Source organism: Cervus canadensis, chromosome 28 (genome assembly GCF_019320065.1).
Source record: "Cervus canadensis isolate Bull #8, Minnesota chromosome 28, ASM1932006v1, whole genome shotgun sequence".
Taxonomy (NCBI): Eukaryota; Metazoa; Chordata; class Mammalia; order Artiodactyla; family Cervidae; genus Cervus; species Cervus canadensis.
In genome coordinates this window covers 42,708,645-42,852,317 of record NC_057413.1, presented here as the reverse complement: position 1 = coordinate 42,852,317, position 143,673 = coordinate 42,708,645, and the positions used below count along the sequence as shown (strand labels likewise).

The window sequence follows — 143,673 nt, the reverse complement described above, 5'->3', positions numbered from 1 at the left end:
GACAGTCCACCTCACCAGGCCTCGGGGCTGCGACCCTCCACCAAATTTGGCCCCAGGTGGGAAGATGATTCGGATTCAGCAGGGCCTTTGCTCTTCATCCTGGTCCTTTTGGGGACATGTCTACCCCTCATCACAATCGCAGAGACCAGAATGAGCTTCCTGACCTTTGCTGTCATCCATCCTCACTTATCTAGGCAGAACTGTTCTACCTTCCTCTGTCCTTCCTTATGCAAGAGTTGACTGCCTGGGTTCAAATCCCAGTTCTCCCTCTTGCTGGTTGTGTGAGCTTGGACAAGTTACTTCACCTCTCTGGGCTTCAGTGTCTTCATCTGTGAAATGGGTATAATGACAGAAACCACCTCATGGGATTGGTGTGAGGATTAAATGAGGCTTGTAAAATGTTTACTTAGCCCAGCCTGTGACACTGAGTAAGACCTCATTAAATGCTGCTATTATTATTATTATTAAGGCCAGTATGGCTCTTAAAAAAAAAATGTGTGTTAGTCGCTCTGTCCTGTCCAACTCTTTGCGACCCCACGGACCTGTAACCCGTCAGGCTCCTATGTCCATGGAATTTTCCAGACTGGAAAGAAGAACACTGGAGTGGATAGCCATTCCCTTCTCCAGGGGATCTTCCCAACCCAGGGATCAAACTCAGGTCTCCCACATTGTAGGCAGATTCTTTACCATCTGAGCCTCCAGTTTGGCTCTTACCATATTATAATCTGATCATGAATCTGTCTCTCCAACTAGACCTTGGGTTGTTGACCTTTTACATGCTCCTAACAACCTCATAACATAGTTATTATTGTCCCCATTGTAAAGGTGATGACCCTGAAGCTCAGAGCTATTAGCCAGCCACACAGTCAGTGGACAGATCTCAAAGTGGACTTTATGGCCCTTACACTTCTCTCCCAAGGACTCAGCCTGGGTGACCTCCAGAGTCTCTCAGTTCTGCTGCCTCAGCCTGTGGCTCTGTGCTGGCCTGTTAGGCAGTTAATAATGGAAGATGCTACCCTAGACTTCAGGCAAGAAATAGTTAAAGAACAGCAGTATCAGCTCCAGAGGGCACAGAGGCCAGAAGCCGAGTCTTCGGGCCCCTGGGGAGTGAGGTGCCGGGAAACTGAGCTGATCTGAGCTCTGAAGGGCAGCTGCCACCACTCAGACAGAAAACACCAGCCCAAGGCCTTTCACAACCAGAAAGATGCTGCTTCTGAGAGCGTGTGTATACATGTATCCAGAGACATATGTAGACACACAGACACACACACACACACACTGAGTGATACACACACAGACACGTAGGAGCACACACACACTCTCACACATGCCCACTGACTCCCCTAAAGCCCTGTCAGAGGGAACCGTTTAATTTGCTTTCTAAGGAGAGAGACTCAGCGTTGCGATGGAGATCCCTGAGGCTCCTTGTCATGCAGGAGGACTTGGGTGATTATGGGAAGTATAACTCAAAGACTGGCACTGCCGTGAGGAGAGGCAGGGTCACTAGAGCTGTCCTCAGCAGGATTTCAGGGTGAAAGGGTGAGAGGTCAGAGAACCACAGGGTTAACAGATCTGATCTGCTGTGACTGAGATCCACCCAAACAATTTATGCGCCCAGCCTTCCCCTCTCCCTGCAGAGGCATCAGGTTTTACTGGATATCAGATCCACCTGGAGAGTTAAACATTCAGATTCCTAGGCCACCCAACCAGAGATTTTCACCCCTACTTGGCAAGTGTGGCAACTGAGACCCAGCAAAGCTAGATAACGTGTCCAGGACCATGCAGCAGCGCTGAAATGGTCCAGGATCCATGCTCTGAACCACCATGCTGAGATCTGTCTCAGGCATCTGGAGGTTTAGGCGCAAGCATCATTTAATCCCTGCAGTGGATCCTTTGAGGGACCAAGAAGGGGAGCAAGGAGCCCAGCTGGATGAAAAGGGTCAGGATCCCAGGCTCAGAGGCTGGAGTTCCAGGTAGGGCTCTGTTTCCCCTGGGGGCTGGAGAGCAGAGAAGAAACTGAGTCTCAGGCGCAGCTGTGTGGGCTGGCTCAACTAGGCCGCAAGATACATACCTGGTGGTCAAGGACACTGGTTCTGCAGTTTGCAGAGGCTGTGTGACATTGGGCATGTGACTCAGCCTCTCTGAACCTATAGAGAAACTGGGATAACAGCGATCCCCACTACACAGGGCTGATGTGAGGACTAAATGAGCTAAGGCACACATCCCAGCCCCAGGGAGGGCCTGAGTCGGTGGCAATTTAAACTCCTACAGACTTAACCATGGGTGACTCCTCTGGCAAGGGCAGCGTACACAGCCTAGAGGCTGCCTGATCCTCTCCCCCCGGCCCAGTCTGGGCCACCTGGAAGCCCAGCCTTGACTCACCTTCCTCTCCAGCAGGAGAGCAGAAAGGAAGCCGACCCTGGCCCCAGATACCGCCAATCCGGGGCTCCTTGTAGAGTTTCTTGCATCTGCCCTGGGCTGCCATCTGTGCAGGGCTGGGTGGACCTGCCAGTCTCGGAGGGCAGTTAATTTATGACCCTCCCCTCTCCTCATCTATATCAGGCCAGCGGGGCCTCAAGCCCCAAACCTCAGCCTCTCAGAGGGAGGAGGGAAAACAGAATCTGAATGAGTTCCAGCTTAAAATCAATCCTTCCCAGCAACAGCCAGCCAAAGGGGCACAGAGGAGAGGCCTGCTTCCTTTTATTTTTTTTATCTTTATTCTTACATTTTTATTTTTTTCAACACCAAAAACATTTTGTATTGGGGTAGAGCCAAATAACAATGGTGTGGTGGTTTCAGGCGAACAGCGAAGGGACTCAGCCATACATACACATGCATTCATTCTCCCCCAAACCCTGCTCCCATCCAGGTCGATGCATAACACTGGGCAGAGTTCCATGTGCTACACAATAGGTCCTTGTTGGTTATCCATTTTAAATACAGCGATGTGTACATGACCTTCCCAAAGTCCCTAACTATCCCTTCCCCCCACCCCACCCCCAGCAACCCCAGCACGTTTTCTAAGTGTGTGAGTCTCTTTCTGTTTTGTAGGTTCATTTGTATCATGTTTGTTTGTTTTTTAGATTTCACATATAAAGGATGCTGTATTTCTCCTTCTCTGTCTGACTTGCTTCATTCAATATGCCACTCTCTAGGTCCATCCATGTTGCTACAAATGGAGGCCTGCTTCCTTTAACTCCATCTACCAAAGCTTTTGTCTCACATCTACCCCTCGTTAACCCACACACTTTACCAGGAGGCAGAAGGGTGAGCCAGCAAGAGCAGAGGCTGCCAGGGTCCCACCTCGAGTGCTTACAGGCTACGCAGCCTTGGACAAAGGGCTTACCCTCTCTGTGCGTCTGCTTCCTCATCTATAAACCAGAGATAATAACAGAAACCAGCTTCTAATGCTGTTGTGAGCTTTAAATAATAATAGAGACAGTGATTTCAAACAGTCCCAGGCAAATGGTAAATGTCAGTTGTCATTATGAGCTGCTGGTCCTTGTGGTGTCATTGTGGGCTCTTGGTGGGGTGGGGGGCGGGCGGTGTAGATATCAAAAATGAGGCAGAAGGACTACATGGTGGTGAAGGGGAGGGGCAGAGGGTGTCTGGAAGGAGCAGCAGCAGAAGTCTTGGGGGACAGGGAGCTTTCTGGAAGAGGAAGTCTGGGCTGAGGCTGCCCAGCTAGACCCCACCTTCGTTTGTGCTCGGTCGCTCAGTCACGTCCAACTCTCTGCGACCCCATGGACTGTCGCCTGCCAGGCTCCTCTGTCCATGGGAATTCTCCAGGCAAGAATCCTGGAGTGGGTTGCCATTTCCTCCCTCAGGGGATCTCCCCCACCCAGGGATCAAACTCATGTCTCCTAAGGCTCCTGTATTGGCAGGCAGATTCTTTACCTCTGAGTCACCTGGGAATCCCGGCTCCCACATTATCCTCCTTCACTCTTCACCTTCTTCCCATTCTGCTGCCCTCCTGAGAGAGAAACAGGCACAGAGAGACGTCACCTGCTGTTGGGCGTCTTTCCCTCCTGAGGCTGGCCTCAGGCCACCACTGTTCCTTTAGGGTCTCTGCCTCCTGGACGGGTTGGCCTAGCCTTCATCAGGATGGGGTGGTCACTGCTGCTGGGGACAGTGGAGTGTTGAGTGGAAACCAGAAGTCTCTGTTCACTTCAGGAGGATCCCAGCAGGGCTCCTGATCAGAGAGCATCTGGTCCTAACCATACATGGGGGTGAGTCTCACTCCTTATAGGTATTTCCCCACTCAGACTTCCGGCTCTGAAGAAATGGTGACTCTTCTCTCCCCTCAGACTAGGGCTCCTGGGGGACAGGGCTGTGTCTCCCCTCAGACTGGGGCTCCCGGGGGACAGGGCTGTGTCTCCCCTCAGACTGGGGCTCCCTGACGGCAGGGTTGCATCTCCCCTCAGACTGGGGCTCCCTGAGGCAGGGCTGTGTCTCCCCTCAGACTGGGGCTCCCTGAGGCAGGGCTGTGTCTCCCCTCTCAGTCTCCTTCCTGGGTGTCACCTCACTTCTCTCCTGGAACAAGACTTAGGCCTCGTGGCTGCTCTAGGGAGGGAATGCTAGCTGTTTCATTTCAAAACTTCCCTTCATCCTGTCTGGGTGGGTGTACAGCAAGATAGAGAATTAAAGTCCTGGCAAGCAGTGGAAAGACCCGTTGAGATCCAGAGTCGGTGTTTGGGTGGTGGAGGCTGAAAGAGGTTCTGTCCAGGCCACAGCCTCTTTCCAGGTCTGGCCCCAGCTCAGGCAGCAGCTTTCACAGGCCTATCTCTGGCTTCAAGAGCACGGAGGAGCGTGGATGGCTCCCCACTGCCCAGCCTTATCCCAAACCCCAGAGGGAAGCCCCCAAGCTGTGGGAGCTGTAAGGTCCATCTCTGCATATGAACTACACTGATCACTTGAAATTGAGTTTCAACTAGTGCTTATTGAATGAATAATCGCCAATACGCCAGCCAGTTATTCCCCAGCCTAGAAGGTTCACATCTACCAGCTTCCATCTTTCCAAATTCTCCACATTCCCAACCAGCTCAGCTGCAAATTCTCTCAACCTGCTCTGACCCCCTGTGGCACTCAAGTGTGCCCTTGGGTCTGGTCCACTAGTAGACTCACTAGTGAGTTTTCTAAAACACTAATGCCTGGGCTCCACCACCAAGGAATTCTGACTTAATTGGCTGTGGGTAGGGCGGCAGGGTATTGATTCCATTTAATTCCCCAGGTGGTGCTGACATGCTGCCGTGGTTGAGAACCAAGGGAGCAGGCTGTGGTCTCCTCCATAGAAAAGATGAGCTGGGCACTAAATCCCAGTGCCCAGCGCTGGGCCTGGCACATAGCAGGTGCTTCATGTTGTTGTTCAGTCGCTAAGTCATGTCTGACTCTTTGCGACCCCATGGACTGCAACACACCAGGCTTTCCTGTCCTTCATCATCTCCCAGAGTTTGCTTAAACTCGTGTCCATTGAGTCAATGATGCCATCCAACCATCTCATCCTCTGTCATCCCCTTCTTCTGCCCTCAATCTTTCCCAGCATCAGGGTCTTTTCCACTGAGTCGGCTCTTCACATCAGGTGGCCAAAGTATTGGAGCTTCAACTTCAGCATCAGTCCTTCCAGTGGATATTCGGGGTTGATTTCCTTTAGGATGGACTGGTTTGATCTCCTTACAGTCCAAGAGAGTCTCAAGAGTCTTCTCCAACACCACAGTTTGAAAGCGTCAATTCTTCAGTGCTCAGGGCTCAGGTGCTCCAGAAATGTTTATAAATAAAAGATTTCATGACAGGTGGGCCAGTCCCCTTCCTGGAGGTGCCCAAAGGTACACAGGACTGGAGTCAGTCTTCCTCTGCAGCAGGTGAGGTGATGATTAAGAGTTTATCTCTGTTAATGGGTAGTTTGAATTCAAATTCTGCCAGCTTTTTTTGGCCTTGGGCAAGTTGAACCACAGTTTCCTCATCTGTGAATGGGACTAATCACAGCCTCTACCTCACAGAGCTGTTCTGAGGAGGATGGAGTGTGTATCTGTAAAGGCTTAATTTAGGCAGTTTGTGTTCATCTGGGTCTTGGCAGGAAACAGATGGTTTATTCAAACCACTGAGGGGAGTTTACCAAAGTGGGTGTTTGCAGAGAGGTGGGTAGAGTTGAGGAAGGCAGTAAAAAGGGAGTGTAGAGAACCCCAGAGCTAGCAACACTGGGACACTGTTAGCACCCATAGGCCTCGAGGGGCACAGAGAGGAAGCCAGAGCCCAGAGGGAGAACTATGCTATAGGAGAGGGGCTGAGACAGTGGCCACGGGTACTGAGGAGGCAGCCCCTGCACCCCGAAATACCTACCTCAACCCCACTCCCTTCCCCATCTCCTGGTGGTGCCTCGCATTGGGCAATGCCAACCAGAGTTCACTTCTCAAGGAGCCCTGTGATGCAGTCCGCAGAGGGAGGCTCCAGGGCACAGGGCAGAGGGTGGATTAGAAGGTGAAGACAGAAGATCTCCAGCCCCCTGACATTTGGCAAACGCTGATGAAATATGATTACTATTGTTACTGTTTGTGTGGCTTGTGTGGACTGTCTTGTGACCTCGGACCTTGCTATTGAACAGTATTGTTGGCACCTGGCCGGTCTCCTGAGCATAGCAGACAGCCCAGGACCCCAGCTCAGCTTCTCTGCCGCCCCATCCCAGGCGCCGCAGACACACTGGAGGGAGGAAGGACGGAAAGAAGGAGAGCACAACCCCATGTTCAGCCGAGGGCTTCAGCTTGTTTGACAAGCCATCAAAATGGCTTTGCGAGAGCAAGCTTCATTAAAATGGAAGCACGGCGCTCTAGTATGCAGATGGGGCCACTTTATTACTTTTTAATTTGTTTACAGAAAGCCCATATTTGGTGTACACCATCTTTGCAAATAGTAACAAATGGGCATGTTTGCTGCCTCCAAAGCTGTGTTTCCCTGGATAAATAGACTGAAACTGTGTTTGAACACTGCACTCGGTTACTCTTAATAGAATCTGACATGCTCCTCAGATTGTGTGGGAGGCTGGAGGGAGGACCCGAAGTGTGCGGGGGTGTGTGTGTTGTGTATGTGCGGTGTGTGATGTGTATGTGTCATAATCTCCCCAGACTCGCTTTCTTGGTCTACATGATAAGTGACCTGGGCCAGATGGTCTCCGCAGCCTTTGAAGCTTTCCTACACCACAGCTTCATGATTTCTCTGCCACTCTAGAAACTACAAACCTCTCTGAACCACCAGCCTTCCAATTAATTCCCAAGAGAAGCCCTCTTCACTAAAATGAAATAAAACCTACAAATTACCAAATGCATTTCGAAAATGGGTCAAATTGAATGAAGAATACTTAATGGAGTGTAACTATTCCAGTGACAGTTCAAATGCTTATACTGTAGCCCCCCCAAGAGCAACAATATTCATAAATCCATTAGGACTCTCAAATGCTGGTTTCACTCATTCTTAGCTGTGTGACATTGGGAAAGTTACTTAACCTCTCTGTGCCTCAATTGCCTCATCCATAAAGAGAGAATAACAATACCCTCCTCAAGGGGTTGTTGGAAGGATTCGATGATTCTTGCAGCTCATTCAGAAGAGGTGTGGTACCAGCAAGAGCTTAGCCATTGTTAAGCACCCTCGTTCTTATGCATGGTCATGTGTTTCTATTAAAGAGAAAGAATTTAGGACAATCTCTGTTACATAACTTGCCCATTCAGAATCTGTCCTGACCTGAGGAAGTGACCTAGCCCCCAAGTCACTCCCCATCACATCCGCATGACTTACCTACCTCACAGCACTCTTCACAACCTAAACTCCCCCTTCTAATATCTCTCTGTGTATTATCAGTCTCTCCTCATCTGGGTGTTTGGTCCACAAGGGCACAGACCTTGTCAGTCTTATTCATGGCTATCTCCCCAGCACCTAGAACATCATCGACTGGTTCTCCATAAATTCTTGCCCAATGAATGAACAACTACATCAGTAAAGCATGTAATGTTGGCCAGACGTAAGGATGAACCCTGGAAACCTTGGTCAAGGTTGGGCCCGGAGGGAATGCCACATACATGCATTTCATGTTTTAACACATATATCCAACCTGTAAAGTCTCTGTTCACGAGATTGTTCATTAACTGAATTTTTATTTTAACTTAGGATAAAGCAAGATTGGGCTTCCCCAGTGGCTCGGTGATAAAGAACCCTCCTTCAAGGTAGGAGGCACAGGAGACACAGGTTTGATCCCTGGGTTGGGAAGATCCCTTGGAGGAGGGAATGGCAACCCACTCCAGTACTCTTGTCTGGAGAATCCCATGGACAGAGGAGCCTGGTGGGCTACAGTTCATAGGGTCACAAAGAGACACGACTGAAGGGACCGAGCACAAAGCAAGATCGGAAAAGAACACCAAAAAGGAGCAAGACAAAAAATAAAGGAGCAAAACAACATCCTGTTTCTTGGGGTGAAGTCCCCGGCCCAGCACCCTTAGGCCATCTTCTGGGCCTCCACTGCAGAGGCCTTCCAAGGGGTGACTTCTTGTCTTAGAAATGGGTTCCCAGGGAGCAGAGTCTGCCTGGAGAAAATGAGGCATACTTTTGGGTACCCAGAGCTTTAGAGTTTACAAAGTTCTCTGGGTACCCCATCCCGCTTGATACCTCCTTGTGAGAAGGGAAAGCCTCCAGGCCTCATCCCCTGCCCCCCAGTTTTACAGATGCAGAAACCAGGGGTGAAGGCAGAACAGACTTGCCAGCCTTCCCCCAGCCTAGCCAGGACTCTTTTCAATAACACCTCGAGGCCTCCACAGAACGGATTATTAATTACCCTGCTGACTAAAAAAGGAAAGAGGTTTGTGCATTTCACGTAAATTTTTCAACTACAAAGGGAATGAAACTAAAAGGAATAGCTCCTCTCAGTTAACCAGAATATTCTATTAACCGGGAACACCCCCCCCCCGCCCCCCAACACTCTAGCTGGAAGCATACCTTAAAGATCCATTCTTCTAGGGATTTTAGAAGTTGTGTTTCTAAGGGATCACTGTAGCAAAGATTCAGAACCCAGCATGGTGAGAACAAAGAGCACACCATTCCTGAGACGTGTTTAAAGGCATTCTGCATTGCAATTATAATCCCCAATACTTATTGAATATGCCTTTATTAGGCTCCAGACACTGTTCTAGGCCCTTCAGGTCACACACTTACAATATATTGTGTTCTCCTCTTTACAGATGAGGAAACTGAAGCACAGAGTGGTTAGGAATATGCTGAAAGTCACATAGCTGGTAAGTGACAGAGCCAAGATTCATAGTCAAGTAAGTAGTCAGTGTCCTGAGCTATACTCTTCACCATTACATCTGGCTGTATCTCCAAGAGGGGGGGAAAAAAATCTTAGTAAATGTTGAAGTAAAAAGATACAACAATATTGATAGGAATCAAATTTTATTGACAAGGTTTCAAATCACAAAGATAGCAGTTAGTAGTGAAAAATCATGACTGTCCCATTGGATGTAAAATTCTCCTTTTACAGGATCAGTGTGAAGCTTCAGCAGACAGCACTCTGGCTGGTAGGCCCAGCACAAAGTATGTTTGAGTCTCAGTGTGATCCACCGTGATTACTTCTGTATCCCAGGAATGCCACGCTCATCTTACCAATGTTCTTCTTTTGTATATGAAAAAAGAGAAGCCCAGAGAGATCAGGTGACTCGTCAGAGGTCACACAGCAAATTAGCAGGCGAACCTAACCTGCTCAGTGCCATGAACATTTCCATAACATCTGCCACATGACTGAGTCCTGTTCTTTGCACCACAAGCCAGAGAGGAAGGCAGAGCCCAGATCACGGTGGGCCAGCTGGTTAGCCAGCCAAGGGCTAGAACCAGCTCCCTCCATCATTCCAGCCACAGTTGGGGTCTATTTTCTGCCTAAGTGAAGCTGCCACTGCGGGGTAGTCACTTATGGGTTTTAGCCTTTGGTTCTACTCGGGAGAGGAAAAAGGAAAGGCCAGACGCCTACTGATCCTTTTATTTGGGGGCCAATGAATCCCTTTCACTTCTCAGAAACTTCCAAATAACCCTCTACCTTCCAGTAATTCTAGGAGAATGAAAATTGACTTCCACCTGCTTCTCCTACCACCATTCAAGCTAATCGCTCAGGGTGAGGCAAGGGACCGTTTTCTTTGTGTGCCCGTGGCCTCGCCTCCTTCTCCCCACAGGCCCCGGGGATATTGATAATCCTCATCAGTGATGTCACGGGACTGGGTTGGAGAGAGCCTGCTGTCCTGCAGGGGGAACCTGAAGACGGAGGTCTCCAGATAGGCGGCTGGGAAGTGAAGGGAACAGAGGAAGGGGGCCAGGAGCCCCTCTGAGGGTCTGCGGTGGCGGCTTTCGAGTGAGGCGGCAGCGGCTTATTACAGCTAATTTCCTTCCCCTTGCTAGAACCACAAATCCACAGGGTTTTCACAGCATATTTGTGTATCTGGTGCTCTCAGCTCGCCTCCCCTCGGGGACTATAAGAGATGCCAAGGAAAGAAACATGGTCCCCCATAATTTCAAAGTCAGTTCCAGAGTTAATAATAAATTAAGAGCTGCAAGTGGGTGGAGGAGGAGCCGACATGGAGGGCCCACTCCATGCTGGGGCCGACCGGCCCCTCCAGGAACATCTTCTAGGAATCAGGAGAAAGAGTGGAACACTGGCATCTCAGATGCTGAGGAGGTTTCTCCAAGGTCCCAGGCCCACTGACCCCAGATCTTTGTGGCACCAAAGCCAGTGGGGTCCCCATTCCCCCATGATGGCTGTATGAGGGAGGGAAGAATTGAAGAGCATTCTCTCCCCCAGTTCCTTTATCCCTCCCAGGGGACAGTGGGAGCACTTGGAGAAAGGCAGAACAGTTTTTTAGAGAGAATTAGAAAATTCTTCTCCCTGGCCAATGACTAAACCCATTCACCTCTGAGGAAGTTTCTAGATGAACAGCCACACCTGTTGGAAATCCAATAGTCCCAAATATCTGTGCAAATTTGTTATTCACTGTTGGGGTTGTAGGAAGACTATCTCCCAGACTGGAAGCTCCCTGAAGACCAGGGGCCCTGCCACCAGGCTGGAAGTGTCATCAACTCTAGTCAGAGCTAAGATTGTGAAGGGACTTGGAAGTGGCAGTGTGAGGAGGCCAGGCGGGTTTAACCCTGAGAATACAGGGTGTGGTGTGGACAAGATAGCCGCCCTGAACTATCAGAGGGGCTGTCCTGTGAATCCTGTAGAATCCACTCCTGTGTGCTATTCCCAAGAAGAAGAGCTAGAATTACGGGGACGTGACCCAGGGGACTGGACTTTGGTTCCAAAAAAGGATGACCTTTCTAAGAGTGAATCAGCGAGAAAAAGTGAGCCTCCTACTACAAGAGGCGAAGCTTCTGAGGAGGGGCCAGGAGCACCAGGTGGCTGCTGGGCCAGGGGGCCTTTACGATTCTTTCCAAGCCCAAGAGGCAGTCAGTGACGGTGGAGGTTCTAGTCCCACCACCCCCAACCCCACAGCAGGGCTCCTCCTGATAAGTTCAGGGAGGGGCCAGAGGCAAATGAGTAGGAGGACACAGGGAAGTGAAGTGAAGTCAAGTTGCTCAGTCGTGTCTGATTCTTTGCGACCCCATGGACTGTAGCCCACCAGGTTCCTCCATCCATGGGATTTTCCAAGCAAGAATACTGGAGTGGGTTTCCATTGCCTTCTCCAGGGGATCTTCCCAACCCAGGGATCAAACCCAGGTCTCCTGCATTGCAGGTGGACACTTCACAGTCTGAGCCACCAGCGAAGCTGGAGGACCAGCTCCAACCAAAAAAGCCACTCAATAAATTAATCAGGCAATCAAATGCAACAGAGAAGGATGAACACGGTGGTGGCTGTCGTAGGCTTCCAAGACTGCCCGGCACAGACCGGCTGAACAGATAAATAAGTAGAAAAATAAGTCTTCCTTGCTAACCAGGGTAGTGTTCTGTCCTCACCTGCAGGGGGCACCGAGGCCTCGACTCACCCAGCGCTGCCCGGGACCCAATCACTCTTCACCAGGGAACCAGCGTCAGGGCAGGGAGTGACTTGCCCACAGTCACAAAGCTAGTGAGGGGCAGGGCCCCGGCAAAGCCCTAGAGCTTGAAAGCCAGTGCCCTTTCTCCTGCTCTTGGCTGCGCCCACAGCACCACCTGCTCCTGCAGTAGCTGGGATTCCTTTTAAAAATACGTTCATCTCAGACAGGTCCCAAAGTGGACAGAGACAGTATGTATTATACGTTCTCTGCTGGCCCGGGAAGAACAGGCAGAATGAGCTCCTGACATTTCTGGGATCTACTCCGGCAGAGTAGTACTATACTCTACTGCTACTCTTCACATTTCCTCCCATAGCCACGGTCTCTCCCAAGCAACTGTGGAGTACGGGCACCTGTCGCCCTTCACCTGCCCGAGCCTGCCGGCTTCCTCCCAGGAGCCCCGCCACACCCAGTTCCTCCAGCTGCTCCTGAAGGGCTGGTGAGCTCCTCCACTGGAAGGCAGTGGAGATTCAAAGTATATTCCCCCACCCAGGAGAATCTGCATTTTAAGTCAGGCTCTGTAAGAGGAAGAGGTTTAACCTAGAGTCTAAAGCATGGACATTAAGGACTTTCTGGATGCTGGGGAGAGATGTGGGGGGTCAGAGACGCCGTCCCAGGGCTCCCTGATGGGAAAGGAAGGCCAGGGTGGAGGTGGGGGTCACCATCCAGGAGGGGAAGCAGATAACAAGGACCCCGGGCACGCTTTACAGGGCAAGGGGCAGCTCCCCATCCTCCACCAGGTACCTGCTAAACCGGGCATGTCCTACAGGTAACAATTAACTCTCCTATATCCTAGACAGCAGGAACTAGGATGTTAACACTGATCCACAGCTGGACAGATCAACCACCAGGACACACTGCAGACTATCCTCCTTCACCCCACAGAACAGACACCTCCAGCTCACCGACTCTGGTCCCCTCCACGGGTTCATTAACCAAACACTGGGTGCCAGAGACCAGATGCACTGACCTCTGGGGGTTCCCACGGAAGACTTCCGGCTCCATCAATCCCAAGGAGCTGGAAAGGCAGCGCAGATTCTCTGTAGGGGACTTGCCCAGATACCAACCAACCGGAGCTTGTTCACAGGCTCCAGAGCAGGGCTGTGAGCAGGGCTGTGAGCAGGGCTCCCGGCTCCTGTCTCCTCCCCGCCAACAAGCACACCCCCGACCCAGGGCAATTTCCCCAGAAGAGCGCCCACGCTGCCCCCGGCCAGCCTCGGCGCCAATTGACTGGATTTCAATCAGAAATCCATCTCCCTTAAGGACTGCTTTGGATACAAGCAGAAGAAACCTGCAATCTAGATTCTGATGCCTAGCCATAATGGGGGGAGCCGGAAGGAGGCCGCCTGCCCAACCCGGTCCCTCCCCACCCCAACCGCGGCGCTCAGCGAAGATGAAAACGGCCTGGGCTGCAGCCGACTCAGCTTCCAGGGACCTAGGAAGGGGCGAAGCCTGCTGTCCTTGAGTCCCCGACACTGGCGGGCACAGCCGGATCGCTGAGTCTGGCCGAGGACGGTTAATGGGGCGGCTGCAGTCAGCCAGCCTCGGGGAGCCAGCTGCGCGCTCTAGACGAGTCCTCCGCGGGGGTTCCCTGGACGCTCGGGCGAAGGGCTCTCCTAGGACGGCTAAGAGGGACCAAAGGTTTCTTTCGGAGCTCGAGAAGCCGCAGGCTCGGCACTTCTTCCCACCCACCCGCCCCCAACCTCATCGCCAGCTGCCGCTGGTCCCTCTCCCGGCCTGTATGCGGTCAGGAAAGGGTCACGCGGAGCCAGGGTGGCTGCTCCGCTCCGCTCCCCACCCCGGACCCCGCACCGGGCGGGCGGGGGCGGGGCTGCGGGGACGGGAAAGACCCCGCGGAGCGCTGGCGGCTCTGGTGCGCGGCGCGGGCAGCCTCCCTGGTAAATAATGCACGCCTCCCAGCGCCGGCTGCAGCAGTAGTGTATCAAAGTAATATCGCGCCGCGAATTGCAGTGTAATCGCCGTAATTTAGGGCCCCGTGGGTGAGCCCGTTTCGGGAAGGCTGCGCGCCCGGACGGCCAAGGTGACTGGAGCGTCTGCTCCGGCTTTGACCTCTGGATTTCCTCCAAGCTAAGTGAGGCCATAAAAAATTCAGAAGCCCAGGCTGTCTCCTAGCAAATGGGGTGTGGGCAGAGAGATTGTATTATCTATCTAGACCCAGCGAGACGGATGCACCCGCCAGGAATAAAGCGATGTCGCCGATGGCGCTTAGGAGGGCCGGCTGGGTGTTCGTGCCCTGAGCCCATCCTCTCCTGGGTGGTCAAGCAAGGCCCGGGCAGTGTGTTGAGCGTGTCCAGCCCAAAACAAGGAGATGGTTTTTCATTAGACTCGGGGTGCCCCTGCCGCGAGCCATCGGATCTGTCCCTCCCGTGGGCTGCGCAGCAACCAGACCCTCCCAGGACTGGGCCGCCGTCGGCCTCCCGGCTGGGTTAGGGAGTCGTTCCGGCATTAATATTCCTGCCCAGGTCCTACCGAGGGGCCTGCCTCCCGCCTGCCCTCCCCCAGCCCCTTCAGGGAAAGTCTTTCTGGGCTAGAGAGATGATAACAGGAAACGCATTTGCAGGCTCCCTTCTAACTTCTTGATGGGAGCCAGTTGGAAGGCGCGGAGCTGTGCTGTCCCTCTGAGCTCAGCTCCCAGTGACCTCGAAGGTGATAATCATGAGCTTCTCTCAGGAAAGACAAAGAAATGGAAAAACTTATTGGGCCCTGCAGCTCTGTCACATTGCATTAGCCGAGAGCCTTGTGTCTGTGGCCCCAACTCCGTGTCGGAGGGGCTGTTTTCTGTTTTCAGGAGCTCTCCACCCCCACGCTTTACTCTCGCACCCAGGAGTTCTGTCTCCTCCTCACCCCTCTCCGAATCATTTTCATCTCCCAGTGAAGAGATGTGACAGATGGCAAGCTTTCTGGAACTGACACTCTACTGATCGTCCCCAACCCCATCCCGCCCCCCTGGTTGTTTCTCTTGCCTGGGCTGTGAACTTGGGAGCCAGGAAGGCCCTAGAAACCAGCGGTTCTGATTAAACAAGCCATGGGGCATTCTGACAGCAGAACGTTCTACAGCCCAGCAAGAAAGGAGATTTGTGTGTGAGGAAAGATGCCCAGGATATATTGTTCAATAGAAAAAGCAAGTTGCAGAATAGCATATAGCGAAATATCTCATTTGTGTTACATTTTAAATAAAGGCTATATATACTCACAGGCTTGCCTATGCAGGGAAAATGTCTGAGAAGAAAAAGAGACTGTTAATGGCTGTCCCATGGGATAAGGAGGAGAAAAGGACTTTAACCTCTCACTTTGAAATTTTTGTTCTGTTCGATTTTTTTCAAAAATGATTGCATTACTTTCACAATTTCAATATAAATCTTTTTCAAAAAAAAAAAAAAGAAAAGAAAAATAAAAAGAGACCTCCAGTCTAGCTTCTTCATTTGAAACAGAACCCAGGGAGGGAAAGGCACTTGCCCAGGTTGCACTGTGCTCACAGCTTGGCCTCAGGGCCTATCCTACATTTCGCTTTACCAGGCTTGTTCCCAGGCACGCAGCCTGGCCAGCCAGGCTCAACAGCCCACAAGAGAATCAGGGATCCCCTTCCCAGAGCAGGAAGGGCCCCTGAGAGGAGTGTGACCTGATTTGAGGGAGCAGTCTTTGATTCCAAAGATAGGAGTTGGAAGCAGATTTGGACAGAAGTGGATCTGGCTGGGTGGCCTGCACTTGTCCATGACCCTGCCCTCCTCCAGGCCCCACAGGCCCAGTCTTCTGATGGAGATAGCTTCTCTTGATCAGGCCTTACCAGGGGTGGGAATAGAAGGGCCATGCCTGGGGTGACCAACCATTGTGATCTGTCCGGAACTGAGACGGTTCCCAGGATTTGGCCCATGGAATTCTCCAGGCAAGAATACTGGAGTGGGTAGCCATTCCCTTCTCCAGGGGATCTTCCCAGCCCAGGGATCGAACACAGGTCTCCTGCGTTGCAGGCAGATTGTTTACTGTCTGAGCCCCCAGGGAAGCCCCAAATTAGGACAGTCCTCAGCAAACTGGGAAATAGTAACCCTTCATGTGCCAGTCGTGTCTATGGCAGCCCACTGACAGTTTGGCAACTCAAGGTTGAAGATTCTAGAAGGCTGTCTCCAGGCAAAGATGGCTCGTCCTTGTTCTTACTTCTCTGAAAAGTGTGAAGCTGTAAGGGTTAATTTACTTGTCGGTTATGATTTCCTCTCAGTCCAAGCACGCACAAGCGTGTGCGTGCGCGCGCGTGTGCACACACACACACACACACACCCCACCACGCTCCCTTACCTCTCTTAGTCTGTCTAAAGGCACATCAGCCAGGGCCCAGCAATACCCTGCTCTGTCTCTTTGAGCAACATAATCCTCAAGAAATTCTGGAGCCTTTAATTACACACGGGGCTCATCGCAATTTCTCGTCTCTCCCTCCCCACCTCAGGAGACAAAAAAGAAATTTCACACCCTAGTGAGCCCAGCTCATCTTTTCCTCTTTGATGCCAGCCTGGGGTTAAAAAGCAGGGACAAGCGACACACGCCTCCTCTGGGTTCTGATTCCTTTGCTGATTTTGAGATTCCAAGCATGCATCCTAAAGATCTAATCTGATTTTGCCATGCCCGCCTTACCAGCCGATTAATGGCCCCCTGGCTTCCGCACTGCAGCACCCAGTATTCTGCAGAAGGCCAGCTTCCACCACCCCTCTCACCTGCCGCTGGCCCCACCCGAGACTCATAGCCCAGAGGAGAAAGAGCTAAGGTTAAGAAGGTGGTGGTTGGCAGAGGCCGGGGTGGGCATGGGGTGAGGTGGGTTCAAGTTTCTGTTCTGGTGACTGTGTGACTGTGGACAAACTGCTTCTCCCCTCTGGCTTTCTCATTCATAAAATGGAAAGGGTTGACCTAAGTGTTCTCTAAGGTCCCTTTAAATGCTGTATGTGCTTAATTGTCAGTCATGTCCGATTCTTTGTGACCCCATGGACTGCAGCCCACCAGGCTCCTCTGTCCATGGGGATTCTCCAGGCAAGAGTACCAGAGTGGGTTGCCATGCCCTCTTCCTGGGGATCTTCCCAACCCAGGGATCGAATCCAGGTCTCCCGCATTGCAGGCGGATTCTTTACCATCTGAGCCACCAAGGCAGCCCAAGGTCCCTTTAGACCTAATAAGTCAGATTTCTCCAGTTTAAATCTTGGCTCCCCTTCTGGCTGGGGGAACTTGAGCAAGTTACGCAACCTTTCTGAGCCGTGGTGTTTTCATCGACTTCACTGAATTGTTGTTGTTCAGTCGCTAAGTTGTGTCTGAGTCTTTGCGACCCCCATGGACTGCAGCACACCAGGCTCCACTGGGTTGTAGTAAGCATTAAATGAGTTCATATTTGCAGAATGCTTAAAACAGTGCCAAGCGCATGCTAAACCCCTTGTGACAGAGAGATTGGTGCCCCTGCCACATGCCGTCAACACTCACTGGTCCCGTGTGTAGCGCTTGGACTTGCTCCAGCTCCAAGCACCTGTGTCTCTCTGCCTGACAGCTTTCTCCACCCACTCACCCCCTCCCAGTCTGCTTGTCCTGAGCCCCAGGCAGGCTAGAAGTACAAGCAGTTTAAGTGCCCAGAGAAACCTTTAACCGGTGATCTTAAGGCGTTTGCGTATACATACCCCAGCGAGTTTGTCCCTCGTTGAGATAACCGAGGCTTATTCTACACAGTCTCCCAGAGAGTCCAGCAGGACTGCACCCAAGACCCTGGGCGGTAACTGCTCTTCAACACACCCTTTATTGGATTTCCGCCTTCCCTGTCTCCCTTGTCCAGGGCGTCTCAAGGTCACCCACCAAATAAACAACTCTGCACTCAAATCCTGGCCTCAGTTGTTACTCTGGGCTAGTGCACCTCAAAGACAGGACCTTCGCTCATTGCAATAACCTTGTGAAGTGGGTGTGGTCACTCCATGTCACAGATATGGAAACTGAGGCCCACGGAGGCTCAGTGCCCTGCCCAAGATCACACAGTAGGCACAGGCCCCAACTGGGATTTGAACCCAGGTGTTCAACCCAAGTTGACTCCACTGGCTGTACGTCTCCACCCGCCACCCTCCTCTCTCTCTGAGAGGCTGAATCCTGTTTCACGGGGGACACCTCATTCCTTCAGAGCCAGAGCGGCAGCTCCTTCACTCCAGGAAGGGAAAAGGGGTGCAGAACCAGGCCATCTGTGAAACTGCCTCCCTGGCAGGCCTGAGAGGCCACCCAAGGACTCTTTTCCAATCACACGGACGCCCACAGAGCCCTGGGGTGGTGCAGTCCTGGGCAGAGCAATCAGGCTCTTGGTACCACAGCCTCAGTTTAAGTGCAATCATGCGGGGACCCTTGGGGGAAAGTGGCCTCCCAAGGTGCCAGGGGTGTACTCAAACATTGCCAGTCCTGAGGGGGCACCGTCCTTCTAGGCCTCCAACCAAGCCCCCTGTCTTGGCCTCTGGAAGTGTGCACTGCCAGCAAGAGCAATGGGCCATATGCCTGAGACAGAGGGGGCCAAGCCTCACAGTCACCCCCAGCAGAGGACCTCACTTCACACTTGGGCTCATTATGGTCCCTGCTGTCCTGAGTCAGGGTTTATACTTACCAATAGCTTTTATAGGCATCTGGTTCCACATTCACGAAAGCCTTCCTTCCTTCTCTGCACTCTTCTTTCCCTCCCTGGAGACAACAGCCACTGTTGCTGATTTACTGTGGATCCTTCCAGAGATGTTCTATGGATAGACAAACACACATATGTAGGCGTTAACAGCACACTGTTCTTTTTTCTCCAAAACAATTTATCTTGGAGATTCTTCTATAAGGGTATGTAAAGAACTTTCTCATTCCTTTTTACAGTTGTCTAGTATTCCATAAGCATGTATGTCCCATGACTGATTTAACCAGTCCCCACTGGATGGTTATTTTGAGTTATCCCTGATCATTTGCTAATACAAACCTTGTACCTGTGTTTAATTGCACACTTGAAAGTATATCTATAGGAAAAATAGCTAGATATGGGATTGCTGGGATGAGAGGTACATATATAAACTTGTAATTTTGAAAGATGCTGCCTAACTGACCTCCAATCACTTAACCTCCCACCACTGTGTGCCCTGCAGAGGGCTAACCATGCCAAGTGTGTACAGACATTGCTGGCTTGGCCCTCATGACAGCTTGGGGAGGGTGGCATCATTATCCTTGTCTGATGAGAAAATTGAGAGATTCAGTTTTGCCCAAGATGACGCCCCACCCCCCCCAAAAACCCCCAAAACTTTGAACAATATTACCTGCCAGGCTCTGGGCTAATTTGTTATCTTATTTACATTTGTTATCTTATTTAATCCTCCCAGTAACAGTATGAGGTGGTTACTCTTATAGCCACCATTCATTCAGATGAGCCAAGTGTTGGAGCTCAGAGAGACGGAGAAGCTTTCCCAGTATCACACAGCCAGTAAGTGGCAGAGTCAGATTAGAAATTTCTCAGTGCGCCTCCAAAGTCTGGGCTGTAGCTGCTCCCAGGAGGCTCTTAGAGACTTCCTGTTTAGTGCCTATCACATGACACCAACTTTTCTAGGCACTGCGGTGCTCAGTCGTGTCCAACTCTTTGTGACCCCATGGACTGTAGCCCACCAGGCTCCTCTGTCCATGAGATTTCCCAGGAAAGAATACAGAAGTGGGTTACCATTTCCTTCTCCAGGGGAATCTTCCTGACCCAGGGATCAAATCCACATCTCTTGCATCTCCTGCTTTCGCAGACAGATTCTTTGCCACTAATGCCGCCACATAGGAGGCGGAGGCACTGTGAGGGCGGGGCATGAGCCAAGTCCCCTTGAGGTGTGAGACATATTCTTCAGTAGCCAGAGAAAAGGTCAGAGCCAGAAAGGATTGCAAAACTGTTTTTCAGGGACTTCCCTGGCAGTCCAATGGTTAAGATTCTATGCTTCCACTGCAGAGAGGCACAGGATCCCTGCTAAGATCCCACATGCTGCGAGGTGTGAAAAATAAATTTAAAAAAAGGCCAGGACTAGAAATTGCTCTGCTGACCCTCAGACTGGGGCTCGGCACTCTGAACGCTGCATGGTGCTGCCTCCTGCGCACAGTTAAAGAGAAGCTGACCAAGCAACTTAGTGTGGCGGGGGGAGGAGAAGTGGGCTCATTTATTAAGCACCTGCTGCATACACATAACCATAGGTTCCACAATAACCCTTTCATCTTACAGTCCCCAGCTGAAGCGGGGTGCTAGGAGTCAAGAAGCTTGAGGGTAAGTGGAAGCAGATTTGCAAGAAGCATGAAACCCAAGCAGAGGGCTTTACACGCGCTAGGGCATGAACTGCAGTGAGTGAATAGGGCTGACTATAGGTTATGAACAAGGACATGACTTCTATCAAATTTGTGTTTTAGGACACAGCCTGGTGGCAATGCTTGGCACGTGCTGTTCCTCTGGCTGGAATGCCTTTCCTAGGCTTGAAAGGTCTCTGTGAAGCATTCCCTGATCCCCGGGCAATTTGGCCAGATGCATCAATACCCACTTTGCTAGATGAGAAACACCCCAAGGCAATGGCTGGCTCTGGTCCAGTGCCAGGCACATAGTGGGAGCTCCACAAATGCTTATGGAATGAATGAATGAATGGAGTGATGAAGGCCTGGCTGAGACAATGGCAGCAGGAAGATAGAGGAAATATGAAGCCAAGTTGAAGGAAGGTGGACAGGGCCTCTTGAGTGGTTAGATCTAAGAATTGCTTGCACTTACGTAGTATTTATTGTATAATGGGCCCCATAAGGGAGGCACTATTTTTTATCCCCATTTGGCAGATGGGGAAACTAAGGCTCAGTGAGATAATGCAGCCAGTGAGTGCTTGAGGTCACAGCTAGCAGGTGGGAGAGTTGAGCTTTAAACTCAGTCTGGATGAGCGTGAAAGCTCTAAACCTCTCATCGATTTTATACAACTTACAAGAGTTAAAGCACCAGTACTTTGGGTACCTGATGCGAAGAGCCGACTCATTGGAAAAGACCCTGATGCTGGGAAAGATTGAAAGCAGGAGGAGAAGGGGACAACAGAGGATGAGATGCTTGGATGGCGTCACTGACTCAATGGACCTGAGTTTGAGCAAACTCCAAGAAATAGTGGAAGACAGGGAAGCCTGGAATGCTGCAGTCCATGGGGTCACAAAGAGTCGGTCATGACTGAGCGACCGAACAGCAAGGGCTGAAAGAGGTGAGTAAAATCGAAACCATCCATCCTGGTAAACTGGGATAATAATGCTCAGAGACCCCAGGTGTTCTGACCTGTGATCAGTGGCTTTATCCCTGTCTGCTCACCTCCTTCTCATTTGTCACCTCGAACATTCCGACAGGATCCAAGCTTCCGTCCCTACAGACTGAACAGCCCGGACAGAAGGGGCAGAGTCTTCTCCTTTTCGAGACCCAGAGTGCAAAAGTGGGGGCTGGGGGGCCCGGTGGACTGCCAGCAGGAGTCAGCACCCCGCCCGGCGGCTCCTTGCCCGCCCCGGTGGGCTCTGGGCGGACAGCCAGTCCAGCCCCTGGCGCCATCTCTCCACTGCGCCTCCTCTCTCACCCAAGTCACACTTCACACGCTCAGGTTCCTTTGTGGTGGGTGTTTTGATTAATTTCATTCTAATTAATTCAGTAATCTCAAGCTGTTTGCAAAATCTGCACCAAACGCTGCTCCGTGATGGATCTGCAGAAGGGGCTGCAAACACACGATTCATTTCTCCGTTGGCGCTATATATATCTTATGGCTGGAAGAGGGTGGGCTGGGGAAAGAAGCAAGACCGTTCCCTGCCGGCTGGCTCTCAATGTCATTTCCCAAATGCCCTCTCTTTCCCGGGCTGGGCTTGCTGGCTATGGTTCCGATCCTGCCTCTTCTTTTTGGTGGGGCCTGGGGTGGTTTGCTTAACCTCACCGACTTCAGCACCCTCACCTCAAAACTGGAGATGAAACGCCTGCCCTGGCTACCTCATAGGTGCTCAGAATCAGCTGAAGTATGAGGAAAGGCTTGAGAAGCTGTACAGAAACCTGAAGGGCTGCTGACGTCTTTAATGGAGAGGCAGGAGAGTGTGATGGCTGAGACGCAAATTGGATTTTCTTGATCGACCTCTTAATTAGCTGGGTACCTTGGAGAGATGACATCACCTTTCTGTACCTAGTTTCCACATCTGTAAAATGGGAGGGAGTAAAAATAGCACCCTCCTCATAGGGTTCTTGTAAAGAGTAAGTGAATATGGGTGTTTAGAACAGTGCTTGGCATGGAGTCAAGCATTAAATAGAATATTATCATGGTTATCTTAGTCGTCTTTATCCCTTTAAAATCTTCCGCATGCAACCCAGATGCTCAGTTACGCAAGAAGCCTTCTCTGACTAACCATAGCAAAACTTGTACCCCAGTCCCAAAGAATGCATCCTTCCCTCATTTCTCTGAATGTGCTGAAGTTTTCACCCACAGTCTCCGTGTCTTCTTTGGGTGACCCACTTTTCTTCTAGCTCAATGGAACACCTCAAGTTACAGGGCTCATTTTACCCTAAGTCCATAACTCTTACCATGGTGGGATTAAAAGGGCTTGGTCCATGGCTGTTTCAGAAACCCCATCTAAGGGATTTAGAGGCAGCAAGATAATTAGAAGGAAATTGGCCTTGAAGCTGGGTTTGCTAAGTACACACAGTGATTTTAATGTAAATCTAAATAAATATAGAAAGTTTTTGAAATTGAGGCACTGTCAATTGTCTATATAAAGAATGATCCTCTTTTATATGGAGGGATATTTGGAAACGATAGAGACGAATCCTTCCCCATACACCTTTGAAATCTGTGCTAGTGTTATAAGGAGGAAAACTAACCACTAAAACAACCAACCAACAAGATAAAGGAATGAAGAGGGAGGTGATGCTTTAGAAGACTGATCAGGGAAGGCCTCTCTGAGAAGGCATCATCTGAGCCAAGCTTGAGAAATGAGAGAAAGCCCATTGCGTGGCCATCTGGGCACCAGCACTCCAGGTCAAGGTCACAGCCTTGAAAAGTCCTTGAGACAGGAATGAGCTTGGGGTACTTGGAAGAATGCGATAGTGGCTGAGAGGGATGGCAGGATAAATCCGAGAGGCAAGGCTACAGGTCCAGACCAATAGGCCTTGTGGGCCAGGGAAAGAAGTTAGATTTCATTCTAAATGCACTGGCAGCCCCTGGAAGATTTTAAGCAAGAAAGTGACACAAACTTATTTATATATATTTTTTTGTCTGGCTGCAGCATGCAGCATGTGAAATCTCAGTTCCCCAACCAGGGACCGACCCATGGCCCCTGCAGTGGGAGTGCAGAATCTTAACCACTGGACCACGAGGGAAGTCCCCACAACCTTATTTAGATTTTAAAAGGTCATGTTAGCTGCCTTTCTAGAATTCATCCATCCATCCTTCTATCAATTCATTGACAACATTCACTGCACACCTACTGCGTGCCAGTCTGTGCCAGGCGCTGGTGGTTCGGAGTTGAGCAGGCCGTTACCCTCCCCTCGTGGAGTTCAGCTGGAGACAAAACGAACACAGATGTGCTTTAAAGGCAGGGTGGCAAGTGGCACGGTAGAGCTGCGTACAGGATTTGTCCCTAGAGGTATGGACTGGGGGTCTGGGGTTGGGAGCAGGAAAAGCTGTTTGTTAGAGCAGTGGTTCTCCAAGTTGAGTGGCATCAGAAACCACTGAGCCCTTGTTTAAAACAGATCGCTACTGACGCACCCTCCCACCACTGATGCTGATGCGTTAACTCTGGGGTGGGGCCTGGGAATGTGCACTGCTAGCTACTTGCCAGGGGTACTGGTGCTCCTGGTCTAGGGACTGCACTTTGAGAACCCACTGGATAGGAGGCTGTCAGCTCCTGTGACCAAAAAAATGCTAGTTCCCGGAATCCATTTCAGAACTGGAGGCCTGGACAGCTCCCAGCATCTCCCGTTCAGTGTTTATCTTCTGGCCATGCCCGAGACAGGGGAACCCACTGAGGACAGCCATTTCCCCACCATCTCCCTCCATTCATTGCCCCGCTGGATTCCACTCACAGCCCCTCTTTCCCCTCTCCCTCCTTGGGAGGCACGTCTTCAAACTTTGTCCTGAAACTGAAGGAGCAATTTCACTCTCAGTTGCCTCCATTGATTCCTTTCAGGATGCAGAAGACCTGTTACCACTCATCCCAGCCCCCAGCCAGCCAACCAACAGCCCTCATCTCCCTCCTTCTCAACTCAGTGCCCTGGGTTGGGGAATTCCAAGTCCCTCAGCCTTCATCTGCTTGTTGCAGCCTTATTCACCTCACACCCCAGTAATTCTGCCCCCTGCCTTTCTCTGTGCCCTGAACGTCCCCTTCTCTCCCTCACCAGCCCCCACCTCCCTCACCCCTTTGCCTATCCCATCTGTGCTAAATTTGGCAAGCTCTCCCATGGAAACTTAAATTGCCAGGTTCCTGGTAACCTCAGCCCTTAGTCCCTCAAATGGATAGGGCTAAGGCTTCTAACGTCAATCAGAACCCCAAATTTCAAAATTTACAAAAAATTCCTCAGTTGGGGGTTTTCCCAACTATCCTTCAAGACCAGGGTTCTCCCTGGATTTTCAGCAGTCAGCTGACCCCACTCCCCACTCCCCCTACCCCTAGGAGATTGTAAACTCCCCAAGAACAAGGAGCTTGGGTTGGCCACTCAACCCTGAGATAATATGCTCAGCACAGTACTCAGTAAACACTCAGGAAATAGCCCTGTTACCATTACCATTGCCGTGAGTGCATTGTTTGTTGTTTCTGTCACCTCCTCGCCTCGTGCCTTGCCCAATGCCTGGCACGCAGGGTCTCAAAGTCTTCCAGGTAAACATGTAACAGAATGCAGAGTTGTCATTCTCACCTCCCTGGTCTCACCTCCTACTGCTTCATTCATCTGTAATGGCTTCTCCCTCATTTGCCATTTTTTTTTTTTTTTCTTTTCTTTTCTCACTGCCTCTGTGTTCTAAACTGGAGCCTTTGAATGATTTTTGTGCAATAACTCCCCACCCTCAACAGCCAGATTTTGGAGGCCTGAGAGATGAGTGTCAGGAGATTTTGGTGGGAAATGTGTTCCGGGCAGTAGAAAACGGCCCCCCTTACAGAGATGCAATTATACAGGTTACACTTCCTTAGCTTCAGACACAGCCACAGAACCCAGGAAACCTGACGTCAGCTCAGAGGGTGCATGGGGCCACATTATATGGAATATTCTCCACTTGTTGTAAAGCTGTTGACAAATACATAAGAAACAAGATGGTTCTCGTTTTCTTCTTTTTTTTCATCCCTTTTAGCCAAACACTGCAGGCCCTCGTGAGTCACAAAAGTTTTGAGATATTACTCAGGAATGTAGGAGGAAAACTCCATATTTTCCCCTGTCAAAGATTTGGTTTTCTTATTTATTTACTAGTGTGCCACTGGGTAAATTGAACTCTGAACAACATTAAAAGGAAATAAACATATCTCTCAGCTGCTCACGGACTTGGTGCTCGCCAGGGAGTTGGGTTATCAACAAGCCTCCCCAGCCAGGGATAAACTTGCAGCCTGGAGGTGGGGTGGGGGCCTGGGAGCATGCAAAGCGGGAGACCTTCCACTGCCCACTGCAGGCATGATGGAGCTCTTTTCCATCCATCGGCTGGCAAGACCCACAACAAACACCTGCATTCAGCGCCCACAGTAGCTCTGGGCAGACAGAGCTGATTCCCTCTTATGGCCACCTTTCTAGATCTTGTGCTTCTCACCAACCTACTACACCACACACACACACACACACACAGACACCAGCAATGACAAACAAGAACCACAGGAGGAATGTCATCTCAGAGTCACATCTGCATGGTTGAAATCAGAGGGTGGGATGCCTGAGAGCATTCTTATGACCTGTTTACAATCACCGAGAATTGATACTTACTTTTGGGAAAGAAAAAAAAAATATATATATATACACACATACACACATATATATATTTGTAGTGGATGGATGGATCCCTCTCACTCTGAAAGCCATGACAGATGAGTTTTGTTCACCTCTCTATGCATTTTAAAGGTGCCTTTAAACTCACGAAATTAGAATCTGGGTTGCTGTGGCACCCATCCAGCCCTGACCTGGCCTCCGCTCTTTCTTAGCGGGGTGGGGGCAGCCAACCAGGGCCGCATTCAGAATTCTATCTCGCCTGAGTGGTGTGACGGCTTCTCTCTCTGCTCAGTTTCCGTGATGAGAAAAGCTGGGTCCTCTCCCCAGGGGTGCAAGCTAGGCTAGGTGGGTCTACAGGGGTGAAGGCAGCAGCCCCACTGTCCCATGGTCTTCCCAGGCCCTGATCCCACCATAGCTGTGACTCAGGGCTGCTTGGGATCAGGGCAAGCGGCCCCCACAGGCTCCAGGACTAAAAAAATATAACACTCATTCTCCTGCTCAAGAACATGCAGTGGTTCCCATTTACCCACAGCAACTAAGTAGTCAGGGACTGCCTGAAGCTTTGGATTGAAAAGGACTCTAAGGCTGCTGTCAGATTCAGCAGGGAGAATGCAGTGATTGACTCGTGATGTCTGCTGTGAATGGAGGCAGGAGGTTGGAGGCACTCGTGCTGAAGAGCTGTCTTCCCTGGCTTACAAAATAAAGTTCAAATACCTCTGCTGCTTGTCCACGTCTCTCCATCGTCAGGCTTCTCCAGCACCATTGCTTACCCCCATCCAATAAGCCTAGTTATGCCAGGCTTCATGGCACACCTGGCATGTGCCACCTCAGTCCAGCCTCTGTGCCTCAAGCTGGTACCCCTCCCCTCCTGCCCCTTCTCCATCTCTTGTGTATGAGTTTAATTTTTACTACTTCTTGAGGTTCAGCTCAAATCCTCCTCTCCCATTAAGCCCTCCCTCACAGGGACCACAGCCCCCTTCCCCTCCACACATATAGACCACAGCTGTTCTGCCCCGCCCTCCCCCGTGTGGCCACCATGAATGGTGATTACAAAAATTACGGGAAGATACCTGTGGCAAAGTTCAGCGCAGAAAGCAGGCCACAGCTCAGCATGAGCAGGGAGAGCAGCATCGTGTAGGAAACGCTGGGAGACCACATCCAGTAGAGGCTGAGGGGACAGGCTCTGAAGCCAGACTGCCTGGGTTTAGACCTCAGCTCTGTCTCTTCTACCGTATGACCTCTACGAGTCATGTAACCTTCCAATGCCTCAGTTTCCCCTTCTGTAAAATAGAGATGACTAACATGAGTGCCCTTTCCAGTGAGTCAATCTTCAGAAAGCATTAAACACCATGCTTTGTATCACTACGGATGCCACTGGGATGTAAGCTCCGAAAGGTACAGACTTCTGTGTCTTTTATTCACTGCTTTAGCCTGGCACCTAGGATAACATCCAGCACGTAGGAGGCATCAACAAGTGTGTGTGAATGAGTGAAGGGGGGGTGGGGGAACAACACATGGGCCAATCAGAGGCTGCCACACATCCACCCTGACAGGAGAGGCAAACACAATGTGACCGTCTACCCAAGTCTGTCCACATACACTGAGCGCTCAATGAGCACCGGCAGGAGCACAACACAGGGATGAAGGAGGCCAGGGCCCTGTGGCAGAGGTCGCTACTTACTGTCCTTCCATTCTTCCCTTCCTCCCTAGTCCTGGAACTTTTGACTGGCCACAGAGTCAAACAGAATAAAGACTACATTTCCCAGACTCCCTTGCAGCTAGACAGCCATGTGACTAAATTCTGACATATACAGTGTAAAGGGAAATGTCAAATGATGGCTTCCGGAATTCTCCTCAAGAGATAGCTGATATTCACTCTTCCTCCAGTTGACTGCAAAGTGATGTAATGGCTGGAATAGGGGTAGCCATGTTAGACTGTGAGGTGACCTTGGTCATGAGAGCCCCCCATCATAGAGCCACAGGACAGTGGAAGCCTGAGTCCCAGAGGACCATACGGAGCAGAGCTATCCTATCAGCCCTGAACTCCGAAAGCTTCTAATGCTTAGGCCAGTATTTGGGAGTTTGCTGTCACCTGCAGACCATCTCAGTCCTAACTGATACTGACTCCATCACTGGAAACTCAGTCAGCTGGGTGTAGCGCAGAAGGAAATAGACCTACTCTGCCAAGTGTGGCGGTAATAGCTCTACACAAGATACTGTAGGAAAAGGCTCAGAGGAGGGAGGACTAGGACCCAGCTGTGAGAGGTGTGTGCGGGAAGGGGATCCAAGAAGGCTTCCTGGAGGGAGTGACACCTACACTGAGATCCAGGGAATGGGGAGGGATTTTCAAGATGGTGGGATGTTGGGGGCGGTTGGTGAATGTGGCGAGAAAGACTTGGACAAACCAAGGCTGGGGGGAAGGGCGCTCCTGGCTGAGGCAGGGCAAGTGCAAAGGCAGAGGCTGTGGCTGAACGACAGGGGTGATCTGGTGCAGTCTAGGCACAGCGTGCGCAGGGCTGGGGCAGGAACGGCGAAGGAAGGAAGGTGAGTTACGAACGTCTTCATCCTTATGTGGACCAAGACTTGGAAGCCGGGCACAGATGCCGAGTGTGTACCGTGCACGCATGCGTATACGGTCGCTCAGTCATGTCTGACTCTTTGCGACCACATGGACTGTAGCCCACCAGGCTCCTCTGTCTATGGAACTCTCCAGGCAAGAATACTGGTGGAGTGGGCTGCCACGCCTTCCTCCAGGGCATCTTCCCGACCCAGGGTTCGAAGCTGCATCTCATGACTTCTTCGTTGTCAGGCTTTACCACTAGCGCCACCCGGGTGGCTTAACCTCACAACAACATGTGAGACAAGTACTCTCATAATCTCTTTTTGCAGATGCAGAAGCCAGGCACAGAGAGATTAAGCCTCTTGCCCCAGGCTTCACAGCAGGGAACGGCGGGGCTTGGACTGGAGGCTGGGCAGTGACCCCTCAGCCTGGGGCTCCCCTGGGCCCCTCTGCACTCTCAGCAGCATGGCTTTGCCGAAGCTACTCTCAGCCCTTTCCATCTACCTACCCTGACCCCCTCTCCCCTATTTGGTATCGTCTGCGGGCAATATTAGTGCCTGGCTGGCTTACAGCAATACTGTTGCAGTGGGCTCTTGTCTAACACTCGGAAATGAATTGTCCAAGGAGACATAAGTGCTGACAAAGCAAGAAACTTTATTGGGAAGGAGCGCCCGGGAGGAGAGCAGGAGGGTCAGGGAGCCCAGGAGAACTGCTCTGCCACAGTTCACAGTCCCAGGTTTTCTGGTGATGGGGTTAGTTTCCACGTTGTCTCTGGCCAATCATTCCGATCCAGGGTCTTCCCTAGTGGTATGCCCATCACTCAGCCAAGATGGATCCCGGTAATGAAGGACTCTGGGAGGTTGGTAGGACATATGGACGGATGTCTCCTATCTCCTTTCAACCTTCCTTGAATTCTTCCAGTTGGTGGTAGTTTTGCATTCCTTAACTGATGCAGGTGGTTACTGTGGTGCCTGGACAGGGTGGGCTGTTTTGGATAATGGTTCCCCTAACAATACCAGGAGATTTTGATCTTGGTCCTGAGGTAAAGAGAATTGAAGGGGCTCCAGGGAGCAGAGAGAAAGTCCAGAGCAGCCAAAGAGAAAGGCACATCTGAAAAGGGGACCCCAGATTCATTCAGGCAGGGTCCTCCTTTCATTTTAGGGGAAAGATTTCCGTCAGGAAGCTTGTGTCTCTAATCCTGTGTCTATAATAAGGAGATAACCATCATCCACATATTACTGTTTTTCTCATGTTATCTTGGGGTTTTCCCGGTGGCTCACACAGTAAAGAATCTGTCAGCAGAGCAGGAGACCCAGGTTCAGTCCCTGGGTTGGAAAGATCCCCTGGAGAAGGGAATGGCAACCCACTCCAGTATTCTTGCCTGGAGAAGTCCAGGGACTGAGAAGTCTGGAGGGCTGCAGTCCATGGGGTCGCAAAGAGTCGGACACAACTGAGCAACTAAGGACCCATGCACGTATGTTATCTTATTTTTACCCTCCCATCAATCCCATGAGTGACACACTTCCCATCATTTTACAGATAAGACAAGGCACAGAAATGCTAAGTAACTTGCCTGGCTTTGCTCAGCTCATAAATGACAGGGCCGAGAACTGCCCCTGGTCTGCATGACGCCCAAGCCCACACCCACAGTCGCCTGGCTCTTCCAAGTCCTCAGTCAGAGATCTTTCTCTCCGTGACAGAATTCTGTTCAGACGCAGCTGCCTCTTCCCTCAGAAGCTCCCCTCCTCCTCCCATCCTGCTCCCACAATCTGTAGTCAACATATGCCTTGAAAAGGCGACAAAGCCACAGACGTCCTCAGAGGTTTTTTAAAATGTAGTATTATTATGCAAAGGCTGAGCGAATTGTTGCTAGAAACACCTCTTGCCTTACTAAGTCTGGGCACGTTCAGAAAACCCTTCCTAAGACATGAATCTGAGCGCCTTCGGGCACCAAAGACCTTGGACTGGTTCTCCTGCATCCCCTGCCTCCGGGAAGGAGGCCTCTTAAATGCTGCTCAGCTGGAGAAGGGCCTTTTCCGAGATGGAGATGTGGGCTTCCTTCCCTTTGGCCATGAGTCTGTAATAACCTCTCCACGGGCAGAGGCCACGCAGCACAACCCCAGGGGGCGCCGTCCCCATCGAGCACAGCGTGCTTCCATCCCTGCGGTCGGCCCACCTCTTCAGCAACTGGCCTCGGCCTTCCAGCACCCCACTGCCCACGCCCTCAACCCTTCCGGGACATTGCGCTGGCCTGACGCCCGCCGGCTCCAGGCCCTGCGGCATCTTAAACCCCAAACTTGAGCCTGACTGATGGCTGGATGCTGGGCAGCCCGTGTGTCTGGAGTTCTTCCCGGGAGAAGCCCCAAATACAGCCCAGTAAATCAATAAACAAATTAATAAGCAAATACTGCTGTCTGCTGAGCCGGACTGGGACTCCTGGGCGAACAGATTTCAAATCAACAACAGACGGCCACAAGGCATGCCGGGAACCGGGGCACCATTTCTTGGTGGGATTTTCAAAGCCCCCCATGGCTCCCAGGACTAGAAGCAAGGTTGGGGGGCAGGGGCCAGCAGGGAGCAGTAGGCTGTTGTCAACGAAAACGCCTTTCCGTCCTCAGCGTCATCTTTCATCCTCACTTGCTCCAGCTCGCTCTTTCCTGCCGAGAGCAGGGCTTGGTGCACAGCTAGCAGGAGCTTTGATCTGGGTACCAGGAATGATGATGTGGGTGACAAAGGAGCCCCGAATCACAGAAGGCACCAAATAGGGGAGTTGGCCCTTTATCGCTGACTCGCAGCTACACGGCAGTAGCAACCCCGTAGCTGCTTCTGCTCCCTCGGTGGGTCGAGGGAGGCCAGTAGGGAACTGATCTCTGTGGATGCCACCCCCATCATCCCCTCAGCTCTGGGCAGCCGGCATCCGGTCCTCCAGGCCGGGAGACCCTGGCAGAAACCTCCCTGCCAGCCCCCTCCGCCCCCCACCCACTCAGGCATGCAGAGGCCCAGGGGCCAGGGTCAGATGCAAACAGAAGTGCCTGGCCGGCTGAAAATAGACCCAACCGGACCTCAGGAGAATCTCCAGCCAGGAGGCCTGCAGCGCCCTTTTCTGAAAGGGCCTCCTGAATGCCTGCGTTCTCTCTTTTGTGCTCACAAATGCCACCCAATCGCAGCAAGGCCGCTGAAGCTGAATAAAAAGAGAGAGAGTGTCTGCCTGGGGCGCTGGGCTCTGGGCTGTCTGCCAGGGCTGTCAGGCTGCCCAGACTTCAATACCAACAGAGTGAAGGGACAAGGAAACAGCTCCGGTAAAGGCTTGGAAGTCGGGGAGGGAAATGACCTCTCTTGTGAGGCAGCAGAGTTCAGTTGCTCAGGGCTTTCTGGCACGAGGCTGTCGCGAGGCCCCACGCAGCCAGGCTCCTCTGGCGGGTGGGCACAGACGGTGCCCGTAGCCAGTGGGGCCCGCCCCGAAGCCCTGCCTGTCTGGCTGCCCGAGGCTCGCACGGCTAAGGAGCCTGGGCCCACCGTTTCCTTTCTGACCATCGGGAAGGGGGTCCTGTCAACTGTCACAGGTCTTGGCAAACACACTTCAGAAAGAGGGGATGATGCCTCCCCTCCCCAAATACCCCGGGACACCTGGAGAATTCTGGTCTTGAAATGCACGTGCTGAAAAACCTCTGATGGCCCACAGAACAACATCAGGACTCACGAGCATCCCTCTGTTCCTTTACTGGTTCAAACAATCCCCGGGTGCCTCTCCGTGCCAAGCACCTCTGAGGAAGGTGTCCAGCTGGTGACAGTCAGCAGGACAGACGTGGTTCCTACCCTCCCTGAGCTGGCAGGGGAAAGGGGAGCTGCTGCTGCTGCTGCTGCCAAGTCGCTTCAGCCGTGTCCGACTCTGTGCGACCCCATAGACGGCAGCCCACCATGCTCCGCCATCCCTGGGATTCTCCAGGCAAGAACACTGGAGTAGGTTGCCATTTGCGTCTCCAATGCGTGAAAGTGAAAAGGGAAAGTGAAGTCACTCAGTTGTGTCCAACTCTCAGCGATCCCATGGACTGCAGCCTACCAGGCTCCTCTGGCCATGGGATTTTCCAGGCAAGAGTACTGGAGTGGGGTGCCATTGCCTTCTCCGGGAAAAGGGGAGCCTGGCTCTCAAACTCAAAAGGTGGGCTGGGGAGGCAGTGGGGAGATACTCCCTAGAGCAGTGGTCTCCTGACTCTGGGATCTAGTGCCTGATGACCTGAGGTGAAGCTGATATAACAATCATAGAAACAAAGTACACAATAAATCATCCCCAAACCATCACACATACACACACATACCCAATTTTCTGTGGGAAAACTGTCTTCCACAAAAATTGGTCCCTGGTACTAAAAATGTTGGGGACTGCTGTTCTGGAGGGAGGGTGAGATTTCAACTGGGCCTGGAAGGCCAGCTAGGCTGGGGGCCGGAGTGCATTGCAGAGGGTGGAGAGGGGATATTGGCTGGGGGCAGAGGTTGGGAGGAGCCAGTCAGCCAGGGACAGAGAAGAGGAGGCCCGCTGACTGGAGGCTGGAGGGCGAGGCTGGGGCAGACACGCACGCTGGGTGGCCGTGCAGAGGGCCCCGCCCCAGGCCTGACTCCGGCTTCTCAGGCCACTTGCTCTCAGGTGGCACCCCACTGCCAAGCCTCCCACAGACCACCGTCAACCACCACCAGCACATGAGAGGAAGAGAGAAGGCAGGTGGAGACAGTGAGAGAGAGAAAGAGACCGCTTCAGGGGCACAGGCCAGGCCCACTTCCTTCCTGGCCCCAGGGAGTATCTGAGAGAAGCCCCCACAGCCTCGGGCCAGAGCTCAGACCCTGGGGCCACATCCTGACTCTGCCTCTTCCTGGCCGTGTGGCCTCGGGTGGATCGCTTCCCCTCTTCATGCTCCTTGTGGCACTTCTTCTTTGGAAAAAGAAGGTAAAAATAGTATCAGTGTTCTGAGGGTTGTTGTGGGGATTAAAGGAGTTAATGCATATTAAGTGGCTGGAGCAGCTCCCAGTTCCCAGCAAGAGCCCTGTAAGCGTGACTCTATTATTACCCAAGAGAACAAGGTGTTGGCCTTCGCCAGAGGGAGGTGCCCTGGCCAGGCCACTTCAGCAGCGTGGGGACCCCGGGGACATGAGTGAGAGGAGCAGAAAGGGAGAGAAATGGCCCTGGAACAACAGGCCACTCTAGACTCCGGAGCAAACTGGAGAAAACTGGGAGCCCGCTGGGCCCAGAGGTGTGTGTGTGTGTGTGTGTGTGCGTGTGTGTGTGTGTGTGTGACTGACATGCAGGCAAATGCACTCATCTCTAAGTGTCCAGCTTGATCAGTTTTTACACATTTCCATCACCCCAGAATGTTCCTTCAGAGTCACTGGTCCCCCACACAGGCTGCATCACAGCAGGGAGCCTACACTCCAAGGGGGTGTGAAATAATCTTTTGGGGCTCTACTTCTATCTCTTGCATCTTATTCTTTTCAATTTCCCCTCTTGTATGTACTTTATAATGTACATAAGGTATTAGCTCAGTTGTGTGTGTTTAGAATTTATTAATAAATAAACTTACATTTGCTGGAGTTATGAACTTACTATTTCCTGCTTGTCCCCTCAGCCCACCTTCACCCGGTCCTGAGAATCCCTGCCCTAGGGTGTCAGGGAGGATTTGCCTAATGGGAGACTTAATGGGAAGAGGAAAGTGCAGTCAGGGGCTTTATTCCCACGGCTCCCTCCCTGCAGGGTCACCCCAGGTATCTGTGTCTCTCCAAACCCGGGTGCTTCACTCTCTCCCCTCCACTGTGGACCGAGGCATGGTCACAGCCCAGTACCATCCCTTGTAGCTTCTCTACACCCACAACTTTATAAAGAAGTTCTGGGGCTTCGCAGGTGGCACTAACGGTAAAGAACCTGCCTGCCAATGCAGGAGACATAAGAGACGTACCTTCGACCCCTGGGTTGGGAAGATTGCCTGGCGAAGGGCATGGCAACCCAGTCCAGTATTCTTGCCTGGAGAATCCCATGGACAGAGGAGCCTGGCGGGCTATACAGTCCATGGGGTCACAAAGAGTCAGACATGACTAAAGTGAATTAGCACACACGGATGTAAATAAACTTGCTTGAATTACCCTAAGTTAAATAGGACATCTGTCTCCTGCTGGGACCCTGACTGATATACAGACACATCCTCAAAAATGTTTTACCCGCAGGGGTGTGTGATCAAGATATTTGGAGATCACTGTTTGCTGCCCAGCGTGATGCCTGTTTGTGGATCAGGTCCCATCGAAGTGGTCTTCTCCAGGCTTAGAAGCAGCAGGCATTCAGGTAGTCTGCTGTGTAGGTGGAGTTGACTGGACTCCCACTCCCAGCTCACCGGGGGTCCCACCCTCTCAGAGATGACGGCCAGGGGGTGACGGCAGCACCCTTTTGCTCAACCAGCCTGTCTCTCTCGGTTCCCGCCACTTCCTGCTGGGGATTCAGCTGTTTCTCAAGTGGCTGCTACTTGATTAGTTCAGGGTCTTGGGAGCAATGAGATGGCAGCCTCACCCCAAATGACATGAGGAGAGTTTAATAAAGAGCTTGTTTGCAAAGGTGGATAGGCAAGGCTTAGGGAAGCTGATAAGGGGTGCTGCAGTACCCAGGGCTGGCGAGTGTGGGGAGCCCCGGAGAGAGCTGCAGTGGAGGGAAGGGCTGCCTGGTAGTGGGTAACCATGGGCAGAGGGACATGGCCAGCCCATGGTGACCTTGCGGGGAGGAAGCTGGGGTAATAGATTCCCCGGCCTCACTGCCTCCATTCCTGAAGCCCAGCCAGAAGCCAGAGGGCAAAGGAGCCCTTGCAGGTGTCCAGAGAGGCAGCAGTCATCCAGGCCAGGCAGCCGGGTGCTGTAAACTCACATCCCCGCAGGCAGAGCCAGGCAGGCAGCTAGCTAAGCCATGGTGTGGCTCACCCCAGGCTCCAGCCTCACCACCGCCAAAGGGAATCCAGGTAGGTGTTGGAAGGAGGGGTGCTCCAGCTCTCTGATTCCTTACAACCTCAAAGAGAGGAGGCGAGGGAGACGGGAGGCCGTAGATAAAAACACTGGTGCCTCCAGCAAAGCCGTTTAGGAAGAGCTTCCGTGAGCCTTTGTTCACCGCAATACACACAGATCAAGTTCTCGCTTCCTCAGGAGCGGCGGGGGCGGGGGTGGGGGGGAGTCTGAGAGAGAGGGGAGGGGTTCTCTCCCTCATCCCTGGGAAAACTCAGCATCCTCAGACCCAGCTCTGCCCGTGTCTAACTGTAGCTCCAGGCAGGATCCCGTGTTTCTCTGGATCGCAGTGTCCTCCTCTGGAAAGTGGCAATAACAGCACCCGCTTCCTGGGGCTCCTGGAGAAGTGAGTGTGACAACACTTGGGGAAGCGTATGTTCCTCACCAGAAGAGACGTGGGATGGCGGGCACGTGCCATTTTATGGAATACCCAAAAGGAGTACTCATCTCTAAATGCATCTAGATGAAATGACAGAACCTTTCCCTCACCCCCAAGGGTCTACTGAACATCTTAACGGGCACACTGCCTTGCGGGCTCCTGGAGGGAAGGAGGGGGTGGGAAATCAAACACCGACATGAAACAACGGGAGAACTCTGGGCTAGCGACAGGCGGGGTTTCAAGGTAGTATAAGGAATTCTGAAAGAAATATTGTCCCTCAGTCGTGTCCGACTCTTTGTGACCCCATGGACTGTAGCCTCTCAGGTGGCTCTAATGTTAAAGAACTCGTGGAAGAGACTCGGGTTTGATCCCCGCATCAGGAAGGTCCCCTGGAGGAGGAAATGGCAACCCACTCCAGTATTCTTGCCTGGAGAATCCCTTGGACAGAGGGGTCTGGTGGCTCCAGTCCATACTGTCACTTCAGTTGTGTCCAACTCTTTGCGACCCTTGCACTGTAGCCCGCTAGGGTCCTCTGTGGTCGAAGCAGGAGCCTGGAGCACCAACAACACCCGAGAGGGAGGCAGGGCATGGGTGCTCCGTGTACGCTTCCTATTCTTCCATCCTGCCATCCTCAATTATGTCTCCTCATGATACGAGGGGGCTGCGGCAGTTCCAAGCCTCGCATACATTCTCAACAGCTTCCCAAGTAGAACTGAAGGGGTCAGACAGAGAAAAATGTGGGTGGATTTCCCTGGTGGTTCAGATGGTGAAGTGTCTGCTTACAATGTGGGAGGCCCGCGTTCAATCCCTGGGTTGGGAAGATCTCCTGGAGAAGGAAATGGCAACACACTCCAATATTCTTGCCTGGAAAATCCCATGGATGGAGGAACCTGGTGGGCTACAGTCCATGGGGTCGCAGAGAGTCAGACACGACTGAGCGACTTCACTTTCACTTTTCAGCGTAAGACAAGAGGATGACTTTCTTCTCACATAGGTCTCTTATGGAGGAAAAGAATTTGCTAGAAGTCCCTGCATATTATTTCTTATGTCTCATTGCATTAATGAGGCCACATGTCTACCCCTAAGCCAATTACTAAAAGAGGGAGATGGATGGTCATCATGGATTTGCACCAATCATGATTCAGCTGGGGGCTGGGCACATTGACTCCTGGAGAAAACAGAGCTCTCCTAGCAAAGGAGAAGGAATGCTGTGGGATAGGCGATGGACAGGGTCTGCCACGTCCATCCCAGCTCCCGCTGCGCCCCTCTTGGAGCACAAAGAAAACACACCACTTCAGGCTCCTTCAACCACCTGCCTGTCCTCCCACTTTATCTCTCATCCTTCCAGCTGCACCCTGGAGCCCAGCTCTCAGGACCACTGCTCCACAGAACTCACCAGTGTTCTTCCAAAACCTGCCACTCTGCTGATGGCTTTCCTGTTCCAGCAAATGGCAACACCATCCATCGGTCCGAGGCAGAAAGGTGGGGGGCTTCCTAGACTCTTCCCCCTTCCTGACTCTCCACGTTCCCTCTTTTCTTCATCTTGCCTGCTCTGGGTCTCTGTTGTCGTGCGCGAGCTTTCTCTAGTTGTAGTGTGCGGGCTTCTCATTGCAGTGGCGTCTCTTGTTGAGCACAGGCTCTAGGGTGTGTAGAGTAGTTGAGTCACAGGGGTTTAGTCGCCCAGGGGCAGGTGGAATCCTCCCAGACCAGGGCTAGAATCCATGTCCTTTGCGTTGGTAGGAGATTTCTTAATCTCTGGACTACCGGGGAAGTCCCACATTCCCTCTTTAATCACCTCCTTCCTAGGTCTTCAGGATGTCACCCCTTCCCTTCCCTAGTGTGATTGCTTTGGCTCAGGCCCTGGGCCACTGCCACCCCCCTTAACCAGGTCCTGCCTCCAGTTTCTTCCCCTTCCAGACCGGGGCTGAGAGTAAAGTGAGGCAAGCGAGGCACCTGGGGGGCAAGATGTTGTGTGGTAGCTCTGCTCCCTGCTGTCCTCCACACCGCAACCAACTGATGCTTCTAAAACACTTCTAAAATCTGACTGCAATGCCATTTATGCTCAGACCCGCCCGAGAATTCCTCTCTACCTTGGTAAGGAATCAGACTCCTTAGAACGGTCTTCACCCATCTTCTGTTCTCCCCTAACTCTTTTTTTTTTTTTTTTTTTGAGATATTTAAGACCTACACAAAAGGTGCAAATCATAATAAAGTGAATACCCTTATACGGGCACCATCATTCAGCTTAAGAAACAAAATATTACCAACACAGTAGAAACCACTAGGGCATCTCTCCTCAGTCACATCCATCTCTCCAGTTACGGAGATAATCACTAGCCTGTTTTTTTTTTTTTTTAAGTGCGGAGTCTTAATCACTGGACTGCCAGGGACGTCCCTAGCCTGCTTTTTTCTTCTTTTTAATAAATCTACTTTTAAAAATAATTCTACTTATTTATTTACTTTTGGCTGTGCTGGGTCTTCGTTGCTGCGAGGGCTTTTTCTCGAGTTGCGGTGAGCAGAAGCTACTCTCTAGTTGTGGTGCACAGACTTCTCCCTGCAGGGGCTTCTCTTGTTGCTGAATACAGGCTCTAGGGCACTCAGACTTCAGTAGTGCGGTTCCCCGGCTCTAGAGCACAGGCTCAGTAGTTGAGGCGTGCGGGCTTAGTTGCTCTGTGGCATGTGGAATCTTCCGGGATCAGAAAAGGAGCTCATGCGTCCTGATTGTCAGGCAGATTCTTTACCACTGAGCCACCAGGGAAGCCCCTCAGCCTGCTTTTGATGTTTGCTATTTAAACAGCATATGTTTGAGTAGTGAAGCAATGTATAGTATTATTTTGAATATTTTGCATGTTTTAAAACTTTAGGGAAATAGTATCATATGGCTTATGTTCCTCTGCAACTTGTTTTTTTCAAACAACATTACATTTGTGAGATTTATCCATGTTGATGTGTGTAGCTCTAGATCAGAGGTCGGCAGACTTTTCTGGAAGAGAGAGATAATAAATATTTTAAACTTTGTGGGCTGAACAATCTGCTGCAACTACTCAACTCTGCCACTATAACGTGAAAAAAGCCACAGACAATATGTAGATGGGCAAATGCAACTGTGTTCCTATACAAATGTAATTACAAAAGCTGTAATTTCAAAAAGAGCATCAAAAAGCAGGCTGGATTGGGTGTACTTTGCTAATCCCTGCTTCAGACCATCATTGCTGTATAATTTTTCATTGTATGACTACACTGCAATTTAGTGATCTTTTTATTCTGCTGATTGATATAGGCAATTGAATTATTTTCCCAACTCTTCCGTTCACAACTACATAAAACTATACATGCACATCCTTTGCCATACAGAGTGGATGGAGAACCTATCCCTACCCCATTAACTTTGAGTTTGGCTTAATGGAATTTAACCAATAGAATGCTAGAGACATGTGATGCAAACATCGCTTTAAGTGATTTAATTTGGTCTCTTGCAGTCCTGCCATTTGTCATGAGAAGAGCTTGCTCCCAGCAAACTGTTCGCCCTTCAGCCTGAGTCCCCAGATGAGAGATACAGGGAGCAGAGGCAAACCTGGGCAGAATCACCCCGGCAAACCTGAACTCCTCTGAGCAAGGAGCCCTCCCTGGGCTATGGCCTGCCCATGATGAAGGAAGGGGAGCCCGACGCCGCGTTTGAGGCCAGTCTGGACACTGTGGATCCAAACAGGGACAGCCACGTCTCCCTGCACGAGTACCTGACCTTCATGCTCAGCTGTGAGACCGAGAAGGGAAACCGAGAAGCTTCGAAGGGAAGCCTTATGTGACCCAGGGAGGAGCTGTACCAGAACCTGACTCGGGAATAAGCCGACTACTTCGTCTCCCACGTGAAGCCCTACATGGACGGCAAAGGCTGTGAACTCCCCACTGCCTTTGACTATGTCACGTGTATCCCCTCGCTCTGCGTGAACTGATCCTCTGCTCCTAGGTGAGCCTGGCCCACGCTGCTCACCGTGCCGTGACCTTGATGCTTGTCTTCTCATCTCTGCGCTCTTAAGAAAAATACTCCCAGACAGTGATACTTTCCAACATAACCTTAACCTGCTTAGTTTGGGATAATATTTAGTAGAAAATGGTACTTGGATAAATTGGCTTCTGGTCTAGTCACCGTTGCTACGTTGCTGTGGGGACCCAATTCCTGTCTTAAAACCAGCTGCCCCTTTCCAACTGCGGGAAAATCTAAGCAGCTGGCTAGTTCCCCTTTTGTTCTCCCTCTCCCAATTTTCTGTTTTCATGTAAAAGCAAATGACTTGACTCCTCCCCCACAAAAGGAAGTAAATGTTGTTGTAAGTCACTGAGAATTATTTGTTACCCAGTATGATTACAGCAGTAGCTGATTAATACAATGGACATTTAAGTTGTTTTCAAATCTTTGCTATTACAACAAAGTACATGATTGTAATATGTCAACTGATGCACCTTCAGCTTTTTTAGTTAACGCTGGTTTGTTTTCCATAGTTTTGTATCAACTTACACTCCACCAGCAGTGTATCAGAGTTTCCGTGATTCCACACCCTTGTCAGTGCTTGGTTTTGTCAGATGTCTGCTAATCTCATGGGTGTGAAATTGTATTCCCTGTCTAACTCTTACTCATCTTTCCTTTCCTCTGAGCCTATTCCCTAACTCCCCAGTGTGAACTAAGCCCAACATTCTCAACGAATTCATAGCTCCTTCTGCTGCAAGGCATGTGGGATCTTAGTTCCTGGACCAGGGATTGGACTTGTGCCCCCTGCATTGGAAATGCAGAGTCCTAACCGCTGGACCATGAGGGGAGTCTCAATCCATAGCTCCTTAAGCTTGCCTCTCTCACAGTGTTGGAGCATGGCGTTGTTATTTATCTTTTAGCCTGTCGCCACACAGAGATCCTGTGTCCCCCAGCCCCAGTGTAGAGCTCAGAATATAATAGGCACTTAATAAATAATTGTTGAATGAAGGTTTGATGAGAAACTTTAATCGGTCTGGTCAGCTCCTGTCCCAGGGGAGAGTACGAGCTGAGACAACAACTCATCACGGGTACAGCACACACATCAGGGTGTGTAAAAGGTCAGAGACTGATTACTTTTCATGTGGTATCTGACTTGGGCTTTGGATGCTACTTGTTTTTATGCTAAAAATGTGATCAGACCAAGGTGGATCTCAGGGGGCTAGCAGTAGCTAGAAAAGTGAGTGAAAGCTAAACCCTAAGGGTCTGGGAATGTTTTGTGAACAAATGCAATCTGAAAAAACAAGTTGCTTGCATAGTAAATAACTAGCATTTGTTGCACACTATTTCAAGCACTCTATACATATATGGAATCTTATGATAACCCCATGAGAGTGAATATCAGAGAAGGAAACTGAGAAAAGTGATTTGCCCAAGGTATACAGCTAATGAGTGGAGATCAGGATTGATTTGAACTCAGACAGTCTGGCCTCAGTGCCTGAACTTTTAATCACCATCCTCTCCTGCTGTTATGGAAACATTCACACACACCCCCAAGGCAATTGCTCTAGAGATCAAGGGACTTGACACCTCCCAAAAACCCCTTCTCTGAACCATGAGAACGCCTTTGGATGGTATGGTTTCGTGTGGCATACCCAAAAGCCAGAGTTCTGAGAACTCCTTGGGAAGCATCTCTGCTGCCAGTCAATGTGATGGAAAGAACACAGGTCTGGGAGCCAGCAGACAGGTTTTAATCTGAGGTCAGCCACATTATTTTTTTGTTGTTGCAAGGAAAAAAAACAATAATTTCAAAATTTCCCAAATGAAGAGGGAAGATATAAAAGATGGACAAAGAAATTAAAAAAAAAAAAAAAAAAAAAAAGATGGACAGTGCTGATAGAACACCCACGGGTTGATCCAAGAGATGGACCGTGGATATGACCATGCATTCATTCTGTCCCTTTCTCTCTGGGCTGAGAATAGCATCACATTTCAGCATCACATTTCTGGGAGGTGAAATCTGATTGGCCCAGCTTCTGTCAGGTATCTGATTGTTTTCTTTTCTGGCCCAATCAGCTGTGACAAGGAAGGTGAGATCATATAAACTTCAGAAAAGGGGGGCTGCTATGAACTAGGCAGATGGCTCTAGGTGTCTAACAAAGTTACTAACTTACTGTAGACCTTAGGGAAGCCATCTTTCTTCCTGGGGCTCAGTTTTTCTCACTTGTAAAATGAGAGATTTGATCTGCATCTTGTTCACCATAACATCTACTATGCCTGACACATAGGAGATGTTTAGCAAATGTTTGTTGAATAAATGAATGGACCCTCATGATCTCTACATTACTTTTACTTTCTGATTCTTGTAGTGTCTGTCTTGTAGAATTCTTATTTGTGAGATGTGTGGGTGCTGGGAGGAAGAAGAGGAAGAGGAGTGCAGATAAACATGTGCTGAAGGTGACCAGCGAAGCCAACTTAAGCAGTCTTTCCTCTGGGCATCTTTCTACTGCCAATCCTCTGTCCTCAGCAAGCTGTCTTCTGGACAGAATTTGGCTTCTCTAATGGACCTTGTCCCTGGAGTGAGAGTGCCCTTTACAAGCTGCTAAACTGGCTTCCTGAGAATAGCCAGCACAGAGCTGCTCGGTAACAAAATCCAAGGGAGAGAACCCTGGATTTGACTCCACTAGCTAGATTCCAGACTCTTCCACTTACTGTTTTTTTAATATTTATTTATTTATTTGGCTGCGAAGAGTCTTAGTTGCAGCATGCAAAATCTTTGTTGCATCGTGCAAAATCTTTCTCTGTGGCACACAGACTCTCTGGTTGTAGCATGTGGGCTCAATAGCTGTGGTATGGTGGCTTAGTTGCTCCACAGCATGTGGGATCTCTGTTCCCTGACCAGGAATCAAATATGTATCCCCTGCACTGCAAGCTGGATTCTTAGCCATTGGATCACCAGGGAAGTCCCCAGACGCTTCCACTTACTAGGTGCTAGGAATGGATCATTTAAGCCCTGCAAACATCAGGAGTCTTCATCAGCCAAACAGATATGAGAATATTTGTTCTGCTTCATTCATAGGTGTTCTCAAGGAACAGTACATGTAAAATTGTCCAAAATACTTGAACGACATTTATGGTGTGCTAATGTGGAACGAGGGCTTCCCTGGTAGCTCAGCTGGTAAAGAATCCGCCTGCAATGCAGGAGACCTAGGTTCGATCCCTGGGTTGGGAAGATCCCCTAGAAGAGGGCACAGTAACCCACTCCAGTATTCTTGCCTGGAGAATCCCATGGATAGAGGAGCCTGGCCAGCCATAGACCATGGGGTCACAGACAGTCGGACATGACTGAGTGGCTAAGCACAGCACAATGAGGCTTGAGGCACAGCATTAGGTGCTGAAATGGATTATTTTATATAATCTTCACAAGAATTTTATGAGATACCTACTATTTATTTTATCCTCACTTTACAGATGAGGCAATTGAGACTCAGAGGTTAAGTAACTTGCCCAAGGTCACACAGTTGACGAGCAGCCAAGTCAGTTGCCATGCCCTGAACCACCAGGCTCTACTGCCTTTGTTTATGTTCCAATGATAGACGCCTGACAGTGTGCTGGTAATTATTATTCTTACTTCCCAGGGCCCAAGCTCCCTCAGAGAAGCTAAACACTGAAATTTAAACATTGAGTGTCCAGAGGTATTAACATCCAGAAAAGCAGAACTTCAAGGTTCTTCCAGAAAGAGCAAACAAAAAAAACTCAGTCTACAAATTATATGAAGTAAGAAATTTCTGAGCAGTGAGTGAGAGAAACACAGCTCAAACTGGCTTACTCAAAAGGGGGGATGTGTTGGCCTCCATCTTTGCTGGCCTCCATCCTGGGAGAGGCAAGGGCGAGGCACCTGGAACCTCTGGTCCAAACATCCACAAGGCACCGTCTCTTTCACAGTCTCTCACTAGCTGCTGCTTTATGCACTCTGCCTGCCTCCCCTCATACCCCACAGGAACTTCTTTTCACGGAAGGCAGCACAACCAGTGGCAGTTCCAGGGTCACAACACAACAGCTCTGCAACCAAAACTGAGAGGTTTCATGTCCCAGCTAGAGATTAAAAATCTCAGTGAAGATCTCCTATTGGCCCAGCCTGAGTCATGAGTTCTCCCCTCTGAACCAATCACTGTGGCCAAGAGCATAGGGTTCTATGACTGGCTACCCTGCTCAGGGGGCTCCATGGCCCCCCATGTGACCAGTGGGAGTGGATTTGTTATCAAAAGGGGGAGGGGGCGGTAGAGATGGCAGCACAGATATGGACTCTGGAGGAATCTCTGAAGCCAGTGGTCACCCCAATTTGTGTCCCTTCCAACTTTTCCTCTTTCTCAAGCCACACCTACTAGTAAAAAGTCACCTAGCGGGCTATTAGTTTCATATTCCCGTCTGCTTCTTCAGAAGGGTTCAGGCCATCTTCTATAGGGATGGAGGGGTGGGTCTGTCCTCTTCTTCAGGCCATTTATCCATGGATGTACCTCAGATTCTTTGTCTGCAAAGGGAGGGTGACCGAGCCTGCCCAACCTTCCTTACAGAGCTGTGTGAGGACCACAGAGCTAATGGATGTGAAAATTTGCCTTAGAAAGAACAAAGTGCCATATTTACAAACACAGGATGTATTTATTGATTTATTTATTCTCCTTTGTGTTCTAAAAAAGGATTTGCGGTAGTTTACCAAAATGTACACAATACAGTGGGATAAAAATAGATAAAGTGATAGAACAAAGGGAAAACAAGGGTAGAAAAAGAAAATAAAGCCAAGGAGAATGCTAGTACATGAAAATCTATGCTCAAAATCCCTGAACAAGTTCAGATCTGAGCTTTGTTGTGAGCGAAATAGTGAGAAATATCATCAGTTACAAAAGGTACAGTAGCCATGAGGTAAAATCCTATTAGCAAGCCAGGAAGGGCCACATAGCTTATCTTAGTGCTAATATCTGATAGAAATTTCATCTTATCAAGAAAACATTATGGAATTCCCTGGTAGTCCAGTGGTTAAGAACCCACCTGCCAATGCAGAGGACACAGGTTAGATCCCTGGTCGGGGAAGATTCAACAACTACTGAAGCCTGCTCACCCTAGAGCCTGTGCAGCACAACTAGAGGAAGGCTGCATTCAGCAACGAAGACCTGGCGTAGCCAAAAATAAATAAATTAGTTTTTAAAAATATTATGGGAAGGACCTGTCTGCATATTCAACAGTATTTAGATTCCTGCCCTTTTATTTTCGAGATGTCCCTTGACATCTGCTTCAGGGTGTCACGTGGGTTCATCATCTATTTATGATTTGGGTTAATTTAGCTAACATCATTGGATACCAACTAGGTAGAAAGCAAAAACATTTTTTTCATCTATTTTGCTTTTTTTTTCTATTTATGGGAAAATGAGGTTAGGTGCAGGAGTGGTATATGAGCTCCCCAGTGAAGTGTGGGACAAAAAAGTTTCGAACATCTTGGCTTAGCTGAAACGTATAAAAATCACTAAGACATAAAACTGATCCAAGCAGGCTATAAAGACACGGCTGCCTTTGCCTCAGAACCTGGGCTATAATCTCCTGTCCTGGAACAAAATTCAAACATAAATCAGCCTCCACTGTATTTTTAACCACCTACAAAATTCTTCATTTCCTGCCTGTGATACTTCTGACAATGAAAGATTTCATTCTCCCCCACTCCAGCTCTGAGAAGGTGCCCTTAGGGCAGTGGTAGGGGTCCAGGCCGGGGCCCTATGGGTCCGGCAAGCCCACGATGGGGCTAGGATGGAAGAATAGACCTAGGGGTCTCCATGACCAATTTGCCAGGGCTGTGGCTAGCCAATACAGTGCTTTTGTGCAGGGTTGAAAAGGGCACCCCCTGCACAGGAAACCCTTGGGTTCCCACCTGGAGTGCCGTCTCAACTTACCCAATCTCATTTATCCTCCAAGACCCATAGCCTCCACAAAGCCACCCCAAATATGCATGGCGTTCTTTTTTTACCCTGAGCTCCTAATGCATCAACAGTAAGTACCAGACAGCTGGCTTTTAATTATATGTTGTCTGGCATTCACTATTTCATGTTGTCAGTCTGTTTCTCTAACTAGATTGATAATATCTTGAGGGTAATGATTGCTTCTTGTTTTATATGTCCACCTTGCAGTCAACGAGGGTGCCTTATATCTGGGCACTTTACAAGTAACTAGGCCATTAAAAAAATAATCCTAGGGTGTCTAAGCTGTCTAGTCTCCCCAGTGAGCCCATTTCACAGACAAGAGAATTGAGAGCCAAAGAAGAGGCTTGACCTGCCCAAGGTCAGGAAGTGAGAACCTGACCTGGCCAGGAATGAATCCAGTTCTCCTGTTTGCCAGTGTGGTGCTTGATTTCCGTTAAAAATTTAGCTACAAAATTCCCAAACAGACAGTTCAGGACCACAGCTCACTGGAGAACAAAGACAGACAGACGGCCGGCCAACGGTAATTCATCTGCATGTGGGCAGAATTTCTGGCACAAAGCCAGGCCAAGCTGCATTAGGCTCTGCAAACAGCCCCCATGGGAATCAAAGCTGGTCTTTGAACGTACCAGGGGGTGAAAGGACCTCAGTGGGTTACCTGGGGTTCTTTCAACCTCCCCAGCATCACCGTCTGCAATGTCTGGGCACATGAAACCCACAGTTGGTGATCTCAGCAGGAAGGATGAGTGGAGAGGTGAAGAGGGCATCTCCTCTCTGAACAGAGTGAACGTTAGTGGCTGCCTTTTGCAGTAAACTACACATCCTTAATAACAGGAAATAAACCTAAACTCCTAACAGCAGATGTTTAACAATAATATCAAAGTTGACAGAAACTAGTATCAAAACAATAGCAAAAAATATGAATGGCAACAACTGCTAAGCAAAACCCTATAGTGAAAAGCTGGCAGCAGGTACCTTAGTCCTGCTATCTCTCCTGGTCACTCACAAACCACAGTTCTAACCACTTAGTATTTCTCACAACCCTATAAGTCTGACATGACGAGCTTGTTTTATAGTCATGGGAATCAAGGCTCAGCAAGTTTAAGTGTTTGCCCCCAAATCACACCACAGCTAAGTGGCAGAGCTGGGACTGGAATCCGGGTCAGCCTCACTCCAAAATTCCCCCTTTTACTACAACCCACGAAGGCTCTCATTCCAGCTTCAATTTAAGCATTTTGTCCCATTAGCAGATACGTGGGACAAGCTCTGGTTTGGAAAATCCAAGGCTCCTTGGGGAGAAGGATGACAGCTTGCCCATCAGTTCACCGGGAGTGGGGAAGAGAGACAAGGGACTGACATGAAGCACACCCATGGCTTTTTCTTGGTGCCAAACAAACACAGAAGGAATCACTTTTAAAAGAACACTGTGTTTTTCCTTCTCTTCTCACCTCCCCTGGGCCTGTGCCTATGATAATTGGGAAGCAGAGAGTCTGGTTTTTCTGGGATCAGAACCAAAGCTATGAAGAGTGTTCTGACAATAAATGCTGTTGATTGACAGTTGATGGACAGTGTTCTAGAGTAAGTTTCTCCTGGGCTGGGTGTTAAGCTAAGAACTGCACTAAACAACTGCTCAACAGCCTGCTTCCTGTTCAGATAGAATTTACTACACTTTCCTGATGTGGGCCTCAGTCAGGCAGCCAAGCGAGATGGTATCTCAGGTTCCCTCCAGCTCCATCATTCAATGACTCTATCAAGAAGAGAAAACAGATCTGAAAAGACTTTCCCCCCCAAACACTGTCAAGGTTATTATTCACACACAGAAACACAGACTCCAACAGAGAGATAACTGTTCAGAAAATAAGAAGCTGCAATGCTGTTCTCATACTCTTTGACCCAATGATTCCACTTGTGCGAATTTATCTTAAAGAAATAATTCAGAAGGACAGACCTATGTACACAAAGATATTTGCTTTAGCATAATTTGGTGGTAATATCCAATAAAATAACGCAAGAATAAGATGCATTCACTTGGTGGCCATATACCCCACTGCAAATGTTGATTTCAAAACATGGGGAATGGGACTACCTTGGTGGTCCAGTGGTTAAGAATCCCCCCGCCAATGCAGGGGACACAGTGGGGGAGGTGGGGGGGAGGAGCGGGTTTGATTCCTGGTCCCAGAAGATTCCACATGCCACAGAATAACTAAACCCACGTGCCACAACTACTGAAGTCTACACACCCTGAAGCCTGTGTTCTGTAACAAGAGAAACCAATGCAATGAGAAGCCTGTGCACTATAACTAGAGAAAACCTGTGCTCAGCAATAAAGACCCAGTCTAGCCAAAAATGAATATAAATTAAAAAAAAATTTTTTTTAAGCTTTAAAAAAAGCAGGTGGGAAAATATCTATTTCAAATATCCATTAATGAGTCACGAAATAAACTTAATAGGTCTCCTGCCACTAGGTTTCTTCAGTTGAACAGACTGGATTAGAAGACATTTGAGTGCATCATAGGTGGTAAAGGTGTTTATCAGAAAACATTAGTTTTGGTTATATGGGTAACTGGGTTACCATACAAAATTGAAGCCCAGTCAAAGCATTTCAAAGGACGTGGGTCTACAGCATACTGTATGGACAGGACTGAAAGTGAAAATCGGTCGCCCAAGTCCAACTCTTTGTAATCTCAAGAACTGTAGCCTGCCAGGCTCCTCCGTCCATGAAAGTCTCCAGACAAGGGTGCTGGAGTAGGTTGCCAATTCCTTCTCCAGGGGACCTTCCAGACCCAGGGATTGAACCGGGGTCTCCTGCATTGCAGGCAAATTCTTTACTGTTTGAGCCACCAGCGAGGTACGATAGGACTACAACAGCATAAAATATGATCCGAGACCAGGCCCGGACCAGAATACACGGAAACAAAGACAGGAACTGCACTGAGTGGTAGGATAAAGGAAGCTGCTTTTCACTTAAAAGTCTTCTGTGACGTTTGTAGGCTGTTGCTGTTACAATAAAACAAAAATAAGAACAGGACGAAAAGGAGGAATAACAACAGATCATTATCAGTTCCCAAAGGACCAAGGGGCTCAAGATGGGGGCTTCGAGGTGAGGCAGTGCTTCAGTATGGGCCTTGAAGGTCCATAATGAAGAAATGACAGAATTGAAGGGATGGGAGCTGGCTTCCTCAAACAGGGCAAAGTGGTCCCTAAAAGGCTGAAGGGCACAGATGACGATGCGGTGAAAAAATAACGTCTCGAGTGCTGTAAAGTGGCTTTGAGTAAGAAAGGAATGGGATAGCTCCACCCCTAGGCGGGCCATCGTTCCTTCCGGACCAATCCAGGTACTCTCTCCCCACCGCCCTCTACCTGAGGCCACAAAGAAAAGTTGCCCCTCACAAACATGGCTGCACCAAGCTGGCCACGCCCCTCAGCGAGATGGCGACCGCCAGTAGTCCCGCCTCCCGCCACCTCGGCGGCCAATGAGGGAGAAGCATGAGACTTTGCACATGCGTGGCGCCACCAGTGGGCGCGTCCAGTAATGACTCCGGGAACCCGTCGAGTAACATGACTAAAAAGAAGCGGGAGAATCTGGGCGTCGCTTTAGAGGTGAGGGGAGAAACGGGGGCTGCAGCAAGCCGTGAACTTCTCCCCGCGGCGGGTAGTGGGTCGGCCGGGCTACTGGTTGGAGGAGGGAGTTGGGGGAGGAAATGAGAGCGACGTGGGTTTGGGAGAGGGACGCGAGGGTGAGAGACGGCCCGCTGGGAGAATCGAAGGTTGCATCTGTGCTTGATTTTGAACCGAGGGGTCGTGAGAGGTGGGAAGAGAAGGTGAGGGGACTCCCGGAGGGGAAGAGGCTCGCGGGTAAGGGGAGCCCCAAAGAGGGCGCGGTACGGAGATTTGGAGGCCCTGAGAGGAAACGTTTAAGTGAAAGGGGGAACCCAAAAGGGGCGGGTACTCGGAAGTGAGGGGATCCCCAAGGCGTAGAAATCGGTAGATGAGAGGACCCCGAAGGTGAGGGACCCCATACTGTTTAGTATATTACTGGTGGCCTGAGATGGGGAATTTTTCTTCTGGGGTACTGAAGCATGAAGCTTGAAAAGTACTTTGTGGGAATCTGTAGAGGATTCTGGAATGGTGATGTTCACAAAGAGCTTACAAGTAACTGCATATGGAAGGGAAAGAAAATTGATCCCTGTCGAGCAACTGCTGTTTGTTACTTTATTTGCATTCCTGGTTAACCCTCAGTACAAGGCTGTGAGATTTTTACAGATGGGGAAACTGAAGTTTCAAGTAGAGCCTGAGCGGAAATGGTTGAGGGGCCCAAAATCAAGCACAGGTGATTTGCCTTCTGCGGCATCTTGTTTCTCCCGTTTTATGGTACCCTTAGATCATCCTCCCAGTGGTTGCAGGAAAAGTACTGGGTACTTGTCTTGATGAGATGATGATGATGATGAGATGTCGCTCAGTCGTGTCCAACTCTTTGCGACCCCATGGACTGTAGCCTATCCTCAGTCCATGGGATTTTCCAGGCAAGAATACTGGGGTGGGTTGCCATTTCCTTCTTCTTGAACTTACTCCCAATTCAGTGGTTCTCAGTCTTAAGACTGCATTAAGGATCTTGTTAAAATGGGGAGTTGAATTATCCCCTATCCCAAGTAATTCAGTAGGACTTGGGTGTGTATTTTTAACAAAGAATGTATTTTTAACAAGCTACACCTATGCTTAATGCAGGAGATTTTAGTACCACTGCTTGAGAAATATTGGCCTACTCAGTAGGGAACAAGGTTGGTGGAAATGTGAATCTTCTTGTACTGGGATGGCCAAAAATTTTGTTCAAGTTTTTCTGGAAAAAAAAAAAAAGTTTTTCTGTAAGATGTTGTGGAAAAACACAAACAAACTTTGGGGAGATTGGGTTCAATCCCTGAGTCGGGAAGATCTGCTGGAGAAGGAAATGATGACTCACTCCAGTATTCTTGCCTAGAGAATTCCACAGACAGAGGAGCCTGGTGGGATACAGTCCTTGGGGTTGCCAAGTGTCAGACACAACTGAGTGACTAACACACAATAAAATCAAATATAGATGCTAAAATGAGATGGCACTCTGAAATGGGAAGAGCCTAGACTTTATAGCCTGTATTAGGGCATGATAAGCTGGTGTAACAGAGAAATCCCCAAATTCGGGGTTTTGTTTGTTTATAAAGATCAGATAGTAAAGTTTTTGACTTTATGGGCTGTATGGTCTCTGTTGCAACTACAGTTGGCCCTCATTGTTCACAGATTACGTATTTGTGCATTTGTCTACTTGTTAAAATGTGCTTGTAACCCCCAAATCAATACTTGAAATGCTTCTGTAGTAATTACCAAACTGACTCAAAGCATTGAGATTTGATTCACCTGAGGCACACATGTCCAGTTACAGTCAAACAAGGTGATAGATAGTGTGTCTTATTTTTCGATCCTTCTGTGTGCTATGAACAAGTGTCATTTTTCTGGTCTATTTAGTGCCAAGTTTCTTGCGTTTTTGTGCTTTTTGTTGGTGATTTTGCGGTTTAAAATGGCCCTCAAGTGTAGGGCTGAAGTGCTATTTAGTCTTCCAAAGTGCAAGAAGGCTGAGACATGCCTTATGGAGAAAATGTGTGTGTTAGATTAGCTTTCTCAGGCATAGTTATAGTGCTGTTGGATGTGAGTTCAATGTTAACTAATCAACAATATATATTAAATCAGGTTTCTTTAGACACAAACACACAGGGTTTTGTATTGCTCAGCTGATAAAAATGTGACCAGAGGCTCTCTGGAACCTAACCTGGTTCGGTATTTGCTAATTTTTTGTTGGCAGCTTTATAGAACATAACTACCAAAATAATGAGACTCAGCTATACTTAAAAAAAAAAAAAAAACTAAGCACAAAAGCAGCCATAGGCAGTATGTAAACTAATGAGTGTTCCAATAAAACTTTATTTACAAAAATAAGTCATACATCCAATAAAACTTTTATTTACAGAAACAAATCGTGGACCCACAGGCCATTGTTTGCCAACTCCTGGTCTAGGGTACCAGGATAGTAGTGGTTCTACCATATTCCTTCCATCTTGTGGTTCTGTCCCCCGTGTTGTCACCTCATGAATGAAGCTAGGTTGCACCACATTGAAGTGTTCACAGGAAAGATAGAGTAGAGGAAGCACACTCACTGTCTTAAGAATACTGGACCCAAAGTGCCCTCTTCCCATTGGCAAAGATTGCAGCTAAGCTGCAAGGCCCTTCATCACCTAGGAGACCATGTGCCCAGCTAGGGCTCCATTGCTGTGGAAGAAGATGTAAGTGTATTTTACTGGACAGCCTGGGTCTCCTCAGCAGACTACATCTTAACCTCACAGGGTAGTTTTGAGGATTAAATGAGAGAGTATTTGTAAAGTAGCACAGTGGATGATCAATAAACAAGGCTTTCTTATGTAGCCTTCCTTCCATTGTAACTAAGTTTGGACTTTGTAGTTTCCTAATTGGTAACATGAAGGACTTGAACATCACCAGGGGTTGCAGACTCAGTGACTGTGCTCCACATACAGATCATAGATGTTCATAGATGTCTTTTGTTTGTCTGACGTGGGTTTTATTTATTTATTAGAGATAATGCCTTTCTTTTTTTAATATTTATTTTTCTTTGTTTTGGCTGCTTACTTGTGACAGCTGGGATCTTACTTTGGGTCTTTCTTTCAACAGATGAGTTTTTTTTTTTTTTTTTTTTAAGTTGTGGCATGCAAACTCTTAGTTGCAGCATGTGGAATCTAGTTCCCTGACCAAAGATGGGACCTGGGCCCCCTACATTGGGAGCATGGAGTCTTAGCCACTGGACCACCAGGGAAGTCCCTGATTTGAGTTTTAAAAGTGTTCTGAATATGGTGATGTGCCTGCTGTCCTAGTGCCTTATACCAATCAGTTTTGCCTGTTTTTTATTAGCCTGTCAATGTCAATATAAGTATTTACCCTGGTCATCTTGATGAGGAGGTTACTTTTGTTTGGATATTCTAAGGTTTGAGCTCTGCAGCTGTGCGCATGAGAAAAAACTTAGCTTCTGGCTGTCTCCTCACCTTGCTCCTCCTTTGCCCCCTGCAGATCTGAGTATTGAATGTGCACTGGTGTTCAGGAGCAGCAGATATTGTCCTGTTATTAAAAGTCGTGTGCTCTGAGCCAGTGAAGCGGTGATTTAATAAAAAATGTTTGTTAATCTGACGAGTGCACTAAAACCCCCACGAGTGAGTGATTTCGGCACCTGCAAACAGTCTCCACTTGCTGTAACGAAGCAATCACTGAGCAGGCAGCACTCCCCCTGAGGGCTGGCTCGGGCCAGCTGGACTGGACAGTCACCTCCCAGGACACCAAGGCATCTCTCACCCTCCCCCACTAGTGGCTCCTTTCAAAGCCTTTTTATCCAACTCGTGTGCCATCTTATGAGATGTCAGATTTGGGGAAAAACTGGCTACTGAGTTTTATTCTGAATAACAAGAGAGAATTATATTTCAGATGAGAAATCACCAGCTCTGGTACTGATTTTCAAATTGTGTGGGAGGAGGGAAAGATTGTATTTCCATCTAAACTGATAGAAGGATTCTGGCTGAGGGAAAGGTTGCATTTCAGTCTCAATGAATAGGATTTTGGCTCACGTAAAACCTGTTTGTTTTTTAATTTCTGATAGTAATGACCTGTTATTTGGTCATTGTACTTTCCCGCCACAGCTGGACCATTCACCTTGGTATCTTTAAATGTTTCAACAGTCTTTTTTTTTTTTTTCAACAGTCTTAAGTTAACAGATGTGCAGTGTCTTGGCTGACATTTAGAGAGTTGGATCTGGTGCCCAGTACAAAAATCTATCAGTTTGGAAAACTTTTAAGCTACAAGTTACAGAAAACTGACCTCAGTGACCTAAAAAAGCAAGAATACACTTTTTTTCCTCCCATCACAAGAAATTTGGAGCTAGGTAGTTACTGACTTTGGTTCAAAAGGTCAGCTATGTCAGGGCTGCTGTTTCTGCATTTTCTTAGCTGTTTCCTCTATTCACAAGATAGCTGCCACAGCTCCAATCATCATATTCAACTTTAAGTCAGGGAAAAAAAGAAAGGAACTATAACGCTCTTTGTCCTTTTTATCAGTGAAGCTTAAGCTCTCTTGGGAGTCTCCCAGCTGACTTCCGGATCATCTCATTGCTTAGAACTGGAACATGACCACTTCTGGCTGCATAAGAGGCTGGAAAAGTATCTTTGAGCTTTTCTAACTTCTGTGGTGGCATGCAAAGGAGGAGGGGCTGGGCATCAATGTTGTGTTGACCAACTAACAGTAACTGCTAGAGGGAATAAAAGTGAGTGGTAGTCATTTAAAATTCACTGGAATTCTTATCAGAAAAAGAGGCCAGGATCAGTGATGGTGAAAGACAGGTGGTAGGATGAGAGCAAAAATTGACCAAGGCAGGATGAGCACCAGGAGGAGAGAAGCCTGGACACTTGTGTGTGTGTAGTGTCAGCCGCCGCTGTGAACTCTCTGAGGGTAGTGAGAGACAGCAGCACTAAGTGTGGATGAAGACGGTCTCGGTTCTGGAACAGGCTGGGTACAAGGCTGATGGGAACCTACCAACTTCCTAAGACAAAGGCTAGAAGCAGCCTAGTGGGCCATCAATAAGTATTTACTGAATCGGCCTTGAGAGATAGAGGAGGCATTGAACTCTCCCCTCTGACTTCTGGGCCCAGTTGACTGGTTCATCGGTCAGAGGTCAGGAGGCCACAGTGGAGCAGGCAGCTGGACACCGCCTTGCTGGCTGCCGCCCAGCCAGGGGCTAGGAGAAAGGCTTGAGGTCTGTGGACACAGTTCAAGGGCAACTGACCATTAAATAAACTTCACCTGCTGCCAGGCACAAGCGACAGGTCGCCATTGGGGAGGTGATTTCTCTTGGGCAGACTGTGTCTGGCTCCACTCCACTTGACGGGGGTCAGGAGACTAAAACCTCATTACCTAACGCGGCTGGATGTCAGCGTGTGTGGAGTGGCTGTTTGCCAGCATCTTAATTAATGAATTCATAAGGCGCGGGGTGGATGCCAATTCTTAAAAAGGGCTCTGAGCCTTTCAGCGATGAAGAAGCTTTTGCTAATTTATCAAAAACTACATATTGGGGGAAAGAAGAGAAAACAAGGCTCAGACGGTGTTCTGGCCCAGGACAACCAAAGGCTTCAGGCACAGATTGACATGGCTCTGCTTGTGAGCTGCTCAAAGGCCAGGGGGTCCCGGAAGGCTTTAGAGCGCGCGAGGGCTTCAGCTGGGCCCCCAAGTTCCTGACCTGGGGCAGGGAGTGACTATGCAGAGAAATGACAAGCCCCTTAGCTCTCTGCTTTTCTTGAAAATTGTTCATTGATTAAAAACTGGGTGGGTTTGCTGTCATCTGCCCAGCCTAGAAGAGAAACTTCTGATGATTTGGGAGCAGTGGTGGAGGTTTTTGTTTTCTACCCTCAGAAAACAAAAGAGCCTCCTCCACAGAAAAACATCCCTTAGGGGCCATCAGGGTAATCTGTCCTCTGGGATTTGAGGCTGGTCACCTGGAAAATTAGGGCCCATGACCCTTGTGTGAGTTGGCCGTGTGGCCTCAAGGCCCCAGATGGGAAGCTGGAGACCATCTGGGCTGGCCGGCTGGCTTCTCTCCCCATCATAATACACGTCCTGGGGCTTCCCTGACGTGTGAGAATGAGTGGATTTCCAGAAATCCAGTTTCTGGATTACTGGGGCTGGAGATGAAACAGGTGACCCCACTGTTCGGGCTGTGGGTTGTTAACAAGTAAGAAGAAAAGCTGTGGGGAAAGGAGGTTTTCAGGCCCAACTCGCCCACCTTTTTCCTTCTCAGACGCATGTTTGTTCTGTGCGCTTGTCAGGGTGCTTTGGCAGCATAGGTCATTTGGGGGAGGGTGCCTTGGCTGTCTGAAGCTCAGAGTTGGAAGGTAATAATTGCCTTCAGTGTGAGGACACGCTGGGCTCCCATCTCACTGTCTCCAGGCAAACAGATTTCAGTCAGGTTCTTCCCTCACAGCGAGTATCTGTTATGTGGACAGAAACCAAGCAAAGCCCTTGTACAAGATTATTCAGAGCAGAGAATCTGTTAAAGCCAGATCAACAAGCTTAGATGGGCTTCAACTGGGATGTGTAATGATTTTGTTCCACAGAACCCTTCTTTGTCATGAATGTTTTCATGAGGGATTTTGGTGAAAGAGCTTAAAGTGGTGGAAGGAGCATGAGCTCTGAAGCAGAAAAACACCGATTCAGACCCCAATTCTGCCACTTCCCAGCGCTATGACCTAGATCGGTTTGCATAAAGTGCAGGAGTTTGCTCCTCTGTAAAAAGGGGAAAGTCCCTTTCTTGCAGCGTCGATGCAGACTTTGGGGAGTATGCGGGAAGCTGCCCACAGACTGGCCCAGGGTGTAAGTGGAAGTTTCACCTGAGACCTGAAAGTGGCTCCAGGCTGGTGGCTCACAGCGCCGACTCCCACCACCCACTCCCTCGGGTGCCGGCTGTGTGACCCTGGACAGGTTACTTCAGCCCCGTGGCCCAGGTTTCCTCATCTGCAGGATGTGGATACTGACACTTCTCCTCACCGCCCAGGGTTATTGTGAGCGTCCTGTGAGGGAGCCGTATGAGGCGTTTAGAGCAGTGCCTGCCCCCGAAGTGTTGGCTGCTCCGGGATTACTGTGGACTCTGGGCTTCCAGGGGCTGCTCTGACTGGCGTGCTGCCATCCAGACACATGTAAGTCCAGGATTTGAATTGGGCTCAGGTACCTTGACACCATGCTCGTTATTAAGTCTTGGTGCAGGGAGGATCTGGCCAGGCTGGTGCAGGATATGCCCCGTGACCGCTGCTTGACCCCTTAACTCATTCTCGGCCCCTTGTCACTCATAGCCCAGAAGCTCCTAAGAGCAAGGCCAGCAAGACCGGAAACGACTTCCTAAACTGGAAAGCACAGTGGCTTGCCTGGCAGCGCCAAGCCCCAAAGGTGCCTCTGCCCTTTTCCAGCAAAAATCTGCCCTTTTCCAGAAGAACGTCTGGCCCTGGACAGTGGCTCCTTAGGAAGTGGGCGGGGGCCACCTCCTGGGCTGTCAGGATGCTTCTGGGAGCACCACTCAGCATCTTCAATAGGAGAATCTTCAGTGGGAGAGCGACAGCCTATAGCTCGTGCTTGTTGGCAGTCCTGGAACTGGCCGCCCGCGGGCTTGGCCTGACCAGGGTGCTGGGTGCTTATCCTTCCCTGCCCCCAAAGGGCCGCTTCAGGACCAGGAGGCACCACACTCCTGAAAAGATGCCCCCTGGGGATCCTGGGGGAATTTTACAGTTTCTCTTAACACAGTGGTTTTATGGCAAATAGGACCCCAGGGAGACTTCCCTAAAGCTGTGAGAATAGGGTGTTATTCCCCAAGTCAGGCGGCAGAGGTGGTTTTGCTTAATACTGAACTGCCTTTAGGGCGCCCAGAGCTGCTTCTGACAGAGGGGCCCTGGCCCAGACGCCGGCCAGCAGGGCTGGGGCCAACTTGGCTGGGGCTGGAGCCTCTTCTGACCTTAGCGTCAGTCTGCTTTCAGAACTCCGTGATCTGCTGCAGGAAACACCACCGCCTCTGGGGAGAATCCTTGGTCTTACAGTTCTCACTGAGCCTGCTCCTCTGCCCACTCTCCAAGCCACTGCCCAGCCTCCAATTCCCCAGCCCGAGTTTGGGTAAGAAGGCAGCAGTTCCTGTTCTGACTGTGGAGGAATCCCTCATGGGCCTTTCTGGTTAAAGTATTGAGTTGGCCAGAAAGTTCGTTCAGATCTTTTCATAAGATGTTACAGAAAAATCTGAGCAAACTTTTTGGCCAACATAATATAGACTTTCTGGCTCCTGTCTCCACGACCTTCTCTGGGGCCCTCAGCTCCCCACTGTTGGAGAGATGCTCCCTCCCTTTCTCCCCCACCACTGCTCAGACTGGCAGTCTCCATGGGCCAGCTTTAGCCACTGCTGGTCTTGGGGTCAAGAGCAGACTTTACTGTCAGGACACACTGCCTGTTCACCACCTGTTTCCCGGCCCCCCAGCTGCTTGCACACAGGTTTACACAACACCCAGCGGGTGCTGGGCGCTGTGTGACGTGCCAGAAGGCAGACAGTGGTGTGGAGCTCACACCGCTGCCTCACTGACTCCTCGGACCCCTGTGCGGCCATGTCTCGCCTACTGACTTAGACATGCTGTTCTCTTCCCCTGTGTTAAAACGGACATTTGACCTTCTGAGTGTAAATGTAATGCGTGGACATTTCTCTCGTCTGTGTTACTGTCCTCCAGGGGCATCCACTCTCTGCCCCCACACAGCCTGAGTGAGCGCCTGCCTCAGTGCCCACCATAGCCGTTACTGTACCTCTGAGTCTCAGCCAGCAGTGCTGCCGCAGACCGCTCCAGGGAAGTCCAGAACTGAACCAGCGGGGCAGCCAGGCTCCTCCTGCCGAATGCCTACTCTCTGGCCTGCTGGGCAGGAGTCCCAGGAGTTGGTTGGATCTCTGATGGAGCCTCTTTCTACCTGAAGTCCTTCCTGGGCTTTGCATTCCTGCTTCCAGTTTGGCTGAGCACCCGGCCCCAGAGAGCCATGGCTTCAGTGATTGAACCTGGGCGCCAGCTGCCAGCCCCCACCTGCTATTCCGCATCTTCTCAAATGCCTGCCGGGACTCAGACCACACTTGAGTCTGTTCTGCCCCTAGCTGCTGCTCTTGGCCTCTTGACCTCGCTTCCACCAGGCCCAACCTTTACAACATGGCACCGGCTCCAGACCACCACAGATTCATCCCAGGGCAGGGTCATAAAGTCCCCAGCGTGCCGCGTCCCAAGCCAGCTGGGGAGGCTGTTCTGATGTCTGACCCTGCAGGCCCTGCTGACCCTCCGTGGATAGGACGGCCGTACCTGAGCCGGGGGGGCTCCCCTCCCGCCGCTGCCAGCCAGTGACCAACGGGGAGTTCGCTCCATTGCACCCCCGTTTCTCACTTCTCTTACTCTTGCCATAAATTAACTCAATTTTCTTTTTATTCCCTAAAGATCTAGTTGAAAACCATCCTCTAATAATAACAGACACTTGTTAACCCTTCACTGTGTGTGAGAGGCACTGTTCTAATATTAATACCTCGAATGTATTGCTTTGTATCATCTTCACAACTCTTGGAAATAGGAAACATTATTACCTTTGTTTTACACATGAGTAAACTGAGGCACCGAATTAAGGAAGTCACCTAGACATACAGCAAGTGACTGGTGAGCCTAGTCACCAGATTACAGCCCATACTCCCGATTACCACACTTCTCAGGAACTACAGCTTCAGGCCTCTGGGCACTTGGGCTTCCAACTGCTTGACTGCTTCCAGCTCTGACCCTTATGCTTCCAGAATCTTCTTGACATTTGTCTCCTTATTCTGGTCCTAACCCATGTTATCTCTCCTGGTCCTAACTCTCTTGTCCTCTGTTGCCTTCAGCCTGGTTGCAGAGAGGAAGGAGGCTGATCAAAGACTATAGATTTGTTTGAGGGAATCTGCAAAGTGAGTTACCTGTGTGCTTGTCATTGCTGACTGAAAAACCAGAACAAGAGGCTGGTTTTCGGTTTGCGTCCTGGGTGCTCGCCCCTGTTTTCCGGTTCCGTCTTGCGGGCCTAGGCCATCACCCCCTGACTCCAGTCACAACTTAAAAGGTGCATCTTGACCCTTCCTCCCAGCCTTATCGGCAGCCAGTAGGTCACCAGACTATTTATTTATTTATGGCTGTACGGGGTCTTCGTTGCAGTGAGTGAGGGCTACTCTTTGTCTCGATGTGCCGGCTTCTCATTGCGGTGGCTTAGTTGCCCCATGGCATGTGGAATCTTCCCAGACCAGGGACTGAACGTATGTCCCTGCATTGGCAGGCAGATTCTTAATCACTGGACCACCAGGGAAGTCCCTAGGTCACTAGAACTTTTGCACCCATTGTTATGGCTGCTTGAGAACTGGCTTCTGCTTCAGCAAGTGCGGCAGGGTGTTGGACTGCGGGGGCAGGGGGCACCTTCTGAGGATGGGTCTGTGGCCCTGAGGCTGAAGAGCCTCGCGACAGTCCCAGACTGCCCTCACTCTGCCCACAGCAGGCAGCTGGGTTTAAAAGAGAATTTGATGTTTAGAAGGGAATCAGAGAGAGCTGCAGCGGGACATAAATATTCATGGAGGGAGGTTAGAACTTGAGTCCCTAAAACCTTGATTTGTGTTAGTCTGTTTATGCTCATTAAAAAGTGGTAAGTGAAAGTGGGGTATTCATGGAACTGCAGATAAATTGGACTCGTTCAGATAAAGGCCTCCAGCTGCCAGCTCCACAGGCCCTGCCTAGAGCGTGACAGCAGACTGGTGTGCCCACTTGTGGTTTGCCAACCTCAATTTAAAGATTTTGCTTAGCATGATGAGTTCCTGGCCCCTGGTAGCCTTGTAGAGGTGTTTAGGGATGGAAAGCCCCGAAATTCCTCCGCAGAATGACATGCAAACCAGGGTCTGGCCAAAGGGTGGCAGGGAGAAATCTGACCTAGCAGTAATACTTGCCTGGGGTGGTCCACAAAGTATATCATCTTCGTGCATGTACCACTGCTTTTCCTAGCTTCTTTCCACTTCTGTGGGCACGAGGGGAGGGTTTCAGACTCCGGGTGCTACACGAGGCCCAGCCCCACTCATTCCTCCAAGGCTACAAACACAGGGACTGCAGCAGGCCAGGCCTTGTAGTAGCCACAGAGAGGAGACAGATGGCCACCACGCCTTCTGGGCAGGAGCTACACAGTCAGCCTTCCTTAGAGGCCAGGCATCACACACTTAAGTGGAGTGGGTTGATCTAGGCTAGACGTGACCCTGGGATGCAGATTTACATCATCTACCCAAGGGGCTCCCGGAGTTTGGCAAGATGAGATTTGGACACCCACAGCTGGATGACATAATATGCACTTGGCTTCATGAGAAAAGGATTGGCTAATCTGCCGTTCAGGGAAGAAGGCAGTACCTCTCCAGCCAAGGGCCGCAGAAAAGGCCTCATGGAGGAGAGAGTGCATCAAGAATTAAGCTTTGTGTGGGACCCAGCATAGAATTTGGTGCCCTGATTTTGGTTTCTGCACCAGGAAATGGAAACCAGAATTCTTAGGGCCCAAGGGGCGGCTGTGTGTGTTGGGGGTGCTGCTGTGACGGGCGGGCCTCACGGTGGCCTGTCACCTGTTCCTACTGGCTCCGTCTCCGCTAACCTTCACATCAGGCTGTTTCCATTCCCTGAGCCTGGCTCCCCGGCGCTGGTTTCCCTACAGTGCAGGCTCAGGACGCCCTTTGGCCTCCCCAGGCACAGGCCCCATCTCCTGCCTAGGGCTGTTCTCAGGACAGCCCTCCCTTTGGTACCCACTAGCAGGAAATGACACAATTAACCAAGCAATTAACTCAAAGCTCTGCAGTGGCTCCCTCCCACAGAGCCCCGCTTCCAGAGCTGGAGTTGGCGGCAGCTGGGGCTGCAGGGAAGCGGGTAGGTGGTGTGTCATTTGGGCTGAGCGCTGGGACAAGGGAAGAGGCTGACCCAGAAGGACTGGGGTAGGTGCGGGCCAGGAGGAGGGGCTGAAGGTCCAGAGTCTTCAAGGGCAACTCGACACTGTCCCCAGAACACCAGGGATGCCAGCATTGGTCTGCGCAGTCATTGATTTCTGTCTGTACAGGGGCCACTCCAGAAAGGACTGGAGCAGAGAACTGGCTGAGACCTTTAAGGAGAGGGGTGTTCTACCCTGACTTCTCAGTAAAGTCCTTCCATTTGGGGGACCCATTCTTCCATTTGTGAAATCGAAGTGGTATTTGCTATCCCTCCCAGGGTTGTGGTAACAGTGAGTGAGGTCATACGGAAAATCAAGCATGAGCTGAACCCAGGGCACTGTTCAGTCAGCTGCCGTGAGGGACACAGGGCCCTCTGCACTCCCACCCTAGGCTCCACCAGCAGGGCAGAGGCACAAGAAGCAGCAGGCCCAGACCCAAAGAGGTGGCCGATAAGACACCTGGAGACAGATGGAGACAGGTGAACTTTCAAAGCCCAATGCGTGACACCAGGACCCTGGACGATCCAGTCTAGTATTTCATAAAACATTTCCCCATAACAGATTATTTCCCCAAGAACACATCTCTGAAACTATAATCAAAATAAATGGGAGAACTGGCACCTTTGGCATGTAGCCTTTCAGGAGCTTAACTATTCTACCACACAGTACAGCTGCCTTGATGCTGGTCAGTGCTTTTGCACAAAAACCAAGTCAGAAAGAAACTTTTGATCTGTACTTTCAGTAATTTTTATTGAATCTCATGGGAAAATGTGTATTATTACAAGTGGGGTTACTTAAATTGAAGTGTACCAATGTGAACAAATGCCTCTGCTTTTTGGCCCCTAGATGTCTAATCACGCGTGGAGTGCTTTGGAAAGGCAGAGACTTCCCATATCACCTCATTGATTCTAGGCTCCGCCTGTGTAGCAGAACCTGCCGCATTCAGGGCTCTGGTTGCTCCTGCTGTGGGGCCCAACTGGGGCCTGTGCTGGGGACACAGCTGACTGAGGGGCTGCTCCTGTCTGCCTCATCCCACGTGTGGCCCAGTGGGTCAGGGCAGCTCGGAGACCCTGAGCAACGCTCACAGGTGTTTCCAGCCGGGCTCAGGCTGTACCACGTGGAGGTAGAGAACAGCAAAGCGTAGGTTTGGGGTGTGGATGCTGTTCTAAGACTCCTGGAGACACCTTCCTCTTCATCCCAGAATCCCAGCTGTCTTGAAAACCGGAAGACTGTGCTACCCATCACTACCTGCTGGGTGTGCTGTGTCTTTCAGATCGATGGGCTGGAGAAGAAGCTGTCACAATGTCGGAGAGACCTGGAGGTCGTGAACTCCAAGCTGTGTGGGGTGGAGCTGAGCTCAGAGGCCAGGTGATGCTCCTTCCCAAGTCCTCCACCCCTTCGTATCTGTCCTGGTCCTGACCCTCAGCTTCCATCCCTCCCCTCCCCTGCTCCAGAGACCTGGGCCCTTGTTCCTCTTGTCCACCCTGCCCTGGCGTGCCCACTGCCCCTTAGGTGGGAAAAAGGCTCTCGCTATTTTGACTTCCCCCTCCACCCCCTCACCGCTCACAGGAGGTCTCTGGAGAAGGAGAAAAGCAGCCTGATGAACAAAGCCTCCAACTATGGTAAGAAAGCTCCTTCCCACTGCCAGCCCCACCCTCCAGTCCCAGGACCAGGAACCGGCAGACAGTCTGGGGAGCCCACAAAGCGATGGGGGTCAAGGGTGCACTTCAGGAGGGGGCCAGCCCTCAGGAGGCCGCAGGGCCCCGCTGAAGGCCCAGCAGCCTAGGAGGGGAGCAGGGCTGCTCCTCTGTTCCAAGGGAGACGGCGAGGCCAGAGGGTCCATTCTGTCCTCCCCCGTGGGAGGGAGGGGGCGGCTGTAGCCAGACTGAGATCCCTCCCACTCCCCCGACGTGCGGGGCCTGTTCTGGCCCTCTCCTTGCGGACCTCCATTCCCTCCCAGGAAAACCTTGCGATGGGGGCGATGGTGGTAGGGTCTTTGGGGTCCAGGATGGACAATGAACCTCCCACGTGGGTGCCGTGCAGGGCTGCTGTGGGTGGAGCAATGCTGCCACCTTCTGGGTGCCGGGCACCACGCCAGGGGGAGCCCACACCCGGCTCAGCTGGAGGGTGGCTGCTGCCCCCCAGCACCCCGCTGCCACCCTGCCCTGCGGCCTGGGAGGTAAAGAGTCTGCAGAGGCTCCTCGGGCTCTGGTCTGTCCACCCCGGGGGGCCAGACCTGGCCAGGGATCAGCCCTAGAATAGTCTATACTCAGGGAACCTCCCGGAGGAATTTGAATCACTGTGAGCACAGTGCGGTCACATACCCCTGCCTGGGGCCTGTCTGGCCTGCCCAAGACTGGTTTGCACATATCCCCACTCCCTCACACAGGGAGAAATGAGACGTCAGTTTCCCCCTCAAAGCTGGTGGTTTTCACACAAAACTGTAGCATTTGTCACTCAGTTTAGCCCTCAGTACCAACCGCCTGTGTGTCATGAATGGACACAGTGTGGCTGTGGAATAGCTGGGCTGGCGTCCTCCAGCGGCAGCCTGACCACCCCGTGAGCACAGACGCTAGTTCCTGCTTAGCTGGGCATCCAGCAGAGGGCAGACTGGGGCGCGGCTTGTGAGGCTCTGCCTTGTACCTACTCCCCACGGAGGGCCCAGCTGCCCTATCTCTGCTTGACCAGATAGGACGCCCGGAGGGAGGCACACCACGGGGCCACCCAGGGACGAGCCGGAGGACCCTCCTGGGGAGGCCGCGCCACCACCTTGCTGGGCTTTCGGGTGTAGCCCTTTTGGTGACTCTCCCACACATGCTGTCTTCGGCTACATTTGGAGAGAAACAGCTGAGCAGCATTGGGGGTTGGGGCTTTTTTGGGCCCAGCACCTATAGCCAGAAGGTGGTGAGGATCTGGGCAGATGGAGGCAGAAAGATGTCCACCACCCTTTTTCCTCCCAGAGAAGGAGCTGAAGCTGCTTCGGCGGGAGAACCGCAAGAACACGCTGCTGTCTGTCGCCATCTTCCTCCTCCTGACCGTCGTCTACACCTACTGGGCCGCGTGAGGCTGCGGTTTCTCCCGTCAGCCCTGGCTTCCCCTCAGCTCCGTGATCACGGCCAAGTAGGCCCTTTGAGCCTCAAGAGGACCAAGGTACAAGGGCTGTTTCTCCCTGACCCAGACATTGGAGCAGGGCTTCCCATCAGCCTGGCCCCTCTCGCCTCCCATTCCCGCTGTGGGGCTTGGGGCTCCAGAAGGACTTTGTGCTTAGCCCAGGGGAAAGGCAATAAAGAACCTGTGTGCCGAGGAAATGTCATGACCCGATGGCAGTGGGGTGGCATTCAGGATTCCAGGGAGGAGAGGGGCTGTGAAGGTAAGCCCCCAGCCCAGGTGGGGAATAAGGCGGTGACAAAGCGCCTGCTCAGGCGGAACCACGGTGGGAGCGACGTCGAGAGCTTGGGCTGCTCTGCCTCCCATCAGTGCCGGCCTGTGATCACAGCAGAAAAAGTGTAGCCGGTGCGCTGAAGGGCAACCTGGGACTCCTGCTTGTGTGGTGGTCCCACGAGGGCAGAGTTAATCCATGATCTTCAAGAGGCAGCAGGCCTGGTGAGGCACGGCAGAGCCAGTGGGCATCCGGGGCCACGGTCACAACCAGACAGGCTCACAGTGAGTGGCCAGGAAACCTGGCGGGATTTGCAGGTGGGGCAAACGCAGGCCACCCCGCCCCTGCTCACAGCCTCTCCTCCAGCAGAGGCACGGGAGGCTGGAGCAAGGCCGAGGAGGGCAAGCAGCAGGATGCAGGGGCTTGGGAGCCGAGATCACACCAATTCAGTCAGAAAAGCAGGGAAAGGCATTGTCCTGGGCGCTCAGGCCGTGGAACGGGAAGGAAGGACCCAGGCGGTGTGTAGGCGGAACGCTCTAGGGGAAGACCTGCCGGGTGACAGGACCCGTGGAGAAACGTGCGCCTAGAGCAGAGGGGGCGAGGCGCCCGTGGCCTCCAGCGCAGACGCGGAGCCATGGCTCCCTCCCCGTCCGTGGCACTAATTGGTCTGACGCCTCTGTTGTTTTAGTCACACTGACCGATCCCGGGTTGTCACGGGCGCCGCTGGGAGTAGCTGAGTGACTGCTGTGAGGGGGCGGGGCCTCATTCTCCAGTCCCTGCTTCTCACAGGGGCCACAGCATTTCTGACTCTTCCTTGGGCCCCTCTTTGGCAGCAAGCAGCAGCCGTGGGAGCCCTGAGCTCGGACACGGCGCTGATTAAACCAACCCTCTCTTCCCCCCTCTTCACTGAGGAGAGCTTCCTCCCCTTCACCTCCAGCCCCAGCTGTTTCATCCAAGCCAGCCCCAGACCACAAAGCACAGAGGACACACAGCAGCAGCCCCAGCACAGAACCACACAGGCGTTAAAAATACGTTTGTCTTTAATGATCCAAGGTTCTGCAAGACACACTGATACCCAGAATTGGGTGGAAATACAGCATCTCAGCGGTGCTGCTGACAACCTGGGGGGAGGGGCTAGATGCTGGCTGGAGACCCCTGAGGTGGAGTCAGTTCCAACCTCACGGGAAGCCTCAGTGCCCTCTATCTCCATGGAAACCAGTCTAGTACTGGGATGAGGCCCTAGGGAGCCCCTGTGAGCATCTCCGAGAGGTATTTCCCATTAAAAATAACCACAGGTTCCCTCCCCCACCCAAAGCTACTGCCTAGCTTCCCCCTCCGCCCGCCAAGATAGAGGACATGGAGTGACCACATAAGGACAAACAAAAGCAACTGTGCCTCCTGCTGGGGAAGAAAACAAAGAGGGGGGGAGGGTGGCAAGGTGTCTGGGGCAACCAGGAGTGCCATGATCGCCAGAGGACTGGGTGCCACCAACCCTGGAGGACCCTGTTACGGGGGACCACCACTGCTGGCCACAGAAAACGCAGGTCTTCAAGGCTGCTTCCTCCCCTTCTAGAGCTGCCCAAGGTTTACACTGAGAGGGGTGGGGCACAGAAAGGCTCTACAACCCCAGGAAGCAGTCACACCCACCCCCGGACATGCCACCTGCATCCTATATAGTATTGGACGGAGTCCACATGCTTCCCTTCCCGGCCTGCAGGATGGTCAGAGGTGTGAGCTGGGAAGAACTCCAGGGAAGGCCAGGGCAGGGCAGGGGAGGAGGCAATCTTCTCCAACTTGGCATCAAAACAGAACAAGTTCAAAGAAACAAAGCTTTGATTTATATAGCAGCTGCTCCGGCCAGCCACAACAGTGGGCCTCCTCCCTCTCAGGGCTTGCCCAGTAAAAAGCTGGGCAAGGCAGGGGCACGGGTGCCCTCGGGCAATGCACAGAACTCAAAAAAGTGAGTGTGCGCTATAGGCGAGAACGGCAGAGCCCTGCTGCCCCCGACACATCCCCCACTGGCCCCAGGTGCCCTGGGCCCTGACCTTGACCTGCTGCAGAAGCTGACAGAGTCCTATCTTGCCAGGGCAGACAGTTCCCAGGCAGCACTCCAGGGAGGAAAGTTCAGAGTGTCCCACAGAAGGAACATGTGTCCTCTAAAGGCTCCAACTGAGCTCTTCAGAGGAGCTGGAGGGGCACCGCCCTCAAGGCCGGGCTCGGAAGGACAGGGCGTTGGGAAGGGTGGGCGCACCCCAGGCCCTCAGGCGCTGTGCGTCTGGATGAAGGAAAGGACATCCTCCTTGGACAGCTTGTCCGGGTCCTGGGGCTTCTGGGATTCGTGCACACGGATGCCATCCCCCCACTCCCAGAAGAGCCGGCCATAGTAGCAGATGCTGGGGGGAGAGGGGAGGTCAGAGGCCGCACCCCGGGGAACAGGACCAAGAGACCCCCCTGCCAAACCAGCACCTGTGATGGGAACGATTCCCTCTGGCAGCCAAAACATACCCAGGAAGCCCCACTCCTTCCTGCCTTCCAGAACCCGATTTTCCCAACACCACATAGCTTCTGCTGCTAACAGCATCCTACTGGATCCTCTCATTACTGATATTCCTGGCTTATCTGTCTCTGCTGCTCTAACAGAACAGTATTAGTGTGGTGACACTAATTACAGGCACATTAGGGCTACTGCTGCTGTTGAAACCTATGACCAAGAGTCTGGCAAACAGACACAGGGTCTGAGAGCAAGGCTGTGGGCCTGGCCACGTGCCCACACCCAGGACGCCCACCCAACCTTCACAGCCAGTTCTGACATCACCGCCCTCTCCCTGAGCTCACCACCCAGTCCCAGACACACCCTGCAGAGACCACCATCCCACCCATGGGGGAGGTCCCTGCCTGGGCCACAGTGGGTCTCAGGGCACAGGTGTGCCCCAGGAGCTGGCATCCAGGTAGGAGTTCCTGGGGCTGCTGAGGGGGCAGGGCTGGAGGAGGCCTACTTACTGAAATGGAGCAATGGCATCTGCAGGGAGGTCAAAGGTAGAGTTCTTGGTTTTCTTGTTGTGGAAGAACTTCCTCTTGAAGCTTTTACTGAATCCCATTGTCCATGGCTCTGATGGGAGGAAGGGGAAAGAGGCTCAGAAAGGACACACAAGACCCTTGGGGGATGGGTCAGGCCCTCCTCCCTGGTTCCTCCATGCCTCTTCCCCAAACAGCAGCAGCAAACAGCCTGGGAGGACACAGCCCTCATCATCAGCCCAAAGGGGCTCCAGGAGGACGCCTAAGATGACTACTTCTCAGCAACCCCACCTCCCTCCAGGGTACCATCTCTGGGACCCTGGCAGAGGGAACAGGATTCTGTTAGCCAGAGGGAAGAGGATTCAGCAGGAGATACAAATGGCCAGGTTTGTCTTTCTGGATCTGCCACTGCCGGTGGGGAAGGCCCTTCTCCTGCCATGAGGACACCAATGTACATATACAAGCTGGGCTTCACTCTCCAGCCCAACCCCCGGGACCACCAAAGACACAAGAGCTCAGGGAAGACAGTCCCCCTCAACATACACCTGGCTCTGCCCACCTCAGTAGGAAGCCCTGAGCGCCAGCCCAGGTGGGGTGTGGGCCGGTCGCCCTGGCTGAGGGAGGGGTCAGGGAGAGGGGCGCATCACCCACCGTTCACCGTCCTGACGATGTAGAGGCCAGTGGGCACGAAGTGCCGGTCGTCACGCCCAGTGTAGCTGAGCTTCGGCGTGCCGCTGGAGCCCTTGATGATCTTCATCTCTAACCTTGATTTTCCCAAGCAGGTGTGCACACAGGAAGTGTGTGTGAGACAGACAGTCCTGACGTTAATCTCTGACTAATGTCAGAACCAACCAACCCAATACTTGAATCTCGGCTCAACATAAGAGAGACTGAGGCAGAGACTTGAGTTGCTCCAGGTCACACGGTGGGGTGCTGGGTTTAGAACTCAGCCTCTGAACTCCCAGCTGAGCCGTGGAAGCAGGGGAATGGCACACACCTCTGCTGTGTTGCTGTTTGCGGGGTGTCAGGGTGACACCAGCTGGGGTGAGATCTGAAACCCCAAGTGCTGCTGGGCCTTCAGTTCACCAGCCATGGTCTCAGCATGGCCACTGAAGAGTTAATTCGGGAGCAGTGAGACCAGGTCTGGCTCCAGTGGCCAGTGGGCACACCCAGGATGAGCCCCCCAGATGTGAGCACCCCGCACAACAGCTGAGAACACGAGGAAGCACTTAGACCCCTCCAACCCCCTGGCTCAACCCCTCTCGGCACTAGGGGCTTGGATTTATAGTGTTTCAGGCAGCTTGCGCTCTGCCTCGTCTGGACACTCGTAACTGTTACAGCATCAATGAGCCCGTATTTCTGCCTGACTTGCGCCCGCCCTGCTCCCCTCCTGACGGTGCTGAATCAGCTCAGCCGGGGACCTCTGGCTGCCATGCAGACAAAGGAGGTGGGGGTTAGAGGGACCATGGGGGCCACTCGGCACTGCGCCCCCAACCCATCTTACAGAAAGGCAGAGGAGGAGTCCTGGACGCTGCCACGCGCCCCACCCCAACTCCTTTCAAACTCACCTGACAAAAATCTTCTCCATCTCCTCCAGCCGATATACCTCCTTCACCCTGTGGGGAGAGGCGCAGAGATGACAGGGCTTCCCGGGGCACTTGTCTGAGCAGCAGGGGGAGGCAGGAGGCTGCGCCTACAGGCCCCGCACCACCCAGGCCACCACGAACATGGACCCAGCCTAGCACTGCGCCCACAGACAAGCCCTAGGGTTCACAGCTGAGCCTGGCCCGGGGCACCTGGGGAGCAGAGCCCCGGCTGGGGAGGACTGAGGAGGATGGGAGGGAGGGAGAGGAAGGGCTGGCGGCGACGTCCCATCAGTGTTCCAGCCCCACGTGGCCATCACTAGAGGCCAGGACTCTAAGGACCAGGCCCTTGTCCAGGTCTGTCTACATGAATTTTACGCTTTCGGGTAACAGTTACTTCCAAATCGTCCTAACAGGCCTATTTCCACCTCGGGTGAGGAGACCCCCTACCCAGCCCCCCAGCCCTGGATGCCGCTGAGCACGCCTTTGAGCCACTACTGGGTAAGCTGCCCAGAGACTGAGCAACCAGACCCCACACAACAGAGGCAGGGTCCCTGAAGCAGCTTCTCAGGACCTGGCAGACAGGACATTTTAAAGCACAAGAAGAAATTACTTTTTTAAGACTTTCAGAAGACTTCTATAAAGTGCATTCTTACTACTGGATTTAATTCTAAGTAAATTTGTATTAAAAAGAATAGTGAAAATTATTTTTTCAGTTTCTAGACACACGAAGCCCCAAAGATCATCACATCAGACCTTGGCCCAGACTGGAAAAGTCTCTTCTCCGTCCGTCTGCTGCCTGTTCCTATCCTCCTCGCCTCGCATGGGGCCTGGGCCTTTCGTACCACCTCACATGGCAGCAAACCATGGCCTTCTTTCCATGTACCAAGGAGCCCATTACCTCAAACCACCCTTCTCTTTATCACGTTCAAAAACTCCCATTCCCTCAGCACCCTTTTCTTACCCGAAAAAAATGAAAAGGCCAGGATTGATATGCTAATGATACCCAAGCATGAATGTGTGGCTCACAGGTGTGTTAGCGCCCTCAGAAGCACGAGCATCTGAAATGAGGACACCTGAACCCCGAGGAATGAATCTCTCCAGTGGAGGTTGGCCTGCTGTGACAGGTGGGACGGGGAGGTACTCGGGGCCAAGCAGGCACCTCTCCAGGACCCCCAAGCACATCACTCATCAGGGCAGTCTGACCTCTAACGCTGGCCTGACCTCCACTGAGCCCTCTCCCACCTCAGAGGACGGGGGCAGGCACTAGCCAGAAAGAAGCAACGGGGAAGGAGGATGGGGGGGAGAGGTGATACGCTCACCTGATGGGATTCATGTCGGGCCGACTGGGCTTAGAAACAGCTTTCACAAATTTCTCAGCAAGCTGAATCCTACAATCCAATGGAGTCTCTCAGAGGCAAGTAAGGGTACCTCTATCAGGACCCCTGCCCCCAGAGCATCTTCATGGCACCAGTGGGAGGGCACTCCTGAATCTGCAGCAAAGCTGCTCTAAGAGGCGGCACCCGTGTCCCCCTGAAGGCCCCCTCCTGCCCTTCTCCACCAACGTCATCAGGGAGGCCCGCTCCCCCTCTCTCTGGATTCTGACCTCTAATTTTACATCTTGGTTGGTTTTCCTCAAGTGTAACTTTGGCTGTGCTCAGCCACCTCCAGCAGAACTTCAAGTATCATCTTTATTGTAAACGTCTGCTCCTTCACCCCAAACCACTGATCCCACAGTGCACCCACTCAGATGAGCCAGCTCAGGAGAGATGTCAGTGGCACGGTGGCGTAAGGGTGTTCTGTAACTCCCTTTAAACAACTGATTAAGCATCTGTGCACAAACGGAAGTGGGAGTTGTGGGACACCGGTGAACTGACACGTGGGGCCAGCCAGCACAGAACACATTCTTTGGGGAGAAGACCCGCCCTCTCCCCGTGAGGCCACCCTCTTGCTCAGCCTTAAAGCAAACATCACTCCTGATCTAAACGGTGGCAAGGTGGAGCCCTGGTGAATGAAAGTGCCAAGACCAACTTCTCACCGTGCCCTAGGAACCAGCTAGTGGGTAGAAGAGGGAAACTAAGAGTGTTCTTAAGCAGACAAGACCTGAGTGAGGAGCCAAGCCACAGAGGCCGCTGCCATAGCGCTGCCCTGGCCCACCTCCCCCTCTGTCCCCCAGGGCCCCGGTCAGACCGTTGGTTAAAGTGCTGCTCCCGCACGTCGCTGCCATTCAGCACGAGGACATCAAGGATGTGGATCGCACTTATCTTCCGCTGGGCCTTCCCCTAGAAGGACAAGGACACTGCCCACCCCGCCAGGCACTGGCCTGGGGCCCACTCCACCCAACGTGGCCTGCTGGCCTCCGTTCAAAGAGCTGGGGGAAGGGAGGTGCTCTGAACACATTTCCCTCACCTCCCTCCCAGTTGATGCTCAGCACCAGACTGGCCCAGGCTTCTGAGCAGACAAGAGATCTGAGGTGCTGGACCAGCCCCCTTAAATCTCAGACCCAGTGAGACTGCCATGGTGCTCTGGCAGAAGCTGGCTTCCCGCTCTGGCCCACTGCTCCCACTGACTGTTCTGAAAGTTATGTGTATGGTGGTAATACCCAAAGCTCAGGGGAAATAACAAGTTGCTTCTTTCCCAAGGGATCCTTGGTCAGTAACAATCAATATCTAAAAACTACACAGCAGGTTGACTAGGGCCTTTGCTACCCAGAGATGATCAAGATTTCCTGCACAGAAGGAGACTGTGAGCCTTCCCACCCGAACATAGTGTGGCTTAAAGCAACTACTGGAGGAGGAGGAATAATTACAAAGCCTTTGTTGGGCCCTGGGCCCTGTCAACAACCACATACACTGTAACCCAGTTAACTTGGGGTGTGGGGGGGGGCGGGGGTGGTGAAGGGCCAAGCCCAGCTGTGCCTTAGTTCCCTAGATGGCAGAGCCACAACACATGAGCAGAACCACCTCTGACCTCCCCTTTCAGCTCATGGACAATCTCCACGGAGAGCAGAGTATCCCGGGGTAGCTCTGTCTTCAGGTCCAGCTTGACCCAGCGGTCTGACTGGCGGCCATCCCACGTGTAGATCTGAGACTTCTACGGGCAGAGAGAGGAGGTTAGGTCAGGCAGAAGAGGGACTGAGCGGTCAGAGGCTCAGTTCTCAAAAAGGCTTTCAGTTGGTGGCTCCAGGGTGATGGGGCTGGAAATGCCAGAGGAAGAGGTCTGGAGAAAGGAGCTGGTGACACTTCATACGCGAGCAGGACAGTGTTGTCCTCCGCTGCCTCGGCGGAAGAGGAGTGCTCTGACTTGGTCCCACCGGAGAGGGGGGAACGGGCTCAGGCACCATTCAGGAGGCCTGAGTCCATGATCAGTGGCCCTCAGGAAATATCCAGCTTGGTCTATGTGTGAAGAGGGTTTAGTGAAGGATCCAGAGAGCAGAGTGGAGACAGTGAAGAAAGAGAAAGAGAAAATGTGAGAGGACACAGAAAGGAAGTGAGGAAGACAGAGAACTATACAGGAAGACCAGTCAGAGTGGAAGGAGAGCGCGGTGAGGACTTTGCCCGGTTCAGACACAAAACTGCTCTCCCTCACCTCGTGTTAGACTCCAAAGGCACCAGAGTAAGGATAGGTGGTGTCTCTGCCAGACAGGGGTGACGGGGGTGGGGGCGGTGCTGCAAAGAAACGGCTGCCAGGACCCGAGCCGGCCAAGCCTGCTGACCACCCTGCTACCCAGGAGGCTCCACGTCACCAGGAAGGAGGCAGTGCTCCCTTCAGCAACGCACCAAAGTGAACAAGCAAATACATGAGTAAGTGAAAGAATGAATGACACATGGGTGACTCAGAGGAAGAAAGGAAGGGAAGTTTCAAGAAATACCTTCCCTGGATCAAAGCGCCAGCTCCTCAGTGCCAAACAAACATGCGCCAAGTGTGGCAGGCGGCTGTCCAGATTCCCACAGACAGACAGCACGGTTCCACCACCCAAGCCGGGGAGGGAAACAGCTGCAGGCTTACCCCCAGGCCGATGAGGAACTTCTGCTCGCTGCCAGACACCATGCAGCGGTAGTCGAGCACTGGGCGGATCTTCTCCAGGGTCTTGGCAGTAAGCAGCGTGGGCTTATAGCTGAAGATGTCAATCTCAGTGCCCTGCAGCCCCGGGTCAGAGAAAACACGGCTGGGTTGGGGAAGGCACAGGCGCTCAGTACGGGTGCCTGGGGGGTTGGGGGCAGAGGGTTAGGGCAGGCTGGGGGGCGGGTGGGGACCGGAAGCACTTGCTCTCTGAAACATGCCCCCTGTTCTACCTAAGCAGGAACAAACTGGGATCTAATTCCACCTGCTTGGAGTGTTCCTTTAGGACCTATTAGAAGAGGCTGGAAAAGGAAAGAACACCGAGTCCCTGAGTACAGATCGATTTACCAGAGCTATAAGGAAATGTCACCAGAATATAAAAGCCTCCCCTTCAATAAAACTGAAAGCAAAGACTTGCAAGCAGTTGATTTGAAAGCAGTTAAGTGATCTCTCCACCTGTTTCAGAAAAATTTACACATGCTGTTTTTTTGAGGCCATCTTGAACCTCATTCTCCAGTCCCTGACCTGCACAACAGCTCAAGATTTGGGCCAGATTTAAATGAAGCCCAGGGAAAAGCCGGAATTCAGGTGGTAGGAAAACACAGGGCAGAAGAATTCTGGAGACCACTCACCAGAAACAGACCAGGGAGCCTAGGTCTGGGCCGCTCCACTGTGGAGCTCTCCTGCCACCCTCTCCTGACCCTCTGACCAGCTCCCGGCCTAAGATCACCTCACACTTCGTGTCTCCCCTGCAGCACAGGGCACCCTAAACTTGCCGGGGAGTAAGAGCCAGCACCACGCTGGGGGCAGCGGGAATGCTGATCACAACACATCTCAGGCCAAGAATCTTCAGGCGGCCTGGTGGGCTCTGTGGGAACTCAACACCCTCACCAAAAGTCCCCACCTGAGACCAGAAGGAGGTCTCAGCCCACCCCTGAAGCCCATGTGGTACTTGCACAAGCCCCCTGGAGGCCAGGCACCTGGGGGGTCTCAGTGATATCACCTCTTACCAGGCCTCTCTAACTCTTTATTTTTACCAGACACCAAGCTTACCTGGATGAGCTCGAAGAACTTAGATTTTGGATCTGTGGAAGAAGGAGCAACTCGAGCCTGGTCCGGGATCTGAAACAAGACAGCAAAGAACTTTGGTTTTCAAGCGCACTTTTGATCAAAGTTGTGTGTGGGCCTACACATAGGCTCAGACTGGGCAAGAAGAAATGGCACCCAAGGAAGCCGGAAAGGGGGGGCTGGGGTGGCCAATTCAGTCACTGCTCCCTTTCAGGCCTTGTGGTAACACTCCTTCAAAGCCATTTACCTTTCTCTGGGGCTCTCTGTGGTCAATACTGCTACCCAGGGCCACCAGCAGGAAACTGAGGCCCATTCACCCACCACCCTTGCCCTTTCTGACCAGTCTGCGGGGCTAAACGAGGAGTGAAAGAGCCAAGGAGGTGACTCCCAGCAGTGCTGAGACGTCCAACTCCTGAGTGCTGTGGGCTGGCCTGGCTGGGGGTCAGTCCCAGCCTTCTCGAGAGCTTCCTGCCCTGGAGCGAAACTGGGTCGGGGGGACACTCACCCCCCAGAGCTGGAGGCACTCTTTCCGGATCTCTGCCTGCCGAGGCTCGATCAGTGTCCTGGGAAAATGAAGCCAGTAAATGACTGAAACCTCTGGATAGGAGGAGTGTGCCTCCTGCACACCCATCAGAACCCCAAGGAGAGGACGTCGTGTGAATGAACGTGTGCATGCCCACATGAGGCTAAGCCGTCATTACCCAAGGTGCTTATAACACTCACACGGCTCTGCCTCCGGGAGGTGAGGGCACAGGGGCACAGAAACCGAGATGATCTCCTTGCTCAACCACAAAGGGAAGGGAGGAGCCACCCTCCTGGCCACCCTGGATGGCAGGGTCCCCAAACACCCTTCTCCCAATTACCCATCAGAACACACCGGTTCCTTCCCTGACAGAGGCCACAGGAAGTCCATCCCGTGGACGTTACCATGCCCGAGAAAGCTGAGTTAGCTTCTGCTCACCCCCTACCAGAGGTGTTCCTTGACCAGTCCTCCCTCTCCTCACCTGATCACTCTTTATGTCCCCTGAACATTAGATATTCTACACATGCCCCTCTACATTCTCTGATGCACTGGTAACAACTTTTCCTGTATCCTTTGCCTGGGTTACTCTTATCTGTCCAAAGACAGATAAGCCTCTGAGGCCGAGGTTCATGCCATGTGCGTCTTTGGCATGCTTCACAGAATACGGTAAAGTATGAGATAAAAAAGTAGGTATTTTTAAATGTTTGTAGAAATGAAGTAAAGAGCTCAGGTTGGGGGTGGGGGGTGGGGAACAAAACATAAAGATCTTCCCTTGAAATAGGTAGATTCTGGAAAGGGCAACACTCACGTATCTTGCACAAAGGCACGGATTTTGGCCAGAGCTTTGATCTGCAGACTGCAGTGGCTGGAATTTAAAAAAAAAAAAAGGATTTTATCTCAGAAGAATTACCAAAAAAGACAGCCTACAGTCATGAGGATAGAGAAGTTTAGCCAGAGCAGTGGCTATCTATGTTTGGGGACAGGGTTAAAGTCAAAAAAGAACCCCTTCAACCACAACCTTAAGGAACAGTTACGAGGACCTGATGAAGGCTTAGGGTGAAGCAGAACTGAGTCAAACCCTCCAGACCCTCAGATCCCAAGCCCAGCCAAAAGGAAGGTTCTGATCTCATCCTTAAAAATTTGAGGACTTCCCTGTGGTACAGTGGATAAGAATCCGCCGGCCAACGCAGGGGACATGGGTTTGATTCCCCAGTCCAGGGATATCCCACATGCCGCAGAGCAGCTAAGCCTTTGCGCCACAACCTCCAAACCCAAGCTCGAGACCCTGTGAGTCGCAACTACTGAAACCCGTGTGCCTAGAGCCCGTGCTCTGCAACAAGAGAAGCCACCGCAATGAGAAGCCCGAGCACCTCAACAAAGAGTAGCCCCCTCTCACCACAGCTAGAGAAGGCATGCTAGCAGCAACAAAGACCCAGAGCAACCAATAAATTATTTAAAAAAAAAAACAAAAAAACTGAAAGCCATAGTGAAATGATTTTTTTTTGGCTGCATTGTGCAGCTTGCAGGATCTCAGTTCCCCAAGCAGGGATCCCCAAACCTGCAACTTTTCAATTAAAGTCCTAACCACAGGACCACCAGGAATTCCCTGAACTGATTCTAAATGAAGCAACAACACAGTCCAGACCTAGTTCAAGCACACATTAAACTGACTACCTGCGCTAAGAGCCGCCCTTACTACCTTAGCCTCCACGACTCTTAGAGACAAATTTTTTCATTTAAAAAGCGAGACGTGATAAAGCTCTAAGAAAATGTGACCCACTGACAAGAGGGAAAACAGTCCAACAGAACAAGACCAAGAGATGATCCAAATGCTAAAATTATCAGACAAGACCTTTAAAATAACTGAAAAGTATGTTAAAGGATCTAGTGAAAAAGGTATAGTATACTTAAAAAGATGGAAAATACTGGCAGATATAACTATATTTTTCAAAAGCAAAAATTCTAGAAATGAAAAATATATTAGAGATAAATGGTATATCAGCGAATATGGTATAATAGCGAATTTATAGAAGTATAGTTGATTTACAATGTTAGTTGCAGGTATACAACATAATCAAATTTTTATATATTATACTCTATTTAAAATTATTATAAAATACTGGCTATATATCCCTGCAGCTTATATATTTTACACATAATAGTTTGTACCTCTTAATCCCCTATCTTGCCCCTCCCCTCCTGCCTCTCCCCACTGGTAACCAGTAGTTTGTTCTCTAAATCTATCAGTCCATTTCTGTTTTATTATTCATTTTTTTGGATTCCACATATAAATGATAACTTATCTGTCTGACTGATTTCACTAAGATCCACTGCTCTAGGTCCATCCATATTGTTGCAAATATCAGAATTTCATTCTTTTTTTAAATGACTAATATTTCAGTGTGTGTGTGTACCATCAACAGTGTACTAGGGTTTCCTTTTTTCCACTTCCTCATCAACATTTGTTATCTGTAGACTTTTTGACGATGGTCCTTCTGACAGGTGCAAGGTGATCACATTTAATTTGCACCTCTCTGATTATTAGTGATGTTGAGCATTTTTTCATATACCTGTTGACCATCTACATGTCTTCCTTGGAAAAATGTCTATTCGAATCTTCTGCCCATTTTTTAATTGGGTTGTTATTGATGTTGAGTTATATGAATTATTTATATATTTTGCATATTAATTCTTTATCAGTCTTACCATCTGCAAATATGTCCTTCCATTCAGTAGGTTGTCTTTTCATTTTGTTGGTTTCCTTTGCTGAGCAAAAGTTTTTAACTTTAATTAGGTCTCATTTCTCTATTTTTGCTTTCTTTGCCTTAGGGCCTGATCCCTCCACCTCTAAAATTTCTACTCTTTATGTCAGAGTGTTCTGCCCTTGTTTTCTTCTAGATTTATGGTTTCTGGTCTTACATGTAGGTCTTTAATACATTTTGAGTTTATTTTTGTATATGGTGTGAGAAAATGCTTTAATTTCATTCTTTTACATGTAGCTCACCAGTTTTCCCAGCATCACTTACAGTCAGAGACACAAAGACACAGAGACTGTTTTTTGTCCAATGTATATTCTTACCTCCTGTGTCACAGATTAATTGACAAAATATAAACGGAAAACCCTGAAAGCAGTCAGAGGGAAAAGGACACGGACACACTGACGGAGTTATCCCTGTGACTAGTTTATCACTGTCACTAGTTTGCTAGTTTTTAATCATGAGTAGATGTCTAATTTTGTTGAATATTCTTTCTGTATCTATCAAAATTATTATTTTTCCTCTTTATTCCTTTAATACAGTGAAGTACAAAAAATGGTTTTCAAAAGGTATACGAATCTTGCATTTTTAGATAAACTCCAGTTGGTCATGAGCATTACTCTTATACATTGCTGAATCTGATTTACTAATTTTTAAAAAATCTTACTTATTTTAAATTTTCGGCTGGGCTGGGTCTGTGCGGCTGTGCAGGCTTCTCCCTAGCTCCGGAGAGCAGGGGACTGCCCTCCGGTGGCGGCTCCCGGGCCATACAGCACCGGCTCCGTCGGCGTGGCGCACCTGCTTAGTGGCTCCATGGCTTGTGGGATCTTCCTGGATCAGGGATCAAGCCCATGTCTCCTCCACTGGCAGGCAGATTCTTTACCACTGAGCCACCAAGGGAAGATTTTTATGTATAGGCTCATGAAGGGGATTAATCTATAAATGTGTAGTTTTTTGAAGTTTTGGTGAGACGGTTGGATGGCATCAACTCAATGGACATGAGTTTGAGCAAACTCTGGGAGACAGTGAAGGACAGGAAAGCCTGGCGTGCTGCAGTCCATGGGGTCGCAAAGAGTCCGACACGACTGAGTGACTGAACAACGACAACAAATATGTATATTTAAATGCTATAAATTTCCCTTTATTAATCCTTTTTTAATTCCTTTAAGTATATATATAAAGGAACATATATATTTATCTATTCATCTGTCAATGGACATTAAAAGACATTCAAATTGGAAAGGAAAGCAAAAAATTATTTATTTGCAGAAGATATGGTTATATATGTAAAAAATCTTAAGGAATATACCAAATTACTAGAACTAATAAGTAAATGAAGCATTCACACAAAATATGTAGTCAATATACAAAAATCAATTGTATTTCCATATACTAGTAATGAACAATTAGAAAATGAAAATTTTAAAATACCATTTACATACCCATAAAATTCTTAGAAATAAATTTAACAAAAGATGTGTAACATCTCTATACTGAAAACCATAAAACTGCTGAGAGACATTAAAGAACCTAAATAAAACTTCTAGATGAAACTTCTGACTGATATTCTAGTCAGAATATTTTCATTACTTTAGAACAGTGAAAGTTTTTTAGAGAGACAACAAGAATCACCAAAAAAAAAAAAAAAATTGATAAACTGGATTTCAGCATCAAAATTTAAAACTTCTTGGCAATCAAACTGAAAAGGAAGAAGTAAAGTTATCTCAGTTTGCAGATCACATGATCTTTTATGCAAAAAATTCTAAAGATTCCACAAAAAACTGTTTTAATAATCAGTCACAAATTCTATGTAATAACAACAAACAATCTGAAAATGAAGTTAACTACTCCATCTACAATAGCATCAAAAAGAATATAAAATGCTGAGGAATAAATTAAATCAAGAAGTGAAAGACTTGTACACTGAAAGCTGTGTAACACTGCTGAAAAAAATGAAAAGAGATAAAAATAAATGGAAGGGCATGCTGTGTTCATGGATTGGAACACTTAATATTGTTAACATGATGACACTACCCAAAGCAATCTACAGATTCAATGCAAACTCTACCAAAACTCCAATGGCAGTTTTTGCAGAAATAGAAAAACTCATCCTAAAAATCATACGAAAACTCAGGGGACCCCAAATAGCCAAAACAATATTGCAAATGAGGAACAAAGCTGGGGGCCTCATATATCCTGAGTTTAAAAAAACTTACTACAACACTACAGTAAAAAGTATGGTACTGGCATCAAGACCAATGGAACAGAATAGAGAGCTCAGAAATAAACCCTCACATGTATGATCAAATGATTTTCAACGAGAGTGCCAAGATCATTCCATGGGAAATGCATATAGATAGGCTTCAACAAATAATGTTGGGAAAACTCGATATCCACATGCAAAAGAATAAAGTTAGACACGTACTTCACATTACCTACAAAAATCAATTCAAAATGGATCAAAGACCTAAACATAAGAAATAAAACTATAAAACTTTTCTTTCTCTCAAAACAAAACACAAAGAAAAGCTTCATGACACTGGATTTAGCAATGGATTTCTTGAATGACACCAGAAGCACAGGCAATAAAAGAAAAAATAGATAAACTGGACTATATCAAAATATAAAACTTCTGTGCAAAGGGCATAATCAATACAGTAAAAAACAAAAACAAAACCCCACAGAATACAAGAAAATATTTTCAAATCATACATCTGATTAAGGATTAATACCCAGAATGTATTAAGAATTCCTATAACTAAACAACAAAAATCAAGCAAATCATTTTAACAATGGGCAAAGGGAGGTTTGTCCAAGATGGCACAGTAAGACCCTGGGCTCCCCTCTCACACGGGACACCAAACTACAGCACAGGAACCTGGAATGTCAGGTCCATGAGTCAAGGCAAACTGGAAGGGGTCAAACTGGAGATGGCAAGAGTGTATGTTGACATTTTAGCAATCAGTGAACTAAAATGGACTGGAATGGGTGAATTTAACTCAGATGACCATTATATCTACTACTGTGGGCAAGAATCCCTTAGAAGAAATGGAGTAGCCATCATAGTCAACAAGAGTCCGAAATGCAGTACTTGGATGCAATCTCAAAAATGACAGGATGATCTCTGTTTGTTTCCAAGGCAAACCATTCAATATCAAAATCCAAGTCTATGCCCCAACCAGTAATGCTAAAGAAGCTGAAGTTGAACGGTTCTATGAAGACCTACAAGACTTTCTAGAACTAACACCCAAAACAGACGTCCTTTTCATAATAGGGGACTGGAATGCAAAAGTAGGAAGTCAAGAAACACCTGGAGTAACAGGCAAATTTGGCCTTGGGAGTACAGAATGAAGCAGGGCAAAGGCTCATAGAGTTTTGCCAAGAGAATGCACTGATCACAGCAAACACCCTCTTCCAACAACACAAGAGAAGACTCTACACATGGACATCATCAGATGGCCAACACTGAAATCAGAATGATTATATTCTTTGCAGCCAAAGATGGAGAAGCTCTATACAGTCAGCAAAAACAAGACTGGGAGCTGACTGTGGCTCACGTCATAAACTCCTTATTGCCAAATTCAGACTTAAATTGAAGAAAGTAGACCATTCAGGTATGACCTAAATCAAATCCCTAACAACTATACAGCGGAAGTGAGAAATAGATTTAAGGGACTAGATCTGATAGAGTGCCTGATGAACTATGGATCGAGGTTCGTGACACTGTACAGGAGACAGGGAGCAAGACCATCCCCAAGAAAAAGAAATGCAAAAAAGCAAAATGGCTGTCTGAGGAGGTCTTAAAAATAGCTGTGAAAAGAAGAGAAGCAAAAAGCAAAGGAGAAAAGGAAAGATATACCCATTTGAATGCAGAGTTCCAAAGAATAGCCAGGAGAGATAAGAAAGCCTTCCTCAGTGATCAGTGCAAAGAAATAGAGGAAAACAATAGAAAGGGAAAGACTGGAGATCTCTTCAAGAAAATTAGAGATACCAAGGGAACATTTCATGCAAAGGTGGGCACAATAAAGGACAGAAATGGTATGGACCTAACAGAAGCAGAAGACATTAAGAAGAGGTGACAAGAATACACAGAAGAACTGTACAAAGAAGATCGTCACGACCCAGATAATCACAATGGTGTGATCACTCACCAAGAGCCAGACATCCTGGAATATGAAGTCAAGTGGGCCTTAGGAAGCATCACTACGAACAAAGCTAGTGGAGGTGACAGAATTCCAGTTGAGCTATTTTAAATCCTAAAAGATGATGCTGTGAAAGTGCTGCACTCAATATGCCAGCAAATTTGGAAAACTCAGCAGTGGCCACAGGACCGGAAAAGGTCAGTTCTCATTCCAATCCCAAAGAAAGGCAATGCCAAAGAATGCTCAAACTATGAGCAAACTATGAGTGCACGATTGCACTCATCTCACACGCTAGCAAAGTAATGCTCAAAATTCTCCAAGCCAGGTTTCAGCAATATGTGAACCATTAACTTCCAGATGTTCAAGCTGGTTTTAAAAAAGTCAGAGGAACCAGAGATCAAATTGCCAATATTCGTTGGATCATCAAAAGAGCAACAGAGTTCCAGAAAAACATCTATTTCTGCTTTATTGATTATGCCAAAGCCCTTGACTGTGTGGATCATAATAAACTGGAAAATTCTGAAAAAGATGGGAATACCAGACCACCTGACCTGCCTCTTGAGAAACCTGTATGCAGGTCAGGAAGCAACAGTTAGAACTGGACATGGAACAACAGACTGGTTCCAAATAGGAAAAGGAGTACGTCAAGGCCGTATATTGTCACCCTGCTTATTTAACTTAGATGCAGAGTACATCATGATAAATGTTGGGCTGGATGAAGCACAAGCTGGAATCAAGATTGCCAGGAGAAATATCAATAACCTCAGATATACAGATGACACCACTCTTATGGCAGAAAGTGAAGAACTAAAGAGCCTCTTGATGAAAGTGAAAGAGGAGAGTGAAAAAGTTGGCTTAAAGCTCAACATTCAGAAAACAAAGATCATGGCATCTGGTCCCATTACTTCATGGCAAATATATGGAGAAACAGCAGAAACAGTGGCAGACTTATGTTTTTGGGCTCCAAAATCACTGCAGATGGTGACTGCAGCCATGAAATTAAAAAGATGCTTATTCCTTGGAAGAAAAGTTATGGCCAACCTAGATAGCATATTAAAAAGCAGAGACATTACTTTGCCAACAAAGGTCCATCTAGTCAAGGCTATGGTTTTTGCAGTAGTCATGTATGGATGTGAGAGTTGGACTATAAAGAAAGCTGAGCGCCGAATAATTGATGCTTTTGAACTGTGGTGTTGGAGAAGACTCTTGAGAGTCCCTTGGATAGCAAGGAGATCCAACCAGTCCATCCTAAAGGAAATCAACCCTGAATATTCACTGGAAGGACTGATGCTGAGTCTGAAACTCCAATACTTTGGCCACCTGATGGGAACAGCTGACTCACTGGAAAAGATCCTGATGCTGGGAAAGATTGAAGGCAGGAAAAGAAGGGGACAACAGAGGATGAGATGGTTGGATGGCATCACCAACTCAATAGGCATGAGTTTGAGTAAACTCCATGAGCTGGTGATGGACAGAGAGGCCTGGTGTGCTGCAGTCCATGGGGTCACAAAGAGTCGGACACGACTGAGCAACTGAACTAAACAGACCATCTATCTATGAGAACCATGTGAAAACTAGCAGAAAAGATTTCCCAGATATAAAAAAGAAATTACAATAAGATGGGTAGGAGGGGCAGAGATGAGGTATACACAACACCCACAACCCTGGGTGGGTAACTCACAAATGGAAAGAGAACCACAAATGCAGGGGTTCTCCCCAAGGACTGAGGCATCCAAGCCCTGGATGAGACTCCCCGGCCCAGGGACTTTGCACCAGGAAAACGAGCCCGGTAATGTCTGGCTTTGAAGGTCAGCAGGGCTTACTTACAAGAGAGCTGGAGGGCTGTAGGAAACAGACTCTTAAGGGGCACTTGCAAATTCTCACATACTCCCAAGTCCCAGTACTCAGATGGTAATTTGAAAGGAGTCTGGGTGAGACCCACCTGCTGATCTTTAAATTAGAGAGCCTCCCTGAGAGACAGGAGGCCACTGGGACTCCTCCTGGGGACATATGGTTGAAGAACTAAGATCCCATATGCCATGAGGTGAGGCTAAAAAAAAAAGCAAAATTAATAAACTGAAATGTTACATTTCTATACACTAAAAACAAACTATCAGAAAGAGAAATTAAGAAAACAATACCATTTACAATTGCATCAAAAAGATAAAATACCTACAAATAAATCAAACTTAAGAGGTAAACCAAGAGGTAAAAGACCCGTACTCATAAAACTATAAGACACTGATTCATTCAAGAAACTGAAGATAACAAAAACAAATGGAAAGATATACTGGAAGATACCAGAAGAATATTGTTAAAATGACCATACTACCTAAGGCAATCTACAGTCAATGCAAACCCTATCAAAATACCAATGGCATTTTTTACAGAACTAGAATAATTCTAAAATCTGTGTGAAACCATAAAAGACCCCAAATAGCCAAAATCATCTTCAGAAGAAGAACAAAGCTGGAAGTGTCATGCTCCCTAATTTCAAACTAGGAAATATGGGCAATTAAGCTATGACCAAGAGGCAAGAATATACACTGGGGAAAAGACAGCCTCTTCAATAAATGGTGTTGGGAAAACTGGAGAGCTACATGTGAAAGAATCAAACTGGCCTACTTTCTCACTCCTTATACAAAAATAAATCCAAAATGGATTTAAGACTTAAAAATAAGTAATACTTGAAACCATAAAACTTCCAGAAGAAAACCCAGGTAGTATGCTCTTTGATACCAAGCTCAGCAATTTTGGGGGACACATTTCCTCAGAGAAGGGAAACAAAAACAAAACTAAACAGATGGTACTACATCAAAAGCTAAAAAGCTTTTGCACAGCAAAGGAGACTACCAACAAAACAAAAAGGCAACCGACTGAATGGGAGGGAGACAGTTGCAAACAATATATCTGATAAGGGGTTACAATACAAAACATAAAAAGAACTCATACAACTCAACATAGAAAAAAACAAACACCCAGATAAATGAAGAAGATGTGGTGTGTGTGTACGCACACACACAGACAATGGAATATCAGTCATAAAAAAGAATGCAATAGGGCTTCCCAGTGGCTCAGTAGTAAAGAATCTGCCTACCAATGCAGGAGATACGGATTCAATCCCTGGTCCAGGAAGAACCCAAATTCTGCAGAGCAACAAAGCCCACGCGCCCAGCTCCTAAGCCTGTGCAACTACGGAACCCTGCACGCCCGAGCCCTGTGCTCTGCAACAAGAGTAGCCACCACAATAAGGAGCCCACACACCGTAGTGAAGAGTAGCCCCCCTCATCGCAAGAAGAAGAGCCCACACAACAACGAAGATCTAGCACAGCCAAAAATAAATAAATTTTTTAAATTATTAAAAAGAAAAAAAACACATGGAAGGGAGAGGCTTCCCACACCAAGTGATTCTCTATAGACAACTTTAGAAAAGAATGAAATAATATTATTTGCAACAACATGAATGGGGCTAGAGATCATTATACTAAGTGAAGTAAGTTGGACAAAGACAAATATCACACAATATTACTTTGATGTGGAAACTAAAAAAATGATGCACAGGTACTTATTTACAAAATAGATTAATAGAAATTGACTCACAGTCATTGAAAACAAACATGGCTACCCAAGGGGGAAGAGGCAGAAAGTGATAAATTAGGAATTCGGGATTACCAAATACAAACTACTACATATAAAACAGATAAGCAATAAGGCCCTACTGTATAGCACAGGAAAGTATATTCAATACCTTGTAATAATGGAAAAGAATCTGAAAAATAATATATGCTGCTGCTGCTAAGTCACATCAGTCGTGTCCGACTCTGTGCAACCCCATAGACGGCAGCCCACCAGGCTCCCGTCCCTGGGGTTCTCCGAGCAAGAATGCTGGAGTGGGCTGCCATTTCCTTCTCCACATAAAACCGAATCACTTTGCTGTACACTAGAAACTAACACAGCATTGTAAATCAACTATATTTCAATTTAAAAAACACTGGATTAAACTATAATTTAAAAAACTGATTAAAGAATAGGCAGAGGATTTAAATATTTTTCTGTGGAAGACATACAGATGGTCAACAAACACGTGAAAAGATGTTCAACATCACTCATCTAATCAGGAAAATGCAAATCAAAACCACAGTATCACCTCCCCCTGTCAGAATAGCTATCATCAAAAAGACAACAAGTAACTGTTGGCAAGGACATGGAGAAAAAGGAACTCTCACGCAGTGTTGGTAGGGATGTAAACTGGTACAGCTACCATGGAAAACAGTATGAAGATTCCTCAAAAAATTAAAGACAGAACTACCATGTGCTGTGTTGAACTTAGTTGCTCAGTCGTGTCTGACTTTGTGACCCCATGGACTGCAGCCCACCAGGCTCCTCTGTCCATGGGATTCTCCAGGCAAGAATCCTCGAGTGGGTTGCCATGCCTTCCTCCAGGGGATCTTCCTAATCCAGGGCTTGAATCCAGGTCTCCCGCATTGCAGGTGGATTCTTTACAGTTTGAGCCATGAGGGAAGCCCAAGAAAACTGGAGTGGATAACCAGCCTATCCCTTCTCCAGGGGATCTTCCCCATCCAGGAATCAAACCAGGGTCTCCCGCACTGCAGGCGGATTCTTTACCAGCTGAGCAGTATACCAGGGAAGCCAGAATTACCATATGATCTACCAATTCCATTTCTGGCTATTTTTCTGACAAAAATAAGATATATGCACCCCAATGTTCACTTCAGTATTATTTACAATAGCCAATATATGGAAGCAATCTAAGTGTCCATCAATAGATAAATAAAGATGCAGTATATATACACAAAGGAATATTACTGAGCTATAAAAAAGAATGAAATCTTGTCATTTGCAACAATGTGAATGGACCAAGACAGTATTATGCTAAGTAAAACAAGTCCGAGAAAGATAAATACTATACAACTTCACTTATATGTGGAATCTAAAAATAAAACAAATGAACAAATATTAACAGAAGAAACAGATTCTTGGATATAGAGAACAAACTGGTGGTTGCCAGAGGGGAGGGGGATGGGGAGTATGAGTGAAATCACAGAGGGAGATTAAGAGGTACGAACCTCAAGTTATAAAATAAGTAAGTCACCAGGATGTAATGTACAGTACAGGGAATATAGTTAATAATATCTTAATAACTTTTTATATTGACGGATGGTAATCAGACTTTGGTGAACATTTTCTAATGTATAAAAATATCAAATTGGACTTTCTGGTAGTTCAGTGGTTAAGAATCCAACTGCCAATGCAGGGCACAAGGGTTCAATCCCCGGTCCGGAAAGATTCCACATGCCTTGGGACAACTAAGCCTGTGGGCCACAGCTGCTGCCTGAGAGTCCTAGAGCCTGTGCTCCACAGCTAGAGAAGCCACTGCAACTAGAGGCCTGAGCACCCCAATTAGCCTCTGCTCGCTACAATTAGAGAAAAGCCCATGTGTAGCAATGAAGACCCAGCACAGCCAAAAATGAATAAATAATTTTAAACAATCAAATCATTATGCTGTATACCAAAAACTAATATGATACTGTAAGTCAATTATACTTCAATAAAAAATAAAATTTTTAAAATAAAAGAAAAATGGGCAAAGGACTTGAATATATTTCTTCAAAGAAGATATACAAATGGTCAATTTGCATATGAAAACATACTCAACATTATTAGTCATCAGGGAAATGCAAACTAAAACTACAATGAGAGCCAGTTCAGACCCACTAGAATGGCTATTATGGGAAAAATAAAATAAAAAAATAACAAGTGTTGGTGAAGATGTGGAGAAATTGGAACCCTGGTGCATTGCTGGTCAGAAAGTACAGGGCAGCAACCCCACTTCCAGATGTATACCCAGGTAAAGTGAAAGGAGGGACACAGTCACTTTTCACACCCACATTCACAGCAGTGTTATTCTCAATAGCTAAAACGTGAGGAAAATCCACATGTCCACAGCTGAATGGATAAACAATATGTAGTATGCACACATAATGGATTATTACCTAGCCTTAAAAAAGGAATGAAATCCTGACACACACTACAACATGATGAATCTTAAAAGCATTATGCTAAGTGAAACAGCCAGAGGCAAAAGAACAAATACTGTATGAATGCATTTATATGAGGTACATGCAATAAGCGAATTCACAGAGAGAAAATAACAGAGGGTACCAATGGCTGGGGATAAGGGAAATAGGAGTTGTTATCTCACAGGTACAGAGTTTCTGCTTTGGATGATTAAAAAGCTCTGGAAATGCATTGTGGTGATGGTTGCAAAACAGTGTGAATATATTTAATGTCACTAAATTTCACATTTTAAGAAGAGTTAAAATGATAAACTTTGTTATGTGTGTTTTACACTTTAAAAATGGACTCAAAAAATTTTAACTTCTGCTTATCAAAAGACATCATTAAGACAATGAATAGGCAAACCACATATTGGGGAAAAACATTCCCAATACATCAGACAAATCAATTTACCAGGCTGCTTAAACACTCTGCAACTGGGAGCTTTGAGAAGACCAGTTCTGCCATGCATCCACGCACACCCGTATGAAACTGCAGCATGGCTCAACAAAAGAAGTCCAGTGACAAAGTGACAGTGACAAAGTGTCAAAGTGACAAAGCCTTGGCTTTGCTGATTTCCGGTCCCGGGCCTGCTTCCTCATCTACAACATGCTGAAACTTAGTACGGGCTCCACCTTGGTGCCGATTCTTACATCAAGATGAGACAGCTTATGTAGCAGTACCACGGAATGGAAAGTTAAAATACTGAGAGATGACGGATAAAGACTTCCTCTCCTTCTGTGTTTCCCTAGGGCCACCTATACATTCAACCTTCTCTGGGAGACGTGGGATTCCACTCTTAGAAATGACCTTTCCAGTACATGTTTGGCCCCCTAAGCAAGCACTTCTATTGATTCATTGCTACTATACAACTCTCCAAGTTTCCTCAGAAAACTGTCCGATGAGGTTTGCCCACTTAGAAAACTGAGCCAACTGTCACAACTTTAAATGATCACCATTAACAAGGAGGGGAAACAACTGATGAAGGTTAAAACAAAAACAAAACCAGCATTCAGATGGCCTAGTTGAGAAACTCATGGTCTGGCAAAAGTTTTGATTCCAGAAACTTCCAAAAGCATGTTATATACTTGTTTTCCAGCCATCTCTTGCTTCCATCTAAGGGACTTCATGGGACAGCAAACTATGATGGCCTTCTACAAATGGAAGCAATTAAAGGGAGATTATTCCTTCCTCCAAGGACACAAAACAAGTCTGCCCTCTAGCTTCACTGTCATACTCAGGCTCCCACGGGCAGGACGATGCCAGCCAGGCTCCCATCAGCCACCCTGTGACAGGGCATGGGAGCAGGATCAAAGTCCTCAAGGTGCCCAAAGACCTAGGGAGCCCTGGAGCAAGCAGACTGATCTCAGCTACCAATTCTTCAAAACGGACAAAGTGATACCAAGAGCCAGTCATTCAGTCCTTCATTCTCTTCATCCCTAGGGCTTTCCTGATACCCTAGGGATGCCAGCAAACAACAACAACAAAAAGAAACGAAGGAAAAAACACATTGGTCTGCTTACCCCTCGTTGGACCGTATCATGTAGTCAGTAAATTCATGGTCCCCCTTGATCACCTCCAAGGGGACCACAAGGTTGACGTCAGAATCAGTGTTCCGCAGCTGGTTGAGTTTAATGTTGACTGAGAAGAGGTAATCCCGCACTTCATCTATGCCCACCTTCAGGCCCTTGCACACCACATACCTGAGAGGAGAGACACTGTCACTCCACTGAGCAACGGCTTCCCCGGCGTAATTCCTCCTCCCCAAACCCCCTGCTGAGTCACAAAACCCCTGTCTACGTACTAAGAACAGAGTGCTGCAAAGTTCACCTCAAATCCTTCCTTTTTAGGCTGGGCTATGTTTCTACTCTCTATGGCATTGGTTTCCAATTACCCTGTGCCAGGCTGGCTGAATCACCATCAGCTGGGGAAGTCTGTTAAGTTAAGGGCAATCAGACTCTCCAGGGATGGGGCCCAGAAATCTGTGTTTTTAAGAAGCCACCTAGCAATTCGGATTGGCTGAATCTTCTCTCACAAGATGCACTGGCACTGTGTCCCACCTGGGATGCAAACAGTGACTCTGGCTGGCGGCCCATTTGTCCTTCAGGTAACCCTTCCTTGGTCTCCTTCACCCTCCTGGGCCAAGCCAAGGATCGCCCACAAAAGTGTGGTGAACAAGGTTGATGGAGGAGGGAGAAGCTGAATGGTACATCAGAGAACCAAGAAAATCCAAATCCTCTTGGCTCTAATCACTTTTTTTAAATCAGGGTTTTTTAATGTAGCTTGAGTGCTCATGCCAGAGATGTACCAGGTTTTCTTGTTCTGACATTTAGCCAACTAGTCTGATTCAAAGGGAGAGGAAAGCCTCACCTCTCTGAGTTGGCAGGACGGCTGGTAATCGGCTTAAAGAGACATACTCGTTCAAAGCAGCAGTAGAGCAGGTAGATGAGCCCCACGCTGAACGGTGTGAAGAGATCGAAGGTTTTACAGATGAAGTGGCCTCCTAGGTTAAGAGGAAACACCAACGATAGTCAGCAGCTTCCACTCCAGGAAGTGGGTTGGATCATCTCAGGGACTATGACAAAGTCAGGGCCCAGATACCTGGGCCCATTAAAAGTCACAGGCCACAGAAGGGAAAGAGTTGTAGAGGGGACTTTGGGGATTCCATAGCACTTTCCCCCCTAAATTCCTCATTCCGCCACGTGTCATCTCATACAAGCAGACCATTATTTAACTTTCAAGCCAACCCCAATACATGTTCTTGTACAACAGGGCCTCTGGTGGGTCCTGGATGGGGAGACGGCAGAGAAGTGTCACCTGTCCGGACAACAGACAGCGCCATGAGGAACTGACAGAGCAGCAGCTGTTTGCTGAGGATCTCCTGCAGGTTCTCCTGTCCCTCCACTGAGAAGCCCTGAAACGAGAGCACAAGGATCAGAGTAGAAAAGAGAAGCGATGAGGACTGAAGAGAGTGCTCCTACCTCATCTTCCCTGAGATTTCTTCAGGTGTTTCCACTGATCTCCAGATTCTCTGGTGTGGTCACAGGGCTCACTGTGGTGAAGACAGCACCTGGGACCCGGGCCTGCCTACTGAGCCAGTGCTGTTTTCCTGCTCTATCGCTCCTGGGGATGGAACCAAATCTGCTCCTCCAAGGAGATGGTTCAAAAATTTTAAAACTCATGCTGGAATCCAAGGGAAGGATACGGCAGAACAGAGGCAAAATACGCTAGTCACAAGCCAACTACAAGACAGGAAACTGAATGCCCTGGTGAGTCTAGTGAGACCCAGGGAGCACGTGTGGTAAATGGGCTCCCTCAGTCCTGGGCTTACCACTGAACAGGCCCCAGTCTGATGACAGGAGAAAGTCTACCTAACTCTGACCATCACAAGAATCTTTCTTTCTCTTCTGACCACAGATTTACTCACAAACCACCCCCGTCCTGTCCCAGGACCATGGAGCCTCTTCCTCCAGCTGGCTGCCTCTCTGGGCAGGCTGTGTGTATGAAGAATGTATGTTGCTGTTCTTGGAGTGGTCTCCCTCCCTGTGAGATCCCAGCAAGGAGCAGAGAGCCAAGCTCACAGGGGAGTGAGACGCCAAGGGCTGTGACGGGAAAAGAGGCAAGTTGTTGTTTAATGGACACAGCGTTTCAATTTTGCAAAATGGAAAAAGTTTTGGAGATCGGTTTCATGAAAGCATGATTATATTTAACATAACTGAACTGTAAACTTAAAAATGGCTGCAACAGTAATTTTATGTTATGTGATTTTTATCACAATAATTAAGAGAAGCAAAGAGGCTGGCCTCCATTTAACTGGCCCCAGCCTGGTCTCCAGAAGTAAAAATGTTCAGTAATGTCTTCCAGATTTACAGATGCTTCTTAAAATGCACGGCTATTTATAGGGAGAGGGGAAACACACACACACCAAAAAACCCCACCAGTGGGTCACCAGTCCATGTTGCCTAAGTCAGAAGGACAATCCTTGAGTCTGCCACTTGAGTTGATGCCCTGCATGGCTGCCTCCCAAGCGTATCAGACTCCGACAGGCTCAGCGGAAGCGGCCCCTCCCTCCACTCAAGCCTATCTGTTGTCCCCTGCTAGACACCAACCTTTGGGGACTGAGGGCATGCTCATATCCTACGCTGACATTCTAAACATTTCTTCACCTCTCCACACAGCTACTGCTTGAGAGGCTGCCCAAGGGGCTCCAGAAGCTTTCTGCAACTCTGGCCATTGACCCTGGAGCAACTGCCACGTTGTCTGACCCTTCTCTACACTAAGTTGTAGTTCACAACTTTTCTGGTAGTCCAGAAAAAGACTACCGGCAGCATCAGATTACCAGGGGAGAAAGCTGGGGGGGCTCGCCTCTATGCCTCAGACAACTGCCCAAGAAATGGGTAACTTAAATATCTTCTTCAGCCCAGCCACTGACAGAGCCTCTTGTGGAGTCTTAATATGGAGTCGTAATTAATATGAAGCTGCTGCATTTGGTTCCGTGGTTGCCTATCAGCTGCTCCCAAGGCTGAGGAGTGGCTGTGTACAGGCAGCCTCTGCCAAGAGCAGCACCTGGGTGACAAACAATGAAAAGGTCCTTCCCGTCGGCTCTGCTGAGTTCATCTTAGTCACGGTGCCCCCTCACCAGGCCTCCACCCTCACCCGAGGCCCGTTGAGGAAGTGAGCTGGGAAGATCCACCTGCCCCAAGCAAAGATGCCCACAACACCACAGCCTTGACAAAGTTACAAACTGAAAAGATGTACAAAAAGAATAAAAACATACATTATCACCCCACGAAGAGCAGGTCACCTACCCCATCGGCCATCAGAAAGTGGACACCCTTGTGATCGGTGTTATCCAGGACGAAATTCCGAAAAGCATTGATGTTCTCCGGGCGAGTGATGTCTCCGTCTCCATCGATCCCACCCTCACCTGACAGAGAGGACACAAGGTTCACATTTAGCTCGTCTGCCCTGTGCATCCCTGGCACCAGGACACAATCTCGCCAGGGCTGTGAACACAGGTACCAGGCAGACCTCAAGGCCCAGGAGAAGACCCTCTGTGAGGAGCACCTCACTGAAGGGCCCGCCATACAAGGCTGCCCTGCAGTTATGGACCAGGAGGCAGAAACAGGGCCCTGCTACAGTAGAGGAGAGTTCAGGAAGCGTCAACCAGCCGTGAGCCATCAACTGACACAGAAGGTCTTCATGTTCAAGATCAAACGTGCGTTTAAAGCACCTACATTTAGGAAGCAATATCAATTTCTTAATAAGTTCTGTTAACAAAGGACTTGGGCTTTCCTGCCAAACCACAAAAAGCAAGACAGAGTGGAGGGAACTGCTAGGGGGTTGCTGAGCATCTGGCATACAGGGCTGGGGGTGAGTGTGGATTTGTTATTTGTTAATAACACTGCCAGTTCTCAGCCAGAGATCAAATGGTTTTATTATCTCCTGTCACCACAAGAGAAGGAAGGAGAAATTAATATGGATCTGCTGAGAGTTTGCCTACTAGAGGGTTTAACCTGGATTCCACAGGCCTGGGGAAAAAGGGACAGTCAAGAGGAAACCGAGACCTTCATGACATGGGCTGGGAACCCCGTGCTGAGAGACCTGGGACAGAAAACACAGCACGTGGATAGTAACTCCTCCTGATAAGACCTGTCCCTCTCAGTCCCTGGTGGCCTCCTCCATGTCCCTACCGTAGTAGGGTTCGAAGAGCTCACTGGAGGCGGAGTAGAAGTCTTCCAGCTTAAAGTCATTAGGACCCTTCAAAGTCATTCCAAAGCCCTTCGCGTGCCACTTCTTCCTCCACAGCACATACTCGGAGAAGCCACCCGGGCCTGCACAGACGTCAGCAAAGTACAGAAGCTCAGCTTCCCGGTCCTTCACCAGTGGCTTCTGCAAAGGTAAGTGGAAGTCAGGGGAGAAAGAGGAAAAAAAAAATGGCTCAGTGGGGAGCAGGAAAGAGAAAGCAGGGGAGTAAAATAAGCCTTTCAGCAAGCACAGTGCAGAGCTCCTGCTAGAGCCACAACGGCCAGCAAACCAGGCGGGAAACCGGCAGGAAACCTCTGAGACCACTGCCTTCAGAGTCACCCATCCCCACCTCAAAACACCCCTGATGCCTTTCACACCACCACGCCCGGCTCAGACTCCTAATAAAACATCCTAATGGGCACCCAAGTGTGCATGTTTTATTTCTCAGCATCTTTTCCCCACCGCATCCTGCTTTACAAGAGTCCCAACGAGCGGAGTAGATGTTCTAGCCCCCCACAAGACAGACAGGGAAAGAGAGACGCCAAGACACAAACTGACCTGTTCACAGTCTGCAGCACCGCTTAGTCAGCATCCCGTCAGCCTGACCAGGAGACGCAGGCTTCCTGTCCAACTAGAGTCTGAAGGGCTCTCACATCACCTCCTCCCAGCCCAGGGCCTCACCTTCCAAATCACAGCCTCTGCGCCCCTTCGTCCCCTCCTCCTAGAAGCTCCCTTTTTTTCCCCCCTCCAATTAAGTTTTTATCATGGAATAATTTGAGACGTACAGATAAGTTGCGAGGACAAAGTTCACACATATCCTTCACTCAAGTTTTAGTAACATCTTACACGGTCAGTTGTAAAAATTAAGAAACTGACATGCACAGGTACATCACTATGAACTAAACCCCAGACTTGATTCAGATCTCACCAGACCCCTTGTTCTGTTCCATGACTCCACCCAAGACAGCACAGTGCACTGTGCGTCCTCCTTTTTTGCACCCCGCCCCCTCCTGCCTCTGCCCCTCTGCTGACCAGGGCCTGCTCGGGGCAGAGCTGGAACCTGACAAGATTGAGAGAACAGGAGACACTGATCTAGGCAGCCATCAGAGCATCCACTCACCTAAGGAATAACTGCATTACACTATCATCATTTGTATTTGATGATCAGTTTTGGCCACTTAAGTGGCTTTAAATTCTTAATGTAAAGTGCTGGGCGCTCCCTGGTGGCCTCGTGGTTAGGACACTGGGCTTTCACTGCTGTGGCCCAGGTTCCATCCCTGGTCGGGGACCTGAGATCTCACAAGCCACACAGTTTGGCCAAATTAATTAATTAAAATTAATGTATGCTGAATGCAGATCTAGACTGTGTTTACACTTTTCTACACACCTGGGCCCTCGAGGGTGAATTCTACTTGTCTCAAGCCTCCACGGCAGAGACGTGCCATCTGCACTGGTGACAAGAGGCTGAGCTCCAGAGGGGTGACTGCAGGGGACCCTGACAACCATCCAGCAGGAAGGCTAAGACCGCTCAGCCTTCTCTCCCTCAAAGTCTGGCACGGCGGGGTGCTTGTCCAGAGCGCTCTAACTGCCAGATGAAGATCAGAAGGCTTCGGGGGAAACAGTTACAGGAAAGAAATGGAAATACTAATGCTCACAGTCCAGTCACTTTCGAGATGACAAGGGCTTTGCCTCTGATGATGGTTAGCTAGCTTGATCACAACAGTGGAAAAAGTCTCTGGAGAAAGGGACTGTAGCTAAAAATACACTTCATCACCCTGTGGCAAGCCCACTCAGTGTGCTGGGACATATCAGCTCCTTCTCCCCTTCCTCTGCTCCACCACCCTAACATTCTTTGTTCCTGAGCCATCAATTATTCATATCTTCTTATTGTATTCATTTGCACACTAACAAAGACCTAATAGCATACGCCAAGAATATTATGCAGCACTTCCCAGGCTGCAAAGCGGTAGTGAGGCAGGCGTCACAAGTTTACGGCCTGCACACACTGGAAAGAGTGAAAACACTGTTCCTCACCACAGGCCATGCCCTAGCCCCAGGCGCCAGCTTCACCAGGTGAGAGGCTGGCCCAAAGAAGACTGTGAGAAGAAAGGAGAATGAATCAATGAAAGCATCTCACCTCCAAAAAGACAGCATAAATATGATCTGTTCTGTAATTTCAAGATGTGTCACCCTCGCAGGCCACGGCCAGAGGTCCTTTCACAGAAAGGATGGCTGGGGTTCTTACCTCTGCCACTTACTGACTGTGCAGTCAAAGGCAAGAACATGATTTATGTCTTTAAGCTTGAGCTTCCTCAACGACAAACTGGAACTAATGTAGGTTATTTCTCAAGGCTACTGTAGGATTAAACCAAGTACCTTATGTCAAAGACCCTTAAAAACTGTACAATACTGAACAAACGTTAAGACGACACGAAGTTCAACTAGATCAGCCAGCTCCTGAGAGTCAGACCCTTGTCCCTCCCCTCCTTTTCTCTCTGCAGAGTCTGGGGCAGTGCTCCACAGGCAGCGGGGACTTTGTAAGTGCTGTCCAATTTCTTCTAAGACAGCGCTGAAACTTCAAGATCTACATTCAGCTTTTGTATCGTGTTATGCTTCACAGCCAATGCTTTCTTACTACAACGATAACCACAGGCACACAAGTCCCTCATGTAACGTTTTGGTTTATATATAATATGCTTCCATAAACCCAAAGAATCTAAACGCCTTTCTCTTCCTGGCCCCTTCCAATTCTTGTTTATGATCTTTTTATTTCCCTAACCTCTTTTCTCCTTTTACCACAACCTGTAGAAGCAGAAACACGCTGAAAAACCTCAAAGACCCTCCCTCCAGCTTCCCATCTCCAACCTCCTCACACTTTCCCAGGCTTCACATTGTCCGCACTCCTACTCTAATTTCCCTGATCCAAGAGCCACTGAGACTCTAGCAAACCTGGGCGTGTGCCTGGGGCTTCTGCCACTCCCATGTCTGCTGGGACTGCTCTAAACACAACAAGCCTGCTGGGCTTGGCTGTCACTCCAGTCCTTGGGGGGAAACAGGGGTGAACAGACAGAAGCAAACACTAGGAGCTGAAGAGAAATCACTTTTATAGTGGAGTGTAGAAGAACTTCTCTGGAAGGGCAATTCTCCACAGCCACTATCAATCAGTGCCAGTCAGGAAGCTGCCTGAAGCATTGTCAACACAGCCACCTTTTCCTACGTAACATCTCCACCCTCTGCCTGAATGGTACAACCCTGGTGCCTACTTCATTTTCCTGACAGCAAAAGACAATAACCAGATCCCAGCTGCTGGGGGCGTTTACATTCAAAAGCCCAAAATGACGCTGTGATTTCCCATCAACCTGACAGAGTTCCTCTGCCAGGCAGGGGTTTAAGGGAAATCATTCGGAGCTCAGAAAATTAAATCAACATTATATCAATGTAATTTTCTCAAGATGCTAATTCCAAGAGCCGTTGTGTACAGCTTGCTGGTACTGTAACGTGGGAGGGAGAAATAACTAAAGGCTGGAGGGGTCCACCTGCCATTCTGCCACAAGGAAAAAACAACCAGGCAGGGGAGGCTGAAGCAATAAAGAACTTGGAAAACAAATTCCTTTAAGCAGTGGACAATCGGGGGCCTAGCAGAAGGAGGCTGAGTGAGGCAGAAACTGGACTGGGAACAGCTGGCTCCTGGCCCTTTCACTGTCAGAGAACTAACAGGGTGAAAATGCTCTGAAACTCTGAAGGGGAAGCTAGAATGAAATTTCTTTTTTTCTTTCTCTATCATACGGAGGGTCTGTGTTCAGAAAAATGAGAGTAGCTGTAGAAAATTATTCCGATCCACCACTTGTAATTAGGATCCCACACGAAGCTTGTTCAGAGAAGCAGAAAGGGAAAGTGGCCACATTTGAAGTCACAGATTTTAGAGCTGGAACAAACCTTAAGAGTCTCTTGGCCCTACCCTGGTCCTCTGGCAGGTTAGAGGGCTAACTTCAGAGATGAGGTAGCTGAGACCCAGAGAAGGTATGAACCTGAGTGACACCACCTGTGACTAAGTGCTGCACTTCCTACCTGCCCCTTGACCATGAACACAGACCTTCAAACATGATACTGATTATACAGACCAGTGAAAGAACCCAGATGCCCACATTTCATTCAACACTCGGACATTTCCCAGAGTACTGCCCACTCATACCAGAAACAGCAGCAACCAAATCAGATGATGTCACAAGATTCAATTTGGAACATTAACTCACTGTAAGGACTGTACACAGTCATCCCTCAGTATTGACAGAGGATTGGTTTCAGGACCCCCAGCAGACACCAGAATTCGCAGATGCTTGAGTTTTTATATAAAGTGGCAGTGTACAGCCGGCCCTCTGTATCTGCAGAGTCACAGACACAGAGGGCTGACTGCACTCAAACTCCACCCCACCCTGGAAGAGGGCAGGCTAAAGCAACTGGTGGCAACTGGCCTCTACACGTCGACGAGCTTGGAAGAGGCTTTACACACACCCAACCCTTACCCTTATCTGCTCTCAAGTCCCCAGAATGTCCAGAACCTAAGCACCATGGGGAAAAGGATCACATCTATGTATTCCTAGTGCCTAGTACTGTGCCTGGCACAATGTAGGGGCTGGATAAATACATGTTTAATCAGTGCAGCAGAGAGGCCATGCCCTCACCTCCCTGCTCCCTTGGCCTATGGAGGTCACACCTGCTGATCTGGTCAGGAATGTCCCTCCTCCACTGCTGCAAGCCCTGGGCACCTCCACCTGGAGTGAAGAGCAGGAGCTGCAGAGTCGGGAGCTGGGACTCTGGGCCTGAAGCCCTAGAGACAACTGCTTTCTAAGGCACTCCTGGGACCACAGGAAGCACTGTGGAACCCTAGCTTAAGAGCTCAAAGCAAAATATATCTCATCACAAAATGCATCTCCAGCACCCAGCAGGAACACTTTCCTAGCATTGCACAAATGACAATTTCTGAGCCACTGAAGCTGAAGCCTATTTAGCACTATGAATTCAGAAGCAAAATCTTGTTCTCACCCCATAAGAGTCCCTTGGATTTGTAAACATGCGATCGAACACAAAATCCATGTTAGCCATCTTCATTGCTGCCCTGCAACAAAGCAAGACAGAAAAGCACACCTCAGTTACAGACAGATGGGAGGGTGGAGGCTCAAAAGGAAACATCGACCACTACACATTGGTGGGGGGGGGTGGGAGGGGGTGGGGGGTGGAATGCCAGCAAACCTGTTGAGGAAGAAGACTCCTCGGATCATCTCGTAGGGATTGGCCCGGGTCCGAGCTCGCCGCATCTCCTCCCCATCCAGGACATCAAACACACTCTGCCCGGAGAGAATCAGAACCACAAGGTGAGCATCACCCTCGGGGATGGAGCTTGATGAGCCGGATTCACAGCCCTCTGAAGAGCTAGGCCTCTGCTGCATCCCAACTCTGAAATGATCAGACATGTGACCCCAGACAGGCAGCTCGATCACTCTGCCTCTCAACTACCTCACTTGTAAAATGGTACAAAATAAAAGGGAAGCAAGCACGTGCCTGCCACGTGGTAAGTGGTATTAATCCTACTGGCACTGCTAACCCTCACCGCCAGCCTGCTTCTCCACTCCAGCAGCAACTTGGCAGGGACTAGAGTTTTGTTATGAAGGGTGTACCCAGAAAGAAGGCAGGCAAACCAAGATGAGGCTTTTCTGAGGGCACCTACCTCACAGCAGGGAACCCTTCTCTTTCCTCTAATTCTCTCTGGAAAAAGAAAGCCTCACTTTACCTGAGGATAGTTCCAACACTCTACCGAAAAATAAGCTCTGTGAGGCTTGTCTCAGGCCTTGCTTCTTCTCCAACTCATTTTCTCCTCAGTTTCCCTGGCTCACCCTGCCCTAGGGAATGCACCTCCTGACCAAAGTCAGGTCAGGACAGAAGACATCAAGGGGAGAGTAACACCAACTATCTCTTTTAACTCTCACAACAACACTGAGTATTTTTTTCTTCCCAATTTAAAGATAAGGAAACTCGGAGAAGCTAAAGCAAATGGTCCAAAGTCACTCAGCAAAGAAAGAAAAAAAAAGCTGCAAAACTAGGATTTAAATTCAGCTCTGATACTGAAGAATGATTAAATCTTTCACTATGCCAGCCCCGCTTCAGGATTACGACGAACCCACCCACTGAAATTAAGTGGTTCCCTTCCTGGCTACTGACCACAGGGACAGAACAACACTGCGGGGCAGGGGAGTCACCAGGAAAAAAGACGTCTCACAGAAACACGCCAGACTGACATCTGCTCTCCAGGAAAAAAATCTTAGCTAAATTTCAGCTTCCCCACAACCAACTCAAAAGAACAAGAAAAGCCCAGCACAACACTCATACAAAATCTTCAGCACCAGCTCTAGCCACGAGGCCTTACCTTACACTTCAACACGCTGCGAAGCAGGCCTTCCCCACAAAACTCTGTTTCATCTTCAATAATCATCTTTCTCTGCAGGGAGAAGAAAACAACCCGTAATGACCACATGTGACCCCATCGGGGGGGGGGGGGAACCAGGGTTCTGAGTGAGCAGAGCAGTCCCTGCCAGAGAATGTCAACCCCTGAGGGACGGGGAATGGAAAAGCCTAAATCCCTCCGGCTCAGCTCCAGACAGCCGCGAGAAGGAGCAGCCCCCTGGGGCTCCCCCGAAAGCACCATATGGATACAAGACTCGTGAACACTGAGGCTGAGAAAAGCAAACAGGGAGGAGACACCCAAGCTGTCTGTCCCTAGAGCGTGGGGGCAGAAGGATGGGGGGCATTTGGGAACACCCCAAATGACAGAGGCTGTCCTTCAACCAGGAAGCCTCTTGCTCCGTGATGAGTATGAAGGCAGGACCTCAGGCACTGACTTGGCAGCGTCACAGAAAACAAGGGTGTGGGAGCCTCACGGGGATGAGAGTTCAGCGTCATGTATGAGTGAGGCTGCCTCTAAATCAGTGGTGCTCAAACTCGGTATTCTCAGGTTTTACACTCTGTAAGATCACTGAGGATCCCAAACAGCTTTTGCTTCTGTGGGAGATAGATGTGTATATTTGCGTGTGTGTGTGTGTTTATATACCTTAATATAAGTTAAAACCGAGATGTAAATATTTACTAGTTCAGTTTAAATGAATGTTATATTAATATAAATAAACGTGTATGAAAACTATATTCCAAAAAAAAAGATTGAGAAGAGTGGCACTGTGTTCCATTTTTGCAAAGCTCTCAGCATCCAGCTTACTACAAGACAGTGAGATTCTCCTGTCCACATGTGCACTCAACATGTGATATCACATGTCATAGCTTCTGGAAGACTTCACAGGACACTTGTAAGAGAATGAGAATGAAAAAGGCAAATAACTTGTCAGAATCATGAAAATAACTGCCTTGGAGACCCTCTGAAAGGGTCATGGAGATTCCTGGAAGTCCCTACACTTTGAGAACTGCTCTCTGGAACATGCTAATCTGGTAAAACTATATATACTTAACTCTTACAATTTTACAGAAAGAGAATAAACAAATTCCTTTAGTAACAACTCCCTCATTCTTTTCTGAGGACAGAGGTAGTCCTTTTTATCTACCTGGAACAGTGCCCAGCAGTGACCAGAATATATACAGGTGTATAATAAGCTTCTCTAAAAAGCATCCAAGAGGAAGACAGAAGTTATGCATTTTGTGCTGCCTTGCAAGGTAAATGACTAGGAGGAAAAAAGCCCTGTGTGCCACATCTCCCAGGGGTATATTCATGAAGCTCCTGACACCCTCTTGATGCAGCTTTATTCCTGCCAGAAAGCTCAGATTCACACTTTTCTTAAACTGTAAGTATACAGATACACACACCTGATTTGAGGAGGAGAAATGTCAGAAGTGTCAAGAATTCAGAGTACATTTTCCTGAATGCCTACCTTCCCCACAACCATCCAATCGCTCATTTCCTGAGTGTCAGGAATTTCAGTGGTACATTCTGGGAACCATGACACCTGCTCGCAGGCACTGGGCTACAAACAAAAGAGAGGCAAGTAAGTCAGGTAAGGCAGACCCTCAGGGCCATGCCCCAACTCACCAGGGCTTTCCCCAAAACGATCGAGGGGCTCAGAGTGAGAAGTGTCCAGGATGCTGAGGCCAGTGGGAGTGTCAGATCTAAGAACCGAGCCAGGATTCTGAAGTTCAACTTCTAAAGGCCAGGGCCAATTCTGGTTTGAATTCTAAGAAACTTCTCCAACTTTCAAAGTTTCTTTCATTTGTTCCAATATTATTTGATGAACACCTACTGCGGACTAAGTGCTCAGTACACAGAGGTAAAAAGACATGATCCTTAATGCAGGTGGCCTATAATCAGAGCAGTGGGGACGCAGAGAAGAACACAAGTCTACAAGGTAATTACATCAGGAAGACAGTGCAACGAGCCTCACTTCCTGATGCCTTTTATTGCAAGACACAGTAGAAACTGGCTTCTCTAGTGCTGCTTCCTCTGAATTTTTCAGTTACTTTCCTCACCAAGCTAAAACAGTGGTTTTCATCCTGGCCACACTTAGCATCATCTGCAGACCTTTTAAAAAGTACTAATGCCTGGGCCCCCCCCTCAGAGTATATGATTCTGCTGGTCTCAAGTGGGGACTGGGTATAAGGACATTTTTAGAGGTCACCAGGTGATTCTAACGTGCATCCAGAACTAAGTTCACAGGGCTGAAGAGACAACGATTATAAAACCTAAATCGAAAAAACAAAAAAAACAAAAAAAAAAAACCTAAATCGGTGGCTAACCTGCATTGGCAGCTCAACATTTTCCCTCCAAGCAAGTGTGGAGAAGAGATTCACCATTGCGAATTGAAGCAATGAGATTAAAGGTAATATTACATGCTCTGAAAAGCATAAAATGGTATCTCAATGCAAGGTCTTGAGGGCAAGCCAACTACCATCAACAGAGAAAAAGTTTAAAAGAAAAATTACTGAAAACTTTTGTCAATGAATCTAGCAATGAATCATGGCTTCTCTTGTTGGTCAAAGCCGGTCCGTTTAGGTATAAAAGTTGTGAATGATAACCTCTACAAAGAAGCTCATACACAGTATGGATGCTCCTTTGGAGAGGAATAGCAGATTCAACCTCCCCATGGAAGTCTGACCATTACGGCTACCACAAAGTGCACTCTGTCTGAAGCTCCACACCTTGCACTCCATATTCCTGGACAGCAGTGCCACTGAGCATTCTCCATGCAGTGCCTCCAGGAACCGGACGTTCACCTCAGGCCACCCAGACTCAACTGCCTTAAAGAAGTGGGACTTCCCTGGTGATCCAGTGGTTAAGACACTGTGCTTCCACTGTAGGGGGCACAGGTTTGATTCCTAGTTGGGAAACTAAGATCCCACATGAGCTGGCATGGTCAAAAATAAGCAAACTGATTTAAATTTTAAAACAAAAACAAACAGAAAGAAGTGGCCACCAACAAATAGTTGAGGCAAACTCTTAACCAAAAGAATATCTTTAAGAAGAAAAAGTGAATTATGGTAAATGGTGATTAGGTCAGCCTTGCCTCAAAAAAAATTATTCATGGAATTCCCTAGTGGTTAAGACTTGGCGCTTTCATTGGCATGGCCAGGGTTTAATCCCCAGTCAGGGAACTAAGATCTCACAAGCCATGTAACAGGGTCAAAAAAAACCCCCTTTTTTTCAATAGCCTGTCTCTATTAAAAACAGATTTTATGAGCAAATTTCAGATTCCAAGTTTAGCAAAGTTAGTTCTAATTCTGCCCTATTGGGAGGGTAGGGACTTTTCACCCACTCTAGATAAATGAGGACATGGAAAATACCAAGGAGTTCGGAGGCATAAACCTACATCTAGCCCCAGTGATCAGTATTTGCCTATTTTGCATTGTCGCATCTCCTTATGACTACAAGGCAACACAGCAGGAACACTCTCAGAATCCATCAACTCCTGGTTTGTTAGCATCTTACTCTGACACTTTATTAGGCTTTTATCATGCACAGGTTCACAGAACTTCTTTGCTGAACTGGAACAACAGGGAGACAAAATATCCATTTTCCAGAGTTCAGAGCAACATTTGAAGCTCAACTTAAGCAACTATATGGAAGGCTAGACATTTGTATTTCATTTTCTCTAGTTTCAACTCTATAATGGTAACATTTTATCATTATTTTTAGATACTTTTATTATACTCACTTCAAATCCTCTGTGGAATAAAGTAGGGCATAAGTAAATCAATAAAAATAAACTTTCAAAAAAAAAATTTCAACATTATCTGTACCATCAGAGGGAATCTCTTTAGATATTCAGGATTAAAACAAACTCACACTCAAGGAGATAAGCAGAATAAACCCACAAGAGAAAAGCTATTTGGCATAAACAAACACCTATTTAAAATCAGGATATCATAAACTTGAGGAGGTGCAAGGACCTTGGAGGGTACCTGATCCAGTTACTCACACAATGGGAGAGTGGTCCTCATTTGGCTCACATGAATCCTTTCAGCAGAGGGAGCTCACTACCTCCTCAGGCATGTTCATCACTGGTGAAAAGCTGTATCTATTTATTCAAGTTCTTTGTGGAGACACTCTGCCTTTCTGTATCTTCTACCCACTGGTCTTAGACCCAGTCTTATACAAAGCAACAGGAAACAAATCCATAGCCCACTGTATCTCCCCTAGGCTCCTCTTTTCCATTTTGAACACCCCCATATCGTCCATGTAAGAAACTAGTTCCAATCCCCACTAACCACCCTGATCATACTGCCTCTGGGGACTTCTAGTTTGTTAATATGGTTTCATAAAGACATAAATGGCCTTCCCGTCTCCTCCCCATACGAGGTACCTCTGGCTCATCTCGCCAGTTCACATTCAGCTCTTGGTCAAAGCCTTGCAGTGTCAGACCCAAGCCTCGTCGACCTTTCTGATTAGAGGCCTCAACGATGTCCTTCCGACCCTGGCTGTATTTACCCAATCCTTCACCTTCCTTGAAGCCCATCTTGGCCTGAAAAAGAGACGTAAATGGTGCATTTATATAAGCAAACAGAAGTGGAGCACTTACATAAATAAACATTTATTCAGTCCTTCTACTGTGTCAGACACTGTATTAAATTGTGAGAAATATAAATGAGTAAGGCCTAAAGTTTTCCTTCTAGCCTAATAACTGCAGTTTGATTGTGAGCCCTGTGGCTGTCTATTCTGGGGGTGAAAAGTCTAGGGCAACCACAAGTTGGATAAATGAGAAGGGACCTCATAGCTGTAATTAAAGGCACCAGGAGTACATAATGAATCTCACTGGACATTTGCACAACTACCCTTCCAGCTAATTTATCTGATTAAGTGAGAAGTAGATCTAGAGCAGAGCTGATAAAGAGAACATAATTTAAAATGGAACTGCTTCCAGCGGCAACTTCTAAACCTTACCCTTAACCAGTCAAATGGCCTTACTAGGGAAGGACAATGAGGGCTTGAAGGAGCCCACTTAATCAAGAGATTAACTGAAAAATCACTTCATGTAAAACTGAGGTATGGAAGGTACTGTAAGACAGGACAGAAACATCTGTTTAAATGTCACAACTAACTAAAAAGCTTACACTAGCGTCCTGGGCCCAGTTACATATCCCTAAAACCCCAAACCCACATACCCTTGTCCAATAAAAGAACCCCAGCCCTAAAGCCCTGTCCCTCTAGAGGCCTGTATTCCCTGTGGAAGGGGCACTACGGGCTCAGCGGCTGGATGGAATTCCCACAGTAGCCACAGACCTTTCCCCAGGTCAGAGTCCGAGTCACCAACCTTCCCATCTCCCACTTCCCCCAAGCTTTTGGCCCCCAAATCAGAATCCTGACTGGGACTTCAGAAGTAGCAGTTCTCATTCTTAAATGACTCCAACAGAAAACGGAGACGTCAACTGTAATATTCGCGAAGCTAGACAGAAGACAAACTTGGATTTCCCTGACCTTTGCACATATACTGAAGTCTGATAAGAGAAGTAAGCAAGTCTTTTCTTCCACCTTCCTCCTGTGGTATATCAACAGGGTACTGAAGGTGGAAAGGAAAACTGGGCCCTCTTTTGGAAGTTAACATAGAAGACAGCTCTACTCCCATTTATTTTAGGAATCTGGGAGTGAGCAGGATTTTAGTCATTTTTTTAAAGATCACTCACTAGAGCAAAAATCTCAGCATGAAGCCTCCTTACCCACCAACACACATCCACGTGCTCACACATGCTCATAAGAACTCACTACTAAGGAGACCAAAGGCCGCCCCAGCTCTGGACAGGAGAAGCAGGTCTGAACAGCCGCTTCCCATGGATGATTCAAATGTGATACGTGTATCAAGAAGGGGTTACGCGCTCTCTGCTGAACTACAGCAGCTGGTAAGCAGAGGGAAAACTTACACCCTCGCTTTGCTGCTTCTCCTGCCAACATGGCTTCCCTCCTCTCCTTCTGCTGGTAGAGCTTTAGAAACCCAACCCAAGCGCTGACATACCATGAGCCTCTGGGACACACTGTTATACATGGAGTAGCGAGAGGAAGTTCCCTCCACAAGAGAGTCTGCCTTGAATGCATCGTCGAAAGAGTCCGAGCTGCGTTGCTTCCCCTCAGTCTCGCTGTCAGACCCACTTAGGCTTGTAGCAGATGCTGGAAAAGAAAAAAAGAAAATGTTTTGGTGTGTTTATGGCACAATATAGCCTCTAAAAAAGTTTCATTTATACAACTAGTGTTCGGTACATGCATTGCACACACAAAGTTCATTAAGTGACCCAGGTCAAATGTATTCTCTACCTCTTACAAACTGTGTAATCTTGGGCAAGGCCACTGAAGTTTCCTAAGGGTATCTGACACACAATGGGAGTTCAAAATATGTCTTCCTTTCCCATCTCTTACAAAACTGGGATGACAATACCTTCCTCATAGAAATGTTTGAAGATTAAGTGAAAAAATGTTATTTGGGAGCACATTGTCAAATAAAAAATTTATTAACGATGAGATTATTATTTCTGCTATTTATTAGTTGAACATCAGTTTCCAAACACTGATACCTGTTTTCATTTTCAACAATTCTATCATGGGGACTATCTATCATAGTTTGCGATTGTCTACCTCCTAGCTTCCTGTTTTCATGGTCCGTCAAACTTTTGGCGGGGGGGCGGGTGGCTACAGCACAGCCCCAGAGAAGAGCTGGCTCACAGAGTGAAAGTGGGGGAAGAGAAGGGAAGAAGTGAAGGGGGAGGTGGGGATAGGAAAGAAAGAGGAGGAAGAGAGGGAAGACAGGGAAGACGGGGGTTCAAGCAGCCGCACTGAGGCAGGGAAAAGAGGAGCCGCAACTGAAGGCTCCAGCAGGGAGCTGCCGGCCTGGGTGAGTCCAGCCAGTTAGCATCATTTGTCAGCAATTTTGTTGCCCAAAGACTCCAAATAAGACCCACCTTAGCAGCTACTAGAAGTGGTGGGTTACCTGTCTCCTGGCCAAAGGTGGGAAAAGCCACAGTCTAGATAATCACTATAACTGCATCTTTCCTTCTCTTTGATAGATATGTGAACCTCTTAGAAGATTTTAAGGAATTCTCTGGCAATCTAGTAGTCAGGACTCAGTGCTTTCATTGCCAGGTTCGATCCCTGGTCAGGGAACTAAGATCCAGCAAGCTGCATGGCATGGCCAAAAAACAGAAAAAGATATCTCAACCCAATATAGTTTTATTCAGGTAGTTTCTTAGGCAAACCCACCCAAATTTGGAAATAAATTCTATCTCAAAGATCAGTTAAACAGGGGACTACTTTGGTGGTCCAGTGGTTAAGACTCCAGGCTTCCACTGCAGGGGGCAGGGGTTCGACTCCTGATCAGGGAATGAAGATCCTCCATGGTGCACAAAGTGAACAAAGAAAAAAAAATCTGGTAAACAATTTCTGCATATTCCCACTGAAAATGGTATAAACTGCAAGCCAGGAGGAATGCAGAACATGAAATGACAGTGGTAGTGTTCAATCTGATCCCAAGGTTAAAGAAGCTGTACCATGCTCAAAAGTATACAAATCTCATTAATAGGCAACTATGCTTATTTAAGAATAAAATTCTGGGGACTTCTTTGGTGGAACAGTAGATAAGACTCCCTCTGTCAATGCAGGGGTCACAGGTTCAATTTCTGATCTGGGAGAATTCCACATGGTGCCGGAAAACTAAGCCCCTTCCTCCCAGAGCCAGTGCTCTGCAGCAAGGCAAGCCACTGCAGGGAAAGCCCTCTCATCGCAAGGAAGAGCAGCTCCTACTCGTCACAACTAGAGAAAGCCTGCATGCAGCAACAACGATCCAGTGCAGCCCACAATAAAAATTTTTTAATTTCTTCAATTTATGAATATTATTCTTGCAAACATCTCGTAGTTATTAGGATATAAATGCTTGCTATTTAGACCTAAATACTTAACAAACCTGTTAGGTATTTCTTTTGGTATTTTAAGGGCATAGTGAAAAAAGTTAAAGCAACTCTAAGACTGTCAAGAACCAAGAAAACTTGGGAACCTCCACTCTATGTATTGAAATGATGAGACCACCAAGACACGTTGTCAACTGGATAACAGAAGACTGAGACCATATTCATGAGCATGGCATCCTAACTTTCATGTTCTCAAAAAGGACAGTAAGAATAAAATAGAATAAAATTTTTATTTCTTGTAATTACAAAAAGAGCTTTTGGAAGGCAAGATATACAAGACCAATAAAAGTGACTAGCCACACATGTGGGGTTGAGGCACAGTGAAAGAATACCAAAATGATTACTTGGAACAAGTGGAAAAAGTGAAGCCTGACTTCTATTTTTATATTACTAGAGTTTATAGTAGCTATCTTTTTATATTTTTTTATTTATGAACCATGTCACTGTATTAGCTATCAAAATTTTAAATAAATGTTAAGGAAAAAAAAAAAAAAAAACCCTAACTTAGCAACATAGCACAATTCTTTTAAGAAAGAAAGGAGGTCCTTGAGAAGAGATGTTGACTCAAAGTTTGGCTGCTTGTGGGAAGTATTTGAGGAAAGGCACAAAAGACAGCCATTTAAAAAAATTCTCTATATACCCAAAATGGGCTTTATACAGGTATTCATAACTTGAGAATTACATTCTAATTCTAAAGCCGGTCTGCACTGATCCATCCATCTCCCTGTGAAAACACAGAGTCGCAAAGGGTTGACATTCAGAAAACCGCGCAGTCTTCCCTAGCACCCAGGCCTGACTTTCCCTTCCACGGAGCTCCAGTAGCACCAGTATTCACACTGTCGGCACAGCATTCATCACACTGCCTGAGAGCTAGTTACCACATGCCACCCCACTGGACACAGTCACTCCTAGGAAGCAAGGACTGTGCCACAATTAACCTTCTGTCTCTAACACTTGAACTGAGGCTTTGCATTAAAACCAATGAACTAGATACTCACTATAGTGAATTTAAAGAACTGGCACCCAGTTGTCATCTTTGCCTAGCATCTACTGAGTGTACAAGCCCTTAGGACATTCCTTCTTACAATGCCTCAAACACGTGGTGTAAGACAACCAGCCCTCAGAAATACAGGGAAGGATACATGCCATTATATATTAGGTTGGGGCAAAAATGATTGTGGTATTGGATTATGAATTTTAAAACCGTTATTAACGAGGCTCAGACACATCTTTATTCATCAAAATAAGAACCATTACAACCAACACATTTTTGCCATTGAGAAGTTGGTTTATTCCTGTAGCATAAAAATCCATGCTTTGGGGTTCAACAAACTCTTGCAAAGCATTTTCTGCCTCCCACTGGTTGTGGAAGCATTTTCCCTGCAAAAAGTCATTGACAGCTTAAAGAAGGGGTATGGTGGATGAGGCAAAACTCAGTAGCTCAATTTGTTCAACTTTTGAATCACTGGTTGTGTGACATATGGTCAGGTGTCGTGGTGAAGCATCGGGCCCCTTCTGTTGACCAATACTAATTACAAGCGTTGCAGTTTTCAGTGCATCTCATCGATTTGCTGAGCATACTTCTCAGACGTAATGGTTTCACTGGGATTCAGAAAGCTGTAGTGGATCAGATGGGCAGCAGACCACCAAACAGTGACTATGAGATTTTTTCTGGTACAAGTTTGGCTTTGGGAAGTGCTTTAGAGCTTCTCAGTCCAACCACTGAGTTGGTTATTGCTGTCACATAAAATCCATTTTTCGTCACACATCACAATCTGATCAAGAAATGTTCATTGCTGTTGCATAGAATAAGAGAAGACGACACTTCAAAATGACAATTTTTTTGATTTGCAGTCAGCTCATGAGGCACTCACTTACTGACTTTTTGTACTTTTCCAATTTGCTTCAAATACCAAATGAAGACAGAATGGCAGACGCTAGGTTCTTTGACAACCTGTGTAGCTGTAACAGGATCAGCTTTGATGACCATTCTCAGGTGGTCGTTATCAACTTTCAATGGCCAGCCACTATGATCCTCATCTTCAGGGCTCTTGTCTCCTTTGCAAAACTTCTTGAACCACCACTGCATTGTACATTCACTAGCAGTTTCTAGGCCAAATGTGTTGATGATGTTGCGCATTGTCTCCATTGCTTTATGACTTCAGACTCAAGAAAATAGCTCGAATTTGCTTTTTGTCTAACATCATTTCCATAGTCCAAAAAGTAAAGATAAACAGCAAGTAAAAAGACATTAGCAAAAAAAAAAAAAAAAGCGAGAAATGTGCATTAAAATGATGTATAATATCACATTTGTTAAGAATGTACTCCAGTATCAAATGGCAAATTTCAACAATACAAAAACTGCAATTACGTTTGCACCAATCTAGTATTTGTTCAAATACAGAGTGTACAACATCAAAAGTGAACCATAAAGTTGTGTCAGCACTGGTTCATCAATTGTAACAAATAGCACTCCTGAGAGAGATGTTGGTAATGGAGGAGGCTGTACACACAGGGGCGGGGGTGTAGGAGGTCCTTTCTACTTTCAATTTTGTTGTGAAACAACCTGCTCTAAAAAAAAAAATAAAATGAAGTCTTAAAAAAGTTTTTTAAGGTTCAACAAAAAATTTAAGCATGAAGATGGAATACCTATATCCTAACAGAGAACTGTGTTCCCCTTGAACTACTCTTTAGCACCCTGTACCCCAGAAGGCCAAAAAAGGACACCTTATACTGTTTAATAGATCAGACAACAACTTTGGTTCAGGACCTGTTTTTATAAACGGCCCATGTTGTATACAATGGAGTACTATCCAAAAGTATCAATCCTACTCCCAGAGAGCTTAAAAATCCAACAGCTAAGATAAACATGCATTTTTAAGTATATATAACATTCTGCAAAAGAAAAGCAGGTGAGCATGTGTGAAAAAATTAGAATAAACTTAAAACCAAAAGTCTGGATTCTGAGGAGGAATGTTGGCTGAGAAAATCCCTGAATGAGAGGCACCAGATCGGCCTTCGTCCTCTTAAGGTAACTCTCCAATTCCCTCAACAAGGAGCCGACATGCTTACGTGGGCCAATGCAGCACACATCACAGAGTGCTACTCAGAAGGAAAGACCCAGAACGTTAACAATGAGTAACCATGGAAACTGAGAGGTATGGTGATATTTATTTTCTGTCTTGCCTTTTCTGCATTTTCTGTGTAAGAAATAAGAATATATTATTAGTTTCAAAATTAGGGTTAAAGAAAAAAAACGATAAGGAAATAAAGTCTCATTCAATAAGCCTTGTGCAGAATTTGTTTCCAGAGTAATCTTCAGAGGGCAGCAGATATGAGGGGAAAGACCTGAGCAGCTCAAGACTAAGCCTGGGCCGCTCATCGCCCATGCAGAGGAGAGATGTGCGCCCAGCAGAGCTCCCACACGCTGAAGCGCTGAGCTTCCCAAGGGCAGCGTCTTTCTCCTCGGCTGCTTCCCTGCCTCTAATCTGTACAGCTCAGGAGGGGCAGCTCTCTGCGCACAGCCCTCAAGTTTCTCAGGGAAGCCCAGGGATCCTGGGACCCGCTAGCCTAGAAGCTACAATGTTACATCAGTTGTTATTTCTTTCACCAGCCATCTGGAGACACACACATCTATCTATATAAAGGTGAGGAAAGCTTGGTATCCTTCTCACAAGACAATGTGCCCTTGGTCCAGCTCTAGGGAGCTGCCAGGCTGTTAGGTTTGCTTAAGGATCCATCAGTGGGCACCCATCAACAGTATGATTACCATTCCCGGGCATGCAGGGCTCCTGCCACCCTCAGATCCCAAAGAGAGAGAGATCTTTTGTTTTGTCTTCATAACATTTTTGGGCCAAAATGACAGGGAGAACCAAATTTGGGTGCAGGGCTCACTGGGCAAATCCGTGGTGGCTCGGGTGCAATATTCCTGGACTCTAGCACAAAGATCTTTCCACACCATTCCTCTTTCCAAGGTGTCACCTAGAGTACAGCTGTCCCGCCCAGGGTCTGAGAATGAGGTTGAGGGGAGCTAAAATATCCAACTAGGCTTTTCTTTGTGAGATGGAGAAGTGTGCTAGATTAGCAGATAAGCCTTATTTCTCTATTTCATGTGCTATTTAAAGCCTGTTCTTAGCCTGACACCATTAAAGCCAAGTGCCCTGGAACAGTCTTGATGTCCACAAACTGCCACGGCCACTACTCATTTTCACCCCTGGGTCTCTGGGGCCACTCTTTTCAGATGAAAAGAAGACACCTGTCTCGGCTGCAGCAGGAGCTAAAGAGGAAGTTTAGCCACCCAAGACTGGTAAGAATTTGGCAAATATTGATCAGACAATCTTATAATGAGGATATAAATTAACAGGAGTAATAAGGTCGGTCTATTAAAATCATGAGTTTCATTAAGAACTTGCCAAAGCTGGGTGGCATTCCCATTTACTCCCCAGGAGCTTCCCTTCTAAAACCTACCCAAGAGCCCAAGACATTCTTCCGCATTTCACTTATGATTTCTTCTCTACCTGATAGAAATCATTACTCTTAAATCATTTTAAAGACAAGAGGTTTATTTTAGAGAAGAATCAGAGGTTTCCCAGCTACTGACAGAATTTTTCATAATATAACAGCAGGTCAAACATGTCAGGATTAAAAATGACAGGGACAACACACAAGGAGGGACAGCTCCAACACTAATGGTCAAGGTGAGCAGCACACGGATGCAGAAGAATAAATTACGTACTTCAATAAACATCACATCCTGCCTAACAACTGCTGTGGAATACACTCACTCCTGTTTAAAGACTCAATTTCTCCTTCATGCCAGACAAATGGTAACTCGTTAGAGCAATTTAAACAGATACCGATAAAGGAAGTTTTTGATTAAGGTCATGAATCTGGGCTGACAGGAAAACGATGGTGTTTCAGGGGAAATAGCCTATTTAGGGAAGAATTAAACCTGGTGGAGGGGAAGGCACTTTCGGCTGAAGGGGCCCAGCAACTTCCAGAACAACACACTATGGGAGGGCTGGGAGCCCACACAAGATGAGCAGCTGAGGAGAAAAGGAAATTGTCTTGGGGTCTAGACCAACTTATCCAGGATAAGAACAAAATGACTGCCATCTGCCCCTCTTTGCTTAATTTCCAAGTTTATTTAGGCTTGAAAATGCCTTCAAACTCCTCTCAAAATACTCAACACACGATGACCCAGTGGTCATGACAACAACATCCCTTTTCTTCTTTAGTCTGGTCAGACGTCAGTCTCAGACTGGCAATGCAGCTACCCTGTCAATAATGCAAAATAAACAAACTGATTAAACTAAATAGACCTATTAATGAGTCACCACATTGATCTAGCAAAAGAAGCACAAACAAGGCCCAGGCAGACAGAAACAACAACTACTGATTTTTTGTTTTTTCTATCTGAACTCCCTAAAGAGCATTTTTCAATCATCTATTCAACAGTATGTCCAGGTAGAAGCAGTTGTAGAGGAAACACACCTGCTTTAATGCAGTGTCTTGAACAGGAAAGCCACAGAGAGCTCTCAGGGGATATGCAGTTTCTGGGGAAGACAGAAAACTACCAGAGCACACTGTCCAGGGGATGTCTGAGAGAAATCAACACAGAAGGAGATGATATTAATGGAAAGTACTCAATGAAATGATCCTCTGCAGACTGGAACAGGGGTGGGCACAATCAAAGAGGTGAAGCATTTTAAGGGTTTTAGAAAAGATACCACTGTTGCTTTCCATCAGTTCTATTCAGTAAATAGTTCAGTTCAGCTGCTCAGTCGTGTCCGACTCTGCGACCCCACGGACTGCAGCACGCCAGACCTCCCTGTCCATCACCAACTCCTGGAGTTTACTCAAACTCATGTCCATTGAGTCGGTGATGCCATGCAACCATCTCATCCTCTGTCATTCCCATGTACTGAGCCATTTATTCCATGCCAGGCATGTGGCGGCAGGGGGAGGGGCACAGACAGCAGTCTTGCTGATGAAGACACCAGACACTCATCCTCAGAGTTTTCTGTGGAACTGCCCCCCCCTAAGATAAGCTCACCGCGGAAGTTAACAATGTTTGCCTCTGCCTCATTTTTCTGCAAATCAAGGGGACCAAATGACCTATTGCCAGACATATACAACATACTGGCCACCTCTAGATTTCCATTCTGTATACACAACAGAAACAGTCAAACCTGACTGAGTCATACGGTGCTACTTCTGAAAAGGTTAAAGCCATTTGGCAGAATTAAGGGGAGTCTGTGGGAGAATGGAAGGGAGGGGGGATAATCGCAATTCACAGTCACATTTTTAAAAGCTTGAAATTTAAATTAGACTGTTTCCCTTGAAAGAGTGTTAAGAAAAAAAAAAAAAAAGAGTGTTAAGTATACACCTTCATCTCCTGGGAGTCATTCTCTTGAGAGAAAATGTCCCCTGAGATCCACTTAGGACCAGATGCCTCCACCACCTAAGTATTCCCCTAGGCACACATTCCCTTTCCCCCATGCAGGCCATTTCTCCTGCTCAAGACTGAAGATTCTACCTTCAAGTTGCTCAGATCCCAGGTGATAAGCAAAATCCCCTTCCTCAACAGTTGCCAGAACCGATTCGCCCAATATATTTTTGCCTTCCCAAATTAGCAATCTCAGTGACATAAACCCTTTCCCACCCACCCTAAAATCTGTGACAACTTTAAAGGCGCACCTATCCCCACACAGAAGGTTATAAGAAGAGTCTCTTATCTAGCAGGGATCAAGGCCGCACCAAATGCTTCATTAGCTGTCTGCAAGGTCTGTCAAGTTCCTCCCTTCTGGACCAGCTACTCAGTACACCTGATGAGTAACTGCCCTTCAATTAGCCAGCCTCTTGAGAATAAACTGTATTTTCTATCACCCTCAAGGGGATGCTTCACACTATTTCAGTCACCAATCTGTTACCAAATTTCATTCCAATTTACCATTGATCCAGCAAAGGATACAAAATGCAAGACTGCTGGGGGTACTGGGTGTCCAAAACATCATATCCACTCAGCACTGGGAACATGGCATTTGGAAAGAGGGTCTCTGCAGATATAATCGAATTAAGATGAGGTCATACTGGATTCGGGTGGGCCCTTATCCAATGACTGCTATCCTCCTAAGAAGAGGGAAATTTGAACACAGACACACACAGAGGCAAAGACTGGAGTTATGCTGCTGCAAGAACACCAGGAATTGCCAGCAACTAGCAGAAACAAGGAGACGGCAATGGCACCCCACTCCAATACTCTTGCCTGGAGAATCCCATGGACGGAGGAGCCTGGTAGGCTACAGTCCATGGGGTCGCAAAGAGTCGGACACGACTGAGCAACTTCACTTTCACTTTTCACTTTCATGCACTGGAGACGGAAATGGCAACCCACTCCAGTATTCTTGCCTGGAGAATCCCAGGGACGGGAGCCTGGTGGGCTGCCGTCTATGGGGTCACACAGAGTTGGACACGACTGACGTGACTTAGCAGCAGCAGCAGCAGAAACAAAAAGAGGCAAGGCAGGATTCTTTCTTACAGCCCTGGGAGGGAGCGAGGCCCTGCTGTAACCTTCATTTTAGACTTCCAGCCTCCAGAAGTCTGGAGAATATATTTCTGTTGTTTTAAGCTACCCAGTTCACAGTACTGTTAGGAGTTAATACAGCTGGAACGCAAGGAAAATGCAAACACGGCTACTGCTAATTGTTTGGTATTTCAGGCAAGCTCCGAGACAGAAAGCTTCACAGAAAGCACCTGCGGAAACTGAACATCTGCAACCCTGGAAAACAAGCAAAGTAAAATGGTCGTTTCAACCAGATCAGTGAAATCCTTAAAGCTTAATGCAAACAGTGAACACAGGGATGCCCCATTCCTTCGGGTGTTTCTGACCATAACTGCCAAGGGAACTAAGAAAACAGAATGCAAAAACCTGAGGGAAGTTAAGCCAGATCACCACAGCAAAGAGCCAAGCCCTGTGAAAGAGCCCCAGGATCATTAACAGCTGAGAGCAAGGGGCACTCAAGGCTCACCACTACATCCACCTGGCTGAAGGCAGCAAGAGTGCCACTCACTGAAGGGCCACAACAGAACTAAGGCACACCTGTAGAAAGTCCAGTATTTTAGTTATAACACATTCCCAACTCCCAACAGGAGAATGGCAAAAGAGAAAGTCTACAGCCGATAATCTCAGTAGAATTTGCCGAATTTTCCTCATGGGGCAGTGGACTGTATTCTGCCCAACTGAGGCATCAGGGATTCAAGCAGCCAGATGGTCAGTGATCTCTGACCACAGAAGCAAGCTTACCTTTTGCTGCATGATTGACAGAGGAGGGAGGCTCATCATCAGATGTGGAGCTGAGGTTCAGGGCAAGCTCAGCAACTCTTTTCTTCTGTTTCTTGAGAGGGGCAGTGCATTCTGAATCATTTCTCCTCTTCATTGTTACTGCAACCATAAATCCAGATAGTCAGCTGCCCTGGTCAGAGCCACTAGGATCACAGCAGGGAATTCCAGAGAGTAAACCATTAATGGGATGAAAGCTGGCAACTCCAAATAGCTGCCAGTGCCAGTGCTTGAACAGCGTCTTCCTTAGAAGGATATCCAGGAAGGCTAGCCAAGCTCTGGTTTTCAATAAGAGCTGTCAGTTTTACTGGAAAATGTGGTGCTCACAGACCCAGAGGTCTCTGGGCCACTGGTGTCAAATACTAAAAAGTCATGGATCAACTCCACAAGCCACAAGGGAAAAAAAGGCCTTAAGGACTTGCTATTCTATAGTTCTGATGCAACAAGGGACACGTGTGACAATAAGTACACTGGAAATTAATCATGAAACCTAATGAATATCAACAACTATTTTCAAGGTGAAAAGACCATCCCAGAAAGACTGCTCCATCGCATTATTTCACCAGGAAAATTAAGAGATCATACAATATGATACAAATACTGGTTTCTGGTTTACTTCAGGATATTTGAAAACATGGGAGAATTGGGAAAGTTTTTGAATGGAGTAAGGAATGGAAGCAGTGGTTGACTTGACTGAAAAAACGGAAGAGTGGGAAAGTCAGCGGGACCAGACTTATTATATCATAGGACTCAGGTACAAAACCAGCAATTTTAAGAACAGGCACCCGCCTCCACAAAAAAAGAATGGAAGGAGGCGAGGTACGTGTGACCATCATCCATGCCCGTGGGTAAGTATGAGAAGCAAACAGGAGGGGGGAAATGAGATGGAATGAAGTAATAATGAGATTCCTGAAATCATTCCTCAAGGAATGATTAAATTGAAAAACAAGAGTAGGTGAAAACAGAGTGGTTTATACACAACTGTTGGCTATAAGAGGACTCAGAAAAGAGAAAGTACTCAAAAATAAGAGCAAACAGGTGGGTGCTCAGCTGGCCTGCAACTCCTTGGGGAAGGGGAGCTGCCGGGGCACAAGGGCAGGTGAACAGCATGGGTCAGGACAGCAACAGAGTGCTGAAATCCAAAGGTATCACTGATCTCTCGTGATTCAAACATGAATCACGTTTCACTTCTCTCCAGCTCAAGGATGAGCCAGCCAACCCAACACACAATCTCCTCCTTTCTAAGGAGGCAGCCTCTTAACTAGGCACAGGCAGGAGCTATCCTGAGGAAGAAGGAAGAACAGGAGATGCTGAACAAACAAAGCAAAACCAAGCTGAGCTACATTTAACTTTATGGCAGGGTCTTAAAAAGCTTCCCCCCACCCCTCCCCGCAACCACCACCACCACCATCACCTCCAAGGCCCATAACCTAAGCTAAGGGCCCTCTGATTCCTAGCACCTCTGGGGGAGACTGAAGCACAGGAAACTCAAGAACTGTGTTGAGATGGATGCAAGAAAAGGAGTGGAAACTGTGCAAAAGGCAGGAGACACTGGTGCTCCGCCCCTACACATCCTGGATTTGGACCTTCCAAACCACCTTATCCAACCCTCTTTCCTTTGCCACTGCAAGGAACTGAGGCCCGAGAGGGGAAGGCCGCGCAGACAACCGACCTACCCACCACAGCTCAAGTGACCTACACATCCATAAAAATGCAGGGAACTCCTAAGAGGAAGGCAGAAGGCCGGCTTCGACTCGCTGCTCTCCCAGGGAAGGGGTTCAGATCCCCTTTCCATCTCCCCAGGCCTGGGTTTCGCACCGCCACCCCTTATCACGAGAGGGAAGAAATGAGCTCGCGGCCCCCCCGGCCAGCCTTCTCATTTGTAGACAACGTGACTGTGTGAAGAATATGTGCGCAGAGACGTGTCAGCAGCGGCTGGTGGACTGGAGACAGGGCGCGGGGGAAGAGACGGGGGTATAAGGGAGGACGGGAGAGAGAAGGGGCGACGAGGATCACGACCGCCAGCGCGGGGGCCAAGGCGGCGGCGGCGGACGTGAGGATGCTGAGCCCCGCGCGCCCGCCCGCTCGCCGCCCCCCCACCCGGGGCCGCGCGTCGGCACTCACGCTGAGGGAAGAGGGCAACCTGCCAAGGAGCGGAGAGGGGGGGCGGTTAGGCCGCCGATGCCGCCGCCGCCAGGCCTGGCCCAGCCACTGCCAGAGCCGCCGCCTCCTCCCTCAGTTTCGCTTCCCCACTAGCCCGCCCCGGTCCGCTGGCCGCCTTGTCGCGCTCGGGTCCCGCCCTGCGGGCCGCGCAGCCTGATGACGTCAGGGCAGCCTGATTCCCTCCACCCCTCGCGGGCCCTGGCCCCGGGGAAGACCTGCTAGGCTTCGGGCCCGCCCCACCCCCACCCTGCCCCGGGGCGGTCCAGGGCGCCTGCGCAGAAGACCCGACGCGGAAGGACCATAAAAGCGAGAGTAACCTGGTATCTAGTCTTCTGGCTCTAGAGGACCAGAAACAAACGTGAAAAACAGAAAAAGCCAAGTGGCATTGCATCAACTCCTCTCTCAATCTCATCATTGTCTTAATTTTACAGATTAAGAACAAGTTTAGAGAGGTAATGGGTAAAATGGTTTGAAGGCACACGCACCCAACCTTGTTCACTGCTGTTATCTCCAACGTAGAGAAACAGTGCAATCTCTATAGATATTGAAGTAAGGTCCAGAGGAAAAGGAGAGCTGCCTATGGCCTCTTACCGTACGGACACAGATGGCTTCCCATGCCAAGCTTCTCTTCTGATCTTCAGACCAGTGGGGCCAGAAGTTTGCTGAGCATCCTCGGTGTCACCTTGTTACCGGAATCCAAGCTTCCTCTGCTCGCCCCGGGACAGGCCAATGACAGGAGATCAAGGCTTGAGGCAAGGAATGCAACTTCGTTTGGAGAGCTGATTGAGAACCTGGCAGACTATTATATCAAAATAACTATCTTGCCAGGTTTTTTAAAATAGATCAGCGATGGGGGGAGGTGAGGAAACAAAATAAAAAGGCCATTGATCTTGCAAAGATCTCCTAGAATAGCAAGCCTCAGACAGGGGATGTGTTAATTTCTTACCTCTTGCCATCTACAGGGGGACAGGACTCTGAACAAAGGCGCTTTAACAGTCAGGCAGAGGAGCAGGATTCTCTGAGGCAGGACTTACAAATGATTATAATAACAAAAGTAATGAAAAGCAAGTCTAAGAAGCACCTCCAATATGGAGTCAGAGTGGGCTTTTCCCTGCAACAACTTCACACCCATAAATTCAAGTCTGACCTTATGTTCTCCCATAGGCCTGCTCTTTTTCCAGTGAATGGCACTGAGGTAGGAGACGGATGGGCCCCTGGACTGGAAAGCTGGTGTTTTTCAACTGGAGTAAAATTGAAGCTTTGCTTTATCCGGACACTCCAAGGACAGAAGCTGAGCTGTGCTGAAATAAAGAGATAAAATCACCACTCCTGAGATCAAGGAAAACTTCCCTGTCAGCACATGTGCAGGAAGGCTCCTTAGGGGTCAAAAAAGGAGGGGGCACAACCCCACAGTAAGTGTGGACAAACCCCTACAGGTTTCTGTGGTGGAATGCATCTTAGCAAAAAGTTGTGCATGCATGTTGGGCAGGGTTCTAGAACAGGTCAAGTGTGGGAAAAGAAATGAGATAACTGACCAAAGATTAAAAAAAAAAAAAAAGCAGGAAAGGACTTCCCAGGTGGTCCAGTGGCTAAGACTCCATATTCCCAATGCAAGAGGCCTGAGTTCCATTCCTGGTCAGGGAACTAGGTCCCACAAGCTGCAACTAAAAATCCTGCATGATGCAATGAAGACCAAAGATCTACATGCCACAACTAAGACCTGGTGCACCCAAATAAATAAAAATGAAATTAAATATTTTTTAAAAGGTTTATTTTTGCAAATGAAGTTAAACCTTCAACAGTTTTTTTAATCAAGGCAAGAACAATACTTTTTCAAGGAATACTAGAATTCTTCCAGTATGTTTGAGCTAAAACTTCAACTGTAGTTTTTTGTTCAAAGATGAATGAATTCATCTTTGGATAGATCAACATCTTAACATCTTTGATTCAGTTTATTTAAGAAAGAAATGGACTGCATATCTGTGGTTCAACTTAGAAGCCATAAGGTAGAAATAACTTTTGAAAGACTTCTAAAGTGTTCCAGAAATTTGCAGATTTCTCTTTCCAAAAAAATTTGACAGAATTTTATATTACAACTCTGTCTTAGAAAAGCATATCTTCCAGTTTCTTCCTTATTAATCACTTAACTGAAAATGTTTTTTAAATTTTTAAGAAGCATTTATAACATTGACCTCATAACATTGAATTGAAAGGTTTAACTCATTCACATGATCAAAAGTATATGTCAGGTAAGCCATACATGAAAAACAAAACTCTTATAATGTCCCAAGAGTGGATTTTCTTTTCCTTCTTTGTTTTTAAATTTTCTGTTCAAGTAAAAATTCTGCCCTTAGTTTGAAAATGTGCTTGAAGGCATACCCTTATGAAAACCAGCAAACTTCCATGTGGTACAGAAGGAATTTATATTTTGCTCTCATATCTTTACAAAACAAATTTTAAATGCATTTGACTCAAAGATCTGCCTCTGATAAAGTTGATGGCATTGACAAGTGGCTATTGACAAAACCTCTTTATCAGGGCTGTTAGAAGAATCTTTTTGCCAGTGCTTGTCTAAGTAGAAAGACAATGAGTGGTGTGAAGAAGTTTCCTTTCTTATGAAAGTAGTAAAATGAGATGCTTTACCAAGCATCTCAGGGGCTCCATCTGTGCAGAATACAAAGTTTTCTTCCCAACAGGTTTATTTGGTAAACAATATGTTTACTCTTTTTAAAATGTTCATAGCCTTCCTTTGTAGTTTCCAAAAGGACTCACAAGATAAGAATTCTTCCTTGATGGCATCAGAATGAGTACAGGATGCAAAAAGAGGAAGCTGGTGACATTGAGAGCCACATCTTATTTAGATGCCCTTTTAGGCTGGGAAAATGTAAGATGCTCTTTCAGTTTTGCTTACATTACACTTCAGTCCACATTCATTTTTACACATGCACACACACCATTTGTGTTCTAACACATTGGATAATTCAAGTAAAACAATATAATACAAGGCTGTCATCATCAATTGCTTTTCTTTGACATTTCATTTTAAACTGGCTTTGTGAAAAATAGCTGGCTTGAAACTCAACAATAAAAAACTAAGATCATGGCATCTGGTCCCATCACTTCATGGCAAATATAAGGAAAAAAGTGGAAGCAGTGGCAGATTTTATTTTCTTGGGCTCCAGAATCACTGCTGATGGTGCCTGTAGCCATGAAATTAAAAGACGCTTGCTCCTTGAAAGGAAAGGTATGCCAAACCTAGACAGCATATTAAAAAGCAGAGACACCACTTTGCTGAAAAAGTCCCTATAGTCAAAGCTATGGTTTTTCCAGTAGTCATGTACAGATGTGAGACTTGGACCATAAGGAAGGTTCAGCTCAGAACTGATGCTTTCAAACTGTGGTGCTAGAGATGTGACAGTCCGTTGAACTGCAAGGAAATCAAACCAGTCAATCCTAAAGGAAATCAACCCTGACTATTCATTGGGAGGACTGATACTGAAACTAAAGTTCCAATACGTTGGCCACTGATGCGGAGAGCCAACTGACTGGAAAAGACCCCGATGCTGAGAAAGACTGAAGGCAAAAGGAGAAGAGGGTTACAGAGGATGAGATGGTTGGATGGCATCACTGATTCAATGGACATGAACTTGGGCAAACTCCGGGAGATAGTGAGGGACAGGGAAGCCTGGCATACAGCAGTCCATGGGGTCGCACAGTTGGATAGAACTTAGCGACTGAACAATTGAAAAACAATAATATAAGCATATTGTTTTTATGAACCATTTGAAGTAAATTGTAGGCATGATACCTCTTGATCCCTACTTAAGTGTTTATGTCACAAGAATAAGGATAGTCTCTTCCTTAACTATAGTATAATTATCAAAATCAGGAAGTTAACACTGATATGATATTTTAATCTCCAGATCTTATTTATATTTCACCAACTGTCCCATAATGTACTTTGTAGTAAATAATTTTTTTGGATGAATGAATAAAGAAAAAGTGGTATATTAGAGAACACACATCGTTTCTAGGGGGAAGGGATAGTTAGGGAGTTCGGGATGGACACGTACACACTGTTACATTTAAAATGGATAACCAACATGAAACTTTATATAGAGCATGAAACTTTGTTCAAAGTTATGTAGCAGCCTGGATGGGAGGGGAGTCTGGGGAGGAATGGATACATGTATGTGTATGGCTGAGTCCCTTTGCTGTCCACCTGAAACTGTCACAACATTGTTAATCGGCTGTACTCCAAATCAAAAGTTAAAAAAAAAGATTGAAAATGTGGTATTTACTTACATAGTGGGATAAAGAAATCCTGTCACTTGCAGCAACATAGGTATAACCAGAGGGCATCATGCTAAGTGAAATAAGCCAGATAGAGAAAGAGAAATACTATATGGTATTATTTATATCAGGCATCTGGGGATTGGGTCAATCTCATAGAAACAGAGTAGAAAAGTGATTGCCAGGGGCTTGGAGGTGTGGGGTGGGGGATATAAGGAAAGGTTGGTAAAAGTGTACACAAACTGCCATTTTTAAGATGAATAAGGCCTGGGGATCTAATGTATAACATGGTGACTATAGCTGATAATATTATATTGTATAATTGAGATCTGCCAAAAGAGTAAAACTTAAATTTTCTCACCAAAAAAAAAAAGGGGGGGGTAAATATATGAGGGGATAGATGTGTTAACTTCATGGGGAGGGCGATTCATTCACAATGTACACATAAATCATCACATTGCACACTTTAAATAGCTGAAATTTAATTTGTCAATGATATCTCAACAAGTTGGAAATTTATTTTTGGTCCAGGGACCTATCCAGTATCATATATCAAATTATGTCATGTCTCTTTAGTTCTCTTTAATCTGGAACAGTTTCTAAAAGTTTCTAGTTTATAACCTTGACATTTTAAAAAAGCTGTTTCGTGAAACGCCCCCAAATTGGAATCTAATGTTTCCTCATGATTAAATTGGAATCATGTACTGTTGGCAAGGATAGTATAGAAATGATATTGCATCCCTCTTATGGCAGGAGAGGGGCATGATGTCTACCTGTACCATTACTAGTGACAGTAATGTTGATCACCTGTTCAGCTGTTTAAGGAGGTGTCTAAGTTTCTCTACCATGACCTTACTATTTCTTCATTTTCCATTAACAAGTATTTTCAAACTATCTGCATGTTCTGTTCCTCATCAAACCTTTACCAACAAGTTTTAGCTTTTGAGGATGACTCCTGCCCAAATCAATTTTCACTGTGTAATCTACTAAATGGTAGCCTTCTAACTCCATGATTCTTTCTGACTTTAATGGTCAGCATTCTATTGTAAGAAGTGTTTCTTCTCCCTAATGTATGCATGTATATATGTATGTGGTTATAATAGCATTAGATCATTATACATTACTATTGTTATTTATTTTAATGCTCCAAGTGCCATTTTTGAAAGAATTTTTGTATGGTCTTAAAATAAATTGCTGGCAGCTGCAACCAGGAGGGACGCCGCTGGTGCTTGCCGGGGGTTTCTGCGATCGGCCCACGTGGAGAAGGTCGGGGGCCTCGACGCCTGCCCTCTTGGAGCGTCCGTCATGAGGAGAAGTGAGGTGCTGGCAGAGGAGTCCATACTATGTCTCCAGAAAGCCCTGAATCACCTTCGGGAAATATGGGAATTGATTGGCATTCCAGAGGACCAGCGGTTACAAAGAACTGAGGTTGTAAAGAAGCACATCAAGGACCTCCTGGATATGATGATTGCTGAAGAGGAAAGCCTGAAGGAAAGACTTATAAAAAGCATAGCCGTCTGTCAAAAAGAACTGAACACTCTGTGCAGCGAGTTAAATGTTGAGCCTTTTCATGAAGAAGGAGAGACAACCATCTTGCAGCTAGAAAAGGATTTGCATACTCAGGTAGAACTGAGAAGAAAACAGAAAAAGGAGAGAAAACAAGAACTGAAAATTCTTCAAGAACAAGATCGAGAACTGTGTGAAATTCTTTGCATGCCCTATTATGAAATCGACAGCACCTCAGTTCCCAGCTTAGAAGAGCTGAACCAGTTTAGACAACATGTGGCAACTTTGAGGGAAACAAAGGCATCTAGGCGTGAGGAGTTTGTTAACATAAAGAGACAAATCATACTGTGTATGGAGGAATTAGAGCACACTCCGGACACAAGCTTTGAAAGAGACGTGGTGTGTGAAGATGAAGAAGCCTTCTGTTTATCTCTGGAAAATATTGCAACACTACAGAAGTTGCTCTGGCAGCTGGAAGTGCAAAAAGCACAAAATGAAGCAGTGTGTGAGGGGGCTGCGTGCTCAGATACGAGAGCTCTGGGATAGGTTGCAAATACCTGCAGAAGAAAGAGAAGCTGTGGCCACGGTTATGACTGGGTTGAAGGCCAAGGTCCGGAAAGCGCTGCAGTTAGAAGTGGATCGGTTGGAAGAACTGAAAATGCAAAACATGAAGAAGGTGATCGAGGCAATCCGAGTGGAGGTGGCACAGCACTGGGACAAGTGTTTCTACAGCCAGGAGCAGAGGCGGGCGTTCGCCGCCTACTACTCCGAGGACTACACAGAAAATCTGCTCCAGCTCCATGAAGCCGAGATTGTGCGGTTAAGAAACTACTATGAGGTTCACAAAGAACTCTTTGAAGGTGTCCAGAAGTGGGAAGAAAGCTGGAGGCTTTTCTTAGAGTTTGAGAGAAAAGCTTCAGATCCAAGTCGATTTACAAATCGTGGAGGAAATCTTCTAAAAGAGGAAAAGCAGAGAGCCAAGCTCCAAAAAACACTCCCTAAGTTGGAAGAGGAGTTGAAAGCAAGAATTGAAATGTGGGAACAGGAGCATTCAAAGGCATTTGTGGTGAATGGGCAGAAATTCATGGAGTACATGGAGAACAGTGGGAGATGCACCGGCTGGAGAAGGAGGGCCAAGCAGGAACGACAACTAAAGAACAAGCAGACAGAGACAGAGATGCTCTATGGCAGTACTCCGCGAACACCCAACAAGCGGCGAGGACTGGCACCCAGCACTCCAGGCAAAGTGTGCAAGCTGAACACTACCACCATGTCCAATGCTACGGCCAACAGCAGCATTCGGCCTGTCTTTTCGGGGACAGTCTACCGCTCCCGTGTCTCGACTTCCACCTTCTGGCAGCAAGCCAGTCATCACTTCCACCGGTTCGGGGAAAAAAACGCCCCGTGCCGTCAAGCATGGAGCCAACAAGGAGAACCTGGAACTCAATGGCAGCATCCTCAGCGGGATGTTCACTTAATGCTACAGCTTCAGTAGCTTTGCTCTCACCTAAAGGCCTGTCCCCACCACACAGGACAGCCTTCCTACTGATGAAGATGTCTGTGTGTCAGAAGTTGGGATGGCCTGACTCACTGCCAAAGAGGTGACAGGGAGGCTGGGAGCACCTTTGTTCAACTGTGTACAGTTTTGTCATGTGGGGTGATGCTGTGGTCAGCGGGGGGTGGGGGGGTGGGGGTGGTGTGTGTGTGTATGAACACACGTGCTTGTCTGAACTCTACTCTCTGGGTCCAGCTCCCCCATCCCGGCACCCTGGTGCCTGAGTCCCTCCACCCTCTGCACTTGGTAGCCAAGTAGGGAGGCTGTTTGGTTGGCTGGGCCATTCCTGTTTCTGTCGTGGAGACCTGGAACTTTGCACATGTCAGTACTGGGGAGTTGTTCCTGCCGTAATGTCCACGATGAGGCTCCTTCTTTACCTACCCTATCGATCACTACTGCGCTCCCCAAAGCACTATTATTTATTCTCCCTCTGCCTGCACCCCTACTACTGTCAGCACAGTAAATGGTTCTTGGAAGCTTACAGGTGTGGATTCGGTCTGTTAGTCATGTGTATACATGTACTGATTTTAAAATATATTAAATTAAAATGTATACTTATATTTCAGAAACATAAAAAAAATATATAAAATAAATTGCTTTTATGAACCTATAGATAAATAAGTAATTTGTATGTTAAGTAAAATTGTATTCAAGAAATATGCATAGTAAGTTGTAGAAGATGGCAAGTTTTACACTTTATCTGGTTTCACCACCGTTAATGACTTTTAATCCTCAGACACAGATTATAGCAGTAGTAGCTCAAAAATTGAGAGATTGGTTCAAGATGGCAGAGTAGAAGGACATGTACCCACCTCTTCTCATGAGAGCACTGAAATCACAACTAACTGCTGAACAACCATCAACAGGAAGACACTGCTGCTGCTCCTGCTAAGTCGCTTCAGTCATGTCTGACTCTGTGCGACCCCATAGATGGCAGCCCACCAGGCTCCCCCGTCCCTGGAATTCTCCAGGCAAGAACACTGGAGTGGGTTGCCATTTCCTTCTCCAATGCGTGAAAGTGAAAAGTGAAAGTGAAGTCGCTCAGTCATGTCCAACTCTTCGCGACCCCGTGGACTGCAGCCTACCAAGCTCCTCCGTCCATGGGATTTTCCAGGCAAGAGTACTGGAGTGGGGTGCCGTTGCCTTCTCCCCAGGAAGACACTGGAACCCACCGAAAGAGATACCGCACTTCCAAAAACAAAGGAGAAAACCACAGTGAGATGGTAGGAGGAGTAGGAATCCCCAGAGAACGTGACTTTGGAGGCCAGTGGGATTTGATTACAAGACTTCCACAGGACTGGGGGAAACAGACACTCTGCTCTTGGAGGGCACACACAAACTCTTGTGCACACCAGGGCCCAGGGGGAAGGAGCAGTGACCCCACAGGAGACTGAACCAGACCTACTTGCTAGTGTCAGAGGGTTTTGTTACCAAAAGCTTGGTCTCTCTATCACTGGTCCTGAATCAAATCCCGGAGACAGAATTTTAGATGAAGTAGAAAAGGATAACTTTAGTGATTTGCCTTTAAGGGAGGCTTCTGCTATGTCTCAACCCCAGAGGATATGATGAAGGGTTTTATAACAGTGGTTCAGAGGTGGGGTCTCTGACAAGATTAGGGTGTGAGCAGGGTTTACAGTGGATTAATCTCAGGTGGCCATTTCCTAATCTTGATAAGCTTCTCTGGTCCCTTTAAGAGAGTCCCTTGGACTGCAAGGAGATCAAACCAGTCAATCCTAAAGGAAATCAACCCTGAATATTCATTGGAAGGACTGATGCTGAAGCTGAAGCTCCAATACTTCAGCCACCTGATGTGAAGAGCCAACTCATTGGAAAAGATCCTGATGCTAGGAAAGACTGAAGGCAGGAGGAGAAGGGGATGACAGAGGATGAGATGGTTGGATGGCATCACCAAATCAATGGACATGAGTTTGAGCAAGCTCCTGGAGATGGTGAAGAACAGGGGAGCCTGGTGTGCTGCAGTCCATGGGGTAGCAAAAGTTGGACATGGCTGAGTGAACAACAACAATTCTTGTTGAGGAGCACAGGCTTTAGGGCATGAGGGCTTTAGTAGTTGTGAAACTATAATTTTTGCACACTGTGTTGAATGGTTTTCTGTCCCTTCCTAGAAATACTGGTTCTTATTTTTTATATCATTCACAGTTTACTCACAAAGTTTTTAACATATATATCACATAGCAATACAGTGTTATAATCTTGTGGTTTTTAGGATAGTTAAGAAGGAAAAATACAGTCTTTCATATTAAACCCATGTATATACAATTTCTGGTGCTCCTCATTTTTAGCTATGGATTTGGGTCATTTTCTGGTGTCATTTCCTTTCAGTCTAAATTATTTCCTTTAGTCTATCTTATAAGGGAGCATAGCAATGTTTCCTGTTTTCACCTAGTATTGTCTTTATTTTGGTTTCATTTTTGAAGGACAGTTTTGCTGGATATAGAATTCTTTATTCAGCATGCTCAATACATCAACCCACTGTCTTCTCCCTTGTATTGGATTAGATTCAGCCAACAGTTGTATTAATTAATGCTCTCTATATATATGGAGTCATTTTTCTCTTGCTACTTTCAGATTTTCTCTTTGTCTTTGAACACTAGACTAGGATGTGTCTAGGAGTGGATCTCTTTGTATTAATCTTACTTAAGGTTTGTTGTATTCTCGGATATACAGATTCATGTTTTCATCAGATTTGGGAATTTTATGACCATTATTTAAAATAAAAGTTCTGCCCTTTATTTTCTCAACTCCCCTTTGGATACAACCATTAGACATATATTGTATGTCTAATGTCTGTAGGATGTTGTTCCACAGGTCTTTGAACAGCAATCACTGTTTTCAGTTAAAAAAATATCTTCAGATTGGGTAATTTTCCTGACATCTAGAATCTGCTGCTAAGCCCCTCTATTGAATTTTTCATTTAGTTGTTATACTTTTTGTGGTAACTCATACATTGCATATAATTTACCGTTTCTAAAGGTATATAATTCAGTGGCATTAAGTACATTCATATTGTTGTGCAAACTTCACCACTATTCATCTCTAGAACATTTTCATCTTCCCAAAATTGTTACCATTAAATAATAACTCCTTGTTCCTCCTCTCCCCTTAGTCCTTGGAAACCACCGTACTTCTATCTATATGAATTTGCCTATTCTAAGTATTGCATTATAAGTGGAATCATATAATATTTGTCCTGTTGTGACTCATTCTCTTTGCTTAGCATAATGTCTTCAAAGTTCATCCATGTTGGAGCATGTGTCAGAATTTCATTCCTTTTTAAGGTTGAATAATATTCCATTATATATATATATATATATATGTGTATGTGTATATATATATATATATATATGATATACACATATATATCACATTTTGACTATTCATTAATCCATCAATGGGTGCTTATATTGCTTCTACCTTTTGGTTATCATGAATAGACTTCTTTGAAAATGGGTATACAAGTATCTGCTTGTGTCCCTGCTTTCAATTCCCTTGGGTATATACCCAGAAATGGAATTACTGGATCATATGTTAATTCTATGCTTGATATTTTTAGAAAATGCCATACTATTTTGCATAGCAGCTGCACCATTTTACATCCCCACTAGCAATGCACAAAAGTTGCAATTTCTCCACGTCTCCACCAACACTTGTTATGTTCTGGGGGTTTTTAGTGTTTTTTCTCTTTTTTCGTAGCATCTGTCTTACTGGGGGTGATAATGAAGTGACACTGCCATCTCATGGTTCTTATTTGCATTTTCCTAATGACGGGGGGTTTCCCTGGTGGCTCAAACTGTAAAAGAATCTGCCAGCAATGCAGGAGTTTCGGGTTTGATCCCTTGGACAGGAAGATCCCTTGGAGAAGGGAATGGCTATCCACTCCAGCATTCTGACCTGGAGAATTCCATGGACAGAGGAGCCTGGTGGGCTACAGTGCATGGGCTAACAGAGTCGGACATGACTAAGCAACTCACAATGATTAGTGATGTTGAACATCTTTTCACGTTCTTATGAGTCATTTACATATCTTCTTTGGAGAAATGCCTATTGAAGTCCTTTGCCCATTTTCCAGTTGGGTCTTTGGGGGTTTTACTGAATTGTAGAAGCTCTTTATATATTCCAGATATTAATTCTTTATTAGATATATGATTTGCAAATATTTTCTCTCATTCCACAGGCCACCGTTTCACCCTGTTGATGTAATCCTTTGATGAATTAAAGTTTTTTTTTTTTTAGCCTCCAGCATCTTTTATTTTTCCTAGAATCTGTATACTATTAACTCTAGCAGTATTGCAGTGCAATACTCAATACTGTTTAAGCCTCACGTTTTAGATTAACTACTTAATATTATAAATGTGAATGCACATCCTCATAACTGGGAAACTAAATGACATAGGTTTACTCATTTATGTCACCGTACAAAATTTTATATGCAATGGGAGCTTTTATACTATAGAATCTGACCTTAAAAACTAGCTTACATATAAAACATAGTTACTAAAAAAAAAACATAGTTACTCTTTACTCATCTGTCCTAACCTAGAAAGTGTTGCACCAATGCTTAAGATGTGATTAAAACAGATGAGTTCTCAACACAAGGTTAACAAACCTGAAGCTTCACCCTAGAAATACAAACCTATAAATCAAAAATTGTTTCACCAGAAATAGGTTATGAGCAACTCTTACCAAAGTAGTACTATAGGGAGTTACAATGTTGACCCAAAGAAGACACAGGATTTTCATTAAACATTTTTTAATGGGTCTCAAATTTTTTTTTTAATGGGTCTCAAATTTTGTAGCAGAGTTTTGGTCAAGTTGTTTTCATTAAAAAGTACTGATTTTAAAAACTAATAACTTAAACTGCCACACACAAAACATATGGTCCACAAAAACATTTTCCTTTCCTCTTGAAGGTTTTACGATGCATTGTTATCATTAACCAGTCTTTTACTATTAAACTTAAATGGCCAATTGAGACAAACAGTTCTGAGACCGTTCTTCCACCGCTGATTAAGACAGGGGTGGCAGGTATTGGGGATAATATTCATTTAGCCTTCTGAGCTTTCTGGGCAGACTTGGTGACCTTGCAAGCCCCAGCTCTCTTCTTGTCCACTGCTTTGATGACACCCACAGAGACTGTCTGTCTCATATCACGCACAGCAAAACGGCCCAGGGGGAGGATAGTCAGAGAAGCTCTCGACACACATGGGCTTGCCAGGAACCATATCAGCGACGGCAGCAACACCAGATTTCAAGAATTTAGGGCCATCTTCCAGCTTTTCCCCAGAACGATGATCAATCTTCTCGTTCAGCTCAGCAAACTTGCAAGTGATGTGAGCTGTGTGACAATCCAGCACAGGTGCACATCCAGCGCTGATTTGGCCTGGATGGTTCAAAATAATCCCCCGAGCTGTGAAGCCAGCTGCTTCCATTGGTGGGTCATTTTTGCTGTCACCAGCCACATTGCCATGACAAACATCTTTGACAGACACATTCTTGACATTGAAGCCCACGTTGTCCCCAGGAAGGGCTTCACTCAATGCTTCATGGTGCATTTCTACAGACTTCACTTCAGTTGCCACATTGACTGGAGCAAAGGTGACCACCATGCCAGGTTTGAGAACACCAGTCTCCACGTGACCCACAGGGACAGTACCAATACCACTGATCTTATAGACATCCTGGAGAGGCAAACGCAAGGCTTTGTCAGTTGGGCGAGTTGGTGGCAGGATGCAATCCAGAGCTTCAAGCAGGGTGGTTCCACTGGCATTGCCGTCCTTACGGGTGACTTTCCATCCTTGAACCATGGCATGTTAGCACCTGGCTCCAGCACATTGTCACCATTCCGGCCAGAAATTGGCACAAATGCTACTGTGTTGGGGTTGTAGCCAGTTTTCCTAATGTAGGTGCTGACTTCCTTAACAATTTCCTCGTATCTCTTCTGGCTGTAGGGTGGCTCAGCGGAATCCATTTTGTGAACTCCCACAATTTGTTGTTTCACACGCAGAGTGTAAGCCAGAAGGGCATGCTCACGGGTCTGCCCGTTCTTGGAGATACCGGCTTCAAATTCACCAAAGCCAGCAGCAACAGTCAGTCAGCCTGGGCTGTGCCTGTGATCATGTTTTTGATGAAGTCTCTGTGTCCTGGGGCATCAGTGATGGTAACATTGTACGTGCTGGTCTCAGACTTGCACAGGGAGATATCGATGGTGATACCACGCCCACGTTCAGCTTTCAGTTTGTCCAAGACCCAGGCATATTTGAAGGAGCCCTTTTCCATCTCGGCAGCCTCCTTCTTGAACTTTTCAACTGTTCTCTTGTCAATCCCGCCACATTTGTGGACCAGATGGCCAGTTGTGGTGGACTTCCCTGAATCGACGTGCCCAGTGACAACGATGCTGATATGGGTCTTTTCCTTTCCCATTTTTGCTTAGGTTTAACGGTGGTTTTCACGACACCTGTGTCCTGGCAGCAAACCTGGTGTGAAAAAGCTAAAGTTTTTAATTGTGATGAAGTCCAATTTATCTATTTTCTCTTTTGTTGCCTATATTTTCGACATCATATCCAAATAATTATTGCCAGGTATAATGGCACGAAGATTCTCTCCTATATTGCAATATTTTAAGGGTTTTATAGTTTCACTCTTACATTTAGGTCTTGAATCCATTTTGAGTCCATTGTTGTAGGTGATGTAAAGGTCCAACCTCCTTTTCTTGCATATGGATATTCGGTTTTGCCAACACCACTTGTATTTTTTTAAGATTTATTTATTTATTTTTATTTTTTTGGCTGTGGTGAGTCTTTGTTGCTGTGCATGGGCTTTCTCTAGTTGTGGCAAGGGGGAGCTACTCTCTAGGTACATGTGTGGGCTTCTCATTGCAGTGGCTTCTCTCAGCGGAGCATGGGCTCTAGCTGCATGGGCTTCAGTAGTTGTAGCACGTAGGATCAGTGTTTGTGGCTCATGGGCTCGAGAGCACAGGCTCAGTAGTTGTGGCACACAGGCTTAGTTGCCCCATGGCATGTGGGATCTGCCGGGACCAGGGATCGACCTGGTGTCCCTTGCATTGCAAGGTAGATTCTTAATCACTGGACCACCAGGGAAGCCTTCCAACACCACTGGTTGAGAAGACTGTCCTTTCCCGTTGAGGTCCTTTTATCTTTGTCAAAAATCATTTACAATCATTTGACCATGGAGATTTCCCTGGTGATCCAATGGTTAAGACTCCATGCTTCCACTTTAGGGGACAGGGGTTCAATCCCTGGTCAGGAAACTAAGATCCCACATGCTTTGCAATGCAGCCAACAATTTAAAAAATAATAATTTTTTTTTTTAAAGTCACTTGACCATATGGGTTTATTTCTGGGCTCTCTATTGCAGGGGTCCCCAGTCCCTGGGCCACAGACCAGTACTGATTCAAAGTCTGTTAGGAACAAGACCACACAGCAGGAGGAGAGTAGCAGGCGAGTGAACAAAGCCTCACCTGCCGCTCCCCGTGGTTCACGTTACCGCCTGAACCATATCCCCCCTCATTCCACGGAAAAAATGTTTTCTTTGAAACTCATCCCTGGTGTCAAAAATGTTAGGCACCACTGCTCTATTCTATTCCATTGGTTGATATGTTTGTCTTTATGCCAACCCCACACTGTTTTGATTGCTAGAGATTCCATATGAATTTTAGGATGGATTTTTCTGTTACTGCAAAAAAAAAAGAATGTTGTTGGCATTTGAATAGGGATTGCATTGGTTATATAGATTACTTTGGGTTGTTACTGTATTCTTCAACTCCAGGATATCCTTGGGTTATTATTATTTCTATCTCCTTATTGAGAATCTCTATTATTGATTCATTGTGATCGTAATTTCTTTGAATTCTTTAAATATAATTTCCTTTAGTTCATTGAACATCCTCATAACAGCCTCTTTGAAGTCTTTGTCTGCTAAATTCAGTATCAATACTCACTCAGAGTCAATTTATATTAACTGTTTTTTTCGAAGTATGGGTCATGCATTTCCGTTTCTTTGTGTGTCTTATAATTTGTTGTTGTTGTTCTTGTTGTAAATTGGACATTTTAGATAATATCTTGTAGCAAGTCTGAATTCTAATTCCCCCCTGCAGGCTACTGTTATTTCTATTTGTTTATCTGTTTATTGTTTCTCTGATTAGTAACTTGTCTGGGCTAAATCCATGAAATCTGTCTCTCCAGCAGAATATAGCTACAACTTCTGTCATTTTTTTGTTATTTTTATTTCTGACTTCCTGAAGTACTTGCTCATGTACTTCATAACTGAGTGACTAGCCACTGATCAAACAGAGCTTGTGTCCAACCACCTCAAGCCACTGAACTAACTCTTCTGTCCTCTACTGACAGATCTGTGTTTTCTGGGGGAGTGTATTCATAGTTTCGGCCACCATTTTCACTCTTACCCAGCTTTCACTTATTGTTATGCCCTTTTGCATTTCCTCTGCACATACACAAAGCCTCAGGGTTGGCCAGGAGCGTGTAGCTGATTGGGCCCTCTCTTATCTCTGTGCATGCATGCAGCTTCATCCTGGAAGCTTGCCCCAACCAAGACTACAACCTTTAGATGGTAGAGCCACTGGCCCTCCTCACTGCTACCTCTGAGATTGTCCCTTCATCAGCAACACTGTTGGGTGTTTCTGATCACTATCCTCTGTCCTCACTGACCAGAGCAGAGAAGGTGCTGGTCCTGACTGTCTTAAAATTTAGAATCTCTGTATCAAATAACTGAGGGAGAGAGTGATGGTGCAGCCTCAGGCCAGAAAATCACAGATTCCCACTCTTCTTACCTGAAGTTCAGCAGTTTTTCAAGCATAAATGCTTCTCAGATTGTTGTATGATTTTGTTTGGTGTCTGGGGAAATGAAATGGGTGTTTTGTCACTTTTTCTTTATGTCAACTACTGCTTTTGTCCCAGTATCTTTTGGGGTAAATGAGATGCCAGTCTCTTCACTTGGCCACACCAGAACATCTAGCCTTCAGTTTTCTTATTTTAAATGCTCAGGGGAATTCCTTGGTGGTCTAGTGGTTAGGACTCTGAGCTTCCACTACAGGGGGCTACTGGTTCGATCCATGGCCAGAGAACTAAGATCCCGCAAGCCACACAGCTAGGCCAAACAAATAAACAAAAGACCTCTCAGTATTTTCTAAGGAAAATACAGCCTGTACAAATACTGCGTGTTCGTTTATACCTTTACTTCACAATACAGACAATGTACAAAGAGAGTTTACAGTGCAAAACAAAAGGACTTCTGCTACTTGCAGATTGTGTAACTCTATACATGGCCTATATCGTGTTAACAATACCAAATTATCTTAAATAATATCCTGTAACAGTCACTTCAACCATTAGATAGGTTTGAAAACAACTAGCCCACACTTCTTGACTGCACACTTGCTCACATTACCAAAGGTCAAAGCTGCCTCATGGAGTGTTAAGAATTCTCATTTGAACTGTCTGGTTTGCAAAACCTGAACCAACAATGGAAACAACTTACCTCCTCTGTTTGATCTTGTTTGATCAACAAATAATTTTTGACAGAAATTCCTCAAAAGCAACAAAGATATCAGAGTTATCAGTGTGAGAAGCACATTGATCCCTAGGTCCAGAGTTGCCCAGTAGCTGGCCAACTACATAACACAAAAATGCAAGACCATAATCATGTACTATTGTTGTTCAGCCACTAAGTTGTGTTCAACTCTTTCTGACCCCATCAACTGCAATATGCCAGACTTCCATGTCCTTTACTATCTCCTGGAGTTTGCTCAAACTCATGTCCATTGAGTAGGTGATGCCATCCAACCATTTCATCCTCTGTTACCCCCTTTTCCTCCTGCCCTCAGTCTTTCCCAGCAATAGGGTATTTTTCCAATGAGTCAGCTGTTCACTGGCCAGGTGGCCAAAGCATTGGAGCTAAAGCGTCAGTATCAGTCCTTCTGTAAATATTCAAGGTTGATTTCCTTTAGGAGTGAATGAATCCTAAGGGAAATTGTGTATTATATAGTAGTAAATCTAATAATACTGTAATTCTGGAGGAAGGATGAGTAGAAATATTTTAAAATCTCTACAGCAACTTAAAGATATTAAAACAGGTATGGTTTCTATTGGTGACAAAGATAATCTAATATTCTGAGGCTTGTTGCCTACTGTATTAGTTATTGATTGCTGCATAACAAATTGCCCCAATGTTTAGTAGCTTAAAACAACACAATTTCATACCATTTCTGAGGGTGAGGAGTCTAGGAGCAGCATAGCTCAGTAATACTGGTTTCTCCTGAGGTTGAATTCAAGCTATTGGCCATCTGAAGGCTTGACTGGGCTGGAAGATCTACCTCCAAGCCCATTCATATAGTTGTTGGCAGAATGACTTGATGAACCCTATTTCATTCTGGGTGGCAATTTGTCCAGCTGAAAAACTTTAATTCTAGTTTCCCTTGCAGCTAGATGTGACATCATCCTACATGCTGGCCAATGATGTGTAATTAGAAGTTGTTGGGTGGAAATTCCAGGAAGCCTTAAAACTTTTGCTGTCATGGGCTACTAGGCAACCCCCAAGGATGGTGAAGGACAGAGATAGGAAGAACCTGAGTCCTTAATAACAACTGAGCCTCCCTTCAGCTTTTATGGGGGTAGGGGTAATGGCTTGTTTAGGGACCTCTATTAGCCTAATCTAATTCTGAAATGCATATACCATCTCATTTCACCCTCACAGAAACCCTGAGTGGAAGGATTTTTATTATCCTCATTTCATGGAAAGGAAATGAGGAGAGGTAGCCTGACTTGCCCAAGCTCATATGAATAGTAAAGACAGAGCCAACTGTGTCTGACTCCCTGGCAAGCGCTCACGACCACTGGGCCAGACGGCTGTGTACCCTGGGCAATAACGGTAGTAACAGCAATAGTTCACGCAGGAACTCTTGCTATGTTCCAGGCACTATGCTCCAGGCTACTTCTTACCATTTCATTCAGTCTTCACAACAACCCCCAAGACATAGGTATTACCATCCTCATTTTATAGATGAGAAAACTGAGGCTTGGAAAATGTAATTCATTTGCCCATGACTCAAGGAGACACTGGAGAAGGCAATGGCACCCCACTCCAGTACTCTTGCCTGGAAAATCCCATGGACAGAGGAGCCTGGTAGGCTGCAGTCCATGGGGTCACTAAGAATCGGACACAACTGAGCGACTTCACTTTCACTTTTCACTTTTATGCACTGGAGAAGGAAATGGCAATCCACTCCAGTGTTCTTGCCTGGAGAATCCCAGGGATGGGGGAGCCTGATGGGCTGCCGTCTTTGGGGTCGCACAGAGTCGGACACGACTGAAGTGACTTAGCAGCAGCAGCAGCAAGGAGACACACGGGGCCAAGACATGACCTCATGTATGCTTTAGAAAGCCCCCTTGGGATAAGGTATGGGGCATGGATTGGAACAGAAAAGAGCAAAGACTAGGCACTTATTTAGAAAGCTTACAGAAGGACTTTGAGGAGAGAAGAGGAAGGGCTGAGCACCAGTGCACTCTGTCCCAGGACCTGGCGTTTACGACGCAGGCTGTGTTGGCTGAGGAGGCTCCTTGTAAGGAGCCATCTGCAAGAGGATAACGTTAAGGACACATCCTCCCTGAGCTTTTAGGAAGTTCCTTCCATTCCCTTTAGTCTCTCCTCTCCTTTAACTTCCAGAATGTCCACTGTCCCAGTCTCACCCAGTGTTTTTGAAGAGAAAACGATGAATGGAAGAGAAGAGGTGATAAATCTATTTGCTTTAGAATGTTATGAACTTAAAATAGAAGCTTCCAGGGACCTCCCTGGTGGTCCAGTGGTTAAGAATACACCTTTCAATGCTGGGGACATGGGGGTCAGTTCCTGGTCAGGAAATTAAGATCCCACATGCCAGGGGGCAACCAGGCCCGTGACCCACAGCTCCTGAGCCTGGTCACACTAGAGACACTGCGTGCGGCAACTAGAGAAAGCCTGTGCCCCACAGCAGAGACCCAGCACAGCCAAGATAAAATTAGAAAGAAAAGACAGAGAGAGAACCTTCCATAGGCAGGGGGGAGGGGCGGCATCAACAATGAGCAGCTCAAGCTGTCCCTCATACTCAGCACAGACCTTTGAGGGAGGCGTCACCCAAATCCTATAACCAGAGCAGGTCAGAAGGAAGTGCCCTCTTATCTTTTAGAGCTAGTAACTGAGACCTGCTTCATTGACTATGCCAAAACCTTTGATTGCGTGGATCACAATAAACTGTGGAAAATTCTTAAAGAAATGGGAATACCAGACCACCTTACCTGCCTCCTGAGAAACCTGTATGCAGGTCAAGAAGCAACAGTTAGAATTGGACAGGGAACAGCGAACTGGTTCCAAATTGGGAAAGGAGTTCGTCAAGGCTGTATATTGTCACCCTGCTTATTTAACTTATATGCAGAGTACATCATGGGAAATGTTGGACTGGATGAAGCACAAGCTGGAATCAAGATTTCTGGGAGAAATATCAGTGACCTCAGATATGCAGATGACACTACCCTTATGGCAGAAAGCAAAGAACTAAAGAGCCTCTTGAAGGTGAAACAGGAGAGTGAAGAAGATGGATTAAAACTCAACATTCAAAAAAACTAAGATCATGGCATCCAGTCCCATCACTTCATGGCAAATAGATAGGGAAACAATGGAAACAGTGAGACTCTTTATTTTCTTGGGCTCCAAAATCACTGCAGATGGTACTTGCAGCCATGAAATTAAAAGATGCTTGCTCCTTGGAAGAAAAGCTATGGCAACCTTAGACAGTGTATTAAAAAGCAGAGACATCACTTTGCCAACAAAGGTCTGTCTAGTCAAAGCTATGGTTTTTCCAGTAGTTGTGTATGGATGTAAGAGTTGGACCATAAAGAAGGCTGAGCGCCAAAGAATGGATGCTTTTGAACTGTGGTGTTGGAGAAGACTCTTGAGAGTCCCTTGGCCAACAAGGAGATCAAGCCAGTCAATCCTAAAGGAAATCAACCCTGAATATTCACTGGAAGGACAGATGCTGAAGCTGAAGCTCCAGTACTTTGGCCACCTGATGCGAAGAGCCGACTCATTGGAAAAGACCCTGATGCTGGGAAAGACTGAAGGCAAGAGGAGAAGGGGGCAGCAGAGGATGAGATGGTTTGATATCATCACCAACTCAATGGGCATCAGTCTCAGGAGGCTCCGGGAGTTGGTGATGGACAGGGAGGCCTGGCATGCTGCAGTCCATGGGGTCGCAAAGAGTCGGACACAACTGAGCGACTGAACAACAACTGAGACCCACAGAAGTTGGGTAACTGGCTAACGGTCACAGAGCAAGTAAAAGGTAGACTCGAAGCTCAGACTCTTCCCCATCACATCTGCCACCTACACAAGTAATAGAACCTGATGCAGCCAAAACTCAAGCCAAAAGAAAATGTTTTGGAAGGATACAGGCCAGCTCACAGGACTAAGGCAAGGCTTGACCAGGCTGTGTCAGTCTTCTGACTCAGGTGTATGCAACAGAAATGACTTCTGGGTACATTAATTAGAAAATGAATATATTGAAAGGATTCAAAGTATATATTAGAAAGAGGTTAGCAGCTACACGGCTAGTGAGTGAAGTCACTCAGTCGTGTCTGACTCTTTGTGACCCCATGGACTGTAGACTACCAGGATTCTCTGTCCATGGGATTCTCCAGGCAAGAACACTGGAGTGGGTTGCCATTACAGCTAGTAGTAACACACAAAATTGTACTACAGAACCAGTTTGGTGGTTTTATAGTCACTACTGCCCCCAGCACCTGGGCAGACACACCAGAGCTTATATGGCAGATACCCTTGACCAGGGATCATCCCGCAAGCACCACTGTCATGACTGCTTCCACAAATGACTCATCAGCCACCTCTCTCACATAACATGATTCTGCTGGTCCCAGCATCTTTGAATCCCATTCCCAGTTCACAGGTTGAGTGTGCCAAATTAAGGCATCCTTTTTATGTATGCAGCTCTAGCCACAAGGAATTTGGGAAAGCAAGTACTGGTATTTTTAGCTTCTTTGTGGAGAAGTGGGCTTTGCTTCATAAGGAAGGGAATTAGTTACTAATATGAAAGTAGTCCGGGTGATCAATAGTCAAAAAAGACAAATGTAGGTGAGATAGATGCAAGAAAAGGACAGGAACCAAAGATTTTTGTAACAGCATCTTAAAATAATGCTTAATATGTTTCGACTGTTGCAGCTGGAGATTAAGGTGGGAAACAAAGTGGGTGATAAAGAGTGAGTGAGTGAGTGAGTGAGTGAAGTCGTTCAGTCGTGTCCGACTCTTTGCGACCCCATGGACTGTTGCCTACCAGGCTCCTCCGTCCATGGGATTTTCCAGGCAAAAATACTGGAGTGGGTTGCCATTTCCTTCTCCAGGAGATCTTCCCGACCCAGGGACTGAACCCAGGTCTCTGGTGATAAAGAAGTAAAGTAAAAATATATCCTCAAAAATGAAGCTCTTATATTTAAAAATATGCTATTTTCAAATGAATGTATCTAGGAACAATGTATCAACATATAACATAGAAATATATATAAATTATAATTTTATTATTTAAATAAATTTATAAATAAAACAATAATTATTATATTAATAAAATACATATGATCTATATAATTAAAGGGACTTCACTGGTGGCTCAAGATAGTAAAGAATCTGCCTGCAATGTGGGAGATCCAGGTACAACCCCAGGGGAGAGTCCCTGGAGAAGGGATGGCAACCCACTCCCGTATTCTTGCCTGGGAAATTCCATGGACAGAGGAGCCTGGTGGGCTACAGCCCACAAAGTCACAAAGAGTCAGACACGACCGAGTGACTAACACACGTATATAAAAAAAACAAATGAGGTTACTTTCATGAAGGAGAGTGCTCATAAAGCAAAGCCCCATCATTTTGAGATAAGAACATCATTGTTTGGTTGTAGAACTATTCCAGTCTTTAAATACTAAATCCACATATCAGTTCTCTAACTCCCAGCTCTTTCAGACACTGTTCTTTGATCCTGTGGTACCTCTTGCAGGCCCTGGACTCATCTATAGTCTAATTATCACCTCCCTCCAGTCTTCATTTTCCACCCTAACTAGGCTTGAATCCAAAGCTCCATCACTTCAATCCCTCTTCAACCCCACAGGACCCCCTTATCCAAAATCCCATCTCTGGAAATGTGTGGATGAAGGCACACCCACTATGCTGGCTTTTAGGTAGGCAGCACTGCTAAACCACTTCCAGAGGATCTGATAAAACCTTTGTGGGAAGCTTCTGATCTTTTGACCCTTTACTAGCATGTAGCTTACAATGGCTTTTTTCCTTTCGTTTGGGGCATAAACACCTAGAGCAAGACCTAGTAAAAAATGGGCATCCAACAACTATTGCTGAATTGAATTGGAGACAGCCAGAATTCAACAAGCGACTAATGACTGAGAAGTCACTCGAGATTCGAGTATTCACAGGTCTTGGGGAAGATGGACAGCAGGGAGAGTGGGTCTGGAAATTGGACTTGACGTAGGGATCCAGATTAGACTCTGGTAAAGCAACAATCTGAAAATACTGCTTGGACATTAAATTGATGAGCTCGGGTAACCCCTGGTGGGCACACTGTTTGGGGATGCTGCAGACAAAGGAATTTCAGCATCTGGGTATTTACTGTGCAGGATTCATAGGCTCATCTAAAATGAAAGAATCAGATAAACAAGACAGTTCATTACTTTTCATCAATACAAGGTCCCATCTTCTCCCTGGGAGCTCCTACTGCTTCAACTACCATTGATGGAAACAGTTAAAAGAGTTGACCACCCGGGAAGATTTCTGGTGTTCAGAAGAACAAGCGCTTGGCCTCCGGTTACCAGCGGCAGTATTCTGTTCAGATCAGGCCCTGCGCCTGTTAACAAGACTGCTTTTCTGGGTAAGAGACAGTGATACTAGGATTTTAACCATCTTAGATTCTTCTTAGGTTAGGACCACAGTGCAAGTTAGACATTTCCTCCTTTAATTTCTGTGTCAAATAGATTAATTGTAGACTTTTTTTTAGAAGCCTAGGGAAATGAGTTGTTGAGACAGACAAACCTAGGGCACCCCTGATTTATCTTCAGATAAAAAGTGAGGAGATTCTACACAGTCGGGCTATAAAAAGCCAAAAAGGCAGTTGGAGAGAGGTGCCCGTCCCAGGCACTCTTGGAGCTGTGGTGACCGCCTGGATGGTTGTTCACAGAGCAGAAAGTAGTGAGAGAGAAGGGCTGGCGGTAACGAGGGGATTTAGGTCCTTCTATAAAAACAGCAGCTTCCAATCAGAAAATCAGATGACAGGTATCCAGCTATCCAACCCACAAAGGGCAAAGTCCCCCACCCTGGCAGAGTTTGATTGCTGGCATGAAGACAGCCTAGAGGTAGAGAGAGCCCTTTCTAGGTTAACATAATCAGATAGATACAGGACACCTGCCACTCACTGCAAAGCGCTTCACAGAGCTCACTGGCTGCATTCATCTGCTTAATAAAGCCAGAATCTGAAACAAACCCTCTTTACCCAGTTTCTCAGAGCCCTGTTGCAGAGAACATGCCTTTAATTAGAGCCAGAATGCACAGTGGTGGGGTTCAGCTATACTGCGGTTTGGTGCTGCAAGGCAGAAAAGTTACCACGTATCTTCCCAGGCAAGCAAAATGGAGATGGTGTTTCATATCAGATATCCCTTCAGGAAAAGAACATATTATGGCTGAGAGAAACAATGCAAAAGTCTGGGTTAATTTTTGGTTTGTGTCCTTAAAAATAATGGAACATTTGTTTCTGAGCAGTGCAATAATTGGAATATTTAGACCTCACAATAACAGATAAGGGTATTTTAGATATGAAGAAACTGAGACTCAGAGAGGATAAGTAACTTGCCCAAGATCACACAGTTGCAAAGAGCAGGACTGGGATTCACACCCAAGTTATTTAAGTCTTTTTTTATTTAAGAACTCACTTTCTGAACTTGTGTGCACCCTTGAAACATGTGTTTTGGAAGAAGACGTTGCAAGTCACTGTGTCCAACAGCCAAGGAAGAGAAGGATCATTCTGTGAGATCAGTCTCTGTAGACAGCCTTTAGGCTCTTGAGTTGAGATGTGTCTCCTTTGAGGATCTTTCCTTCAGTGATGTATAAGGGTGTTCCCTGCAGCACTGTTTAAAACAGAGTAAAAAGAGGGAAGCTACTTGTCCCCAACATGTAAAAAAAAAAGTGGAAGTTAGTCACTCAGTCGTGTCTGCCTCTTTGTGACCCCCTGGACTGTACCTCTGTCCATGGAATTCTCCAGCATGGTAACTACCTGACTATGCAAGAACCAGTTAACTATAGTTTTAACTATACAGCTCACTTGTAGTCACCCAACACAATTATATATCATGCAACACAAATTATAAGGATTTCAGTGGCAATGACACAAATCTTACTAGAAACGAAATTGATTTTCTCAAGCCCGGATCTTGTCAAAATGTAAATGGCTATTCATACCAAGT

At 47.6% G+C, this 143,673-nt stretch overlaps 2 protein-coding genes and 2 pseudogenes across 3 annotated transcripts; 2 read left to right on the top strand and 2 right to left on the bottom strand.

The window, feature by feature from the left end:
• The first annotated feature begins 49,402 nt into the window (after positions 1-49,402).
• Positions 49,403-66,235, top strand: CCDC167 (coiled-coil domain containing 167). 2 transcript variants are annotated; one of them, XM_043449200.1, is made up of 4 exons: positions 49,403-49,488; positions 62,750-62,844; positions 63,046-63,098; positions 64,442-66,235. In XM_043449200.1, exons 1-4 carry the CDS (start codon positions 49,447-49,449, stop codon positions 64,984-64,986), a joined length of 735 nt encoding a protein of 244 aa, XP_043305135.1. In that variant the 5' UTR covers positions 49,403-49,446; the 3' UTR covers positions 64,987-66,235. The 2 variants fall into 2 exon arrangements, with proteins under 2 accessions (XP_043305135.1, XP_043305136.1); XM_043449201.1 differs by having other exon boundaries at positions 64,437-64,780.
• Positions 65,878-118,910, bottom strand: CMTR1 (cap methyltransferase 1). The gene is made up of 24 exons (XM_043449196.1): positions 118,729-118,910; positions 116,569-116,706; positions 106,325-106,476; positions 104,681-104,839; positions 101,759-101,851; positions 100,252-100,323; positions 99,081-99,175; positions 98,874-98,946; positions 93,776-93,974; positions 92,891-93,009; positions 90,900-90,996; positions 90,453-90,585; positions 89,606-89,785; positions 75,915-75,971; positions 75,089-75,146; positions 74,569-74,637; positions 73,462-73,593; positions 72,424-72,546; positions 71,644-71,735; positions 70,776-70,844; positions 69,439-69,486; positions 68,522-68,634; positions 67,856-67,964; positions 65,878-67,248 (listed from the first exon to the last, which is right to left on the bottom strand). The coding sequence occupies exons 2-24, from the start codon at positions 116,699-116,701 to the stop codon at positions 67,116-67,118; spliced, it is 2,508 nt and encodes an 835-aa protein (XP_043305131.1). The 5' UTR covers positions 116,702-116,706; positions 118,729-118,910; the 3' UTR covers positions 65,878-67,115.
• Positions 118,911-124,331: 5,421 nt separating this feature from the next.
• On the top strand, positions 124,332-126,692 carry LOC122429063 (annotated as a pseudogene).
• Positions 126,693-130,949: 4,257 nt separating this feature from the next.
• Positions 130,950-132,562, bottom strand: LOC122429066 (annotated as a pseudogene).
• Between the last annotated feature and the right edge of the window lie 11,111 nt (positions 132,563-143,673).

What these genes read in the sequence shown, in the direction of transcription:
- CMTR1 (XM_043449196.1), bottom strand. Translation starts at nt 116,701, where the DNA reads ATGAAGAGGAGAAATGATTCAGAATGCACTGCCCCTCTCAAGAAACAG. An exon ending in AGTGCCTCCAGCTCTGGGGG is followed by an intron (nt 74,638 to 75,088) that starts GTGAGTGTCCCC and finishes GTCTTGTTTCAG; the next exon opens with ATCCCGGACCAGGCTCGAGT. An exon ending in ATGGAGAAGATTTTTGTCAG is followed by an intron (nt 68,635 to 69,438) that starts GTGAGTTTGAAA and finishes GGGAAAATCAAG; the next exon opens with GTTAGAGATGAAGATCATCA.
- CCDC167 (XM_043449200.1), top strand. Translation starts at nt 49,447, where the DNA reads ATGACTAAAAAGAAGCGGGAGAATCTGGGCGTCGCTTTAGAG. An exon ending in ATCTGGGCGTCGCTTTAGAG is followed by an intron (nt 49,489 to 62,749) that starts GTGAGGGGAGAA and finishes TGTGTCTTTCAG; the next exon opens with ATCGATGGGCTGGAGAAGAA. An exon ending in GAACAAAGCCTCCAACTATG is followed by an intron (nt 63,099 to 64,441) that starts GTAAGAAAGCTC and finishes CTCCCAGAGAAG; the next exon opens with GAGCTGAAGCTGCTTCGGCG.